This window comes from Pyricularia pennisetigena, chromosome 3 (genome assembly GCF_004337985.1).
Source record: "Pyricularia pennisetigena strain Br36 chromosome 3, whole genome shotgun sequence".
NCBI lineage: Eukaryota > Fungi > Ascomycota > Sordariomycetes > Magnaporthales > Pyriculariaceae > Pyricularia > Pyricularia pennisetigena.
This window is the reverse complement of record NC_043742.1, coordinates 557,118-701,296: the sequence shown is the minus strand read 5'-3', so window position 1 is coordinate 701,296 and position 144,179 is coordinate 557,118. Positions and strand designations below refer to the sequence as shown.

The 144,179-nt window shown below is 39.4% G+C and overlaps 18 protein-coding genes across 18 annotated transcripts; 10 read left to right on the top strand and 8 right to left on the bottom strand.

Moving 5' to 3' along the window:
* Window positions 1-73,871: 73,871 nt before the first annotated feature.
* On the bottom strand, window positions 73,872-74,336 carry PpBr36_02230 (uncharacterized protein; the record flags this gene model as incomplete). Its single annotated transcript, XM_029889412.1, has 1 exon — window positions 73,872-74,336. One exon carries the CDS (start codon window positions 74,334-74,336, stop codon window positions 73,872-73,874), a length of 465 nt encoding a protein of 154 aa, XP_029752779.1.
* A 14,916-nt stretch (window positions 74,337-89,252) lies between these two features.
* PpBr36_02228 (uncharacterized protein) lies at window positions 89,253-93,276 on the bottom strand (the record flags this gene model as incomplete). Its single annotated transcript, XM_029889410.1, has 5 exons — window positions 92,942-93,276; window positions 92,352-92,575; window positions 91,834-92,263; window positions 90,749-91,142; window positions 89,253-89,283 (listed from the first exon to the last, which is right to left on the bottom strand). The coding sequence occupies exons 1-5, from the start codon at window positions 93,090-93,092 to the stop codon at window positions 89,253-89,255; spliced, it is 1,230 nt and encodes a 409-aa protein (XP_029754465.1). The 5' UTR covers window positions 93,093-93,276.
* PpBr36_02229 (uncharacterized protein) lies at window positions 90,281-91,552 on the top strand (the record flags this gene model as incomplete). Its single annotated transcript, XM_029889411.1, has 2 exons — window positions 90,281-90,429; window positions 90,556-91,552. 2 exons carry the CDS (start codon window positions 90,281-90,283, stop codon window positions 91,550-91,552), a joined length of 1,146 nt encoding a protein of 381 aa, XP_029754466.1.
* A 627-nt stretch (window positions 93,277-93,903) lies between the features above and the next one.
* Window positions 93,904-95,622, top strand: PpBr36_02227 (uncharacterized protein; the record flags this gene model as incomplete). Its single annotated transcript, XM_029889409.1, has 3 exons — window positions 93,904-94,264; window positions 94,526-95,131; window positions 95,213-95,622. 3 exons carry the CDS (start codon window positions 93,904-93,906, stop codon window positions 95,620-95,622), a joined length of 1,377 nt encoding a protein of 458 aa, XP_029754353.1.
* A 454-nt stretch (window positions 95,623-96,076) lies between these two features.
* On the top strand, window positions 96,077-97,831 carry PpBr36_02226 (uncharacterized protein; the record flags this gene model as incomplete). Its single annotated transcript, XM_029889408.1, has 1 exon — window positions 96,077-97,831. One exon carries the CDS (start codon window positions 96,077-96,079, stop codon window positions 97,829-97,831), a length of 1,755 nt encoding a protein of 584 aa, XP_029754352.1.
* Window positions 97,832-98,848: 1,017 nt separating this feature from the next.
* PpBr36_02225 (uncharacterized protein) lies at window positions 98,849-99,374 on the top strand (the record flags this gene model as incomplete). The annotated part of the gene is given in 2 exon segments (XM_029889407.1): window positions 98,849-98,965; window positions 98,982-99,374. 2 exon segments carry the CDS (start codon window positions 98,849-98,851, stop codon window positions 99,372-99,374), a joined length of 510 nt encoding a protein of 169 aa, XP_029754351.1.
* Window positions 99,375-99,621: 247 nt separating this feature from the next.
* PpBr36_02224 (uncharacterized protein) lies at window positions 99,622-100,409 on the bottom strand (the record flags this gene model as incomplete). The annotated part of the gene is made up of 2 exons (XM_029889406.1): window positions 99,622-99,818; window positions 99,953-100,409. 2 exons carry the CDS (start codon window positions 100,407-100,409, stop codon window positions 99,622-99,624), a joined length of 654 nt encoding a protein of 217 aa, XP_029754350.1.
* A 1,581-nt stretch (window positions 100,410-101,990) lies between these two features.
* Window positions 101,991-104,548, bottom strand: PpBr36_02222 (uncharacterized protein; the record flags this gene model as incomplete). Its single annotated transcript, XM_029889404.1, has 3 exons — window positions 101,991-102,271; window positions 102,753-104,140; window positions 104,238-104,548. The coding sequence occupies 3 exons, from the start codon at window positions 104,546-104,548 to the stop codon at window positions 101,991-101,993; spliced, it is 1,980 nt and encodes a 659-aa protein (XP_029754475.1).
* PpBr36_02223 (uncharacterized protein) lies at window positions 103,601-103,929 on the top strand (the record flags this gene model as incomplete). Its single annotated transcript, XM_029889405.1, has 2 exons — window positions 103,601-103,638; window positions 103,725-103,929. The coding sequence occupies 2 exons, from the start codon at window positions 103,601-103,603 to the stop codon at window positions 103,927-103,929; spliced, it is 243 nt and encodes an 80-aa protein (XP_029754357.1).
* A 10,411-nt stretch (window positions 104,549-114,959) lies between the features above and the next one.
* On the bottom strand, window positions 114,960-116,866 carry PpBr36_02221 (uncharacterized protein; the record flags this gene model as incomplete). The annotated part of the gene is made up of 4 exons (XM_029889403.1): window positions 114,960-115,367; window positions 115,564-115,772; window positions 115,848-116,014; window positions 116,091-116,866. The coding sequence occupies 4 exons, from the start codon at window positions 116,864-116,866 to the stop codon at window positions 114,960-114,962; spliced, it is 1,560 nt and encodes a 519-aa protein (XP_029754355.1).
* A 3,524-nt stretch (window positions 116,867-120,390) lies between these two features.
* On the top strand, window positions 120,391-123,670 carry PpBr36_02220 (uncharacterized protein; the record flags this gene model as incomplete). Its single annotated transcript, XM_029889402.1, has 5 exons — window positions 120,391-120,420; window positions 120,658-120,770; window positions 120,969-121,407; window positions 121,484-121,593; window positions 123,205-123,670. The coding sequence occupies 5 exons, from the start codon at window positions 120,391-120,393 to the stop codon at window positions 123,668-123,670; spliced, it is 1,158 nt and encodes a 385-aa protein (XP_029754354.1).
* A 4,478-nt stretch (window positions 123,671-128,148) lies between these two features.
* PpBr36_02219 (uncharacterized protein) lies at window positions 128,149-129,447 on the top strand (the record flags this gene model as incomplete). The annotated part of the gene is made up of 1 exon (XM_029889401.1): window positions 128,149-129,447. One exon carries the CDS (start codon window positions 128,149-128,151, stop codon window positions 129,445-129,447), a length of 1,299 nt encoding a protein of 432 aa, XP_029753654.1.
* Window positions 129,448-130,416: 969 nt separating this feature from the next.
* Window positions 130,417-134,625, bottom strand: PpBr36_02217 (uncharacterized protein; the record flags this gene model as incomplete). The annotated part of the gene is made up of 5 exons (XM_029889399.1): window positions 130,417-130,859; window positions 130,953-131,353; window positions 131,801-131,979; window positions 133,490-133,553; window positions 133,688-134,625. 5 exons carry the CDS (start codon window positions 134,623-134,625, stop codon window positions 130,417-130,419), a joined length of 2,025 nt encoding a protein of 674 aa, XP_029753648.1.
* On the top strand, window positions 132,734-133,388 carry PpBr36_02218 (uncharacterized protein; the record flags this gene model as incomplete). The annotated part of the gene is made up of 2 exons (XM_029889400.1): window positions 132,734-132,829; window positions 132,909-133,388. 2 exons carry the CDS (start codon window positions 132,734-132,736, stop codon window positions 133,386-133,388), a joined length of 576 nt encoding a protein of 191 aa, XP_029753655.1.
* Window positions 134,626-135,630: 1,005 nt separating the features above from the next.
* On the top strand, window positions 135,631-136,905 carry PpBr36_02216 (uncharacterized protein; the record flags this gene model as incomplete). Its single annotated transcript, XM_029889398.1, has 1 exon — window positions 135,631-136,905. The coding sequence occupies one exon, from the start codon at window positions 135,631-135,633 to the stop codon at window positions 136,903-136,905; it is 1,275 nt and encodes a 424-aa protein (XP_029753649.1).
* An 860-nt stretch (window positions 136,906-137,765) lies between these two features.
* On the bottom strand, window positions 137,766-139,512 carry PpBr36_02215 (uncharacterized protein; the record flags this gene model as incomplete). Its single annotated transcript, XM_029889397.1, has 3 exons — window positions 137,766-138,196; window positions 138,276-138,965; window positions 139,041-139,512. The coding sequence occupies 3 exons, from the start codon at window positions 139,510-139,512 to the stop codon at window positions 137,766-137,768; spliced, it is 1,593 nt and encodes a 530-aa protein (XP_029753646.1).
* Window positions 139,513-140,304: 792 nt separating this feature from the next.
* Window positions 140,305-141,450, bottom strand: PpBr36_02214 (uncharacterized protein; the record flags this gene model as incomplete). Its single annotated transcript, XM_029889396.1, has 2 exons — window positions 140,305-140,830; window positions 140,915-141,450. 2 exons carry the CDS (start codon window positions 141,448-141,450, stop codon window positions 140,305-140,307), a joined length of 1,062 nt encoding a protein of 353 aa, XP_029753647.1.
* Window positions 141,451-141,994: 544 nt separating this feature from the next.
* PpBr36_02213 (uncharacterized protein) lies at window positions 141,995-143,158 on the top strand (the record flags this gene model as incomplete). Its single annotated transcript, XM_029889395.1, has 1 exon — window positions 141,995-143,158. The coding sequence occupies one exon, from the start codon at window positions 141,995-141,997 to the stop codon at window positions 143,156-143,158; it is 1,164 nt and encodes a 387-aa protein (XP_029753652.1).
* Window positions 143,159-144,179: the final 1,021 nt, after the last annotated feature.

The window sequence follows — 144,179 nt, the reverse complement described above, 5'->3', positions numbered from 1 at the left end:
CCCGTAAACGGAACGGGGGATAAAAAACCCGCGACATAACCGCGGCCGAAAATAAACGAACAAAACCCGACTACGGGTTTATACCGCCTAAAACAAAAAACGGGTAAATTATAATAAAGCACGCGCCCGCTGGACTGGCCCTATACCTCCAAATGGGGATTATACCCGATAAAGGACGGGCGAATGCGGGTTATATTATAGATTCGTGTTTAAAACACGTATTACGTAATAAGATATAAAAGCGGGTTAGGTATAAAATATAAAAGGAAGGACACTACCACGACCCGGATATATACCTTCTCCTACCTTCTTCCCCCAGCGTTAATAATAATACCAATAAGGATACTTAACGGTCCCAAGGCCGTTGGCTTACCCTATAACAGTTATTAAGGGTTCTTTTAAGGTTTTAAAAGCTACGTACGGGCGTTACCCCCTAAAGTTTCACTTTAGTAGGGGGTACGAAATTAATATAAACCTTTAAAATTGGTCTATAAACAAAGGTATTAATTCTAGCATTTTAATTCCCTATCACCACGGCTAAAACGGATTAATGGAACGGTTAGTTAGGGTTACATTACAAAGCTTTAGGTCTCCCATTATAACGGTTAAATTACTACTATATTTATATGTTAATTATATGCGTTATTTTACATGTAATGGGTCCACTTTTATTTGTATATAAGCCACAATAGATAGTGCCGAAATGGGGCTGCTGAGGTTGTTAGATTTTCTGTTATGTTTTATGTGTTGCAGGAGTTGCGATTCAAAGTCAGCGAGTGGGGTTTCACCCTATACCGGGTTTAATACCCACCCTGCATTTACGAGTCAGCTACCCTGTACCGGGTTGAAATTTTCACCAAATTAGCAAATCAGTGCGAACCCAGAAATGGTTTGTATGGAAATGCAGGTGTTTTTTCAACAACGTATACAAAATAATTTTTCGGAAAATCGTGTGCGGCACCGGAACCTTTTGCGGGGTGCGGGCCCCCACTTCGATGTCGGAAAGTATGTAAGGGAGACAAAACAAAATCTCCCCCACCAATGAATTAAATCTATTAATCCCAAAATTAATGAATTTAATGTATATAAACCCTGTAATTACAGGCTTTTACAACGCAACTAGCACCACGCCGCACCTAGGCTAATGCCTAACCCCCTGTCAGCAACCCATATTGTTAACATTATGAAATAATTTACTTCCTACCGTAGTTAATTTAGTTAACCGTATAGCGGTGTTTAATGGGGATTTAACACCCTACGAGGAATTTTATTCCGAGTTCCAATTTAAATTCCCTGATAAACCCAGTTGAAGGCATTTTCGGGTTATTGGTATTGTATACCAGGTTATTATTGCGCTGGAAAAACGCCACAAATCTAATAAATTGGTTCCCCGCACCGAAACGGTGAAGCTTTTAACCTATTTATTAAATTTTACAACGTTATTGTGCGTACCCGCCAAACGGGCCGTATATAAGACCTTTATCGTAAAGAAGTTAGAAGGTATTACCGCTGAAAATTTGGTTATCCCAGGGGAAACGCTACAGATTTTAAAGGGTGAAAACACAAAGTCAAAAGGGGATTCTAATTCCGAACCTGAAAACGAAATTAACAGCGTTCCAGTGGATAATTATCCTTTAAAAAGCCCTGAAAAAATAGGGTACTTACCATCTGTTACAGGGTAGTTACCACCCGTTACAGGGCATTTAAAACCTGAAATTACAGTGCCCGTTAAACTTATACTACCCACCGTTCGCCCCCCAAAGCTTATAACGGTAACGGTACCTAATTCAATACCTAAAACAATGGAAATTCCGGTGTTTTTAACACTTAAAATACAAAATATGGAATTCAATTCGCAGTTCGAAAACCTAGATCTAATGGATATAAATTACGTGCATTATTTTTGTTTTTACACCAAAAACAAATAAAGAAAAAGCCTATTAAGGACAACGAACCAAATAGCTACCACAGGCCTTGAACAACCCTGAAAATGTTAAATTGTTAGCTTTTTTAGCGTTTAAATTCGACCAAATCGTTATTGCAAAAACGTCTCGCTTTATGCTTAAAATTAAAATGCCTGCAGGCCGTAAACTTGTTTTTACCCGGCCGGTGATTGAATTAAATAAGGATAAAAATATCAATCCTATAAAATATAAGATTAGGCTTATTATTGCGGGCTTTTTACAGGTCGAAAGGCTTGATTATATCCAAACCTTTGCTCATATTAATATTTTATTCTCCTGGCGTATACTATTAGTTATAGCTAATACACAAAATTGGGAAATAGAACAAATTGATTTTATCGGTATGTTTCTAAATAGTGACTTTGCCAACGTAAATATTTATTCGCAAATTCCAGACGGTTTTAACAAAGTGGTTGACGAATGGGTTAAGCTTTGTAACTTCACCACCGCTAAGACTTTAGTGGAAATCGGTATAATCCGAAAGAATTGCATGTTATACATTCGGAAAAGGCGTTATACGGTTTGAAATAGGGCCCAAGAGAATGGTACAACAAGCTAACGACCCTCTTTTTCAAAAAAGGTTTTTAACCGCTGATTTTAATCCCGCTGTTTTTTATGACGTTAAATCCAAATACTTTATTATTCCCTGTGTAAACTGCTGCCTGCTAATAGGTCCTCAATTGCAATATATTTACGATTTAAAAACCCGTTTTATTAAGGTATACGCGTTGGAAGACAACGGCCCTGCAGCCTATTTTTTACGCGTTCAAATTATAAAGGAAAGGCCTAAGCGCCTATTCTGGCTCCATTAAAATCAGTATATAAAGGAAGTATTAGCAACGTTTGGATTTCCTAATTGCAAACCTATATTTGTTCCTTTACATCCGGGTGTGCTTAAATATAACGGGGGTAAGCCCGTAAATGCGTTGGAAGCTGAATTATTATAGCGTATTAACGGTACCTTTATGTACTTAATGTTATTAAGGTGCCCGGATATCAGTTTAACGGTTTAGTGGCTTTTACGTTTTTGCTAAAAGCCATTATAATCCATTTAACGGCAGTTCAAAACTATTACGTTATTTAACGGGTATTAAATCTTTATTTATTTTTTACGGAAATAAAGTATATAAAGCTAAGCAACTACCCTGTCTTTAAAAGGGGGTTTTAAAGGCTTTAAATTACTAGGTTTTAATAATAGCGATTTTGCCTGGGCTAAGGAAAATTCAAAATCCATTTACGGACATTGATACACCCTATTTGGGGATTTTATAACGTGAAAATGCAGAAAGGCTAATATTATAGCATTAAACACCTCAAAAACCGAAACCTATGCTTTGGCGGAAGCTTTGCGTCAAGCATAATAGTTTAAAGACCTATTTATAGAAATTCGCTTACCTATGAAAGGCCTTATTGCAATATTTGGAAATAATACAAGTTTTATAGCTAACGCCTATAACGCTACGCACTACCAACGTATTAAAAATACGTTATTAAAGTTTTACTATGTACGGGAATTAATTATAAAAGGATTAATAACCCTAAAATACCTGGAAATCAAACAAATACCCGCCAATGGCCTCATAAAACCTTAACGTTTCCACTTTACAAAGTCTTTTTAAAGCTTATAGGGTTTAAACCCTTATGAAAAACTTAGTTTTTACCTATTGAATTTTGGGGCATTTATTTACTTCGTTAGCTAATTACCCATTTATTTCTTTTGTTTGCAAATGTTGGACTTTTATTAGCCCAATACCGGCCGTATTACCCGAATCTACATTATTTAGGTTAATTAATAAGCAATTCATACCGACCTTGTACCCAAAATTGAATTAAAATTGAAAAACTTCGTGGTTTGGGCGATTTACGCATTCGAAATACCCTATATAATATGCCTAATTTGTACTGTTACCAACGAATAACCAAATTAGCTACCTGGTTTATTAGTTAATTCCGTGGGTTAATATTATGCAAACGGGGTTCAAATCCGGGGGTTGTCACAATTTTGGGGTTTTTTTCCAATTCGGGGGTTATAGGTCGGTATAAAAGGCTTAATTATCCAGGATGTTTGTACCGGGAGCTCGAATCGGGTTGGGACATAAGGGCAATCTTTTTTTTAGGGTTTTATTTTTTATGTACTTTTTTCTCCGACTTTATATCAGTAGTAAAAAAGAGGGGGTGTTATTTATATGCGTTATTTAGCATATAATAGGCCCACTTTTATTTATATAAGCGCTACTATTAATAATATGGGTTGCTAACAGGGGTTTAGGCATTAGCCTAGGTGCGGCGTGGTGCTAGTTGCGCTATAAATGCCTGTAATTACAGGGTTTAGATGCATTCAATGCACTAGAATTGTTCACTAAAGTGGTTCATGATTGGAACCGCGGAAAATTGCGTCGATTTGGTGGGAAAGCGAGGAATATATAGGCGTGTTTTCGGATATTATATATATATAATTTGGTACGAATATATAAATATTTGCGCGAAAAATAGTTTCTTCTAGTGGGTGGATATAAAGCGCATTATATAATACATACCCTATACGGATTGTAAAATTAGTGGTTTTGCGTTATTTGTATTGAAACTTATATATAAAGGTTCCTCTCGCTTATGCGATTTTCTACAAAATAATTTAAACGGATGGTAACCGTTATTAATAAAATGGGAAATGTGTATCGATAATATTTATATGTAGATATATAATATATTAAGTAAGATTTCCCCTAAACGGATTATAAAATTTATAATTCTGCGATAATTATATTAAAACTTATATAAAAAGTTTTTTTCGTTTATACGATCTTCCACATATAAATTTTAACGGATTATAATTGTTATTAGTAAAATAGTAAATGGGTATCGATGGTGTTTATTCATTAACAATGGGGATACCGCTTTAAACGGATAAAAGGCGGGTAATGTTAACTTTTGATTAATATACCGGGTGCAAAAACTTTTGGATCTATAAAAAAGGCCTACCAACTCCTATTTTTAACGATGTTTTCTTTTTTTAATATATCGCGTGGTTATGGAATAATAAAGGAATGTCGGTCACAAAAATGCCAAAAATACCGCCATAAACGGCGAAAATCGACACATTGTCCTCAAACCTAAACTAAAACGTTTTTTGGATGGACTTACAAATACATTGCAAAACCGCAATTAAGCTACGAAATGGAACGAAGCGAACGAAATGGAGCAATTGTAGAGCTTTGGGCTTCAGGGATAAGCCCTAAAACTAAGTGGGCCCTAAGTAACTTTAGAAATGCTAAATGGCTAACAGTTTTAACGTCTAAGTTCGACCAAATCGTTATTGCAAAAAACGTTCCACTTTATCCTTAAAATTAAAATGCCTGCAGGCCGTATATTTATTTTTACCCGGCCAGTATTCAAATTAAAAAAGATAAGGTACATTGCAAAGCCGCAATTGAGCCACGAAGTGGAGCGGAGCGAACGAAGTGGATTATTTGTGGAGCTGTGGGCTTTAGGGATGAGCCCTGAGACCAGGGGGTTTACCCCGAGGCCCGCGCCTAAGCATTTCGTCATATATTTTGTTCGCTTTCAATTGCCATTCTGGTGTTATGTCCACCTTCATAACGTTACTGCCATGGGTGACCGTTTCAGTTCCGCCAAGTTTATTTTCCCACATTGTCATAATAGGAGTTAAAGAATTTGAACTTCCTTCCGCAAACTTCGAAAACCTAACAAAATGGCCTTTAGGGATAGTTCCAGCAATCCTCTCGCCTTTGCAGTCCCGATCGATTAAGAGTTCGAAATCGTATTCTGGTCCCTTAAAATGGACTTTTTGGTTGCAAAATGGATATTTTGTATCCAGAGCGGTCTTGTCCAGCGGGTCTTGCATGAGTTGGACTACGCACGCGCTGGAGGTAGAGGCGAGCATGGTAAGAATGGTGGTAAAAAGGGCTGGGCTGCGCATGATGGTGCTTATTTATAACTTGGTTGGAATACCTGAGGTTATTTCAAGAAAAGATAGGCAAAACTTGAATTATATGCGTATGAGTGTACGCGTTCAATACGACGGATAAGAGGCGAAAGGTCTAAGTATAGCAATATTAGTAAAGCAGAATAATCAAGTCGAACGGTATCGCACAATTTGATCTTGGTAGAGTTTACCGAACCTCCAAAAGGCTAGGGTGAAAAATCAACCAATCCTTTATAAAACATTCTCATAACACCTAACGACGGAACTCTGCATAGGTTATTCAGATTGACTCAAGTTGCCTTTTTATGGTTTCCTATTATATTACTTTCATTTATACATTAATAGACTACTTATAATAGTCCCGGGACTATGTTGTCGAGTCATAGTCTTACTGACTCAAGGCTTGAAAGGGAAGTCCGAGAACTTGCTATAATTAACTTTCAACAGGCTTAAACCTGGACCAACTTTTGCTCAAGAAGTGTGAGTGCTTGATGAGCAAATTCCATTGTTAAACGGCGAGCTTAATTTATATGATTGTACAAGACTTTTTCCTTCGTAGAACTGGTTGTAAATAAGTCCTGTCTTGATACAACTACATTCTTTGCTCTTCAAATTTCCTACTTTGGATTGTGCTGCCACGGCCTACATGATCGTTCCAAACGGCCCACGGACGCTCTAATCGCAACCTGAAAACTCCTTAGTGCGGACAACAAATTTCTATCTTTAGGCGGGGACACAAGACCCTAGATTTTGCATTTTGTGGACTGAAAGGCAGCGAATACAAAGCGGGGGAACAGGCTGAAGGGCGTTAACGCATACCAATTTCTATTGACAAGGTGACCAGACTGTTCTATACGTGCAAATGTTGTTTCTCCCTGTTAGTCAACTCGATAATATTACTTAGTCCGCTGTGTAAAGCCTGCCAAATCCCAGAGCTCCACAATTGATCCACTTCGTTGGTTTCGCTCTGTTTCGTTTTTTGAGTTCGCATTCGTTTGCTAATTTGGTGAAATTTTTAACCTGATATAGGGTAGCTGATTCGTAGGTGCAGGGTGGGTGTGAACCCGGTACAGGGTGAACCCCATTCGCTGATATTTTGAATCGCAATTCCTGCAACATAAAATATAACGGAAAATCCGACAGCCTCAATAGCCCCATTTCGGCACTATTTATTGTGGTTTATATACAAATAAAGGTGGGCCCATTATATGCTAAATAACGCATATAATTAACACCTCCTTTCGTTTGCTATTATTTACATGAAATCGGAAGAGAAAAGTATATAAAAATAAAACCCTAAAAAAGATCCCCCGTATGTCCCAACCCGACTCGAACTCCCGATATAAACCCCCTGGATAACTAAGCCCTTTATACTAACCCGTGACCCCCGAATTGTATAACAATGACACACGGAATCAATTATTAAGCCAGGCAGCAAATCTGGCTGTTCGTTGGTAATAAACCAAGTTAGGCATATTATATACGGTATTTCGAATGCGTAAATCGCCCAAAACGCGGGTTATTGTTATTCCGATTCAATATTGGGTATAGGTTCGGTAATTTTGGGTATATGGTCGGTATAATTTGCTAATAAATTAACCTGTGCAGGGTAGATTTGAGTAGTACGGACGGTGTTACGCTAATGAAAATCCAATATTTGCAAAGAAAGGAAATATAATGGGTTAAAATTAGCTAACGAACTAATTAAAATGCCCTAAAATTCAGTGAGTAAAAATTAAGCTTTTTGTAGGGGCTTAAGCCATATAAACTTTAAAAAGACCTTGTGAATTGGAAGCGTTAGGGGTTTTATTAGGCCATTAGCGGGCATTTGCTTGGATTCCAGGTATTTAAAGGTCATTAATCTTTTTGTAATTAAATCCCGTACGTAGTAAAATGTTAATAACGTATATTTAGTACGTTAGTGGTGCGTAGGGCTATATGCGTTAGATATAAAGCCTGTATTATTTCCAAATATTATGTTAAGAACAGGCCTTATAAAGGCCCTGCGACCGCACGTTAAGTGCAGTCGGCTGCATTTTTCATGCGCGCAGCCAATTGAACAGCGGCATATTGTTAACATATTGCAATAAGGCCTTTTATAGGTAGTCCATTTTTTATAAATAAGCTTTTAAACCACTGTACTTTACGCAGGGCTTCCGCTAAGGTATCGGTTTCGGTTTTCAGAGTATTTAAAGCTATAGTATTAGCCTTTTTGCATTTCCACGTTGTAGGGCCCCAAAATAAGGTATACAAATATCCGTAAATGGATTTTGAGTTTTTCCTAGCCCCGGCGAAGTCGCTATTACTAAAACCCAGTAATTTAAACCTTTTAAAACCCCTTATTGAAACATTGGGTGGTAATTCAGCTTTAAATACTTTATTTTTGTAGTAAATAAATAAAGATTAAATACCCGCTAAATAATGTAATAGGTATTTAGCTGCCGTTAAGTGGATTATAATAGTTTTTATTAAAAAACGTGAAAACCATTAAACCGCAAAACCGATATCCGGGCGCGTTAATAGCATTAAATACATAAGGGTGCCGAAAATACGCTGTAATAATTTGATTTTTAACGCATTGACGGGTTTACCCCCCCTTTATTTTAGCACACCCGGTTATAAGGGAGCAAATATAAATTTGCAATTAATTAATCCAAACGTTGATAATGCTTCTTTTATATATTGATTTTAATGGAACCAAAATAGGCGTTTAGGCTTTTTCTTTATAATCTAAACGTTTAAAAAATAGGCTGCAGGGCCCCTGTTTTTTAACGCGTATATTTTATTAAAACGGTCTTTTAAATCCTGAATATATTGCAATTTAGGACCTATTAGCAGGCAATCGTCTATAAAGGTAACGATAAAATCTTTGGATTTAACGCTATAAAAAACAGCGGGATTAGAAATTAATAGTTTAAAACCTTTTTTAAAAAATAGGGTTTTAAGTCTGTTCTACCATTTTTTTGGACCCTGTTTCAAACCGTATAACGCCTTTTATTATGTAACCTGCAGTTTTTTCGGATTATAACCCATTTCCATTGAACTTTTATGGTGGTAGGGTTACAAATTTTGGCTTATTCGTTAAAACCGTTTGGAATTTGCAAATATATATTTACGTCGGTAAGGTTATTATTTAAAAACGCACCGATAAAATCGATTTATTCTATTGTCTAATTTTGTATATCAGTTATAGCCAAAAGTATACGCCAAGTAGGTGGTATATTAATGTTAGCAAAGATTTCGATATAATGTAGGCTTTTAACCTGTAAAAAACCTTTAACAACAAACCTAGCTTTATATTTTATAGGCTTATTATTTTTATCCTTTTTTGATTTAAATACCGGCCGGGTAAAAGCGAGTTTACGGCCTGTAGGCATTTTAGCTTTAGGGTTAAAACGGAAGGTTTTTGCAGTGACGATTTGGTCGAATTTAAACGTTAAAATAGCTAGCCATTTTATATTTTCAAGGCTATTTAAAGCCTGTTGGTAATTATTTGGTTTACCGTTTTTAGTGGGCTTTTTTATTATTTCTTTTCGGGTTTAAAAATAAAAATAATGCACGTAATGTATATCTATTAAATTTGGGTTTTCTCACTGCGAATTTAATTCCATATCTTGTATTTTACGTGCTGAAAACACCGGAATTTCCGTTGTTTTAGGTACTGGATTAGGTACCGCTACCGTTATAGGTTCTTGGGGGCGAACAGTAGGCTGTACAAGCCTGGCGGGCACTGTGTTTTCAGGGTTTAAATGCCATATAACGGGTGGTAACTACCCTGTAACAGGTGGTAGATACCCTGTAACAGGTGGTAAATGCCCTGTATTTTCAGGGTTTTTTAGGAAGTAATTATTCGCTGGAACGCTGTTAATCTCGTTTTCAAGTTCAAAATCAAAATCCCCCTTTAAATCTGTATATTCCCCCTTTAACATCTGTAGCGTTTCCCCTGGAATAGCCAAATTTTCAGCGGTTATACCCTTTATACTTTTTACGGTAAAGGTTTTATATACGGTCCGTTTAACGGGTGCGTAAACCAACGCTGTAAAATTTAATAAATAGGCTAAAAACTTTACCGTTTCGGTGCGGGGAACCAATTTATTAAATTTTTGGCGTTTTTTTAACGGTGTATGACCTGGTACACAGTACCAATAACCCGAAAATGCCCTAAATTGGGTTTATGCGGTAATCGAGGTTGGAATTCGGAACAAAATTCCGCGTAGGGTGTTAAATCCCTATTAGTTACCGCTGTACGGTTAATTAAATTAACCACGGCAAATAGTAAATAATATTATAAATATAATGGTAAACCCGCCGCTATAATGGTAGACCAAAACCTATCCAAAATATCCTTAATAGACCGTTTCGTTAATCCGTTTTGGCCATGGTTATAAGGATTCGAAATGCTAAAATTAACACCTTTGTTTGTAAACCAATTTTGAAAATCTGTATCAACTTCGTACCCCCCATCGAAATGAAAATTCAGGGGGTAACGCCCGTGCGTAGTTTGTAAAACCTTAAAAAAGCCTTTAATAGCCATAAAAGCCGTAGGTCCGGTTTTATTCTTTAATAGGATCGACCACCGAAAACGCAATTTGCGGTCCACTAATAATAAAAATACGGGCTTTTTATTATAAAAATTAAATTCAAAGGGCATTATATTACCTTTTCTAAAATCGAAAATATTAGGGGGTGTAAGGAGTGCGACTTTATTTGTACGCCTAATAAAAATGGTTTTAACGCAAACAATATAGGTAATTACTTTATTTCTGTCGAAATTAGGTATATTTTTTATAATTTTAGCAGTTTTTTCTAGCAATAATAACCTTATATACCCCAAACGCCTGTTCCATAGCAGGGTTTTTTAGGCCTGGATTTCGTTACAAATACCTGCAATTCCGTTTCCTTTAAAGGTTAACTAACCGTCCGTTATTAGTTTAAACCTTAAAAGGAAGTAACTTACAGAGGCCTGCTTTAAATCCGATAATAAAAAAAGTTTTAACAACGGACTTTCTATATAGGAAACCCCCTTTTTTCGGAAATAATCCCTTTTATATTAGGTTATATAAAAGGGTCACCTAACGGTGTACCCGGCCTACGGGGCCCAATTTTACGTGGATTTTCAGGGTTTTTACCGTTAAATTTCTACGTTATAGGTAAACTTACGGCTATTTCCGTATTTTGTTCGGGATTTAGTTTTTCCGTTACGGTATTTTCTTCCGGTTCCGAATCGGTATAAATTTTATAGTCCTCGTGATATCCGAGGTTTATATTACTTAGGTTTATTTCTAACGGGGCTGCGTAGCCTTTTATAACCCCCCTGTAAAACCATGCTAAAAACGGTGCTATATTCACCTATTACACAGGCGTAACTCGAAATAACGTTATTTCGAACAAGGATACCGCACCCTTTAACCTTCAAATAAAACGAATGTTTAACGGTATTTAAGCGTCCCTACGTTTTGCGATCCTTATCGTACAAAATATTTTTTAATAATACGCTCCCTATATTATAATGTATAAAACCATTAACGATATTTATTCCAAACGAAGGGATATATAAAACGTTATTTAACGTAACCTTTTTAAATTCGTCAGCTTTTTGGCCGTAACGGATTTATATTTTCACAATTCGGGTGCCTATAGGCTGAATCAGGCCACCTCCTGTACCGATTTCGACTGTAAAACCGGGGGTAAAATCGGTAAAAAATTGTTAATTTGCAAAAATATAGTGCCTATTACTTATATCGTACAGGATAGGGTGACCTAATTTCCCAAATTCAGGAATCCCTTTTTCGCCGCGTCCAGGTTTCGTTTTTACCTTAAAATTAACTGTTAAAACTTGTGGTTTTAGCGTTTTACCGGTATTGGTTTCCGAATCCGAATCCGAACGTAATCTTATAATTCCGCTAATAGCGGAATTAACCTCCTGTTCCAAAACGTTATACGCTGCGCTTTCGTTAACGTCACCTGGAATCGAGCCCGTAAGTAATTCGAAATACATAAAAATTATAAACGTTCCAGCGGTTAATTCGCTGGAGGAGGATTTAGTATTTTTTTGCAAAAACAAAATCCGAATTAGAGTTTTTACTTTTTTTTCGTGATTTAGAGGTGTTTTCCTGCCCATTATTCTCCTTTTTAACGCCTTTTTTTAGCGTTTTTTACCCGTTCTTTTGCCTTCCAACCTATAATTAACGGTTTTAACCGTTATAAAACCTAAAATCTAATTTTCGGATATAAGGTCCGCTATAAGGTATTGCAAATTTAACTTTTCCGAATTTTGGCCTATTGCCTGCAGGGCCCGTTGGGTAATGCGTTGGTATTCGGTCCAAATAGGGAATATCCCCTCCAGGGCCCGTAAATACTGATTTCGTACGTCTACGGGGTTAATTTGCACGTTAGCATTCGCTAATTTAATTGTTAGTAAATCAAAACGGTTGTCAAATTTAGGTATTAATCCTTTAAATTTCGAAAAATTTAAAGCGTGGAATTCCCGATATAGTAAATTTCGACTAATTTCGGGTGTAACGGAGTAATTATCTTCCAGGTTTTAAAGAAGTAAGGGGTTGGAATGCCATATAATGGATTTTAAAGGTGTTTTTGGTTAAACTGTTTTTTATAAACAGTAATAGGATTGATTGCTCGTGTTCCGGTAAGGTATACCCAATTTCAGGGTTGGAAATAAAGTCCGCTGCTTTTATAGCCCTAAATTATACTATTAACGCCTGTTTCCACAAATCGTAGTTCCTAGCCCCTATCAATTTACAATTTTCGGGTAAGGAAAATGCCCGTTTCGATAATTCTTTACCTATCCCGTCACCTAAAATTAGGTTACCAGGTGGATCAGGGGTGTGGCAGGGGTAGCTGGTTTAACATCCAAAATACCATTTAAATTAGTGGAATTACCGCTTTTTAGGGTTAACAGGGCGGTTAATTGTTGAATTGTCCTCTAAAATTAATTCATTTGCGTAATTAACGCTTTTAATTGCAGGTTTTGGGCCTGTAATTTAGCGGTTAGAATTTCGTTTGGGTTGGGTTCAGGCCCTTTATCTGTTGAAACTGGGCCTGGACGGCCTGATATAAAACTGTTCTCCATTGTAGGGTAGCTTGAATTATAGTTGCAATTCGCTAATTTATAGCAATAATCAACTAACCTAATCCCCTAAAGGTAAATAAATACCCTATTAAATCTAGGATTTGCTATACCGTTTGCCTTTTAACGGGTATAGGCCTGTAATTGCCAATTACAGGGTTATTGCTATTTTCAGTGGTTAAAATCCATTAAAATACAGGGTTACAATCCCTCAAATCCGCAATTAATGGGTGCCCTGGTATTTGTACCAATCCAGGTGCACGTAGCGAATTTAATTCGTTGAATGGGTGCAAGGTAAGCTGCAAGGTATCGTGCAGGGCAACGAACCACTAACGTAGTTCCGCTAATGGGTTTGTGGGCTATTGTAAACCCTATTAAACGCACTAAAAAAATTTAATGGGCTATTAGCGAACGAATATAGGGGTTTTTGGCCCTGATTCGCTAGCGTAAGCCCTACTGAAGTTTGAACCAATTACAGTAGCGTGCACGATCCACAAAAACCATACCAAAAATTTTGGATTTGCAATGCAAACGATCGCTGCAGTACTTAAAAGGGCCTGAATCGAACGCTAATTTTTAACGATCCCCATTATAAATACAGGGGGTTGGGTGCTGAATTAGCGCCTAAAACCAACAATTTCGCACAAAAACAGAAAAAATTTCGTCAATATACGTGCTATAAAAATGCGACAATAACCAAAATAAAACCTAAACTTCAGGTTTTCCAGCGATGTAAAATGCACTTTAATGCACAAACTAAAACCTTTCCGGGCTTATAAGCTGTCAACAATATGGGTTACTAATAAGGGTTAAGGCATTAACCTAAGTGCGGCGTGGTGCTAATTGCGGTATAAAAACCTGTGATTATAGGGTTTAAATATACTAAATTCACTAATTTTGGGATTAATAAATTTAATTTATTGGTGGGGGAAACTTTGCTTTATTTCCTTTATATATTTTCCGATATCGAAGTGGGGGTCCGCACCCCGTAAAGGGCTCCGGTGCCGCATACGAGTTTCCGAAAAATTATTTTGTATGCGTTGTTAAAAAAACACCCTCATTTTTATACAAACCATTTTTGGGTTCGCACTGATTTGCTAATTTGGTGAGAATTCAACCCGGTGCAGGGTAACTGACTCGTAAATGCAGGGTGGGTATTAAGCCCGGTACAGGGTGAAACCCCATTCGCTGACTTTGAATCGCAATTTCTGCAACACACAAAATATAATAGAAAATCCGACAGCCCCAACAGCCCCACTTCGGCACTTTCTATTGTGGCTTATATACAGATAAAAGTGGACCCATTACATGCTAAATAACACATATAATTAACACATTACCAACAGCCTATTAACACAAAAATAGTTAAATATTTGATAAGATCTAAGATTCTGTATTATAGTTAATTATTAGTTTAAATCATGGTATATACTTTTCATATGAAGCTTAACTATAATATTTATAGTTTAATGGAATTGAAATTCACAAAATACATGCAGTTATAGTTTAAAACAAGATTTTATTAATATTTTTATATTAAGTAATAATTTATTCAAAAATTGAATAATTTACGCAATTATTGGTAGAATTGGAATAACCGAAGTATGTGCAGTTCTGTATAAATTAATATATATGTCATTTCACTTCTTTTTCTAAATTGTATTCCCTTAAATGAAGCGAAAAATACAAATTTAACACAAATTTAGCATTTGTTCTTATATAAAAATAATCAAAGCGTGTAATATACATCGCGCTCCATATTAACGCCTAATTATACACGCAATTTTACGTTAGGTACCCCCCAACCGCACCCCCATAAAATATAACAATAAAGTTTCGCGTTTCGGAAATCGATCTAAAAATAAAACTATTAACGCACACAAATACAATCGTTTTCAGGTTATTCCGGTTTATTAAGCCCTTTTTCATCAATTAAAGGTTCCAGATTTTCAATATTATTTTCCTGCAGTCTAATGGTATCCTATTTATCAACCAGAAACTCGTTAGGATCCCGAACTCCCCTCCTTTTTTTAACCGGCCGTATTACCTCCAATTGTACTTTTAATAAACTGATTTAAAGCTGAATTTTAACCTATAAACTATCTTTGGCTTCGAAGCTTTTTTAGACTTTTGCAATCAAAAACCGTAAAGTGGCGGTACTTGGTTCGGACCAGGAAATTTCCCGTAGTTGAAGTCGAATATTTTGGGTCGTTTTAAAAAAATTGTTAAATAAGTGAAAACAGGTCGTTAATTTTTTCGGTTGGGTTTTCCGGTATTTTATCACTTGAGAAACCGTTAACTCTATTTTTTTGACGTTGGCGTTGCTATTTTCCAATCACAAAAGGCTTAAACGCAGCTTAACCAAATTTACCGGCTATAACCCCGTCGTACGGTAATTAGACTTGATAATTTTTTCAATAAATGCTTTTAATCTGGTTTTTAATAGCAAATTAAAAATTTTTGCTTTTCATTAACCGTTAAACAGTAAAATCGGTTTATACATCCAGATTAACGTCGATAAACCTCTTTTAACGGCTCAAAAACCTATAAATTGAATGTTTAGAGAACGTGCGACGAATAAAGCGGTAAATACAAGATTTAAATGTTATTTTGAAGGTATAAAAACATTAATTCGTCCGTAACGTGTAATCCATGGCAGTCGTAAACCAATAACCGCTTTTCGGGGGTATGGTGTTAGGTACAGGATTAAACACCTTTTTTAACCATTTTATTACCGTTTTGTCATTTATCCCCCGTTTTAAGTTGCATAGAATTGCCAATTATCAAAAGGGCCCAAATCCGCCGGAATTTATTATTATTATACGTTTTTTCCTTGAAATATAATGAAAAGGAGTATAGTAACCCCCGTAACCGATATATATTCGATTATATTCGTCCAGCCCCGCGTTCCGGGTTTTTTTCCCTGTAACGGCCGGATCCTGTTAAGTTCTAATACCGGGCGGCTAAACCTGTTACCTTCTATTGTACCGGTTTCGTCGATATTCCACCGATTTTCCGGTTCAATATTTTTCATAACGGGGTTAATAATGAAAAACCATTATAATTTAATTATCTCCGTAATAGCCCCATTAAGCCGGCCGTCTTTTATTCGGCGGGGCTTTTGGGTTTTAAGGATTGGGTAACGAACCAAAAACCGGGTTATCCAACGTTTTGTAAAACCTTTTGTTTTTCCGGCGGCCTAAAAAATTCGTTTCGCAAAAAAACGAAGTTTTTGGTGCGTGAGTAAAAGGCGTAAAACGTCCTGGGTAAGCACCCAAATAGTTTAATGCTTTTCCTATTCCGGTAAAGGCTTTTGGAATAGTTGTTTTGTTTGTTTTTTGGATTGGGCGCCGTTAAAAAGACCTCAAAGGGTGTTTATAGGTATACCCTATGCTTGGGATGATTTTGTAATTAATTCGCCATCTTGCCTGTTGTTTATAGCGGAAGTAAACTAGCTTTTGTTTTATTCTTTTATTTTGAAAATAAAGAGAAGAAACTAGGAAAAAGTAATGCAAAAAAGGAAAATCTATAAAGATATCCATAATAGAAATTCGAGATTGAAAATAGAAGTGTTGTTATTTCTGGGGTGCGGTTATGAGGGGGGTGCGGTTAGGTGGTACCCAACGCTAGACCCTGGGGTTTTGGCTTTGTTATCGTCAAAGTTGATAAAAATATAGAAGGGTTGCGATTGTAAATTATAAACAAAAGCGTATATACCTTGCCTATCCGCTAATTTAACTGCTTATATAATACGGTATATATACCAAACCTTAGTATAACGGTAAATTTACCTGTATTACCCTCCACATGCAGAAATCCAGAAATTTAATTGAAAAACAAAGTAATATAAAATTAACTAATTAAAAGGAAAACAAGTAAATAATATAAGTTTAGCATTCTTTTATATAGAAAGGTCTTCAAGACCAAAACCGAAAATTGGGTTGCGTGTGGGCGTTTGTTTATATTCGTTATCCAATCCCTGAAATCCTGGCTTTAATATCGATAAAATTGGTAACAGTATGAAAGAGTTTCGATTGTAAATTATATACAAAAAAGTATATACTTTACCTATCCGCTTATTTAACTGCTTATATAATTACGATATATATACCAAAACTTAATGTAGCGGTATATATACGTATACGGCCCTCGACGTGCAAAGATTATAAAATTTGGTTGGAAACTGAAAATAATTCAAAAAAAAAATCGAAAATCGGAAAAAATCGAAAAAACAGTACCGCCATGAACGGATTAAGGGCAGGTAATATCCAAATTTTGATTGGCGTACCGGGTGCAAAAGAATTTGTACTCATGAAAAAGGCCTACCAATTCCTATCTTCAACGAGGTTTTGTTTTTTCAATATTTTACGTGGTTATGGAATTATAAGGAAGTGTCGGTCGCAACAATACCAAAAATACCGCCATAAACAGCGAAAATCGATAAATTGTCCTCAGACCTAAACCAAAGCGTTCTTTGGATGGACCCACAGGTACATTGCAAAGCCGCAATTGAGCCGCGAAGTGGCTTAATTGTGGAGCTCTGGGCTTTAGGGATAAACCCTGAAACTACGCTGGCCTTCCTTTACTATGGTGGTAGGGGTAAAAATCACTACCCCTAAACAGTGGTGGCGACTTTATAGGTGTGTGGATCCTTTGGGAATTTAGCCGTTTTTGGTAGTAATTCCGGCCCAAATTAATTAAAATACAAAACCTTAAACACAGGTAACCAAAACGAAATACTATAAATAATTAAATAAATATACGTATTATATTAAAATTAAGTTTGAAGCTATTTACAAATTAGATTTACCAGCTTATATATATACCGTTGGCGTTAATCACGTTACGCATCCGTTAAAGCATAATTTTTAGCCGTTTACGTAGGTACGATTCGGGGATCGCCTCCTAAACTAGTCTCAGTGCTCAAACTAGACCCCCCTGCTCCGCAGTGGGGACCGAACGCTCCATATACCTTTCAGCCACATGGCTTTTCGACCAATTACATTGGCCGAAAAGATCGCGCTCGTTCTAGTCTGAGGACATCTTGTCGCATTTCGCCGTTCATATAGTCTCAATGCTTAGACTAAACCCCCCTGCTTCGCAGTGGGGACCGAACGCTCCATATACCTTTTAACCATATGGTTTTTCGACCAATTACATTGACCGAAAAAATCGCGCTCGTTCTAATTTGAGGATATTTTGTCGCATTTCGCCGTTTATAGCGGTATTATTAATAATATATTTAACAGTGCGATATCGTTAATAATTATTTTATTAATATAAGGAGAGTTTGTGGTATTTTGCCGTTTATAGCGGGTATATACAATATATTCGTATTATAATGGCAAAAGAAAATGGTGTAATTATAATATCTAATTAAATATTTAAATAAAAAAACAAATAAGAGTTATAAAAATATACAGTAATTTGCGTTAAATTTATTGGAGTTTGTTGATTATTTGAATACCGGCCGCGTTTTAATAGCTACTGTATATGGAAAGATATTAAAATATTCAGTAAAATTTGTAATTTTTCATTATATTTGATTCTTATTCTTAATGATGGTATATAACATTAACTTTAGCTTAAATTACAGTTTTTATAGCTTAATAAACCTAACACTGCAAAATGCGTGCAATTATCGACTAAGACAAAAGTTTTATTGATATTTTTATATAGATTAACAATTTGTTAGAGAGCTAAAATTTACGCAAATATTGAGAAATTTGAAAAGATTTTTAATTCATGCATTTCTTTATCAATTTATTAATAAATCTTATTTGAGTTTTTTTTATAAATTTTATTTACGTAAATAAAGCAAGAAATACAAAAGTACCACAAATTTAGGATTTTTTTATATAAAAAGACAAAAAGGGCCGGTATTGTAAATCGGGTCTTACGTTAACGTTTGTTTATATACATAATCCACTCCTTCAAAATTCAGTTTTATTAATGTTAAAATTGGTAAAAATGTAAAAGCATTTCGATTGTAAAACATATATAAAATTGGATACACTTTACCTATCCGCATATTTAACGGCTTATATAATCAGATATAAGTACCAAAATGTAATATTATATTAAATAGATACATACCACCCCCCACGTGCAAAACCCACAAGATCTGGCTGCAAACCAAAAATAATATAAAATTAATCAAATAAAGCAAAAAGATTTATAAAATACATATTTAGCATCTTTTTTTATTAAACAGTTTTTAAAGCCGATGATATAAGTAGGATTGGACTTGGACGTTTGTTTATATACGTAATCAAATCCCTGAAATTTTCGTTTTATTATCGTTAAAATTGGTAAAAATATAAACGAGTTTCGCTTGTAAATTATATATAAAAAAGTATATACTTTGCCTATCCGCTTATTTAAATGCTTATATAATGTCGTATACGCACCAACATTTATTTTAACGATATATACATATATACGACCCTCCACGTGCAAAAATTATAAAATTTGGTGAAAAATTAAAAATAATATTAAACAAAATCGAAAATCGAAAAAAAGATCGAAAAAACAGTACCGCCATGAACGGATTAAGGGCAGGTGGTATCTAATTCGGCCATTATAAAAGATACAAAAATAAATTAGATCGCTGCTAATAGCGATACTAAACGCTATTTTCAACGATATTTTCTTTTTTTAATATTTTCCGTAATTGTGGAATAATAAAGGAGTGTCGGTCGAAAAAAGGCCAAAAGTACCGCCATAAACGGCGAAAATCGACATATTGTCCTCAGACCTGAACCAGAATATGTTTTGGATGGACCCACAAGTATATTGCAAAACCGCAATTGAGCCACGAAGTGGATTAATTGTGGAGCTCTGGGCTTCAGGGATAAGCCCTGAGACTTGAGTAAATCCGCATATTTCTTTTAATAAGTCAACGTACGTTTTGCGGATTTCGCGCGTTTATTGGTCGAATTAATAATTTATCCAATTTTCAAATTCTTTTTTTCATATCGGTCGTGCAATTATTATCTATAATTATATATTACCGTACTTTGGGTTTTGCGTTTATTAACTAGGTTTTATCATAGTTTTATATACGATATATAGTGGTTATTTTGGGGTGCAATAATAGTTAGAATCGGCCGATAATTAATCCCATACGTGCGGGATAATAAATTTTAACCACTATATATCGTAGTCTCAGGGCTTATCCCTGAAGCCCAGAGCTCCACAATTGCGCGGGGCTCAATTACGGCTTTGCATTGTACCTGTGGGTCCATCCAAAGAACGTTCTGGTTCAGGTTTGCGGACAATTTGTCAATTTTCGCCGTTTATGGCGGTATTTTTGGTATTTTTGCGACCGACATTCCTTTATCATTTCATAATTACGCAAAATATTGAAAAAAGAAAATATCGTTGAAAATAGCGTTTAGTACCGCTATTAGCAGCGATTTGATTTATTTTGTTATCTGTTATAACGGCCGAATTGGATACCACCTGCCCTTAATCCGTTCATAGCGGTACTGGTTTTTCGATTGTTTTTCGATTTTCGATTTCTTTTAATATTATTTTCAATCTTTGCCCAAATTTTATAATTTTTGCACGTGGATGGTCGTATATATACATTTACCGGTATAAAAAGCTTTGGTGCATATACCGTATTATATAAACAGTTAAATAAGCGGATAGGTCAAGTATATATTTTTTATATCTAATTTACAATCGAAACTCGCTTACATTCTTACCAATTCTAACGACCATGAATCCAAACCTTCAGGGATTGGATTACGTCCGTAAACAAACGTCCACGTGCAACCAGAGGCATAACAGCGGCTCTTAAGCTTTTTATTTTAAAAAATACTAAATGTATATCTTATAAACTTTTATGCTTTATTCAATTAATTTTTTAATATTTTTGTTTTGCGGCCAAATTTCATGGTTTTTGCACTTGGGATGTGGGATACGTTTACAGAGTATAATAATGTAGTCTGGTACACATATTCAGTTATATGAACCAATAATTAACGCATAGGTATAGTGTGTATAATTTTATATATAATTTACAATCGAAACCCTTTCACACTTTTACCAATTTTTATAATAATAAAAACCAAATTTCAGGGATTGCATTAAATATATAAGTAAACGTCAGCGTTAAATCCGATTTATAATGCCCATTTACATTTCTTTTTCATATAAAAAATGGTTAAATTTGTGCCATGTTTCTATTTTATGTTTTATTTAATAAAATAAAATTTTTACAAATAAGTTCAAGTAACATTTTGATAGAAATTCAAAAGGAAATGGATAAATTAGATGCTTTTCTCGTCTTACTATCATTTGCGTAAATTATTTAGCTTTTTCATTTAATGATAATTAATATAAAAATATCAATAAAAGGTCTATTTTAAACGTTAATTGCATTCACTTTGTCAATTTGCGTCTGTTAAATAATTAATATTGTTATCTAAGTAAAAATCAATATTATATTCCATAATTGAAAATAATAATTAAATGTAATAAGAAATTACAATTCTTACCTAATATTTCAATATCCTTCCCGACAAATTGGATAAAAAAACGCGGTTTTTGGTAAAGGGATTGCCAAAACCCAATTAGTTTAACGCAGGTTATTTCAAATTTTTACGATTTTTATTTGATTTTATATTCGAATATTTAACTGTATACCGTAATCATACCATTTGTTTTGCTATTATAATGCGTATATAATATATATACCCGTTACAAACGGCGGAATACGACAAATTATTATGAACAGTACCGCTATAAATGGCAAAATGCGACAAAGTATCGTTAATAATACCGCTATAAACGGCGAAATGCGACAAAATGTCCTCAGACTAGAACGAGCGCGATCTTTTCGGCCAATGTAGTTGGTCGAAAAACCATGTGGCTGAAAGGTATATGGAGCGCTCGGTCCCCACTGCGAAGCAGGGGGGTCTAGCCTGAGCACTGAGATTATCTATGTGGTTAATTCCGCTCGTCTCCAATATTTAAGTCCAAATAAATATACGTAGTTGTCTCCCTATAAATAACTATTGCTCCACGAATTCGTAAATATTTTCGTCGCGCGTATGTGGTATATTATTTATTATAACTATTTTTGCAATAATTATTCGTCTTTACAAACATTGGATAATTATCGGATGATAACGTATAATTTTATTTTCAATTATAACTGTATTAAATTCGTCCAGTTTTCAAATTTCTTATTTATCCAATGAAAAAGGATTAAACCTAAATTTTAATTAATAATATTAACCGGATTCCAGCGTTCAAACATTTAATAAAACAAAATTTTCTGCGCGCGTTCTGGCTTTTCACGTTATCAATTTGTAAATTTCGTATGATTGGTCTAGTCTCAGGGCTTATCCCTGAAGCCCAGAGCTCCACAATTGATCCGCTTCGCTCGCTTCGCTCCACTTCGTGGCTCAATTGCGGCTTTGCAATGTACCTGTGGGTCCATCCAACGAACGCTCTGGTTCAGTCTGAGGACAATTTGTCGATTTTCGCCGCTTATGGCGGTATTTTCGTCAATTCGGCGACTAACACTCCGTTATAAAAAAATAAATAAAAATCGTAAAAATAAGCGGTTTATACGTTGAAGATACCATTTAGTACCGTTATTAATAGTAATTTAGTTTAAATTTTTATGTGTATAATTGGGCGAATTTGCTAGGCCCTGCCCTTAATCCGCTCATGGCGGTACTATTTTTTGGATTTTATTTCGACTTCCGTATTTGTTTTATATTATTTTTATTTGTCAATAAAATTTCAAATTTCTTATGGGTGGGGGATAGTATATATATAAATAATTGTATACCAGATTTTGGTATATATATTTGATTATATAAGCCGTTAAATAAGCGGATAAGTAAGGTATATATAATTTTGTATAAAATTTACAATCGAAACGCTTTTATATTTTTGCCAATTATGGCGATAATAAAACCAAAATTTCAGGGATTGGATTACGTATATATATAAGCGTCCATGTGAGATCCGCTTCGTAGTATTGGCTTTAATATTTCTTTTATTAAAAGAAATGGTAAAATTATATTGTTTTTATATTTTTTATATTATTTAATAAAATACAAATGGTAAAAAAACGTTAAAAAATATTTGTATAAAATTATATATCTCTGATGCTATATTCAAGTTTTTTCAAAACTTAAATTTAATTGGGCGAATTATCAAGTTTTTTAATAAAATATTTATTAAATGAAAAATGTTGATATGATATTTATTTTAAGCGGTAATCGCATGCACTTTCTACCAGCACGCTAATATAGAAATCGCTTTTATAATTGTCTATTTTATTTGTATAAAACATCTTTGTTCACAATAGTAAATTACATATAAAAATATAGATTAAAAATTAGAAAAAAGATTTTAATATTTAAATATATATATAATTGGGGGAGATATACCCACGGCTCCTGTGTTAAAAAAATATAAATAATTTATTTATTACAACGCAGGTTACCTTATATTTTTACGATTTTTATTCATTTATTTATTCGAATATTTAATTGTATACAGTGGTTATATTATTGGTATTACGTATACAGTGCATGCACAGTGCGAAAACAGTACAAATACCCGCCATGAACGGGGAAAATCGACAAGTTGTCCTCAGACTAGAACGAGCGCGATCTTTTCGGCCAACGCAATTGGTCGAAAAGCCATGTGGCTGAAAGGTACATGGAGCGCTCGGTCCCCACTGCGAAGCAGGGGGGTCTAGTCTAAGCACTGAGATTATGATTGGTCGTCTTATTTCTATTTATTTATTCATGCTTGTTTACCCGTTGTTTTACTGATATATTAAAATATAAGTCAATATAACGGGTTAACGATATATTCTTTTATCTTCGGATATATTCGGTGCAATTTCTTTTTCAAATTTGGCGATAATACGCTATTGTTGCACCGTTAGTTGAGAACTCTGCGTGCGGCCCGTGCCCCGCAATTAGTTATCCCGTTCCGTCGGGTTGGACTTTCCGCACCGGATCTCCCTACTCGTGCATGCGCGCTAGTGAGGCTATTCTAATAATATTAAAACTCTTTACTCATTTATATATAATTCGGCAAAATATTAATTTCTCTGATAAATTACAAGTTAAAAGTACAAATACTAGGAAAATACTTAACATCAGCAAGAATTCTATGCGCTTCGCACCATGATGTTAATAAGAATATAATTTTATAAAAGAAATACTATATTTACATCAAACATTATTCTTAAAAAAAACGAATTATATATAATAATTGTTAATAGGCTTTCCGTAATGTCGATCGATTAAGAGAAAGTTGTTATACGAGTATAAAGATATATATTAATTGTCTATTCTATGGAACTGTCTAAAGGTGAGTTTCTAAACGTTCTTCCGTCTCATACTTCGCAATTGGGCGGGTGAGTCACGTGCAGTTGGCCCGTGCGGCATTGCACGTGATTTATCGCTCTATCGTTGATTTTTGACCGCGATTACCTCTATTCCAACACCGGTAATTCTTTCTCTTCTGCACGCGGTTAATAATCTCCATTCCAGTGGCAATAATAATCTGTAAATCGAAAATAACAAAAACAGCCATATTGTTTGCGATACACGTTCTGAAAATGGTTTTGGTGCTTATTCGTTGCGCCTTTGCTTTCCTTAACCCGTTATGTATTCCTATTATGGTAATTATGAATTACGTGGCCTTTTTTAACGACAATAATTCAAAATAGCTTCGTCCAGCGTTTTTATTGTTTATTTATTTTATTCTTAAATTGCAGCGACGCCTGCATGAATCAGCTGTCAATTTTTGGTGATCCTTTATGTTTATAAAAGGGCCTTTTTCTGCCACGAATTTTGATACATGGTTGTGGTGATTTTTTAAGGCCTTTTTTCAGCATTTTTTTTCAATTATTTTTTGGTAATCATTTTTGTCGGCCGTTCTGCTGCTTATTTGTTATGTTGGCTGCCCTTTTTATTAACTGGGTTAACTTTAATTGAATCTTCGCTATTACATTTTTTTAACGATTTTTTCGACGAAGCTAAGTTCATATTTTTAATTTTGTCCTTATTATTAAAACCGTTAATTGTTGTTTTTCAGTTTTGCGCCCTATCCTTTATTTGCTTTACTCTAATTTTTGTTTCGTTAATAAGCAGATTCAATTAGGATTTTCTAATGTCTGCTACGACATTGTTCCGCCGTTTGGCCGCTGTACCAAATATTGGAAAGGTTATTCCTGCAAACCAATGTAAATTTGGCAATTTGGAGCCTTTCTTTTTATCGCGTGGTTATTTTATTAAATAACACGATTTTCGTTCAATCCCACTATCGTTGTTAAACCGGTAATCGTATTCCTGCGTACCTATCATTTGCAAAAAGCCGGCGCGCTGTTTAAAAACGATCCCAAAAAATTTGGTGCTGTGTTTGCGATCACCATTCCTAAAAAAACGCAAAACCGACGCGCCTCCTACTGAAACTTTTATCGCGATTATTACCGTGTATTTGTTTAAACACTATTTAAATGTTTCAATTCATTAATAAACGTTTTTAAAATTTCGACCGATGGCGCATAATTACCAAAGGTATGCTAATAATCGCCTTTTATAAAAACAGCTTTACCGTAAATAATAGTTTTATATATTTGTCGTCGGAGAAACAACGTTCCGCCGGCTATACGGTTATTATTCGCCAATCTGAAGTTTTATGGGTTGATGGAATTATATAAACCGAATATAATATTTTGTTTAATAAAAAGGATAAGGAGGAAAATAATAACGAGAACGTTTAATTTATTATATAACGTTAAGTTTTTATAACGCTGTTTTCGTTTGCTTTCACCTTTGGTAAAAATGTTGCGGTGTTTTTCGGTGTTCTTAACGATGCTTTTCATTTCGCGGCGCGATTTTCCAATCGCCAACCACGTATTATATTGTTCCGCCGCTTTTAATTAATTTAATCCATCCATTAACTTTTTTGCTTTTACCGGGCAATTTTATAATTTTTAACCATTTTTTTAATACGTGTTACCGTCGAATCAATATTAATAAGCTCGGTTAAAACCCCATTGGGTGCTATTTTCGTTATAGAGTCTACCGGATTGGTTTGTCCTGAAATCCACTTGATCTTTTCAATTTCCCGATTTTAATATAACTGTTTTAAATTTAGAAAATCAATTATAAGTCGTTTTTCCGCTATTATCTACAATTGCACTTATTATTGGTATAAGGATAGGTTATCCGTGTATATTACCATAGGTGATGGAGGTAAATCCAGCTTTTTTAGAATGGTTCCGATAATGGTTTTTAGTATGAACCCAATGATAAATCCATTAACCATACTATAAATTTCGTTTGCTAACACGCTTTTTGTAATTTTGTGGCATTTGGTCGATAATTAATACATAATATTACCGGTTGTTCAAAAACCGGTTTCCTAATCCATGGAACATTGGTTCCCGTAAAATATTAAATATCCGATTTGGGAATTAAAATCCTTATTATTCGCAAAGGACCCGTCGACAAACACGTATAATTTCACCGTTCTTAAATCGACTTGGACATAAATAAATTCTTTTTGTGCGTTCTGACGTTACCATTCGATTCGTTTATTTATCACACTATAATTCTCGTTATCGGGTTTCATTGTTTGCGCCGCCGCGGCATAGTCAAATACAACCTCCAGTTAATAAATCAATACAACGTTCGGCCTTTTAATTCGTTAAACAATATACCTAAGCTTTACCCCTGGTTAACTTATTATTACAAATTATAATTTGTCGAATTGTCCTTTTTGGCGTATAATTAAATTTCTCTTAAATATTTTAATTAAACAACCGTCAAAACCTTGCTCGTTTCCTGGCTATACAATCGTTTGTGGTTTAACCCGACAACCTGCTTTTTCGAGCTTTTTTGCTTCTGCCGAATAAACTTTTTATTTCCCAGATTTAGCGTATTATTTATTTGCATTCCCACAATACGAAAATTGTCGTTTTATTTGAAAAAAGTTAAATACGGGTTGTGATTTAATGGAATGCAGTTTGAACGCTCTTTATAATAACGCTGATATATAACGAACCAATATAGACCTGCCTTTACGAATCCGTAAAAAGGTTTTATAAATTTGAATACCGTGTTAGCGGGATATCGACATTCGATCTTTTTTGGGATTCGCACAAAAACGTCCCTTTATAGCTTCGTAAAGCTTCAAATATACGTTTGGCTAATATCGCTAAACATCAATTTGCATCCGAATTCCTTTATAACCGGTGTAAGAACTAATATAAATCTTTCATTGTGTCGCATTATTGTAAATAATTGCGTAAACAGTTTTCTTTTTTCGGAATCGCTGTTTCCCTATAAAATAAAACGTGACTTTTTATAAAGTCGTATTAGTTATCCTTTAATTTCGTTCACGAATCGCGATCCGAAAATCCTTTCATTATTAAATTGCTTTTTATTTACCAGTCGCAAAATTCCTGCAATTAGCAAAATATTTACCTCCTACCATATGGACTTTTTAAACGGCTTCCCGGGAATTTTAATCTGGTTTTTTCGTTTATATTTAATGGCAAGTTTGTGGGTTCGTTGCTCCTTTTCTTTTAAGAATTGGGTATTTACCGTTTTGTATATTTTTTTTTGTAATTGTTTAAATTTCGTTTTTATATCGTGTTTTAAATCCGAATAGCGTTTTTATATTTTATTGTCTTTTAATATTATATCCAGGGGTCGTGCTTGTATTATCATTTCGGGTTTTGCATTTCTCGTTTTCGTGGGTTTGTTTCAAATATTCGGTTTCCAATTCCCCGATCCTTTAAATTTTCCCCTACGTTTTAGCTGTTCGGGCTTTGGGTATCGGAACTCTGGTTCTCTCGATTTAATTTCGTAGTTATCTTTTTCTATTTATTTTGTAAAGCGGTGGTATGGCTTTACATATGTGTTTCAAAACGTGGAAAGGCCATTTACCACATTAACAGTTATTGTCGAATTTAATACGTTAAATATTTTAAAGGGTCCGGTCTATTTCTGTTTTTCTTTAAATATTAAAACTTTTGATTCCAATTCCAATAATATCGGTATTTTTAATTCGATATTCGGGCCAATCCTTATTTTTATCGCTTTTTTAACTTTACTTTGGGCCATTACTTTTTAAATTCTTGTATAAATTTATTAACAATTTCGGCGCATTATATTTGATTTTTTAAAAGCGTTAAATCGTTGGTAATACATAATATTGCCCTAAATACCAGTAAGGTAAATATAAAGCCGTTCGGGCCTATAATATCGTTTACGGCTTTTACCGCTGCTTGTAATGCGTTTTGCGGTATTATTTCCTTGCATTCGACTTTCATTATTTCGTACGCTTTTTGTAACGGTTTATAATAGCGTTCGACCTTTCCTAATAAACAATATACCTCGTTTGGTACTTGGTTGCATGCTATACCAAAAAATCGTGCTTCTGCTTCAAATCCGGCCGCGGTAAAATTCATGCCTAGATTTTATATAATAATATCGGGTAATTTTAAATACGTCTCGATCCAGCATTTGTTTAATATTTCCCATATTTCTTTCGCTGTTACACTGTTTTAAAAGCGTGTAACCTGGAATACCGTGCTCGCGTCGACTACGTGCAGGACGGGTTTACATTCCAAATATATTACGTCCACTATAATTTCGTAGTTAAAATGTATATCGTCCTTTAAGGTGAATTTAAAACGTTATGGTGCGTTTCCCTTAATTTGGCAGTAATAATAAAAGCGGTTTATCAGCTTTAATGCATTTCGGCTAACTTCGTGGCCTACCCTTTATAACGTTTTCCATAAACGTTTTACCAAAGGGTGGCCAAATTTTCGATAAACCATTCTCAATTCTTTTTCGGTTAAAAACGTTATGAGCGTGCTTTTTATTTTTGTGAAATATATTTCCGGTCCGCCTGGTTCTAATCCTGGTAAAAAAGACCATGGGTGCCCCCATTTGCGTAAAACTGGCACTTTGGTATTATCGACTTTTATAAATTCGTTATTGGTATTATTTACGTATACCTCGAATTTATCTATATCCCTAATATAAACAAGAAATGGTGTCCGAATTGGTATTACGTGGAACGTTATAATACCAATTCATATATTTAAGGTAATTTTTGCTATAACGGTAATTTTTTCGCCTGTTCCAAAACGCATTCTGGCTTTATTTGGATTCGATTTATCGATTTGAATTTCCGGTTTTCTGCGTTACAGTGCTTTCACGTAGCTAATACCGGCCGTTTATATCATTGCAGCGCCTATATCCGGTATAATTCCATATTAAACGTTATTTGAATCCTGTTATTTAGAATTTGGCGCGGGAACCCCTTTTCGGTTTTTCGTTTCCCTAAAACGCTCTTTAGCCTTAATTTAATTTGTGGCGGAATGTTTCGTTTGCTAAAAGTACCGCTATATTATAATTCATAAAATAAATTAATGTATATCCGTCCGAATCGTTTATATCTGGTTTTTCATTATTAAATTCGTCGTTCGAGCTTTTTTCCTTATATTCCTTATATTCGTCGTTTTTATCGTTGGTAAGGAATTGTTTGTTTCCGCGTTGGTCTCCTTTTCGGTATTTCCTATTTCGTTTTTTTGCTCTCGCCACCGTTATCTTTCTTCCTTTGTATATTTTGAAAATCTACACCCTGGATTACCGCACAAATAATATCTTTATTTTTGATAAATTGGCCAGGCTGTTTATCGTATCTTCGGCGCGGGTAATGGTTATTACCTCGTTTTTTACGGTCCTTATATCTTTCATGTTTCCGGTTAACGAAAAACGTATTATATACCGTATATCGCTTTTCCAATTTAAAAACAACTAACATCTGGTTCGATAATACCGAGAAAATAATCGCAGTGTTACCAATAACGGTTTAAAGCTTTTTTACGTTTTCGATAACCTTTAGGGTCGCTGCAACAAGGTGCTCCTTATTAATATATTTAAGCTTCAATAATTTATGGTAAATTTGCAATTTCTTTAGTATAATTTGCATAATTTTTAAATCTCGTTTTCCCTTATAATCGGGTTCCGTTTTAACGTTTCCGAAGCTGATAAAACTCCAATTTTTGTAATATATTTAACGTAAAAACGGTGTTTTAAACCGTTTATTAAACTTTATACATATTTCCTTAAACGTTATTCGCCTGCTTACATGTTTTAAAAAAAGCGTTTTTGCGCTTTTTGTTGGAATTAGTGGGGATAATGCATGGATTTGGGCTAGCTGGATTTGGAATATATTGCAAATACCTATAAAACCTTTAGCTTTGTCGTCCAAAATATTATATGGTTCTCCTAAATAGGTTTTGTTTTTATTTTACGCGCTGTTAAACGTTTTTATTTGGTGTGGTTCAATTAATTCGTTTGGGATTTGCAATGGTGGGATATGGTCGTAAACGTTTAGCACTTTTCCGTATTGTGTTAGTATATTCCCTATTATCTATTGTAACGCACTGTTACCGTAGTATTCCGCGTTAGAAACCGTTGTAATTTTGTTTTCTTTAAAATTTTGTTTTTTTTTGGGAATTTAATAAAACCTTTGATTTTTTAATTTGCGGAAAGGGTAATTTTAACTGCCCCCTTTTTTGCAAACCGGTTATTCTCCTCCTTTTATTTTTTTTTAGAACAACGTTTTCCGTATTTTCGGTCTTTAATTCCGTTGTTTGGAAGTTTTGGTGACCGGGTAATCGAATTGCTTATTTAATGATTTTGCAATTCCAATTTACCGTTTCGGCAAATCGTTAACCGTTTTGTCCATTTCTTTTACCTGGTAAAATAATTTTATAAAATTCGGAATGTATTTTTAAGCCTTTTAAATTTAAGGATTGCAGGTTATGAAATGGTTTCCAATCCACTTTTCGAAATCTTTTTGGTACGAAACTAATAGTATTTTTCTGCGTTCGTCCTCCCTAAATCGGTTAAATATTTTAAAACTCCATATTTTTCGTCGAGCTATTAATATTTTTTCCGGGTTTTCCGGGAATTCGTGGGAAGGTTCGTACAGGAATTCAGCGTCGATTCGCTTTTTGATTAATAAAGGTAGTTGCAATTTCGACAATATATTGTCAAGGAGGGTTCGTACCCTGTTATAGCGTTCGTCGTTAACCTGGGAACCGGTTTTTGCGCTTATTTTATCGTATTTTGTCCAATAATATACGGTTTTGTCATTGTTTATCAATTTATAAGGTAATTTGCTCAAATGGTAAATTCCAAAAGCCTTTAAGTATTCGTAAAATGACCGTTATTATTTCCTTTTTTTACGTAACGTTTTATATAGGCGTTACCCGTTTAATGTGAAAGTTTTAACTGGTAAGGCCGGTTTTATTTTATTAACCATAGGATGTCCTATTGGTTTTAAACATTGATGAAATAACGGTATCAACGTTTAATCCCTTTGTTTTGTTTTTCTGTATTGTTTAAGTAATATTAATCAGTGTTAATAGATTTTCCGTCAGGTCGATCGATTAATAGAACGTTGTTATATGAGTATAAAGATATATATATTGATTGTCTGTTTTATGAAATTGTCTAAAGCTGAGTTTTTGAACGTCCTTCCGTTTTATATTTCGCAATTGGGCGGGTGAGTCACGTGCAGTTGACCCGTGCGGTATTACACGTGACTCACCGCTCTATTGTTGATTTTTGACCGCGATTACCTCTATTCCAACAATAATATAAATTAAAATTCAAGAAACATATTCAATATTTACATATTAACATGGTTAAAGAGGCTACATTCCTGCGTTTGAAAAATGTAGAAGATTCAAATATTGCAACGTAGGTTACTTTATAGGTTTACGATTTCTATTAATTCTTGTATATAAATACTCAATTCCGTGTAGTAATTATACTGTTATCTTTGCATATGCAGCGCATGCATGGTGCGAATACAGTGCAAATACCCGCTATAAACGGCGAAAATGTACAAGTTATCCTGAGACTAAAACGAGCGTGACCTTTTCGGCCAATGTGATTCGTCGAAAAACCATATGGTTAAAAGGTATATGGAACGTTCGGTCCCCGCTGCAGAGCATGGGGGTCTAGTTTAAGCATTGAGACTATAATTAGTTGGTGTCGGATGGGTGTTATACCCCGTACAAGGTGAAACCCAATTAGCTGACTGTTTAATCACAACTCCTATAAATATAAAATCAACGGATAATCCGACAACCCCATTTCCGCACTATATACCATGGATTAAAACTAAACAAATGTGGACTCACTTTATGCAAAAAAATGGATATAATGAACAATAATTCATTTAGATATCTTTATATTAACAAATGGTGAATTCGTTTTAATTTTCTGTATATTATTTCGTTAATTAAACCTCCTTCAAAAAAATAAATAGCAAATGTATATTTATACATGTATTACTTTAGTCTAGTGAGTCTATAAAAGCTTTAGCTTGCTTTTAAAACAATGAGTTAAGTATTTAATTTCTTAGTAAATTATATATGAAAAAATAAACATTGATAGATTATTTATTTTAAACGATAATCGCAGGCACTAGCGTTTTCAGGTTGGCTACAATATATTGTTAGCAATATAGCCTACTAACAGGGGTTAGGTATTAAACCTAGGTGCGGCGTGGTATAACTAGCGCTACAAAGCCTGTAATTACAGGGATTAAATACACCAATTTTGCAATTAATAGGTTAATTAATTGGTGGGGAAAAACTGGCTTTATCTCCCTTATTTACTCTCCGAGCTCGAAATGGGCGTCCGCACGCCAAAAAGCCATCCGGTGCCGCAAACGATTTTCTGAAAAATTATTTTGTACGGGTTTTGCAAAAAAAGCCCTTGATGCCGTATAAACCATTTTTGGGCTCGCACACAGTGCTACAGGGTAATTAATTCGTAATTGCACAATGGGTATTATACCCGGTATAGGGTAAACCCTATTCGCTAACCTTTACATCCCAACTCCTATAAATATAAATTTAACGGATAATCCGACAACCCCACTTGGGCATTATATATTGTGGATTATCAATAAATGAGTGTAAGTCTATTAAATGTAACCTAATGCATTTAGTAAGCAAAATTCTTTTTTGAAATAGTGCTATATTTATATCATTTAATATTATCTGTTGTAATAAACCAATTACAGTAAAATGTGTTAAAGGGTAAAAAACATATCTAATATTCTAATATTAGTACAGCTAAAGCAGCTGTCACAGCGGTTTCTGCGTTTGAATAATAACAAAAATCCAAATATCGCAACGCTGCTTACCCTATATTCCTACGACTTTTATTTATTCTTTTATTTTGAATTTCATTGGATACAGTGATTATACTATTATTTCTGCGTATATAGTGTATATATAACGCGAATATAGTTTAAATATTACTTACGCACGGCGAAATACCACGAAATGTCTCTAGTCTAAAACGAACGCGATCTTTTCTGCTAACGTAATTGGTCGAAAAAACATGTGGCTGAGAGGTATATAAAGCGTTCGGACCCCGCAGGGGCTTAGTCTAAGCATTAAAACTAATACAAGACCACAATTGCCCACAATTGGGGAATTCTGGGCTTTAGGGGTAAGCCGTTAAATTCAAAAATATCGAAAAATGTACATTAATAGAAGGTGGTTAGTTTTACCTGTCCCCGTTATTTACCTGCGCAGAAATATTTCTAGTAAATGTGGAAAGATTTCCCGAAAATGCTTATTTCCTGATTATAAATAAATATATTATTATCGTTATTTTATTTTATTTAGTAGCATAAGCAAATATATTATAACTTTTTTGTTTAATTCATGGTTTTCAGGCGTCGCTACTCCAAAAGGGGGGCGGCTGGGGGTCGACTGAGTTTTTAAAATTAAATTCGCAAAGGTTATTAGAAGCCAGACAAAAATAACCTCCTTTTCATTTAATAATTTTATATGTTGGTTCTTGTTATTTCCATTACTCGGTCGGAGTTTTATGCACATATATAATTTTGCTTCGCTACAATTATTCCTCTGGATATAATTGGTAAATATTATAAAACCCGCATTAATGGATAATTATACGAAGGAACAAACTATTACCCTTGCTATTACTAAAAATTGCAAATTATTAGACATATAAAGCAAAGGATAAATAACTAAAGCCATCGGTTTTATTCCATTATTTCTTTGCTGTTAAACAAAGCATTTTAGTTTACATTACCAGGTATTACTTTTTCAAAACTACAATTATTTTAACATATAGTTAACGTTTTTTCCGCAATTAAACCATGCGTCATTTTATTGTTTTGACATTTGTTTGCGCGGCCTTTGCTGCTATTACTAACTTGGAGGTACAAAATAAAAAAAACTCCCCAAACGCTTTTAAAATTCGGAAATAATTAAAGCTAATAAAGGGAATTTTTCCGTGAAGACACCAGAAGCTAGTTTGTCAGCTTCTTTGCAAGCCGTAACCCGAGAAAACCGGAAAATACAGGGTTGCAATAGTGACCAAGTTCAATTTATTACAGAAGCCATGTCAAGGTATAATTAAAAATCCAAATTTTTCAGTTTTACAATTATTAACTAGAATTTTTAGATGTGAAACGTTTGCGTCTCTGGCTATTGACGCCGTTAAACTTAACCGAGAATTACGGCAAACATATTTTAAAACCGACGACACCGAACATATTCAGCGGCTCCAATCGTATTACAATAATATTAGAACAGCATGCGATCTCAAAAAATCTAAAGCGCATTTTGAATGCACAAATAATGAAGCTAAATGTGGCCCACATAACCCTACTTTCGTATCTCCTCACGCAACCAAAATTTATATATGCCCTCCCTTTTATACAGTTACTGTCGATACAAGAGCCTTATTCCTTGTAAAGACTTTGTCACATTTTAGAAAAAGTAGGTGAACCCCACGAACAGGAAACCAGCTCAAATTTATTAAATTTTTACAAATAACCGAAATAACTAACGTGAAATTAAATTACAATAGTGGGAAAAACTTTAATTCATGCTGATTTCGATCGTGACGCAAGGAAGTTAGTATTTCTACGTATATAACCTTATAATATTCGGAAACATCGACTTACTTTTATATTTATAGCCTTCCTAAAGAGCAATGCCTTAAGAATTCGGGCACTTTCGGATATTTCGCCCTTCATGCTGGTACTGGTCTTGACAGCAACACCATTATCGACAAAGACATTTAGTTTCATTCTTTAAACTAAACCCTTACGGGGTCCGAACGCTCCATATACCTTTTAGTCACATGGCTTTTCAACCAATTATACTGGCCGAAAAGATCGCGCTCGTTCTAGTTTAAAAACAGCTTGTCGCAATTCGCCGTTCGTGGCAGGTATTGATCTTTACTCGCATTATATCTTATAAAAAAGTTACGAAGTAAAATAGGTTTAATCTGAAACGCGGGGAAAAGGTGTATTACGTATAAGGTTAATGGAAAGTTAAAATGGCAAATAACTCTTTACTAGCGGGTGATAGAGATAATATACTGTTGTTGCACAATTAATTTGTTTAATCGTTAAATCTAGTTTCAGTGTTTAAACTAGGCCCCCTCGTTTCGCAATAGGAACCGAGCGTTCCATATACCTTTCAACCACATGGCTTTTCCACCAATTACAATGGCCGAAAAAATCGCGCTTGTTTCAATCTCACATTAATTGGTCGTATTTCGCCGTTTATAACAGTATTATTAATAATAAACCCAATATTGTAATATCGCCAACAACCATTTCCCCCGATACATGAAAAAATGAAAAAGATTTATTATTATATGATTAGTCTCAGTGCTCAGACTAGACCCCCCTGCTTCGCAGTGGGGACCGAGCGCTCCATGTACCTTTCAGCGACATGGCTTTTCGACCAATTACATTGGCCGAAAAGATCGCGCTCGTTCTAGTCTGAGGACATCTTGTCGCATTTCGCCGTTCACGGCGGTACCACCAACGATAATTTGTCGCATTTCGCCGTTTATAACGGTATTATTAATAATATACCTAATATTACGATATCGCTTATAATTATTTTATTTATATAAGGATAATTTGTGGGATTCTGCCGTTTGTAGCGGGTATATACAATATATTCGCATTATAATGGTAAAAGAAAATAGTGTACCCATAGTATGCAAATAAATATTCGTATAAAAAAATAAATACAAATTATAAAAATATATAGTAAGCTGCGTTAGATTTATTGGAGTTTGCTGATTACTTGACTGCCGACCGCGTTTTTGTAAGCACTGTATTTGAAAAGATATTAAAATATTAAGTAAAATGTGTAATTTTTCATTATATCTAGTTTCTATTTTGAATAATAGTATATAGTACAAATTCTAATTTTAGTTACAGTATTTATAGCCTAGTAGACGTAATACTACAAAGAGCATGCAATTATCAATTTAAACAAAAGTATTATTGATATTTGTATATTAACTAACATTTTGTTAAAAACTTGAATAATTTACGCAATTGTTGATAAGATTAAAAGAAAGCTTAATTCAGGCATGGTTTTATTAATTTATTGAAGAACTTTATTTTACTCTTTTTTTATAAATTTTATTAAATTAAATAAAGCAAGAAATATTAGAATATTACAAATTTAGCGTTTTTTTATATAAAAAAATAAAAAGGGCCGGTATTGTAGATCGGCTTTTACGTTGACGTTTATTTATAAACATTATCCACTTCTTCAAACTTTGGTTTTATTAATATTAAATTTGGTAAAAATGTACAAGCATTTCGATTGTAAAATATATATAAAATTGGATACTCTTTACCTATCCGCATATTTAACGGCTTATAGAATTACATATACGTACCAAAATGTAGCATTATATTAAATATATATATGTCACCCCGCACGTGCAAAAACCATAAGATTTGGCTGCAAAACAAAAATAATATAAAATTAATCAAATAAAGCAAAAAGATTTATAAAATACACATTTAACATTTTTTTTATTAAAAAGTTTTTAAAGCCGATATTATAGATAGGATAAGACCTGGACGTCTGTTTATATACGTAATCGAAGTTTTAAAATTTTGGTTTCATTATCGTTAAAACTGGTAAAAATATAAACGAGTTTCGATTGTAAGTTATATATAAAAAAGTATATATTTTGTCTATCCGCTTATTTAACTGCTTATATAATCTGGTATATACACCAAAATTCCCAATAACGATATATGCATATATACCACCCTCCACGTGCAAAAAGTATAAAATTTGGTTAAAAGTTAAAAATAATATTAAAAAAAGTCGAAAATCGAAAAAAAATCGAAAAAACAGTACCGCCATGAACGGATTAAGGGCAGGTGGTATCGAATTCGGCCATTATAAAAGATAAAACAATAAATCAAATCGCTGCTAATAGCAATACTAAACGCTATCTTCAACGATATTTTTCTTTTTTAATATTTTGCGTAATTGTGGAATAATAAAGGAGTGTCGGTCGAAAAAGGGCCAAAAATACCGCCATAAACGGCGAAAATCGACAAATTGTCCTCAGACCTGAACCAGAGTGTTCTTTGGATGGACCCACAGGTTAGTCTCAGGGCTCATCCCTGAAGCCCAAAGCTCCACAATTGATCCACTTCGTTCGCTTCGCTCCACTTCGTGGCTCAATTGCGGCTTTGCAATGTACCTGTGGGTCCATCCAAAGAACGCTTTGGTTCAGGTTTGAGGACAATTTGTCGATTTTCGCCGTTTATGGCGGTATTTTTGGCCTTTTTGCTACCGACACTCCCTTATTATTCCACAACCACGCAAAACATCGAAAAAAGAAAATATCGTTAAAAATAGGAATTGTTAGGCCTTTTTCATAAATCCAAAACTTTTTGCACCCGGTACGCCAATTAAAAGTTGGATATAGCCCGCCCTTAATCCGTTTATGGCGGTACTGTTTTTTCGATTTTTTTTCGATTTTCGATTTTTTTTAATATTATTTTTAATTTTTGACCAAATTTTATACTTTTTGCACGTGGAGGGTCGTATATATGTATATATCGTTCTAAGAAATTTTGGTGCTTATATCGGATTATATAAGCAATTAAATAAGCGGATAGGCAAAGTATATACTTTTTTATATATAATTTACAATCGAAACTCGCTTATATTTTTACCAGTTTTAACGATAATAAAACCAAAATTTCAAAGATTCGATTACGTATATAGACAAACGTCCAAATCCAATCGTACTTACAATATCGGCTTTAAAAACTGTTTAATAAAAACAAATGGTAAATATGTATTTTACAAATTTTTTTGCTTTATTTAATTAATTTTATATTATTTTTGTTTTGCAGAAGAATTTTGTGGTTTTTGCACGTGGGGGGTGATATATATATATTTAATATAATATCACATTTTTGCACGTATACCTAGTTATATAAGCCCTTAAATATGCGGATAGGTAAGGTATATCCAATTTTATATATATTTTACCATCGAAATGCTTTTACATTTTTACCAATTCTGACATTAAGAAAACCAAAATTTGAAAAAGTGGATTATATATATAAATAAACGTTAACGTAAAACCCGACTTGCAATACCGGCCCTTCTTATGTTTTTATATAAACAAATGCTAAATTTGTGTTTTTTTTGTATTTTTTGCTTTATTTAATTAAATAAAATTTATAAAAAAAAACTTATATAGAATCTACTAGCAAATTGATTAAGGAATATATCAAGTGAAAATATTTTCATTCTACCAATATTTGCGTAAATTATTTAATTTTTTAACAAATTGTTAATTTATATAAGAATATTAATAAAACTTTTGTTTTAATCGATAATTGCATGCACTTTGCAGTATTAGGTTTACTAAGGTATAAAAGCTGTAAAATAAATTAAAATAATTATTGCATACCATTATTTAAAACAAGAATTAAATATAATAAAAAATTACAAATTTTATTTAATATTTTAATATCTTTCCAAATACAGTAGCTATAAAGACGCGGCAGGCATTTAAGTATTCAGCAAACTCCAATAAACTTAACGCAAATTACCATATATTTTTATAATTTTTATTTATTTTTTTATACGAATATTTAATTGCATACTATGGGTACATTATTTTCTTTTACCATTATAATGCGAATATATTGCATTTACCCGCTACAAACGGCAGAATACCACAAATTATCCTTATATTAATAAAATAATCATAAGCGATATCGTAATATTAAATATATTATCAAAAATACCGTTATAAACGGCGAAATGCGACAGATTATCGTTGGTAGTACCGCCATGAACGGCGAAATGCGACAAGATGTCCTTAGACTAGAACGCGCGCGATTTTTTCGGCCAATGTAATTGGTCGAAAAGCCATGTGGCTGAAAGGTACATGGAGCGCTCGGTCCCCACTGCGGAGCAGGGGGGTCTAGTTTAAGCACTGAGACTACCCACAGGTACATTGCAAAGCCGCAATTGAGCCACGAAGTGGATTAATTGTGGAGCTCTGGGCTTCAGGGATGAGCCCTGAGACTATTATATGATATGTTTTCATAAATATAATATTTTATTCTATATACCATTATTTTCAAAATAGGCCCAAATCTAATAATGGAAATATATTTCCCATAACATTAAGAAATATATCCGAAAGATTAATCCTATTTACGTAATTTGCAACCTCATACCCCGCATAAGATTTAACCCCATTATTTTTATCGTCATCGCAATTATTATTGTTTTTATCGTTTTTGCAATTATTATCGTTTTTATCGTTTTTGCAATTATTATCGTTTTTATCGTTTTTGCAATTATTATTGATATTATAAGCGTTATTTAGCCTGTGATGGGTCCACTTTTATTTAAAGATAAGCCACAATACATAGTGCCGAAATGAGGCTGTTGGGGTTGTCAGATTTTCCGTTATATTTTGTGTTAACTATATGGGTTGCTAATGGGGGTTTAGGCATTAGCCTAGGTGCGGCGTGGTGCTAGCTGCGCTGTAAAGGCCTGTAGTTACAGGGCTTAAATGCACTAAATCAATCCACTAATTTTGGGATTAGTAACTTAGATTCATTGGTGGGGGAGACTTTGCTTTATCTCCCTTATATTTTCTCCGACATCGAAGTGGGGATGCGCACCCCTGGAAGCGTTCCAGTACCGCACACGATTTTCCGAAAAATTATTTTATATACGTTGTTGAAAAAACACCCTTATTTCCATATGAACCGTTTTTGGGTTTGCACTAATTTGCTAATTTGGTGAAAATTTTAACACGATAAAGGGTTGCTAACTCGAAGGTGCAGGGTGGGTGTTAAACCCAGTATAGGGTAAACCCCACTCGCTAACCCTTTAAATCGCAACTCCTGTAATATACAATACAACGGAAAATCCGACAACCCCGACAACCCCACTTCGGCACTATCTATTGTAGCTTATATACGAATGAACGTGGGCCTATTACAGGCTAAATAACGCATATAATCAAGAACCCATTTTTTTGTTATTATTCACATAAACTCGAAAAAGAAAAGCATATAAAAGAAAACTTTCCACAAAAAGAGATCCCTTTTATGCCCTAACCCAACTCGAACTCCCGATATAAGCCCCCTAGATAATTAAGCCCTTTATAGCGACCCATAACCCCCGAAATGGACGAACCCCCGAATTGGAAAAAACCCCAAAATTGTGATAACCCCCGGATTCAAACCCGCGATTTGCAAAATATTAACGTTGGGTACCCGCTGATGGCCACCACCCCTAATGGACACCCTTTTTACACAAAAACTCCCCCTTTGGAAAACGCTATAATAAATCGAATAAGAGTCGTATCAATACCATTTTAAAAGTCTATACAGGGATTTAATAATGAAACCTATACCGAAAAGGAATTTTGGATATGTATAATATATTTTTACAGTTTGGCGGTTAAATCCGGTTTCAGATTTTCCCGTACAAATTGTAGGGTAACGAAGAACGGTAATAATTACCGCATTTTCCCGTTTTAAAAGCCAAAATTGAAAATACTATTATATTATATATAAATAACTTTAATAAAGTGGTTGCCCTGTTTTTCTACGATTTATTCAACGTTTAGTTAGCGGAGATATATATATATATATATATATATACCATATAAGCTTATAGTGTTTATATGAATATTACGTATAATGTAGCAAAAGATAATAAATAAACATTATTAAAATAAGTAATCGGTTGGATAAATAACAATTTAATAATATTTGTAATTTTGGCTTTTAAAACGGGAACTTGCGGTAATTCTTACCGTTTTTCGCTACCATACAATTTGTATGGGAAAATCTAAAACCGGATTTAACCGCCAAACTGACAAAATATATTATACATATCCAAAAATCCTTTTCGGTATAGGTCTCAATATTAAATCCCTGTATAAATCTTTAAAACGGTATCGATACGATTTTTATTTTATTTATTATATTGTTTTCGAAAAGGGGAGTTTTGGTGTTAAAAGGGTGTCCATTAGGGCGGTTAGCCATCAGGGGGTACCCAACGTTAACCCACGGAATTAACTATTAAGCCAGGTAATTCATTTGGTTGTTCGTTGGTAATAATCCATACTAGGCATATCACATAGGGTATTTCGAATGCGGTAATCGCCCAAAACACGTGCTTTTTTCAATTTGAATTTAACTCTGTGTATAAAGTGGGTATGATTCGCTTATTAATTAACCTGTGCAGGGTAGATTCGGGTAGTACGGCCGGTATTGGGCTAACAAAAATCCGATATTGCAGATTAGGAAAATTTAGTGGTAATTAACTAACGAACTAATCAAATGCCCTAATTTGAATAGGTAACAACTAAGCTTTTAGGGGTTTAAACCTTATAAACTCTAAAAAAAAACCTTGTGAATTGGAAGCGTTAGGGGTTTTTTTAGGTTATTAGCGGGCATTTGTTTGGATTCCAGGTATTTTTGGGTTATTAATCAATTTGTAACTAACTCCCGTGCGTAGTGAAATTTTAATAACGTATGTTTAATACGTTGGTGGTGCGTAGGGTTGTATGCGCTAATTGTAAAGCCTGTATTATTTCAGAATATTGTACTAGGGCCTTTTATAGGAAATCTAATCTCTATAAATAGGCTTTCAAACCACTATGTTTCACGCAGGGCTTCCGCTAAAGCATCAGCATCGGCTTCTGGAGTGTTTAAAACTATAATATTAGCCTTTTTACACTTCCACGTTATAGGGCCTTCAAATAGGGTATATGTCCATAGGCTTTTCGTAATATCGATCGATTAACAGAACGTTATTATGCCAGTATAAAGATATGTATTGATTGTCTGTTCCATGAAACTGTCCAAAGGTGAGTGTATGTACGTCCTTCCGTCTTATACTCGCAATTGGGCGGGTAAGTCACGTGCAATTGGCCCGTGCGGCATTGCACGTGATTTATCGCTCTATTTTTAATTTAACCGCAATTCCCTCTATTCCGACACCGGCAATTCTTTCTTTTTTGCACGCGGTTAATAACCTGCAATCTAATCGCAAAAACAATCTATAAAACGAAAAATAACAAAATAGCCACGCAATTTGCGATACATTTTCTAAAAACGGTTTTAATGCTTATTCGTTGCGCGTTTACTCTCCGCAACCCGTTATAAATTCCTATCAAAGTCATTATTAATTACGTAACCTTCATTATAATAATAACTTTAAATAATTTCGTTTAATGCTCCCATTATTTATTCACTTTATTATTCGATTGCCGCGACGTCGTTTTTAATTAGCTGCTAGTTTTTCCCGATTCCTTTTATTTATAAAAAGGCCTTTTCCTGCCATGAATTTTAATACGTAATTATAATAGTTTTTCAAAACCTTTTTTCAACATTTTTTCAAATTATTGTTTAGCACTTATCCTCCTTAACCGTTTTGTTGTTTCATCTATTGTTTTGTTTACCCTTTTAATCAATCGGTTTAATCACAACTTAATTTTCGCCATTATATCTACTTCTCCCGATGCTTCCGACGAGGGTAAATTCTTATTTCTAACTTTGTCGTTATTACTCAAGCTATTAATCGTTATTTTTCAATATCACGCCCTATTCCCTGTTTAACCTGCTTCAAGTCTTATTTCCTTGGCAAGCGAATTCAGTAAGGACTTTTTAATGTTTGTTACATTATTACTCCGCTGTTTGGTCGTTGCCCTAAATGTAAATAAGGTTATTTTTGCAAATTAATATAAATTGGCAATTTGGAATTTTTTTCTTTCTTATTGGGCCATTTAACACAGTTAATTTAATCCTATTATCGCCTTTAAACCCGCGACGTTATTTTTGCGTACTTATCATTTGCAAAAGGCCGACGCTTTTTTCTAAAAACGAGCCCAAAAAATCGGGTTTTTCGTCTACTACTACCATTCCCAAGAAACGGAAAGCTAAAACGCCTCCCGCTGAAATATTTATCGCGATTATTGCCGTAAATTTGTTGAAACGCTGTTTATATATTTTAATCCACTAATACACGTTTTTAGGATCTCAATCGGTGGCGCACGACTATCAAAGGTATATTAATGATCGCCTTTTATACAAGTAATTCTACCGCGACCGATAATTTTAAATATTTGTCGTCGGAAGAACGCCGTTTTGCTGGCGACGCTGCCGCCATTTGTTAATTTAATATTTTATCGGTTCAAAATCCTGTATAAACCGGATATAATGCTCTGCTTAGTAAGGAGGATAAGGAGGAAAATAATAACGACGATATTTAACCTAATATATAACATTAAGCTTTTATAACGCTGTTTTTATTTTCTTTTTCTTTTGGTAAAAACGTTGCGGTGTTTTTCGGTATCTTTTATCGATACGCTCTACCACACGGCGCGTTTTTCCAATCGCTAACGGCGCATTATATCGTTTCGCCGTTCCCAATTAATTTAATTCGTCCATTAATTTTCTCGTTCTTACCGGTAAATTTTATAACCTTTTAACCATTCCTTTAATGCGTATTACCGTCGAATTAACATTTATGAACTTGGTTATAACCCCATTGGGCGCTTTTTTCGTCATACAATCTGCGGGATTCGTCTCTCCTAAAATCCACCTAATATCTTTAGCTTTACGATTTTTATATTGCTATTTTAATTTCAAAAAATTAATTATAAATTGTTTTCCCGCTATAATCTTCGATTGTATCAGGCATTGGTAAAATAATAGGTTGTCCGTATATACTACCACAGGCGAATGAGGTAAATTAAACTTTTTTAAAACAATTGCGATAATCGTTTTTAATATAAACATAATATTCAATCCACTAATTATACCATAAATTTCGCTTATTAAGACGTTTTTTGAAATTGTATGGCATTTGGTTGATAACCAATATATAATATTACCGGTTATATAATAACCGGTTTCCTAATCCACGGAGCATTCATTCCCGTAAAATCCTACGTATCCGATTTGGGAGCTAAAATCCTTATGATTAATAAAGGTCCCGTCAATAAATACGTATAATTTCGCTGTTTTGAAATCTATTGAAATATAAGAAGCCCTTCTTATGCGTTTTGGCGTTAGCATTCGTTTATTTATTAAATTATAACTCTCCTTATCGGGTTTTACTGTTTGCGCCGCCGCGGTATAATTGAATGCAGTTTCCGGCTAACAGATCGATATAATATACGCCCCTCTGGTTCGTTAAACTATATATTTATATTTTACCACTGGTTGGTTCGTCGTTACAGGCTGGAATTTGTTGAATTGTTTTTCTTTGGCACATGTTTAAACCTTTACTAAAAATAAATTGTTTATTTTTCCAAATTTAACATATTATTTGTTTGCACTCCCATAATACCAAAATTGTCGTTTTGTTTGGAGAAGAATAAATCTGGATCGTAATTTAATGGAATATAATTTAAACGATTTTGTCAATAACGCTCGTATATAACGAACCAATATAAACCTGCCTTTGCGAGTCCGTAAAAGGGTTTAATAAATCTAAATACCGTATTAGCGGGATATCGATATTTGATTTTTTTGGGATTCGCACGAAAAGGTCCCTTCATAATTTCGTAAAACTTTAAATATACGTTTGCTTAATATCTTTGAATATTAAATCACATCCGAACTGCTTTGCAACTGGTGTAAAAGCTAATATAAAGCTTTGGTTGCACCGCATTATTGTAGGTAATTGCGTAAACAGTTTCTTTTTTTCGAAATCGTTGTACCTCTGTACAATAAAACGTTATTTTTTATAAAATCGTTCCTGTAACCCTTTAACTTCGTTTACAAATCGTAGTCCGAAAATTTCTAATTACTAAACTATTTTTATTTACCCGCTGTAAAATTCTTGCAACTAGCAAAGTATTCATTTCCTATTATATGGATTTTGAAACGGTTTCCCGGGAATTTAAATTCGGCTTTTTCGTCTGTATTTAACGGCAAATTTGTAGGTTCATTGCTCCCTTTCTATTAAAAATTGGGTTTTTACCGTTTTATATATTTTAGTTAATTATATGCGTTATTTAGCAAGTAATGGGTCCGCTTTTGTCTCTATATTAGCCACAATAGATAGCGCCGAAGTGGGCCTGTTGGGGCTGTCGGATTTTGTATTATATTTTGTATTGCAGGAGTTGCGATTTAAAATGTCAGCGAGTGGGGTTTCACCCTGTGCCGGCTGTAATACCCTCCCTGCATTTACAAATCAGCTACCCTGTACCGGGTTAAGATTTTCACCAAATCAGCAAATTAATGTGAGCCCAGAGATGGTTTATATGGAAATGAGGGTGTTTTTTCAACAACGGATACAAAATAATTTTTCGGAAAATCGTGTGCGGTACCGGAGCGTTTTCTGGCATGCGGACCCCCACTTCGATGTCGGAAAGTATGAAAGGGAGATAAAGCGGAGTTTCCCCCACCAATGAATGAAATTTATCCATCCCAAATTCAGTGAACAATTTAGTGTATTTAAGCCCTGTAATTACAGGCCTTTACAACGCAGCTAGCACCACGCCGCACCTAGGTTAATGCCTAAACCCCTGTTAGCAACCCATATTGTTAACAGTTTTCCTTTGCAATCGTTCAAATTTCGTTTTTATGTGGTTGTTTAATTTAAAATACCGTTTTTCTTTTTCGTCGCCCTTTAATATTATACCCAGGGGTGGTGTTTATATTGTGATTCCGGGTTTTGCGTTCCTCATTTTTATAGGTTCGTTTCGAGCGTTTAATTTTCGATTTCCCGATCCTTCAAGTCTTCCCCTGTGCTTTGGCTGTTCGGGCTTTGGGTATCGGAACTTTAATTCCGTCGATCTGGTTTCGTTAGTATTCTTTTTATTTCCTTTCAAAACGGTGGTATCGTTTTAGATGCGTATTTCGGAACGCGGAAAGGCCATTTTTTATATTAATAAGTATTATCGAATTTAACACGTTAAATACCTCAAAAGGTCCGGTCCATTCATGTTTTTTTATATACCAAAACCTTTAGTCCTAATTTCAATAATATTAGTATTTTTAATGTAATATTCGGACCATTCCTCGTTTTTATTGTTTCTTTAATTTTATTTTGCGCTATTATTTTTCTAAATTCTTTTCTCATCTTATGAACGGTTTCGGTGCGTTATATTTGGTTCTTGAAAGGCGCTAAATCGTGGGTAATACGTGGTATTGCCCCGAATGCCCATAGGGTAAATACTAGGCCGTCCGGCCCTATAATATCGTTTACGGTTTTCACCGTGATTTTCAATGCGTTTTGCGGTGTTATTTCCTTGCATTCGACTTTGCTTATTTCGGACGCTTTTCCTAACGGTTTATAATAACGTTCGACCTTTTTTATTAACCAATATACCTCGACTGGTACCTGCTTGCATATTATACCAAAAATCGTGTTTTTGCTTTGAATCCGGCCGCGGTAAAATTTATGCTCAAATCTCATATAATAATATCGGGTGGTCCTAAATAAGTATCGATTTAAGATTTTTTCAATATTTCCCATATTCTTTTCGCTATTATATTGCTTAAAAAGCGTGCAACCTGGAATACCGTGCCCGCGTCGATTAGGTGTAAAATTAGTTTAAATTTCAAATTTATTACGTTAATCACGATATCGTAGTAAGAGTTTCAATCGTCTTTTACAATGAATTTAAAACGTTATAGTGCGTTTCCCTCAATTTGGTCATCGTGATAAAAACGGATTATTAATTTTAATATACTTCGGTTAACCTCGTGGCCTGCCCTTTGTAACGTTCTCCGTAAACGCTTTATTCAAGGGTGGCCGAATTTTCCGTTAACCGTTTTCAGCTTTCTTTCGGTTAAAAACGTTATTAGCGTGTTTTTTATTTTTGTAAAATACGTTTCCGGTCCGCCTGGTTCTAATTTGGGCAAGAAAAACCATGGGTACCCCCATTTGCGTAAAATTGGCACTTTCGTACCATCGATCTTTATAAATTCGTTGTTGGTGTTATTCAAATATATACCGAGCTTATTTACATCGCTTATATATAAAAGAAGTGGTGCCCGAATTAGTACTACGTGGAACGTTATAATATTAATTTCTATGTCCAAAATAATTTGTCGTATAGCGGTAATCACTTCGCCTGCTCCGAAACGCATTCTCATTTTATTGGGATTCGATTTATCGATTTAAATTTCCGGTTTTTTTCGTTGCAATATTTTCATTTAACTAATACCGGCCGTTAATATAGCTGCAGCGCTTATATCCGGTATAAGTCTAAACCAAGTTTTATTAAACTTTTGTGAATTTGAAATTTGGTGCGGTAAGCCTTTTTGCGGTTTTTCGTCTTTTGAAAACGCTATTTGGCTTTAGTTTAATTTGTATCGGAATGCATCGATTGTTAGGAATGCCGTTATCTTTTAATTTGGAAAATAAGCTGACGTATATCCGTCCGAATTGTTTGTATTTGTTTTTCGTTACCAAATTCGTCGTTTGAATCTTCTTCCTTATATTCCTTATTTCCGTTGTTTTCACCCTTGGTAAGGAATTGTTTGTTTCCGCATTAGTCTCCTTTTCACTATGTCCCATCTCGCTTTTTCTATTTTCGCCACCGTTGTTTTTTTTCCTGTATATGGTTTAAAGGTTTACCTTCCGGTTTTCCGCACAAATAACATTTTTAATTTTGAAAAGATTGGCCAAATCGTTTATTATATTATCAACGCGGGTAATAATTATTACCTCGCTTTTTGCGGCCTTTATATTTCTTATATCTTTGGTCAGCAAAAACCGTATTATGTACCGCAAATCGTTTTTCCAATTTAATAGCAATTAATATTTGGTTCCATAATATCGCGAAAATGGTCGCAGGGTTGGCAATAACGGTTCGAAATTCTTTTCCGTGTCGATTATCTTTAGGGTCGTTGCAATAAGGTGGTCGTTTTCCGCATATTTAGGCCCCAGTGCTTTTAGGCAAAGTTTGCAATTTTTTCAATATAATTTTTATAATTTCCGAATCGCGTTTCCTTCGTAATCGGGTTCCATTTCAACGTTTTCCAAGTTGATAAAACTCCAATCCTAATAATATATTTAGCGTAAAAACGGTGCTTTGAACCGTCTTTCAAGCTTTATATATATTTCCTTCAACGTTATTCGCCTGTTTATATACTTTAAAAAATGCGTTTTTACGCTTTTGGTAAAAATTCATACGAATAATGCATGGATTTGGGCTAACGGGATTTGTAATATATTGCAAATATTTATAAAACCTTTGACTTTATCGTCCAAAATATCGTATAATTCCCCTATATATGTTTTTATCCTGTTCCCCGCGCTACTAAACGCCTTTAGTTGGTATAATTCTATTAGTTTATTTAGGATTTGTCACGGCGGGATATATTCGTAAATATTTAGCATTTTTCCTTATTATTTCGTTATATCCCCTATTATTTATTATAAAGCATTGGTATTTTGATATCCTGTTCCATAAATCGTAGTAAGGCTTTTTTCGTTAAGATTTTATCCTTTTGGTAATTTGAAAAAAACCCTAATTTTTTTAATTCGCGGAAGGTGTAGTTTTAATTGCCCCTTTTTTGCAAACCGTTAATATTGCTCTTTTTATTTTCTTTTTTGGAATACAGTTTTCCATATTTTCGGTCTTTAGTTCGGTCGTTTGGAGATTTTGGCTATTAGGGAATGGAATTACCTATATAAACATTCTGTAATATTACGACCACACAGTTAGGCCGGTAACAATGAGGCCAGGCGGGGTTATACCCCTCCTAACGACACTCGACCAGAGAATACACCGACCGACAGGAAGCAGGATCATATAAGGAGTAAATCACGTGACCCCACGTGAGCGCCAAAAAGTGATATAATTAATATATTATATATCAATTATAGCAGAACAAATGATATACTGGCTATAGAACATATTATACATATTACGTTCATGATAACGGATTATATAAAACATGTATATTACCATATAAATAGATTCGATGTTAGGATTACTTAGCAGCAATCAAACTCTAATGAACCTTAGTACTTATTTGAAAACGATTATAATTCTACCCCAGTTATTAAGAAACCTGGTTACCCAGTTAAAACGTTCAATTGTCTTAACCCGCTGTTTTTTACCCAAAAAACAGGTTACCCGATACTTTAATAGTAATAATTCAATTGCTCCTATTTAGTATTTTATTTTTAAATATACCGAATACTACCGCCGAAACGATGTTTTCCAACAAAACCACCTTTTAAACCCCTTTTACCACCAACGCTCCGGCCAGCGCCGACGTTTTGCGTTAAATAGTCGCGACGTTTTGAACAGAAAATCGACAATTCCAGGAACGAATAACCCAACAAATTAATCGAACTAATAGGAATTATATTGAATATTTTTTACTATTACCCTACAATAGTATTATAGGTACCCTGTAAGGAATTTTATAAAGACCCGGGCCGATTTTCATTTTAATAAAAACAAGTTCGATAATAACGTAAATAAGGTTATTTACTAGTCTCAGTGCTCAGACTAGACCCCCCTGCTTCGCAGTGGGGACCGAGCGCTCCATATACCTTTCAGCCACATGGCTTTTCGACCAATTATATTGGCCGAAAAGATCGCGCTCGTTCTAGTCTGAGGACATCTTATCGCATTTCGCCGTTCATGGCGGTACCAACGATAATTTGTCGCATTTCGCCGTTTATAACGGTATTATTAATAATATACCTAATATTGCGATATCGCTAATAATTATTGTATTAATATAAGGCTAATCTGTGGTATTCTCCCGTTTATAGCGGGTATATACAAAATATTCGCATTATAATGGTAAAAAAAAATGGTATACCCATAGCATGCAATTAAATATTCGAATAAAAAAATAAATAAAAGTCATAAAAATATATAGTATTTTGCGTTAAACTTATTGAAGTTTCTTAGGTATTTGAATACCAGCCGCGTCTTTATAGCCACTGTATTTGGAAAGATAATAAAATATTGAGTAAAGTTTGTCATTTTTCCTTATATTTAACTGTTATTTTGAATAATGGTAGATAATACTAGTTCTAACTTAAATTACAGTATTTATAGCCTAGTAGACCTAATATTGCAAAGTGCAGGCAATTATCGATTAAACCAAAAGTTTTATTGATGTTTTTATATTAACTAACAATTTGTTAAAAAGCTGAATAATTTACGCAAATATTGGTAAGATTGAAAAAGAATTCAATTGATGCATTTTTCTATTGATTTATTGAAAAATCTAATTTAACTTTTTTTTATAAATTTTATTTAACCAAATAAAGCAAAAAATACAAAAACAACACAAATTTAGCATTTTCTTATATAAAAGAATAAAGAGGGCCGGTATTATAGATCGGATTTTACGTTGACGTTTGTTTATATACGTAATCCGCTTTTTCAAATTTCGGCTTTATTAATGTCAAAATTGGTCAAAATGTGAAAGCATTTCGATTGTGAAATATATATAAAATTAGATGTACTTTACCTATCCGCATATTTAACGGCTTATATAATCGGATATACGTACCAAAATGGATTATTGTATTAAATATATATATACCACCCCCCACGTGCAAGAACCACAAAATTTGGCTGCAAAACAAAAATAACATAAAATTAATTAAATAAAGCAAAAAGATCTATAAAATGCACATTTAGCATTCTTTTTTATTAAACAGCTTCTAGAGCCTATATTATGAGTTAGATTGAGGCTGGACGTTTGTTTATATACGTAATCGAGTCTCTGAAGTTTTGGTTTTATTATCGTTAAAATTGGTAGAAATATAAACGAGTTTCAATTGTAAATCATAGATAAAAAAATATATACTTTGCCTATCCGCTCATTTAACTGCTTATATAATATGACATATGCACCAAAATTCATTCTAACGATATATATATATATATATATATATATATATGACCCTCCACGTGCGAGAATTATAAAATTTGGTCAAAAATTAAGAATAATATTTTAAAAAATCGAAAATCGAAAAAAAAATCGAAAAAACAGTACCGCCATGAACGGATTAAGGGCAGGTGGTATCCAATTCGGCCATTATAATAGGTAAAGAAATAAATCAAATCGCTGCTAATAGCGGTATCAAACGCTATTTTCGACGATATTTTTTTTCAAATTTTTGCGTGGTTGTGGAATAATAAAGGAGTGTCGGTCGAAAAAAGGCCAAAAATACCGCCACAAACGGCGAAAATCGACAAATTGTCCTCAAACCTGAACGAGAGCGTTCTTTGGATGGACCCACAGGTACATTGCAAAACCGCAATTGAGCCACGAAGTGGAGCGACGTGGATCAATTGTGGAGCTCTGGGCTTCAGGGATGAGCCCTGAGACTAGTTATTTACGCAGTTTCGCTGTTAAAAAACGATACGTTGGCCTGGTTCTAATTAACCCTACGAAATTATTTGGACCACGATAAGGAAAAAACCGTAAAATTAAAATCAATCGCATTTTCGACGATTACGAAAATTTCGAAAAATATTTTAGGGGAGCATTCGGTAACCCAAACGAGGATCGTATGGTCAAATATAAACTGGTGCGCCTTACTTAAACTAAATGGGTATCCAAATAAACTAGTGAGTCTCGACAAATTACCGCCAAATTATTATAGGGCCCTGAAACCCTAATAGCGCGTTTTTATGCAAAGTTTAGAAAACAAATTAAAAACGAACTTGTTAAAAAAAAACGACCCGACATTTTAACCGAGTACGGAAAGCTAAAAATTAAAATTAATAACCGATTTTATAAACGAAAATTGGAACGACGAGAAAAACGGGGCGTTTAGGGCCCAACTTTGTGACAAATTAATATAGGACGCAAATATTAATACCTTGAACCGTTTCGCCAGTAGAATATTTCCTGAGGAATATATAACGGACTTATAAATTTTAACGCGATATGATATAAAAACTTTCGCATAAACTTTAAAAACGGTAAATATTTTAAATGTGATAAACCGGGATATATCGCCAACTTTTGTCCCAGGAATTTTCCAAACCTATATCCCGATTTCGTAGTTAGGTATTAAAACAATATCCCCGATTTCAGGGAATTACGGGGATTAAACGCCATTAAATACCAACCGATATAACCGGATTAATATAGCCTAATAAACTGGATTATATGTTACGACGACAGTTGTATAACCTATTATAGCGCGAAAACGGATGCAGGATTATACCCGCAAAAACCGAAAAATATCCGGATTTTAGCAATAGGAGACCGCGTATTAATTAAAACCAGACCATTAACCGAATCATATAATCAAAACGCCAAATTACCCGAACCTGCGGAATGAGAGATTTTAAAAAAATTAACACTAGAAATAATGGGATAAGTTTACCGCATCCGAATAATTGAACAAACCCCAGCAAACGAATCCAATAATAAATTAAAAACCGATTTTAACGAAAAAAAAGTTATACCGTTCAACCCATACAATGCAATAAAGCAAAGCAATTTTCATATATACCAAAAGAAATTGATCGATTTATACCAAAACTACCAATTAATGCAATTCCCCGGAATGTTATTTCGAATATAAATATAAAACCATATAGAACCAATTAATTTAATTTTCGGAGACCACCCGATTTTGGATACCAAGCATCCCAAGCACAAAAAAGTTTTTTGGGTAAAATGTTTTCGAAATAATTGTGAACTGTATTTTAACAGGAAAATAGTCCACGATTTCTTTTTGCGAAGACGTAAAATAACAAATATTTACGAAATACATTACCCCACCGATTTACCCAGTTGGGAAATTAAGATGAGATTTAATACCGAACCAGCGGTAATTTTCACCGCCTCTGACGATTACCCCATGGCATGCTGCAACCAAAGACAATTTCCACGGTACGGATGCACCCGAAATATTTGCAAAATATATATGTTAACCCAAATACAGGTATAATGCGAAATAAAATGACGATAACCAGGACCCCTACTGATAGCCAGAATCGTGTGGATCCCCAGCGTAAAGGACAATAAAATACCCATAAACGTACGAAAAATACCCACACCAATAAAACACCCATTCGATTAAATTCAAATTAGAAACAGTTATACGCCTCGAAACAAAAAAAGGACCCACGACGCGCGTCCAGTAAGTCAAGAAATTAAAATGGCCAGACGGTAAAGGGCACCCAACGGCAAAAATGAAAACGCAAAAAAAACCGCAAACGCTATGTAGGCCACGAAGGTAATACATAAATATATATTCCTTAGTATACGATTTAATTGAAAACCTATACAAACGGTCCTTAATAGCGGAACGTAAAACAATTATATTTCCCCAAAGATCGTGAAAAAACGACGGATATTTTGGTAATAAAAAAAAGACTATATCGAGAGCAAACCGTAAAAAGAATGGCGATTTTATACGGGAACGGTACCGTCGAAACAGACACCATACATCTTTAAGTCGAAAACCATGGACCAAAAAAATAAATTATTCTAGATATTACGGAAATATGGAATAAAAATATAATTTAAACAATTTTTTGGTTTGAAAAAAAAGCAACCCCAGGATGAATGAAATTACCAGTCAAATCCAATGGGAAAAACATTTAATTATTAAACAATTTCCAGTATAATAGGGTCTGTATAAGAAATATGGGGTATGGAAAGACCATATAAAATAAGTGCCGTATTTATAGGAAGGACGACTAACCCCGGATCTAATATCGGACAAAAAACGACTATTTACAGGCCACAACCGATCCAATTATATAATACCAACTACAAAGGAACAGACCAAAAACGGCAAAATTTTAAAAGAATACCAGGTTTGTATACGATTATTTAGCCAAAGATTCGAGATAGGATTACCCGAGCATTGCCCGTTTGACCATAAAATACTTTTAAAGGACGAATCCATCCGAAAATCCATAAAATGCACGGTTTAAATCCGATATAAATGGAAATCTTAAACAAATACTTTGTAAAAATTCTTAAAAACAGTTATATTGAATTATCGATATTAGCAATAAAATACACAGTCCTTTAAGTATTAAAAAGAACGGAAAACAAGGATTATGTGTGGATTACAAACAATTAAAAGACGTTAAAATAAAAAATTGTTACCCGCTCCCACTAATAGAAAAACTGTGAAATGAATTATATTAAATATACTAATTTAAGATATTAAACCTTGAAATAATATATAATCTAATCGCTTTAAGAAAAGTGGGTAGTCGAAAACAGCAATTCGCACTAAACGAGGATATTACGAATACCTGGTAATGCCTTTCGGTTTTACCGACGCCCCCGCAACTTTCCAAATTATAATTAACCACGTTTTTAGGGAATGTTTAAACATTTTTATCGTTATTTACCTGGATGATATCCTTAATTTTTCCAAAGCGTTGGAAAAACATAAAAAACACGTTTACATAATGTTATAAGAGCTACAGAACGCTAAATTTTGCTTTAAACCCGAAAAATGCATTTTCTATAACAAATAAATTAATTTCCCAGGATATATTATTGCCTCGGGAAAAATTAGGATGGAAAGATTGAAAATCCAAATAGTAAAGGAATGGCCCCAATTATAAAACATAAAAAATGCTCGGGTATTCCTCGGATTTGTGAAATTGTATAGACAATCTATTAAAGATTACGGCGCGATCGCCACCCCATTGACCAATATAACCAAAAAGGGTTCAAAATTCCAATGGACAGAATAAATATGATAGGCTTTCGAACAATTACGAAATGCAATAGTACGAAAACCAATTTTCAAACTAATAAATTTAATAAAACCTTTTAGAATACAAGCCGACGTAACCAATTAAGCAATCGGAGGATAATTTAACCAACGAAACGAAAAAAACGACTGCATTTTTGCGCTTTTCTTTACAAGAACTATATAAACCAGAATTCAACTACCAAATCCACGACAAAAAACTTATAATTATTATCCCAGTATTTGAAAAATGGAAACCACAATTATCCGGAATTAAATACAAAATAGTCATTTACGCGGATTACAAACGTTTAACCCATTTTACCACCAATAAAGTATTGAATAAGCGACAAATTAAATGTGCAACATTCCTATTAAAATTCCATTTTAGGATTATTCATCAAAAAAATAAAAAACGGTAGGGCCGACGCCTTTACCAAAAAACCAAATTACGAAAACATAATACCCGAGGAAATACGAAAGACTTCTACAGTAAACGACAACGGAAATCTTTTACCAATTTACCGAAGCCTTATAACGACCAATACGGTAATTATGTCAAAGGAAATACGGAAAACTCACGAAAGTAAAGCCCACGGACACCAAAGAACTTCCAAAATTTGGAAACGGTTAAAACAGTAACATCATTTTAAAGGAATACGATAAAAAGTACGACAAGCCATTACAAATTGCGAATTTTGCGCAAAAAGCAAATTCGCAAAACAACAACCTTATGGGCTTTTACAGCCTTTACCAACCCCTAATAAAGCCTGGCAAACCATTTTAATGGATTTTATCGTTAAATTACCACCTTATGAAAAGCGACTTATAAAAATTAAATACGATAATATATTAGTTGTAGTGGATGAATTTACGAAATACGCCTATTTCCTACTTAATAAAAAAAATAATGACGCCGAAAAAATCGCCTACACATTATTACAAATAATTGTTAGCTACCACGGGCTTCCAGAGAGTGTTTTTATGAATAAAAATAAGCTTTTTAAATCAAAATTCTGGAAATTGATAATGGAATAGCTAGCAACCGACCACAAGTTATTTATAATATTCCATCCACAAACGCACGGATAAATAAAACGAACCAAACAAATATTAAAACAATACCTAAAATATTATGTAAACTATAAACAGAATAGTTGGGTAACAGTTGTTACCCACGGTACAGTTCGTATATAATAATTTAAAAAATGAAAATATTGAAAAAACCCCGTTCTATACCGGTTACGGATTTAATTCTACCGTATATGGAGAATTTAGAACCACGATTACGGCCCCACGAACCGATAAACAAGTAAACGAATTACGAAAATTCCATTAAGAATTACAGTAAAAATTGAAATTTATACGAGCAAAAATGATTCAATACAATAATTAATATCGGATAAAAGGATTATTTTTCCAAAAGGGAGATAGCCCTTATTTTATTCGACGTAATATAAACATACAGCGACGAAATAGCAAATTTAATTTCAAAAGAGTTGGACTTTTTAAAATTAGTAAAAGAATTAGCGAAACTGATTACAAACTATTATTACCACAAACTATAAAAGTCTACCCAACGTTCCACGTCTTATTATTGGAACCAGTATCGCACGGTATTAATATATAAAAGACAATGGAAATCGACGTAAAAAAACGTACGACGTCGAACGAATACTGAACCACAAACGTAACTACGGCAAAATAAAATATTTCCTTAAATAGGGAAACTATGGATACGAAAATAATATTTGGGAGCCCTTTAACCACCTTAAAATTGCAAGGAATTATTCCGCCAATATCATTAAAAGTTGAATTTGCAAGCAAATTAGCCAAAAAAGGACGACCTAAAAAAGCACCATTTACCATTCCCAAAAGCTAAAAATCGACCAGAGTTCTAAATTATATTACAAAACGAACTTAGGAAAAAACGATGAATATATACAATAAATTAGAATACACGAATTAAATAGTTTAGCAATTAAATATTGTGTAAAAATATTTACTTTATTCAATAAAAAAGCATTTAAAGGATTTATTGGGAATATCGAATCCGAAGCAGAATTGAAATCCAAAAAAGCGATTCCAAAAATATTTTTGGTAAAATTTCGGCCGATCCCCGCCGTTCCTCCTATTTTACTTTTTTACGCTCCATTCGATCCAATTCCTTCAAATTGTCGATATTAAGACGAACTGTTTTTGGTATTTGTTTAAACCATATTTTTTTTGTTCACGCAAACGAAAACCTTTTTTTTCTGCCGTTTCCAGTTTAAATTTAAATTTTAAATGTTAAGCCGCGATTTTATGCAGCTATTTTCGGGAGATACCTATAATATTGCATTGCGAGCGACCCTGGCGAATATATTCGATACAGCGAAAAAATCCCCGGGCGATGTAGCGTATTTCGCAATCCCCTGCGATTTATAAGCAGAATAAAAAGGCATTTCGACCACCGAAAAAAAAACATGAAAAGCCAATCGTTACGACGAACGGTGGACGTACGGCCACGAGATTTGATTACGGGACCGAATATGGTGTAGAACAATTAGCAAGGAAGGAATTTAAAAATAAAAACAAGGATTTGGGGAGTATGCATTATTTAAAGTTAAAGGGATTGGGTTAAAGGAAAGGAAATTTAATGTTACAATTAAATAATTGGGCCGGTACTAATAAAGCCTGGCGGGGTTACACCCTTTTTAACGATATTCGACTAAAGAAAACACCGACCGATAGGAAATAAGATTATATAACAAGTGGATTACGTAACCCCGCGTGACCGCCAAAAAACGATATAATGGATATATTATATATTAATTATAGGAGAACAAATAATATGCTGGTTATGGAGTATATTACACATATTACGTTCAGGATAACGGATTATATAAAACATATATATTATTATGTGGATAGATTTGACTTGGGGATTGTTAAGCAGCAATTAAACCTTAATTAACCTCAATACTTATTTGAAAACGATTATAATTTCACCCCAGTCATTAAAAACCCCAGTTACCCAGTTAAGACGTTCAGTTGCTTTAACCCCTTGTACTTTACCCTAAGAACAGGTAATCCGATACCTCAATCGTAATATGTAATTCTAACTTACCTGTTCGTAAATCGTTAACCGTTTTTCCATTTCTTTTCCCCGGTAAAATAATTTTGAAAAATTCGAAATATTTTTTGAAAGCTTTTTAAAATAAAGGATTTCAGGTTATAAAATAGTGTCCAATTTATCCTTTGAAATCTTTTTGGTACGAGGTTAATAGTGTTTGTCCGCATTCGTCCTCCCTAAATCGGTTAAATACGTTAAAAATCCTTATTTTTGGCCGAATTACTAATATTTTATCTGGGCTTTCCGGGAGTTCGTGGGAGGGTTCGTGGGAGGCTTCGTATAGAAATTCCACGTTAATTCATTCCCATGTTGATAAAAGTAGTTGAAACTTCGACCATATACTGTCGAAAAGGGCTCGTACCCCATTATGGCGCTTGTCGTCAACCTGGGTACCGGTTTCTGCGTTTATTTTATGTAATTTTGTCCAATAATATAAGTTTTTATTGTTGTTTGTTAATTATAAAGGAATTCACCCCAATAATGTATTCCAAAAGCCCTTAAGCACTCGTAAAACTACGATTATCATTTCCTTTTTTGACGTAACGTTTTGTAAAAACGTTATCCGTTCAATGTAAAATTCTTGACTAGTTAGGACGACTTTCTTTCTTAACTGTGGGATATCCTATTGGTCCTGAACATTTATAAATTAAGGGTATTAACGGTTAGTCCCTTCATCTTGCTTTTCTATATTACGTGAATAATATTAAGCAGTGTGAATAGGTTTTTCGTAATGTCGATCGATTAATAAAACGTTTTTATGCGAGTATAAAAATATATATCAATTGTCTGTTCTATAAAACTGTCTAGAGGTGAGTTTTTGAACGTCCTTCCATCTTATACTCGCAATTGGGCGGGTTAGTCACGAGCAAGTGGCCTCTGCGGCATTGCACGTGATTTATCGCTCTATTGTTCATTTGACCGCGATTCCCTCTATTCCAACAGTATACATATATCCGTAGGTGGATTTTAAGTCTTCCCTAGCCCCGATAAAATCGCTATTATTAAAACCCAATAATTCAAAACCTTCAAAATCCCCTATTAAAGAATGAGGTGGTAATTCAGCTTTAAATACTTTCTTTTCGAAATAAATAAATAAGGATTCAATATCCGTTAAATAAGGTAATAGGTTTGTAGCTGCTGTTAAATGGATAAAAGTAATTTTTGTTAAAAAACGTAAAAGCCACTCAACCGCAGAACCAATGTCCGGGCGCGTTAATAGTATTAAATTTATTAAAACGCCGATAATACGCTGTAGTAACTTGGTTTCCAGCGCAATTACGGGCGTACTCGCATTTTATTTTAGCACACCCGGTTATAAGGGAGTAGATAAAGATTTGCAATTGAGTAATTCGAACGTTGTAAATGCTTTCGCTACATATTGATTATAATAGAGTTAAAATAGCCGCTTAGTCAATTCTTATTATTTGAACACCTAAAAAATAGGTTGCAGGGCCATCGTTTTCCAACGCGTATATTTTATTACAACGGGCTATTAAACCCAAAATATTTTTCAATTTAGGACCTATTAGCAGGTAATCGTTTACAAAAGTAACGATCAAATGTTTGGATTCAACGTTGTAAACGACAGCGGGATTAAAGATTTACGGTTTAAACCTTTTTTTAAAAAATAGGGTTTCTAGCTTGTTTGGCCATTTTCTTGGAGCCTGTTTGAAACCGGATAGCGCCTTTTCCAACTTGTAACCTGCAATTATTTCGGATTATAACCCGTTTTCACTAAAGCTTTAGCGGTGGTAGAGTTACAAAATTTAGCCCATTCGTTAAAACCGTTTGGGATTTGCAAATATATATCCACGTCGGTAAGGTCATTTTTTAAAAAGACACCGATGAAATCGATTGATTTAATTTCCCAATTTTATGGATTAGTTATAATTAGTAATATACGCCAGGTTTGTGGTATATTGGTGCTAGCGAAAGTTTCGTTATAATTTAACCCTTTGACCTGTTAAAACCCCCTCATAACAAGCCTAGTTTTGTATTTTATAGGCTTATTATTTTCATCCTTTTTAAATTAACTACCGGCTGGGTAAAAGTGAGCTCACGGCCTGTATGCTATTTAAGTTTGGGGATAAAACGGCACGTTTTTTCAGTAACGATTTGGTCGAATTTAAACGTTAAAACAGTTAACTATTTGGTATTTTTAAGGCTATTCAGGGCCTATTAATAACTCTTTCGCTCGTTTTTTTAGTGGGCTTTTTCTTTAGTGTATTTTTGGGTTAAAACCAAAAATAATGCACGTAATTTATATCCATTAAATTTGGGTTTCCGAACTGCGAATTTAACTCCATATTCGTTATTCTAAATGTTAGCAACACCGCAATTGCTGCTGTTTTACGTACTAGGTTAGGTACCGCTACCGTTATAGGTCCTGAAGGGGGGAACGGTAGGCTGTACAGGCCTGGCCAGTATTATATTTTCAAGGTTTAAGTGCCCTGTAACGAGTGGTAGCTGCGGTGCAAAAGGTCGTAAATGCCCTGTACCAGGTGATAAATGCCGTATAACAGGTGGTAAATACCCTATTCTTTCAGGGCTTTTTAGGGGATAATTATCCGCTGGAAAGCTGTTGATTTCGTCTTCAGATTCAGAATTAATATCCCCTTTTAAATCTGTTACGTTTCCCCTGGAATAGCCAAATTTTCAGCGGTTATACCCTTTGAAATTTTTACGGTAAAGGTTTTGTGTACGGCCGGTTTAGCGGTTGCGTAAACTAACGCTGTGGAATTTGATCAAAGGGCTAAAAACCTCACCGTTTCGGTGCAATGAACCGAATGATTAAATTTTTGGCGTTGTTCCAACGGCATAATAGCCTGGTATACAGTGCTTATAACCCGAAAATCACTTACTGGGGCTGATACGGTAATCCAGGCTCAAATTCGGGATACAATTCCTCGTAAAGTATTTAATCCCTATTGATTACCGCTATACGGTTAATTGAATTAACTACGGCAGGTAATAAATAACATTATGAATATTATGGTAACCCTGCCGCTATAGTAATAAATTCAAGGTTGTCTTAAATAACCTTAACGGACTGTTCCGTTGAGCCGTTTCGGCCGTGGTTATAGGGGTTTAAAATCCTAGAATTAATATTTTTATTCATCAACCGATTTTAAAATTTTGCATTAATTTCGTATCCCCTTTCGATTGAAGATTGAAGGGGTAACGCCCGTAGGTAGATTTTAAAACCTTAAAAAAGCCCTTAATAACCATACAAACCTTAGGTCCGGCTTTATTTCGTAATGGGATCGACCACCGAAAACGTGATTTTCGGTCCACTGGTAACAAAAATACGGGTTTTTTAATATAAGGATTAGGTTTAAGGGTTATTATATCACCCTTTATAAAATCGAATATATTTGGAGGTGTAGGGAGTGCGATTTTATTCGTACGCCTACCAAAAATAGCTTTAACGCAAGTAATATAGGTAATTGCCCTAATTTTGTCGAAATTTGGTAAACCTTCCATAATTTTAACGATTTTTTTAGCAATAATAACCCTATATGCCCCAAACGCCTGTGTAATAGCAGGGTTTTTTGGGCCTGGATTTCGTTACAATTACCTCTAATTCCGTCTCCTTTAGGGGTTAACCAGCCGTCCGTAATTCGTTTTAGCCCTAAAAAGAGGTAATTTACAGGGGCTGGCTTTAAATCCGATAATAAAGGAGGTTCTAAGAACGGATTTTTAATGTGAGAAACCCTTTTTTCGGAAATAATCCCTTTTATATTAAATTGCATAAAAGGGTTACTTAGCGGCCTGTCGGGTTTGCGGGGCCCCATTCCACGTGGACTTGCAGGGTTTTTACCGTTAAAGTTTTGCGCTACAGGTGAATTTACGGCTATTTCCGTATTTTGTTTAGGATTTAGCTTTTCCGTTACCGTATTTTTTTCCAATTCCGAATTAATGTAAGTTTTGTAATCCCCTTTAGGGTTTATGATATTCAACTTTATTGCCATAGGGGTTGCGTAACCTTTTATAACCCTGTGTAAAGCCATTTTAGAAGCGGTGCTTTACTTACCTATTATACAGGCGTAATTCGAAATAAATCTATTTCGAATATGGATATCGCAGCATTTAACCTTTAAACAAAACAAATGTTTAGCGGTATGTAGACGTCCCCACGCCTTGCAATCCTTATTCTACGAGGCCTTTTTAATAATACGCCCCCTATATTATAATTTATAAGGCAATCGACGATATTCATACGAAACGAGGGGATATATAGAACGTGATTTAACGCAGCCTTTCCAAGTTCGTTAGCTTTTTGGCCGTAACGGACCTGTATTTCAATAATTCCGGTGTTTATGAGCCTAACAGGGCCACCTCCGATACCGATTTCGACTGTTAAGCCGGGGGTATAATTGGTAAAAATTGCCTATTTGCAAAAATATGGTGCGTATTACCTATATTATATATGATAGGGTAACCTAGCTTCCAAAATTTAGGTGCCCATTTTACGCGGCGTCCAGGTTTCGTTTAGGTTTTAAAGTTAGCTGTTCAGGTTTATGGTTTAAGCGTTTTACCGGTATCGGGTTCCGAATCCGAATCCGAATTTAATTTAATAATTCCGCTAATAACGGAATTAACCTCCTTTTCCAGGGCGTTATACGGTGCGTGTTCGTTCACGCCACCTGGAATCGAACCCGTAAATAATTCGAAATCCATGGAAACTCTGGACGTTCCAACGGCTGACTCGCTGGAGGAGGATTTAGTATTTTTTGCAAAAGCAGAATCCGGATTAGGGTTTTTACCCTTTTTTCGTGATTTAGAAGTGGTTTCCTGCCCATTCTTTTCCTTTTCAACCCTTGTTTAGCGCTTTTTTCAAACTGATTTTCGACCTTTAAACCTATATTTAGCGCCCTTAGCCGTTGTAAAGCCTTAAAATCGAATTTCCGGATATAAAATTGGCTATAAGGTATCGCAAATTTAGCTTTTCCCAATTTTGGCCTATAGCCCGCAAAACACGTGGGGTATTGCGTTGGCGTTCGGTCCAGGTGGAGAATACCCATTCCAGGGCCCGTCAATACTAAGTTTATAGGCTTACGGGGTTAATTTACATGTTAACATTCGTTAAATAAGCTGCCAGGGAGTTATAACGACTATTAAATTTTGGTATTAATCTTTTAAATTTCGAAACAATTAAAGCGTGGATTCCCGAAATAATAAATCTCGATTAATTTCGGGCGCAACGAAATAGCTGTTTTCAGGGTTTTATAAACCGTTACGGGGCTGGAATACCTTGCAATGGATTTTAAAAGAATTTCGGTTAAACTGTTTTTTATAAGCAATAATAGGATTAATTGCTCGTATTCCGGCAAGGTATAGCTAATTTTAGGGTTGGCAATAGATTTCGCTGCTTTTATAGCCCTAAATTGTACTATTAACGCCTGTTTCCTTAAATTGTAATTGCTAACCGTTACCAATTTACAATTTTCGGGGAAGGAAAATACCCGTTTCGATAGTTTTTTACCTATCCCGTTACTTAAGATTAGGTTACGATGTGAATTAGGAGGTAGGGTAGCGGGTATAACATCCGAACTACGGTTAAAATTAGTTAAATTACCACTTTTAAGGATTAGCAGGGTAATTAATTGGGCAAATGTGCTTTGAAACTAATTTATTTGCGTAATTAACGCTTTTAATTGCAGGTTTTAGGTCTGTAATTTAGCCGTTAAACCGTTGTTTGGGCTGGGTTTAGGCCCCGTACCTGTTGCATCTGGGCCTGGAAGGCTCGACATAGGGCTGTTTTTCATTATAGTGTAGCTTGGATTATAGTTGCAATTCGCTATTTTCATTATAATAATTAACCAACCTATCAGCCTAAGGTTAAATACTCTATTAAAACTAGGATTTGCTATACCGTTTGCCTTTTAACGGTTATAGGACTGTCAATGCCCATAACAGGGCTTATTGCTATTTTCAGTGGTCGAAGTCCATTAAAATACAGGGTTAGAATCCCTAAAATCCGCAATTAGTGGGTGCCCTGGTATTTGTACCAATCCAGGTGCACGTAACGAATTCAATTCGCCAAGTGGGTGCAGGGTAATCTGCAGGGTATCGTGCAGGGTAACGAGCCAATTAACGTAATTCTGTTAATGAGTTTGTGGGCTGTTGTAAAACCTACTAAACTCGCTAAAATTTAAACGGGTTTGTGGGATATTGTAAACCCCATTAAACGTATTAGAAATTTAATGGGCTATTAACTAACAAATATAGGGGTTTTTGGGCCTGACTCGCTAACGTGAACCTAATTAAAATTTTAAGCCAATTGCAATGGCGTGCACGATCCACAAGAACCACACCAAAAAATGTTCGATTTGCAATGCAAGCGAGCGTTGCAATACCTGAAAATTAGGTTTAAATCGAACGTTAGTTTTTAACGATCCCTATTGTTAATATAGGGGGTTAGGTGCTAGATTAGCGCCTAAAACCAGCAATTTGGCACAAAAACAGCAACACTTTTGTTAACATACGTGCTGTAAAAATGCGATAATGACCAAAATAAAACCTAAAGTTCAGGCTTTCCAGCTATGAAAAATGCATTTTGGTGCACAAACTAAAACCTTTCCGGGCTTATAACCTGTTAATACTATGGGTTGTTACAACAGTTTAGGTATTAATCTGAGTGCGACGTGGTGCTAATTGCGCGATAAAAAACTGTAATTATAGAGTTTAATACACTAAATTATTCATTAAAATGGTTTATTAATTTTGGAATTAATAGTTTAAATTTATTGGTAGGGGAAACTTTGCTTTATTTCCCTTTTATATTTTCCGACATCGAAATGGGGGTCCGCATCCCTGAAAGTGTTCCGGTCCCGCACATGATTTTTCGAAAAATTATTTTGTATGCGTTGTTAAAAAAACACCCTCATTTCTATATAAACCATTTCTGGGTTCGCACTGACTTGCTAATTTGGTGAAAATTTCAACCCGAGACAGGGTAGCTAACTCGTAGGTGGTGGGTGGATGTTAAACCCGGTATAAGGTAAACCCCAATCGCTAACCCTTTGAATCGCAACTCCTGCAACACAAAATTTAACGGAAAATCCGACACCCCGACAGCTCCATTTCGGCACTATCTACTGTGGCTTCTATATAGATAAATGTGGACCCATTACATGCTAAATAACACATATGATTAGCATAATCATATACCTCCGGGTTGTGCGTTGGTTGGGCTAATGGCGTAAATTGTGCGCGCGGTTTTTATTTATTTTATGGCAGGTTTTAATCCGCATTGTGCGCTTCCTTCTCTTTCAAATCACGGTAAAGCGGTTTACAATGCGTCGTGCGGAATATTCCGGGTATATTGCTAGTGAAAACTGTAATATCAGTTTAATTTACAGCCTGGATTTGGTACGGTCCTTTCCATTTTTCGTTTTCTGTTTATATTCACATTGCGTTACCCAACGTAATTGTAAGCATATTTTGTACGCGCGGTCCGCTTTTTGTGTCAAACGCACGATGAATAACAAGCTCCGCTTTTTATTTTACCAACGCTTTTTTTGTTTTTCCTAACAATATTGTACGCTGTGCAATAATTGTTGATAATGTTAAATTTTCGTTATTATTGGGGTATGTATTAAAAACTATTAATATTGGGATTAGTCCGTCCGGCCCGGCTATATTGTTTAGGGTTTTAACTGTTATTTGCAAAGTAATTTGGTTGTCCGCATTATTTTTTAAATCCTGGGAAAAAATGTCTTAAGCACGTTTTGACGGAGCGTGCGGGCCTTTTATTTTCCCTAATGCCCAATATGCCTTTACAGGTATTTTTTTGCATGCAATTCCCAATATATTTGGGTTGCTAAAAAAATTTTCGACGCGAAATTCTTCCCTGGGTCGTACGTAATAATATTTGGTGGATTTAGCTAAATATAAATTAAAGTCCTACATAGTGCGTTCCAAATTGTTCGCGCAAAGATATCCTTTACAAACATGGCAATTTGGAATCCAATTGCATTATATATAACGTATAGCATTAATTTTTTATCCATTCATTATACGTCCATTATATTTTTATTATCAAATCCGCATTCGTTTTTCATAAAAAAACTAAATCGTTGGGGTATTGGGTCGTGCATTTGGTATGAGTGGCAAATTGTGGTAAGTTCTTCCAGGATTTCCTATCGCACGTTTTGGTGTACTGCTTTTTTTATCAATTTATTTAACTTTTCAGTGTAAAGGTGGCCAAACTTTATATATAACTTTCGGAATTCTTATTTTGTAAAAAACAACATCGCTTCCGTACAATTAATATTAAAAGATAAATGTCCCCAATTCCTTACCATTGGCATTTAAGTACCATTTTTGCGTATAATAACGTTGTCCACATTATTGAAATAAGTTTTAAGTTTATTTGTATCGTGCAAATAAAATAGGAATGGGGTTTATATATCCAAAATATGGTAAATAATTGTACCCAATACGTTTTCCATGGTTATAATTCCAACGGTTTGCGCAATTTCGCCTGCTTCAAATCGCATTTTTGTTAATCACGGTGTCCAGTTAACGTTGGGCTCCACATCTCCGACCCCCCTAAAGTCCGGCCCCCTTGAAAAATGTAACGACGAAATACCCCTTTTATAAACCGATTTAAATGTAAACCTATCAACGCACAATAATACAATCATTGTCAGGCTCTCCCGGTTCGCTAACCTCTTCTCCATCGTTCAAATCCTCTAAACAGTCCCTATTATTTTCCTGTGCTTCATAAACGTTTTTTTTGCTGACCAAAAGCTCGTTGGGATCCGGAATTACCCTTTTCCTTTTGACCGGCCGTACCGCCTCCAATTTTGCTTTTAACAAACTGATTTTTTGCTGAGCTTCAGCCAATAAGATATCCTTGGTTTCGAAGCTTTTTTGGACTTTTGCAAACAAAAGCCGTGAAGTGGCGTTACTTTTTTCGGACCGGGAAATTTCCTGTAGTTGAAGTCGAATATCTCGGGTCGTTTTAGGGGTTTTCCAAATAAGTAAAGATTGGTCGTTAATTTTTTGGTTTGGGCTTTCCGGTGTTTTATCCCTTTGGAAGCCGTTATTTCTACCTTTTTCGACGTTGGCGTTGCTATTTTCTAATAAAAACGGGTTTAAAAGTGGTTTTGCCAAGTTCACCGGCCATAACCCCGTCGTACGCCAACCAGATTGAATGGTTTTTGCTATAAATGCTTTTGATCTGGCTTTTCGATAGCAAAGTAGAAAGTTTCGTTTCCCAACAACCGTTGAACAGCAAAACTGGTTTACAAATCCCAGGTGACGTCGATAAGCTTCCTTTAACGGCCCAAAAACCGATAAATCCAACGGTTGAAGAACGTGCGACGAATGAGGAGGTAAATATAAAAGCTGAATATTATTTTGGAGGCAAACAAGCATAAACTCGTCGCTGACGTGTGATCCGTGGCCGTCGAGAACTAATAAACGCTTTTCAGGAGTTAAAGGTTGGGTATTTGGAATAAACACCTTTTTTAACCATTCGATACCTGTTTCATTATTTGTCCACCCGTTTTCTGTTGCATGAAATTGCCAGGTATCGAAAGGACTTAAATCAGCTGGAAACCATTGTTGCTGTACGTTTTTCCCCTTAAATATAACGAGGGGAGGTATAACAGCCCCCGTAGCTGATACACATTCGATTATGCTCGTCCAACCCCGCGTTCCAGGCTCTTTTCGCTGTAATGGCCGGATTTTATTACGCCCTAACACCAGGCCATTAGATCCTTTGCCTTCCATTATACCTGTTTCGTCCATATTCCAACGGTTGGCCGGTTTTATAGTATCGATAACGGGATTTTTCAAATAGGACCACCAAGATTTAATTACCTCGGTTGTAGCCCCATTAACCCGGGCATTTTCTATTCGCCGGGGCCTTTGGGTTTTCAAAATTGGATATCGGGCTATAAAACGGCTAACCCAATGTTTCCCAAGGCTTTTTCTTTCTCCGGCGGCCTGAAGAATTCGTTCCGCAAAATAGCGTAGTTCTTGATGCGTTGGCGGAAGGCCTAACGCGGCCTGCGCAAGTACCCAATCTGCCAAATAGGTCTCCTGCTCCTGTGAAAGCCTTTGACAAAATCTTTTCGCTTGTTGAATTGACTGGGCCCCCTTTAAACGATCGTGAAGGGTACTCCGAGGAATACCCCATTTTTGCGAGGTTTTGTGAACTGATTTGCCATTTCTTATGTCAGAAATGGCAGCAAGAAGCTGATTTTCAGTGTACTGTTTCATTGGAAAGTTTGGAGCAAGAATCTTCAAAATGCAAGTTCTAAAGTGAAAAATTCGTCTAGATATTTATAAAATAAAACAAAGGGTTGACGTGGCTGAGTAGATATTTTTAGGGGCCGGACTTTAGGGGGGTCGGAGATGTGGAGCCCAACGTTAATGCGTGCGCGCGGGTTTTTTTTTCAAATATACCAATACCTGGCACTTTCCGGCTATGGATATACGTACTGCTCCTATACCCCATAATTCACTTTAATATATCATATTATATTGGTTATGCAATATAAACTGGTTTGTTTATGATATTAACTTTGTTATATATATGTTTCCGCCCGTCTCGCAATGGATATACTCCTAATTTTGCAGGAATTGTGCGAAATGGTATTTATCATTCTTATTGTCGTCCTCGTGGTTAATATTATTTAGATCGTCACGCGGCTGCGGCCTACTTACCTCCCAATTTGTTAAAAATTAACTAAAGTCCTCGTATTCTTTGCCCAATATATCGCACGCTTGGTGGTATTTTCAGCGTGTGTTTCCCTTTTCCTTTTTGATATATTTCCAAAATCGACAATTCTGCTTTTTATATATAAAACAAACATCTGCGTTTTTGTCCTAATATCTGCTTATTTTTGGGCCTAGTAATTTGGCGTACTCCTTTTATATCCCTCCTTGTTTATAGTTTGGAATGTACGCGCGTCCTTTCAATCTTTGCTAATTGCGGTAATATCGCCTATTTGTAAAATTGGCGTCCTGCGACCCTTTATTTAACAGGTATTATTTGCCGGTGCGGTCTTATGCCACTTGGAGCAACGCAAGCAGGTTGGGAAATAGTGCTTCGCACGTCCCTTTTTATATTATTAACGTAGGTTCACCCGTAATGGGAACCACCGCTATTGGCCACACCTCAAAATCTAACAACGAAATACCTACTTTTCTAAACTAATTTAAATATAGAACTATTAACGCACAAAAATACCATCGTTTTCAAGCTGCTCTGGTTTATTACCCTTTTTTTCATCAGCTACAAATTCCACACTTTTTGTATCATTTTCCTGCAATCCAATAATATGTTGTTTACTAACCAAAAGCTCGTTTGGATCCCGAATTACCCTTTTTTCGCCCGCCGTATTGCCTCCAATTGTGCTTCCAATAAATTGATTTTTTACTGCGCGTGAACCGAAAATATATTTTTGGTTTCGATCCTTTTTTGGATTTTTGCAAATAAAAGACGTAAAATAGCGTTGGTTTTATTGGATTGAAAAATCTTTGCAATTAAAATCGAATATTTCGGGTCGTTTTAAGGGTTTTCCAAATAAGTAAAAACGGGTCGTTAATTTTTTGGGTTGGGCTTTCCGGTGTTTTATCCCTCCATAAACCGTTATCCTTATTTTTTATAACGTTGGCGTTGCTATTTTTGAACAAAAAAGGGCTTAAAATGGTTTAATTAAATTTACCGGCTATAAACCCTTTATATACCACCCACATTAAATGTTTTTTGCTGTAAATGCTTTCGATTTGGTTATATTATAGCAAAAAAAGAAATTTCTTTTTCCAACAACTGTTAAACAGCAAAATTGGTTAATAAATCCAAATTAACGTCGATAAACCTTTTTTAACGGCCCAAAAGCCAATAAATCCAATGGTTGGAGTACCTGTGACGAATAGAAGGGTAAATATACGGGTTGAATATTATTTTGCAAGCAAGAAAATATAAATTCGTCCGTTATATATGATTTATGGCCGTCGAGCACTAATAACCGTTTTTTAGGGGTATTAGGTTCGGTATACAGAATAAACACCCTTTTTAACCAGTCGATAGCCGTTTCGTTATTTGTCCACCCGTTTTCGGTTGCATAAAATTGTTAATTATTAAAAAGGTTTAAATCCGTTGGAAACTATTATTATTATACGTTTTTTCCCCAAAATATAACGAAGGGAGGGAGGGTAATACCCGTAACCGATATATATTCGATTATAGTCGTCCAACCCCGCGTTCCGGGTTTTTTCCGCTGTAACGGCCGGATTCCGTTACAACCTAATATTAGGCTTTTAGATCCTTTACCTTCCATTATGCCGGTTTTGTCCATATGCCACCAATTTTCCGGTTTAATATCGTTAATAACGGGGTAAATAATATAAAACCCCTAAAATTTAATTATTTCCGTAATAGTCCCACTAGCCCGGGCGTTTTTATTTGACGGGGCCTTTGGGTTTTCAGGATTGGTTAATGAACCAAAAAACTGGTCATCCAACGTTTTCCAAAATTTTATATTTTACCGGCGGCCTGAAAAATTCGTTTTGCAAAAAAACGGAGTTTTTGGTGCGTTGGTGGAAACTTCAAAGTTATGTGGGTAAATACCAAATTAGTTAAATGCTTTTCCTGTTTAGGAAAAAGCTTTTAAAAAGGGGTTTGTGTTTATTTATAAGGTTAAAAACCTTAAAAACGGTCACGAAATGTATTTTTAGGTATACCCTATTTTCGGGAGGTTTTTGCAATTGATTCGCCATTATTAACGTTTTTAATGGCGAAAATGGGCTGCTTTTTGGTATATTGCTTCATTGCAAATTAAAAAATTAAGATGAGAAAAAAGTAAATCCAAAAGTGAAAAACTCGTCGAGATATTTATAATAGAAGTTGGAGGATAAAAATAAAAGTGTTGTTATTTTTGGGTGGCCAACAGGGGGGGTGGCCATCAGGGGGTACCCGACGTTATAGCTAAAATACCTTTTCCTAGGTCGTGCGCGCCTATTATATTTGGGATCAAATTTGGCGTGCTTTTCGCACGCATCGGTTTGTGATATAACTTCCTTATTTATCGTATTTAACAAATTAATATACGGTTTATTGGGGAATAAATATCGTCTTCGCACGCTGGCCTTCCTTTTTTTTTATTCGCTGGCTTATTCTTTTCCTTGATCGTCTTTATCCTTGAAGAATCGCACAAATTTATCGTCATTCTTTGTTCCTGGGATAAATCCGCACATCTTTTTTAACAAATCGACGTACGTTTTACGGATTTCGCCCGTCATTTGGTCGAATTTGTATTTATCCAATGTTCAAACTTTTCTTCATATCGGTCGCGCAATTATTGTTTAAAAGTCTATTACCGCATTTTGAGCTTTGCGTTTGCTAACTAGGGTTTCGTAATAATTTTACATAAAATATATAATGGCTATTCTAGGGTCCAATGGTTGTTGAGAATCAGGCGGTAATTAATCCCATACGTACGGGTAGATATATTTTAACCATTATATATCGCTAATCCCGTTCGTTTCGATTATTTTGGCCCAGGCAAATGTGCGTAATAATTGCGTTATAGGTAGCTATTGCGCCTCGAATTCGTGCCTATTTTTATCGGGCGTATTTAATATATTGTTTGTTATTACCGTTTTTGCAATGGTTATTTACGTGGATAAAAACCATATAATCGTCGCACAATAACGTGCAATTCAAATTGTTAATCCAAACATATTAGATTTATCCAATTTTTAAATTTTTGGTTTTTCAAATAGGAAAATATCCAACTTAAATTTTAGGTAGTAGCATAAACCGGAGTCTAGCGCTCAAATATCCAGTAAAATGGGCTTTGGTACGCGCGATTTATTTTTTCGCGTTACCAATTTGTGAATTTCGTACAATTGGTTATCGGACTTTTATTTATTAATTTATATTCGTAAAACCATGGTTTTATTAATGTATCGTGGTAAAATTCAATATAAAGGGAGACAACGATATATTTCTCTATCTTCGGATATACTCGGTATGAACGTTTATTTAAATCTGGCGATAACACGTTATTATTGCACCGCTTTTTAAAAACTCTGTATGCGGTCCGTGCGTCGTTTCTAGTTATCCAATTGCGCTCCGTGCACCGCAATTAGTCATCCCGTTCCGCCGGGTCGGATCCTCCGCCCCGGATCTCCCTATTCGTGCATACGCGCTGGTGAGGTTATTCCAACATAAACGGATGAGTGAACTGTATATATTTTTGTACAAAATCTATAATCGAAACCCTTTTATACTTTCACCAATTTTAACGATTACAAAACAAAAATTTGAGGGATCAGATGACGTATAAAAACAAACGTCCACGTGAGATCCGATTTGTAGTGTCAACTTTTATTATTTTATTATATAAATTGACGGTAAATTTGTATCATTTTTTCATTATTGTATTTTATATAATCAAATAAAGTTTGTAAAAAAACGTCAAATAAGTTTTTGGATATAATACTTTAAAAAAATGGCTGTATTAAAATCTCTATTACTTTTCCCAGTAATTGGGCAAGTTTTTGAGTTTTTCGGCAAACTAATATTAAAAATAAAAATATAAATAAAATATTAATTTTAACCGATGATTGCCCACACTGTACCCACTTTGGCTGGCAAATATTTATATTTTATAATAAATTAATAATCAAACATAATTAAACACTGCAAATTATATTAAATATTCAAATATCATTAAAATTAAAATACTTATAACAACGGTTATTTCATCAAAAGAACTACCAAATTGCAAATAATCGAACGCAGGTTACCTTATATTTTTACGACTTTATATATTTCTTTATTCGAATATTTAATTGCATAAAGTGGTTATACTGTTATTTTTGCGGGTACAGTGCAAATACCTGCCACCAGCGGCGAAATACGACGAATTATCTTCAGACTAGAACGAACATAATCTTTCCGGACAATGTAATTGGCCGAAAAACCATATGGCTAAAATGTATATGGAAGGTTCAGTCCGCACTGTGAAGCAGGGGGGTTTACTTTAAGCACGGAGATTACCTTAAACTAAAACGATCGCGATTTTTGCGGCCAATACTATGGTGGTAGGGGTAAAAATCCCCATCCCTGAACAGTGGTGGCGACTTTGCAGGTGGGTGGAACCCCGATCCAACATTGTATAAAAGTACGGACGCGTGCTCGTTGGGGTTCGGTAAAATGTTTCGTTATAATGGCGATTAACGTTAATTTTAATAGCGATTTTTTTTTGCAGGGCTAAACAACGCGTTACGGGTTTAAATATTTGATAACAAAATATATTATAAAATCGATCGTGGCTGTAATATTAGGTTTTCAAATCGTTAAATCAATAACAACTACGATACCTGCAAAAAAAGTACGAAGTACCTGTGGGTCGAAAGTCTTAAATTATATTAACGTCGTGAAAGTTACATCGACAAATATACGGTGACAGGGGGTGGTTTTTTTTGCCTGCCACCATAATATATACCATGTGGCTAAAAGGTACACGGGGCATTCGGTCCTCGCAGGGGCTTAGTTTGAGCACTGAGTTTGGCGCTTGGCTATTTATGTACTTGTACGCATATAAATTTTTCCTAGGTAACAATTCCAGCTCCAACTTTATTTTGTCATTATAACACGTAACGGTGAACCGCGCCCCGTCTTCTGCTAAACATAAACCCTAATCCCTCTTTTTCCCATCCTTCTGCTGCAGCAAAAAATTCGGTGCCGAAGCCCCAGGGCAGCCTTTGCCCTTTGTGCCGTCGAAGCTCTGCAGGACCAGCAGCATAGCGGTGGCGCGCTTTTTGTTGGTGGCCTCGGATTGGTCGGCCGCGTCGTTGCTAAAAGTGATTTTGTCGCCAAATACGTTGCCCTGCGCCACGGCGGTTGAGAGTTTGGCGAGGAAGGCGTCCCTGTCGGGTGGGCAGGAGCAGGGTATTAGGACCGTGTTTTGGCCGTTGGAGCCGTCGCAACTGCCGCGCTGTTTGGCGTTGGCGTTGGCATTGCGCGTGACGCCAAAGGATGGGACCAGCGCCGCGCTGACGGCGCGTCGCGTGAGTGGTGAGGGTGTTTGTGTCGTGTCGGTTGTTGGTGCGGCGTGGATCAGCGCCGTAATGAGGAGAATGATGGAAATGATGAGCTGCATTGCGGCCGTGGCGCGTGAGGAGGAAAATAATGATAACTGTATGGGTATCTTTTTTGGGTGGCAGCAGCAGTAGCCAGCCGGTTGGATCCAGTCCGAAAAAAATACTTTGAAAAATCGCAGATCTTATTAATTAGGTGGATGTATGTCTCCTTCTTTAAGTCTGAAGATAGCATCTCGCTCTCCGTTGTTCCGGTCAGAGGATAAGGCCTCATATATAGTAAACTGAGCTTTGGGAGAAGAGATGAAACCAATCCGACGCTATTATATGCTGTTTCGATTAAATGACAAGGTGCGTTTCAGCCAACATTGAAAAAAAAAAAAAAAAACAGCAAGAAGAAGGGGTAGGTGACATTCCGGATGGGATTCCAAACATGCTAGTCTCGATCGCACGCATGCAATTGCCTTTTTCCAGGAATGTGCCATCTATAAGGGGCTGTTTTGTAACCACTTAAAAATAAGCATTTTTACTGCTTTTAGAAAACTTGTTTGATGCGGTGGGGCCAGTCGCAAGATTATTCCCAGCAGGTTCGAGCTGCCAAACAACGACGGCCAATGAAAGCCAATACCAGAGAAATTTGTTTCGAAATAGCCGCCAAAGATCTGTTTCGAGTTAAACGTCGAAGTGGGGTTCTACATGTCGTCCTCAGATCTTTAAAAATACCAGTAGCATATGTCTGCTGAGCAGGATTTGATACTTAAAGCTCAAGGCCCGCCCCTGGACTGGCAGCGCGGCGATCATAAATGGAGCATCCAGATTATACCAAGCGCGAAAGGTTGAGCAGGCCAAAACATGTGTACAGCCAGGCCTATATATAGGTTTTTTTTTCTTTATTTATTTATTTATTTCTTTTTTTTTCTTCTTAAAATGACAAAAGAAAGAGACAAAGCTAACACCAAGAAAAGGGAAAATGTGGCTACGTCGATTCATCGGCGTTATCATCGCCAGGCTCGCACATCAGACCGCTTGGCATTGGATAGTAGACTGCAAATTGCAATACACCTCAACCATTTACCCGCGTCTATTTTTCCTTGTCTGAAGATTCAAAGGCTTAAAAGTAGACACTGGATATGGGCGGCCATATTTCCAAGCCGGGCAGTTTAGCTGTGCCCCATGATGGAGAGTCTCTGGCATTTTTGTCCATCTGCGCCGCGCCATCAGCTGGCGAGCTCGGCACAACGCCGCACACGTAGTCCAACGCGGTCGGCCGTTGCTGAAGAGTTGCCTTTTGCGTGGCGTGCTTACTACGTGTCTTGAGTCGCACCGCATTGTTGCTCTTGTTCTTGACGTACCAAAAGCAGGCAGCAACATGCAAATGTACAAGGCTTGGCTTGACCTGGCTGCTTCCGAGATGGGTCAAATTTTATCATTTAAAATGTACCGTGGACTCTGCGAAAGAAAGAATGCCGAAATGTTGAAGTCGCTACGCTACGGGAATCAGGAATTCTCGACCGATTCCAAATACTGCTGTCACTCAGATTTGACAAATACGCAAATGCAAGCATTTCTAGCAAACATCTGTAGTACGGCTTCGTGCGTCGACGTTCTTACCAATAAACTTGGCTTTTTGCACGTCGCAGATGAGTCGCAATATGGCTTACCCCTCAAACCAAAAAAAAGTCTTCACTCGCCAGGGGCTGAGGGATGTTCCCCTCTACCTCTTTCGGACTCACAAGTTAAAATCGGTCGGCACTCTCGATGAGGAATAGGCTCGCTCCATGGACTCACATCCAGCTTTGACCGACCTGCTCCAGCGTGTGGATAACGATGGTGTCGCAAAGGAAATCAAAGCCCATCTGCGACTCCCCAGTGTCACGGCAATATGACTTCATGGACAAGCCCGCTAATTGTGGCCCCGCCATACGGCTACTGCAGGCACCTCAAAGACTATATACCCCTCGAAAACATTAGATTCTCCATAGTTAGCACTGACGACTTGCCACCTGGGGCTTTTCTCTTTTCTCCGAGATGCCTAACTATTTGATTACTATTTGGAGTATGGTAAATCGCTCACCAGATTGAGATATTTGCGTCGCATAAGGGAGCGAGGGCTTCAGTATTTGTAATTTGCCAGTCATTATGGAGTAAAATCCGTGGACGACATCATAGCCCTTCACGGAGAGCCAAGGCGCATGGCGGTTCAGGTAAACAAATCCCAAGTTACCACTATGTAATGGGGCATGAATATAGCCTGGCGACGGGAGTGAAATGACTGCCTTGCATGGAGAGAAAGACTAACGATAATTATTTGCAATCCAAAAAGCACAATGTTCGTAACATTTATAAACTGAAACATTTACATCTGCACATTATTGATTCCATATAAGCTCCTGCTAGGCGCTCACGAGAGCACAAGTCTCTATGTTCCATGTCCAGAAAATCGGGGTGGAAGAATTGGCAACGGGTCACTGACGCCTGGCTATCACTCGCTATCTGCCCAAGTTTTCGTTGATGTTATCCCGAGCTGGGATCAATTCGACGAATCTGGATGGTTGTATTTGTTAACAATGCAAATTGGTGTAAGCTTTGTGGATGACGCAGAAGGCTTCCAGTCATAAGCCGCACCTAGAAGCCGTAAATGACGCTAGCAACGCAAAATAATCGCCAAACTTCCTACGATCCACTCCGCTGCCATTCCTAACCGCTGAGTCTTCATGTATCGGGCTCGGAAGGTGATTTAATGCTTACGAGGAACGCTTCCGCGACTTGAAAAGTAGAAAATCGTCCCAAACAGGTGCACGGGGCGATGTTTAAAAACCTCTGCCGGATAGTTTGCAGAAAGAAAGCTTTCGACATGACTTGCCATTCTTCAGGCTCGTTGCTCCTCCGCCACGTCAGATAGTCTCTTGTGCCCTGGGGGCAGCACAAAGATTAAAACTGATAAAAAAGCTCGCAATGGACGTGCAAGGCTGTCCATTTTGGACCATTTGGTATTCAAATAACCGTGAGATTTGATGCTAGCGGTATAACTAGCCTTTGAGCAAAGAATATGTTGACAGGTGCTACGGAACAAAGTGAAACATTCCTAGGGAAATGCCAATGAATTACCAACCAAATTGCTCAATTGAGAACAATTATAAATGCCTTTGATTATAGGTGAACTACCATCCTATTTCGGTCCGTTAGCCCATTTGAAAAAACAAGTGAATAACATCATTAGAAGCTTGACTTTCGGCAGTACAAAACTTCCTTGGTTACAGTCACGTTTATCGCCTTGTCTCGCAAGTCATCCTTGCATCGGACCCACCCAATGGGAGCCAGCCTGTTAATCGGTTCGACTCCAACCGGTTGTGGCATTGTTAACAATATGGATTATTAACAGGGGTTTAGGCACTAAACATAGGTGTGGCGTGATACTAATTGCGCTATAAAGTCGGTAATTACAGGGACTAAATGCACTAGTTTTAGGATAAATAGCTTAAATTAATGGGTGGGGAAAACTTTGTTTCATTTCCCGTTTATACCCTCCTATATCGAAATGGGGGTCCGCACGCCAAAAAAACGTTCCGGTGCCGCAAGGAGTTTTCGAGAAACTAATTTATATGGGTTTTTTCAAAAACACCCTTATTACTATATAAACCATTTCTGGATTCGTACGCAATAATGTAGGATAGCTGATTCGTAAGTGCAGGGTGGGTATTATACCTGTTACAGGGGAAGCCCTATTCGTTGACATTGAGATCGCAATTCCTGTAATATAAAATAAACAGATAATTTAACATCCCCGACAGCCCCATTGCAGTATTATATTTTATGGATTATATAGAAATTTAAGTGGACCTATTATATGCAAAATAATGCATACAATTTCTGAACATGGCTAGCGCAGGGCTAATTCTATTAGCTACCCAGCATCTTCTTACAACGGTAAGCACAGGCTAATTGTATTAGTCGCCGTGCATCGAATAAATAAATAATAAATACAACGTATACGCGTTTATACACACAAAGCCTTATATATCACGTCTTTGTTCATAATTTCAACAACAAACAAAGGTGTTATATGTAATCTAGCTTAGTGATATTGTTCGTAGAACCGCGGTTCTATTAATGCATCGTGGTAGAACTCAATATAGAGGTGACCACGATATATCTCTCTATATTCGGATATATTCGGTATAATGTTCTATTTAAATCTGGCAATAACACGTAATAATTGCACCGCTAGATAAAAACTTTACGTGTGGTCCGTGCGTCGCCCTTAATTATCCAGTTGCGGTCCGTGTACCGCAATAAATTATCCCGTTCCGCCGGGTCGGATCTTCCGCCCCGGATCTCCCTATTCGTGCCTGCGCGCTATTGAGGCTATTCCAATAGGTATAATCAAACTACTATAATCGATACAATATATACATTGCTGAAATGCGTGAGTTCGATTCCCGTTGTGGTCGCAGATTCTCTGTGTATGCATAAGCACAATAGGCCGTTAGGCTCAATGGTAGTCTCATAGCTAATCCCTGAAGCCCAGAGCTCCACAATTGAGCGTGGCTTAATGGCGGTTTTGCAATATACCTGTGGGTCCATCCAAAGAACGCTTTGGTTCAGGTTTGAGGACAACTTATCGATTTTCGCCACTTATGACGGTACTTTAGTTAAGTCGGCAATTAACACTTTTTCATAAAAAGATATAAGGATATTGTAAGAATATACGGTTTGTACGTTGAAAGAAGCATTTCCTACAGCTTTTAATAAGCATTTAATTTATATTCTTAACTGCTATGATGGCCGAAATCAATACCACCTGCCCTTGATTCGCTTATGGCGGTACTATGTTTTCGAGGTAATTTCGATTTTTGATTTTCGTTTATATTACTTTCATTTTTTAACCAAACTTCACAACTTTTGCAGGTCGGGGTGGTATACGTATGAATAACGATATACGTAATCTTGGTCAGGTTGGGTACCCCCTGATGGCCACCCCCCCTAATGGGCACCCTTTTTACACCAAAACTCCCCTTTTGGAAAACGTTATAATAAATCGAATAAAAATCGTATCGATACCATTTTAAAAACGTAGGTAGGGATTTGATAGTAGAGCCCATAACGAAAAAGATTTATGGATATATATAATATATATCAAAGGTTTGGCGGTTAAATCCGGCTTTAGATTTTCCTATACACATTATATGGTAACGAAAAACCGCAATAATTACCGCAATTTCCCGTTTTAAAAGCCAAAATTAAAAATAGTATTATATTAGATATATATTTATATATATAGCTTTTTTAGGTAATTGCCCTGTTTTTTACAATATATTTAACGTTTCATTAGCGGATATATATATATATATATATATACCTTATGAGCTTATAGTGGCTATATAAACACCACGTATAACGTAGCGAAAGATAGCAAATAAACAGGATTAAAATAAGAAATCGGCTGGATAAGTAACAATCGAATAATATTTGTAATTTTGGCTTCTTAAATGGAAAATTGCGGTAATCATTACCGTTTTTCGCTACTATATAATTTGTATAGGGAAATCTAAAACCGGATTTAACCGCCAAACCTTTCGTATATATTATAAATATCCCAACCCTTTTTTCGGTATGGGTTCTACTATCAAATCCCTACATATATTTCTGAAATGGTATTAATACGAATTTTATTCGATTTATAATATCGTTATCCAAAAGGGGAGTTTTGGTGTAAAAAGGGTGCCCATTAGGGGGGTGGCCGTCAGGGGGTACCCAACGTTAAATATACTAAAACGCCCATAATACGGTGTAATAATTTAATTTCCAACGCATTTACGGTCCTACCCCCACTATGATTTAGCACACCCGGTTATAAAGGAATAAATATAATTTCAAAATTAGCTAATCCGAAGGCTACAAATGCTACCTTTGAATATTAATTATGATGGAAATAAAATAGGTGTTTAGGCCTAACTTTTATGATTTGAACGCCTTAAAAATAAATTGTAGGGCCTCTGTTTTCAAACGCGTATGTTTTATTAAAACGGGCTTTTAAACACTAAGTATATTGCAATTTAGGACTTATTAGCAGGTAATCGTTTACAAAAGGAACGAAAAAATGTTTGGATTTGACGTTATAAAAAACAGCGGGATGAGAAATTAGCGGTTTAAAAGCTTTTTTACAAAATAGGGTTTTTAGCTTGTTTTGCCATTTTTTTAAATCCAGTTTGAAACCGTATAAGGCCTTTTCCAAATGTGTAACTGTTAATTGTATGGGTTAGTTAGCATGTAATGGATCCACCTTTATTTGTATATAAGCCACAATAGATAGTGCCGAAGTGGGGCTGTCGGGCTTGTGGGATTTTCCGTTATATTTTGTGTTGCAGGAATTGCGAATCAAAAAGTTAGCGAATGGGGTTTAACACCCACCCTACACCTACGAATCAGCTACCCTGTACCGGATTGAAATTTTCACCAAGTTAGCAAATTAGTGCGAACCTAGAGATGGTTTGTATGGAAATAAAGGGGTTTTTTTAACAACGCATACAAAATAATTTTTCGGAAAATCGTGTGCGGCACCGGAACTGTTACGACCAGACAAGTTGGGCCGGTACCAACAAGGCCAGGCGGGGTTACACCCTAGTCTCAGTGCTCAGACTAGACCCCCCTGTTTCGCAGTGGGGACCGAGCGCTCCATATACCTTTTAGCTACATAGCTTTTCGACCAATTACATTGGCCGAAAAGATCGCGCTCGTTCTAGTTTGAGGACATTTTGTCGTATTTCGCCGTTTATAGCGGTACCACCAACGATAATTTGTCGCATTTCGCCGTTTATAACGGTATTTTTAATAATATACCTAATGTTACGATATCGCTAATTATTATTTTACTAATTTGACGATAATTTGTGGTATTTTGCCGTTTGTAGCGGGGATATACAAAATATTCGCATTATAATGGCAAAAGAAAATAGTTTACCCATAGCATGCAATTAAATATTCGAATAAAAAATAAATAAGAATTATAAAAATATATAATACTTTGCGTTAAATTCATTAGAGTTTATTGATTATTTGAATGCCAGCCGCGTCTTTGTAGCCACTGTATTTGGAAAGATATTAAAATATTAACTAAAATGTGTAACTTTTCATTATATTTAATTTTTATTTTAAATAATGGTATGTAATATTGATTTTAAATCAAATTACATCATTTAAAGCCTAGTAAACCTGATATTGCAAAGTGCATGCAATTATCAATTAAAAACAAAAGTTAATATTAATATTTTTATTATAATTAACAATTTGTTAAAAAATTTAATAATTTACGCAAATATTGGTAAGATAAAAACATTTTAACTTAATACATCCTTTGACCGATCTGTTATTAAATTTTATATAAATTCCTTTTTTATAAATTTTATTTAATTAAATAAAGCAAAAAATATAAGAAAAACACAAATTTAGCATATTTTTATATAAAAAAATAAAAAGGGCCGGTATTGTAAATCGGGTTCTACGTTAACGTCTATTTTCTGTATATAATCTACTCTTTCAAATTTTGGTTTTATTAATGTTAAAATTGGTAAAAATGTAGAAACATTTCGATTGTAAAATATATATAAAATTGGATATATTTAACCTATTCGCATATTTAACGGCTTATATAATTAGATATACGTACCAAAATAAGGTATTATATTAAATATATATATGCCACCCCCCACGTGCAAAAACCACAGAATCTGGCTGCGAAACAAAAATAATATAAAATTAATGAAATAAAGCAAAAAGATTTATAAAATATATATTTAGCATTCTTTTTCATTAAACAGTTTTTAAAACCGACCTTATAAATAAAACTGGACTCGGACGTTTGCTTCCATACGTAATCGAGTCTTTAAAACTTTGGTTTCATTATCGTTAAAGCTGGTAAAAATATAAACGAGTTTCGATTGTAAATTATATATAAAAAAGTATACACTTTGCCTATCCGCTTATTTAACTGCTTATATAATCTGATATATGCACCAAAAGTTCTCATAACGATATATACATATATACGACCCTCCACGTACAAAAGATATAAAATTTGGTCAAAAATTAAAAATAATATTAAAAAAAAATCGAAAAAACAGTACCGCTATAAACGGATTAAGGGCAGGTGGTATCGAATTCGGCCATTATAACAGATAAAAAAATAAATCGAATCGCTGCTAATAGCGGTATTCAACGCTATTTTCAACGATATTTTATTTTTTCAATATTATACATGGTTGTGGAATAATGAAGGAGTTTCGCTTAAAAAAGGCCAAAAATACCGCCATAAACGGCGAAAATCGACAAATTGTCCTCAGGCCTGAACCAAAGCGTTCTTTGGATGGGCCCATAAGTACATTGCAAAGCCGCAATTGAGCCACGAAATGGAGCGAAGCGAACGAAGTGGATCAATTGTGGAGCTTTGGGCTTCAGGGATAAGCCCTGAGACTACCTTTCCCCGCGTTCAAAATTAAGCTTATTCTATCTCGTAACCTCCTCACAATTCAATTACGCAATTAAATATAGCGTAAAAAAATAGTAAAAAAGGAACATAAAAATCAGAATAAATATTAAAGGAGTATAAATTATTTAAAAAAACCAAAGGGATTTGGTTAAAGGAAAAGAAATTTAATATTACGACTAAATAATTAGGCCGGTACCAATAAGGCCAGGCGGGGTTACACCCTAGTCTCAAGGCTTATCCCTAAAGCCCAAAGCTCCACAATTGATCCACTCCGTTCGCTTCGCTCCATTTCGTGGCTCAATTGCGGTTTTGCAATGTATTTGTGGGTTTATCCAAAAAACGCTTTGGTTTAGGTTTGAGGACAATTTGTCGATTTTCGCCGTTCATGGCGGTATTTTTGGCCTTTTTTTAACCGAAACTCCTTGATTATTCCACAACCACGCATAATATTGAAAAAATAAAATTATCGTTGAAAATAGCGTTTAATACCGCTATTAGCAGTAATTCGATTTATTTTATTATTTATTATAATGGCCGAATTCGATACCATTTGCCCTTAATCCGTTCATGGCGGTACTGTTTTTTCGATTTTTTTTCGATTTTCGATTTTTTTTAATATCATTTTTATTTTTTGACCAAATTTTATAGTTTTTGCACGTGGAGGGTCGTATATATTTATATATCGTTATACTAAACTTTGGTGCATATATTAGATTATATAAGCAGTTAAATAGGCGGACAGGCAAAGTATATACTTTTTTGTATATAATTTACAATCGAAACTCGTTTATATTTTTACCAATTTTAACGATAATAAAACCAAAATTTCAGAAGTCCGATAACGTATATAAACAAACGTCCAAATCCAATCCTGCCTATAATATGGGTTTTAAAAATTGTTTACGAAAAGAAAACGCTAAATATGTATTTTATAAATCTTTTTGCTTTAATTAATTAATTTTATATTATTTTTGTTTTGCAGCCAAACCTTGTGGTCTTTGCACGTGGGGGGTGGCATATATATACTTAATATAACATTACACTTTTGTACGTTTATCTAATTATTTTAACCGTTAAATATGCGGATAGGTATAATGTATCCAATTTTATATATATTTTGCAATCGAAATGTTTTTATATTTTTACCAATTTTAATATTAATAAAACTAAAGTTTGTAAAAATGGATTGTATATATAAATAAACGTTAACGTGAAACCCAATTGACAATACCGGCCCTTTTTATTTTTTTATAATAAAAAATGCTAGATTTGTGTTATTTTTATATTTTATGCTTTATTTAATTGAATAAAATTTATAGAAAAAAAACTTATCTAAAATTTATTAACAAACTTATAAAGGAATGTATCAGTTAAGAATATTTTCAATCTACCAATATTTGCGTAAATTATTCAATTTTTTAACAAATTGTTGATTTACATAAAAATATTAATAAAACTTTTATTTTAATCGATAACTGCCTGCATTTTGCAGTCTTAGGTTTATTAAGCTTTAAAAACTGTAATTTCAATCAAAGTTACTATTGTGTACCATTATTTAAAATAAAAATTAAATATAATGAAAAATTACAAAGTTTATTTAATATTTTAATATCTTTCCATATACAGTAGCTATTAAAACGCGGCCGGGATTTAAATGATCAATAAACTCCCAATAATTCAACGCAAATTACCATATATTTTTATAATTTTTATTTGTTTTTTTATACGAATATTCAATTATATATTATAGTTACACCATTTTCTTTTGCTATTATAATACGAATATATTAAATATACCCGCTATAAACGGTAAAATACTACAAATTATCCTTATATTAATAAAATAATTATTAGCGATATCGCAACATTAGGTATATTATTAATAATACCGTTATAAACGGCCAAATGCGACAAATTATCGTTGGTAGTACCGCCATAAACGGCGAAATGCGACAAAATATCCTCAGACTAGAACGAGCGCGATCTTTTCGGCCAATGTAATTGGTCGAAAAGCCATGTGGCTAAAAGGTACATGGAGCGTTCGGTCCCCATTGCGGAGCAGGGGGGTCTAGTTTAAGCATTGAGACTAGTTACACCCTTCCTAACGACATTCGGCCAGAAAAAACACCGACCGATAGAAAATAGGATTATATAAGGAAGGGATTAGGTAACCCCACGTAACCGCCAAAAAAACGATATGATTAATATATTATATATTAATCATAGCAGAACAGATAATATGTTGGCTATGGGATATATTATATATATTACACTTAGAACGACGGATTATATAAGGGTACGTTTATTACCATATAAATACAATTTAGTTTAGGATGGTTTAGCAGCAATTAACTTATTACCTACTCAGGAATCGATTATAACTCCACCCCAGTTACCCACTTAAAACGCTCAGTTGCTTTAACCCACTGTACTTTACCTTAAAAACAGGTTACCCGGTACCTTGATCGTAACATATATATATATAGTATACGTAAAAAACAATAGTATAACCACTTTGCACAATTGAATATTCGATGAGAAAATAAATAAACTCGTAAAAGTATAAGGTAACTTGGATTACAGAGTTTGAACTTTTGTGGTTTTTCGAACGCAGAGAGCGCTGTTATACGTGATTTTATTAATTTAATATTTTAATTATATTTGATTGTCATTTCAAAGAAATGTCAATACTTGTACACCGTTAATACAGTATAAAGTAGTAATGGTTGACAGTTTAACCGGCCAAAGCGCACGCAATTACCGTTTAAAATAAATATTTTACTAATATTTCTGTATTAAATAATACACGAGTAGAAAATCGAGTAATTCGCCCAATTATTGGTCAAAAAAACTAAAAGTCTAGCGTAACTTTCTTTTCATGGTATCTTATAAAACTACCATTCAGTTTCTTTTTCACAAAATCTATAATTGAATAAAGCAGAAACTAGATTTGTCAAAGAAACTTGATATTTTTATATAGAAAAATAATAAAAGCGGGTATTATAAATCGGCTTTACGGAGAGGTTTGCTATTATACGTAGTCTAATCACTATGATTTTGGTTTTATTATCGTTAAAATTGGTAAAAATATAAAACCGTTTCGATTGTAAATTATATACAAATTTGTACATACTTTACCTATCCGCTGAGTTGACGGCTTATATGGTGTAGAATAAGTACCAAAGTGTAGCGTTATATTAGACACACGTATACCACCCCCCACGTGCAAAGGTTTTCCAATTTGGTTGAAAAACAACAACAATACAAATTTAATCAAATGATGCAAAAAAATAGATAAATAACACAAACTTAGCATTTCTTGGGATAAGAAAATAATAAAAACGAGTATTGTGGATCGGACCTGACATGGACGTTCCTTTATATACGTTATCTAATCCCTGCAATTTTGGTTTTATTATCTTCAAAATTGGTAACCATATAAAGCCGTTTCCATTTTAAATAATATTTGAAAATATGTATACTTTACCTATCCGCTCACATAATTGCTAATGTAATACGGCATATATACCAAAACCTAATATACCGCTATATATATGTATACGACCCTCCAAATGCAAAAATTATAAGATTTCGTCGAAAAACAAAAATAATATAAAAGAAAATCGAAAATCGACAAAACATCGAAAAAAAGAGTACCGCGATAAACGGATTAAGGGCAGGTGGTATCCAATTCGCCGTTATAATAAATAAAAATATAAATTTAATTGTGGTTAATAGCGGTATTAAACATTATTATTAACGTATAAAACGCTTATTTTTACGACTTTTATTTATTTCTTTATAAAGCAGTATTAATCGCCAAAATGCCGAAAATACCGCCATAAACGGCGAAAATCGACAAATGGTCCTCAGACCTAAACCAAAACGATCTTTGGATAACCCACAAATACATTGCAAAACCGCAATTAAACCACGAAATGGAGCCAAACGAACGAAATGGATCAATTGTGGAGTTCTGGGTTTCAGGGATGAGCCCTGAGACTATTATTTTTATAGGTTTTTCAAAAAACACCCTTATTGCCATACAAACCCTTTTTGGGTTCGCGCGCATTGCTGCACGGTAGCTGACTCGTTAATGCATGGTGAGTATTATATTTGGTACAGGGTAAAACCCATTCGCTGACCTTTGAATCGCAACTCCTGCAATATGAAATATAACGCATAATCCGAAAACCCCGACAACCCCACTTCGGCGCTATATATTCTAGATTATATATAAATAAAAACGGACCCATTATATGCAAAATAACGCATATAATTAGCAGTTATTAGTAGCGGTAGTAAACGCTATTTTCAACGTGCAAATCGCTTACTTTTACTATTTTTATTTATCTTTTTATAACGGAGTATTCGTCGCTAAAATGCCGAAAATACCGCCCTAAAAAACGAAAATTGACAAGTTGTCCTCAGACTAGAGCGACCGCCATCATTGGGTGGACTTGACCCACAGGTACAACTAACGCCGTAATTGAGCCACGAAGTGGTTCAATTGCGGAGCGTTCGTTCTAGGATAAGCCCTAAGACTAAACAAAATCGTTGAATTAATAAATACGTATTGACAAAACAACGATACCTGTAGAAAGAAGCACGAAGTACCTGTGGGTCAGAAGCTTTTAGAGTACACCAAAATTAGTTAGCGTTGTGAAAGTTGCATCGACAAATGCACGGTGACAGGGGGTGGTTTTTTTGCCTGCCACCATAGTATACTAGTCACACCAAGGAAGTTCGCAATCTGATTCAGTTTGCACAGTTGGGGAAACACTGTGTAAACTCTAATATGAAAGCAAAGCCTTTAAAATAGCACGGGTTACGGATAGCAATTGTACCAAATTAAAGTAGCTCTAATATATAATATGTTTTTCTTTCTCAGCTGCAAGTGTTTCGTTTTTCAAGTTTAATCATTTGCCCTTTCACACCTTCATTATTATCCTCTTTTTAAATTCCCAGAAAATACCATTTTCTTATATACAGCTTTCATATAAAATGCACGGCTCTATTATCAAATTCGCTTTACTTTCGTCGCTATTGAGCATTGTTTCAGCTTCAGCCATTCCACAGACCCTTTACTTTTACACGGAAGACCGAAATCCCTCAGCAGTTCAAGCCCAATTAGGCCTGCGTGCAGGCGATGTAATGTCGGAAAACTGGTTGTTCCTTGTCCAGTCGTGGTTTATGCTCTCAAGGGGTTATATTTACCATGTTAACACCGATGGAATAGCCGATAAATTTGTTCAACAGAAGAAGAACTGGAAGGCAATCAGTCAGATTCCCTACGATAATCTTAACGGCCATGACATGTTTTTCCGTCAGAACGGTCAACCGAAACACGCTTATGTCCCATACACCAAAACGCAAAAACATAGCCGTTGATGGCCGGGTCTGGGTAATGTCAGGATTTACGCCTCCTCTAGTGGTGGGCGTAAAAATCACCACCCATGAACAGTGGTGGCGATTTTGCAGGCGTGTAGAACCCCGACCCGGCATTATATAAAAGTACGAACGCGTGCTCGTTGGGGTTCGGTAAAATGTTTGGTCATAATGGCGATTAACTAATCTCAATGCTTAGACTAAACCCCCCTGCTTCGCAATAGGGACCGGACGCTTTATATACCTGTTAGCCAAATGGTTTTTCGACCAATTACATTGGCCGAAAAAAACGCGCTCGTTCTAATCTGAGGACCTCTTGTCGCATTTCGCCGCTCGTGGCGGGTATCTGCATTGTGATTATACTGTAGATACACTGTCTAGGTATTATGCACGTAGTAAACACAGCATAAACATTGTATGTAACTGAATAGTCGGATAAAAAAACAAACAAAAATTAAAATCGTAAAAGTATCAGGTAACCTGTGTTGTATTATTTCGAGTTTTTTTTTATTTTCTTGTTACAAAAGACGTATTGTTACTTGGTTTAGTTTTGATAATACTTAAATATTAAATTCATTTCTTCAATGTTTATATTGACGTTTATATTTAACTTTTCAATACAACTAGCCATATATTATATGGGTATTGAAAGCCATGCTGGTGTGTCTCAGGCCCGGAAGCCGCCGATAGTGGTTTTATGGGGCGGTCCTGCCGGGCCCTACATCGGCACCTATCTACCAATCTCACACGTTTCCAATTTCCTACACCCAGCCAGCGATTGATGCTTTAAAACTGCGAACAAACAAGCGTCCTTTTCCTGGAGTAAACCTTTGCTAAGCCTACATAATTGCTGACTTTAATAGACGGAGAATATCAAATTAAAGACATATCCGTAGCTGTACTTTCATGCTCAACAATCATGTTACCGAACGTGAAATAACACAACCTTGAGTGCCGAGCAAAAAACAAGTTCCAACGATGCCTATCTTGGTGCACAAGTGGCAACAAAGCTTTTGATGGAAATATTCTCGCAGTTCGCCGTCATACTACGATGATTTGTCGGACGACGTGCGGTTGATTTTATACCGAGAATGCCGCACACGATTCAGATCATGACGAATGATGCGACGACGGGCCTAGAGACGAATATCGTGCACGCCCAGTTAGTCTGGAGTGCTGAACGGTCAGAAACAGTGAAGGCCTTGGACCTGATCTCTTTTACATTCGAAACCTTTTGAAAATAGCTAGATGTAATACAACTACCGCCTTGAACTTGCTGCCTTTGAGTGTTGGACAGTGGTAAGAAGTTGTAACTTATTTAAGCAAGTTAAATCTTTCTAAGGGACTTGGGTTGCAAGCCCGTAGAGCACACAGAGTTAAAATCTAGTTAATTACATGTGGGCAAAGAAAAAACCGAGAAAAGTAGAATAAGCTTGGGCGACTTCTACAAGGTAGCTAACCAAGGTTTTTTTTGGAATTTTTACCAAGAGAAAAGTTATTCGGGGAAAGCTTCTGAGAATTAAGTAAGCGAAACCAATACTCTCTTCAACGATTGAACAGCCGTTTCGTCATTTGTCCACCAGTTCCTGTTGGATAAAATCACTAGTTATTAGAAAGCGCAAAAAACTGTTGAGGACCACTGCCTCTTGCACGGGTTTCATTCAAACATAGCCATGGGAGGAAGGGAAACCCCTGACGCTGATACCCCCTCGATTATACTCGTCCAAACACGCGTTCCGGTTTTTTCTTTCTGTTTGTCATGGCCGTATCCCGCCAGGCTTAATAGCAGGCCATGCTAGATGACTAGCATTTGATCCTTGGTAGCCGGTCTTTCCCAATGAAGGAAGTTGGTCTGCCAAAAGAAAGTATCTGACACTCATTATTCACAGAATGCAATCTATGTTTATATAATATTTATAGAAAGACTCATATCAGCCTCTTAATACTCCTTTATAACATTATTAACCTTCTTTCAACTCCTGGGGAACAAAGTTGCTTCTCGCGGCACACTTCTCCGCCAGCGCCGTGGTAGGCATAGCGGCCATGATATCAAAAACGTTGATTTTGGCTCCCAACCTCTCTTAATGCCCAGTTCGCAATGTCAATCGCAGCTAGAGAGTCCACACCGTAACTATGCAGGTGCCGGCTCGCGTCGATTTCCCCTACAGCCACTCGCTGCATCCCGGCGACGCGGATAGGAAGAGGATCTTGCGTGCGGCAAGCTTCTCGACCATGAATGTGGAGAGGGATCGGCCGAGACCGCCAAGACCGCCAGAGAGGACGTAGATGGAATTGGGGATCGAGCGTCATGCCTCGCGATAGAGCTGCAGAGTGATCCAGCAGCTTGGGGAGCAGCCTAGCAGGCACCACGTCCTTGGCTGAATAAGTGAGAGCAGTACTTTCCACAGCCCCCCCCGCCTCAACTCGACGGAAGGCTGCTGCAAGGCTGCTGACCGGAAAAGATTCGACACCTTCCGGGACATGACATCCATTTTCGTAAAAGAACCGGAAGGCCTGTTGAATCATGGGGGCCAAGGCGTCTGGCTGGCTGCGCAACAGGAAGGCAAGCTCGTCAACCTGCCTAGGTTCACGAGAGCGTACCAGGCCGTGACCAAGGCTAGTGCGATACACGCGGCGTCTTCAAAAGACAGGCCGGGTGGAATCTTCCCCACCTGGCCCGTCTTTGTTCTCAAGAGCGTCCGGTGCGCACCCGGTGTCAGGACCATAACCCTGTCACCGACCTTGAACTTGCCTTGGTTGTTCTTGGTGTTTATTCGAGTCACGATTCCAGAAGCCTCCATGCCCAGGAGGTTGGGATCAAGCCGATTCTGGCCTTTGACAGTTGCCAGATCAGCTTCGGAGAGACACGATGCCTTGACAGAGATGTCAAGTTCGTCTTCGGTCAGCTCCTCCGGCCTAGTCGGGACATCATCTCTGGCCGCTGAGGACTGTTCCTCTACAGACTGGAGCGAGTCGAGACCACCGGCAGGTTCCACTGCAAGTCGGAGGCACGAGTTCTCTGCGAGGGAGCCAAGTTGGACTTTCTTCTACGGGCCCAGTTGCTCGGCCCTTGCCTGCGCCCGCGAGGTCGTTCATGATTTTGTCTGCGTCGACATCAACACTGACGCGGTTAACCTGTACGACGCCTTGATCAAGTCTGAACTCTGCGTCGTCAGGCTGAGTGGAGTCACTCAGGCTGAAGGAAGGCGTTTGACAAAAGCTCGGCGGCCCGCGCATCAAGGGGATCGTGAATGTGGATGGTGCGGAAGCTCAGGCCGGACGTCTCATTGCGTACCCACCACACGTGCAATCCCGGCGACCATCTCGGCGGCCGGGTCCGCAAAACCCGTTACCCATGTGACACTTTCCGCCAAGGTGATGAGATCTCGCGCAGCTACAAATTGATCTTGGCTTGTACCCTCTGGAGCAGCGACGAGGTCTCGCCAAAACGGTCTCTCTATTTCGAGCAGGGAGAGAACGACCTTGTCCTTAACCGGCCATCAAGGGTCGGCCCAGGCCCTGTACGGCCGATGAGAACTGCACGGGACTGGTCAGGTTTTCTGACCCAGTGGGAGGGACCTAGCTCGTCGGGGTCCTGGACCGCGGCGCCCGTGAGCGGAGGTGTGCATGCGGATCCCTGACTTGGCTGCAGTTGGATCGACCGTGAGATCGCATATAGTCTCCACATAATCCTGCGAGAAGAACGAGCTGCATGTGGAACGAATGGTAGGCCGTATCTTCTCGCAACTTGCGAGCAGAGACTCCTTCCTTTTCGGCCGCGACCAGCATCCTCTGTATCCCGGCGGCGTCTCCGGAGATGGTGACCGAGGTCGGGGAGTTGACGCAGGCGACACAGACCTGGGCTTCCGCCTGGGCCGACGCAATCATGGCCGCGGCTGGGTCTGGTCCCAACCCGAGCGCAAGCATGGCGCCCTGGATATCAGGTGCCGAGTCCTTGAGGGCCGTCGCAAGCGTGCCTCGATAATATGCCACTCTCCATGCGGCCTCGCACGACAGCGCCCCCATGCAGTATGCCGCGGCGATTTCGCCAGACGAGCGTCCCGTCACCGACCGTGGGACAACCTTCCAGTCCCTCAAAAGATCGACCAGAGCAACCTGCAGAACGGTGCAAAGCGGCTGTGAGTATTCTGCCGTGCCAGTGTTGGACTTGCCCTTGGCTGCCTCGCCCCAGCTCCTCAATCACGGACCATCCGCAGCCGAGCTCGTTCCTCAGGTAGGCGTCGGCCGCTTCCACGCTTTTGCGGAATACGGCATACACCCCGAAGAGCTCCATGCCCATAGCCGGCCACTGTGCACCCTGGCTGGTGAATACGAAGCCGAGCCTCGGCGTGCGTGAACTGAGCGTCTCTGGAACGGTGGCGTCCTTGCTATCCAGGACCTGGGCGACGCAACGGCATAGGTCTTCCACTGGAGCAGCGAGCGTTTTTCGCTCAGGGTCAAGGACGAGTCTCGAAGAAAGCTCGCTTGCTCATCCTCCGCCATGGACGACGCAATGGATTTGGAGCCGAGATATGACTCAAGGGCTTTCTTGGTACGCTCGAGTCCGTCGCGGGATTGCGAGGTAATGGGGTAAAAGGCGATAGGACTTGCCCGATTGCATAGCCAAGCTGCTTCTGCTGCTTCTGCTGCTGCCGCTGCTGCTTCTGCTGCTGCCGTTTTCAATGGTGGGTTGCCTGCCTCGCACCGTCTTTGTGAAGTGCAAAGCACCATCGACGCCTCGTGATTTGAGCTAAGATGCAGCATCGTCAATGATTGCGTGGGCATGTGTCCCACCGTAGCCGAACGAGTTGACATTGACGGGCCGGACTCCATTCGCAGCTTTGTTGGATGGGAAGGGTATGAGAGACGCGGGTACTTTGATGTTCCAATCGTCGAAAGGGATCTTTGAATTAGGGGTTTTGAAGTGGATGTTTGGCGGGATCATGCCATGCTCCAAGATCAAAATCGATTTGATCACGGCAGCCAACCCGGCGGCAGCTTCCAGGTGTCCGATGTTTGTTTTGACCGAGCCGATCAAGAGTTTGTTGGCCGCAGAGCGACACGACGACAGTGTCTGAGAAATAGCAGTTGCTTCCTGAAGGTCACCTGTTTGCGTCCCGGTTGCCTAGAGTTTGGGTTAGTTCCGGAACCGTATCAAGGACCCAAGGTGCCAAAAGTAGACGGAGGAAAGCATGTCAGTGCAGACAGAGAAAAAAAAAAGAAAACCAAAAAACAAAAAAAAAACCGAATACGATTCAGACTTTCGGTGCCAGGGTGCATTCGAACCGCTCTTAGAAGCACGTAGTGGAGCCCAGGACCCTAGTTAAAGAGGAATTGTTCTATAAATCGCCATCAAACTGACATTCTGCTATAGATTTCGGAGTGTAACGTCGCCGATAACTTTAAACTTCGGGCAGACTGAATCCGAACGTGGCCGACCCGTTTACTTGGTAAATTGACTGACTCACCAAATATGAAGTTGCCCACGTTGTAGTCACCAACTCCTCTGATCGTTATCAATATGCTCCACAGGTAAGTTCGTTAGTTAGTGAGGTATTTAGCTGGCGTTCTCTATCGACCAAATCAATATGTGATGATCGAGGCCACAGCAACCTCTTTTGCAACCCCTGTCGACATGCCCGATCCTATTCTATACTTTTGTGCTATTTTTGCAATAGGCGTTTGCTGGCTGGTACAGTATTTTCAAAGTCGACGCAGGAACGACTTGGAAAAGTTGCCCTTTGTTAAATTCGAAGATGACGACAGTCCAGAAAGATATGTGCGGGATTCTCAAACTCTTTTGCACAAAGGGTACATCAAAGTATGACAGCAGTTCCAGTACATGTTCACCCCCTCACATCCAAGAACAAAACTCTAATGTTGTTCAACAGTACATCAAAAACGGCATTCCGTTCCGCATGCGGAACCCTGCGGATCCAAGCCGGCCACAAGTTATTCTTCCATTCAAGTACCTGAGCGAGATAAAGAATGCGGCCGAAAGCAGTTGGAGCTTTATGCATTTCTCAAATCAGTCGTTCCTGCTGGAATACATCAACGCACCGCTGGGCTCGTCATTAGCGCATCAGATAGTCCGTGGAGAACTGAACAAGAATTTAGGTATGTGCCAGTAGCCCGTCTTTACTGTGAAGCAATCACTTGAAGTCACTCGCGAGAGAGGGAGAGAAAGGAGAAGACAGAAAATGAAAAAGACGGACTTGCTAAAAAAAAAAGGATTGTTTAGGGACCGTGACCGCACCCATGGCAGCGCTTGTAAGGCAGACCTTTGCAGATAGCATTCCTAAATGCGATGGTACGTGAACCTCCGTCCTGTCGATCTCTATCCCTTTTGATGCCGCCTAGCTTACACCTGTTGCCAAGATTGGACTGTAATTCAACCATATATGCTTTTCGCCGACACAATCGCCCGTACCACATCGTTGGTGCTCGCGGGCCCCGAGCTGAGCGCAAATCCAGAGTGGACAACCATCATGGTCACATTTACCATGACTCTGATGCAGACTTCTCAAGAAGTACGAGCGAAATATCCAACTTGGCTACGGTGGCTGGTTCCGTGGATCCATCCAGGAGCCAGAAACCTTTACAAGATTCGCAAGCGCTGTGCTCAACTCCTTGCCCCCAGCTACGAAACTCGAAGAGCCGGCATGGTTGCTGCTGAAAAGCCATTCATGGATGCTATCCAATGGTTCATGAACAAAAAGCCGTACAAAAATAAAGAACTGATGAAGTTGTCGGATGATCAGCTTTTTTTATCAGTGGCCTCCATTCATTCGACGTCAGCATCCACGCTGTCCACACTATATGATCTTTTGGATAGACCCGAGTGTATGGATGGCATTTTGCACGAGATTCGCAGCGTGCGTGCGGAGAGCAAGTCCCCGGATTGGACGAAGCATGATCTGGACCGCCTCGTCAAGTTGGACAGTTTCATGAAGGAGAGTCAGCGTTATCATCCTGTGGGGCAGGGTAAGTTCTGATGAAGATGCCACAAAAGCCTTTTGCATAACCTTTCCAAGACTAATTTTTTTCGGAACCTCGGAGGAAAAGTGACGGTGCAACGCTCAAATCCACGGGCTTACAGATTCACCGACGGCCTCGAGATCCCGGCAAACACACAAACATGCTTCCTCAGCTACGAGCTCAACCACGATCCCGATGTGTACCCCGATCCAGAAAAGTTTGACGCGGAACGCTTCCTACGCATGCGCGAAAAGGTGGATCCTCAAAAGTATCACTTTGCTTACGTATCCGAGGACTCAATCAACTTTGGTGCGGGTGCCCACTCTTGTCCCGGAAGACACTTTGCCGCAAATGAAATTAAGCTCATGCTCTGCCACCTGCTTCTGGGTTACGAGATGAAGTGGCCCGACGGAAAGAGCCGACCGCCGACAATGTTTCATGACTTTTCGTCTAATCCGAACCCAGGTTTTGACATATGCATCCGAGAAAGGAGGTAATATTTTGTGCAAGGAGCACCGAAACTGGGGGGTCCTGGACAAATTACCCTTGAGTGTTATCGCGAAATGGGGGGTGAAAAAAAAAAAAAAAAAAAAAAAAAAAAAAAAAAAAAAAAAAAAATTGGCCCCCACATTTGAGTAGCTAGGGAGACCTTCAATCTTGGAAAGAATGGCATCTTTTGTTTGTAAAACACACAGATCGGTAGACTGATGGAGACAGATTTATTCGGTGAGGCCGATGTTGCATGGTCGCCGACCTTCGGAAACTGAATGAATCTTTCTCTCCGAATGAGTCCATAGGTTATTCATCTCGTATGACTTTTTGGCCTGTTTAATAGTACAGTAGATGCTACAGCTGAACAAGTTTTGACCTGCGTAGTCAAGGTAGACAGCAACCTCGGACGACCATCATCTTGGTTCCAGAAGAAAAGCTTCATCCATCAAAGTTTCCGCCATGCGCTCAATTATTTCGGCAGTTATTTTCAGCCTGAACCTTTTTACCCAGCCTCTTGTTCAGGGTCTACCTTCTGCGGCTGACTGGCAAGAATTACAAAAGGCCGTAGAAGGCAGGCTTTTTACTGCAGAGCCGCTCGCTCGGCCATGTTTCTCTATTTTCCAAGGGGAATCCGTGGAGCCAAATGCTGGAGAGTGTAGCACAATAAAACAACATTACCTGAACAGCACTTTCAGAACTGCCGCGTACGCTGGGTTCGTCCACTCGCACAACGAGGCTTGTGCATACAACGTCACGGACCAGTGTCTACTTTCAGCAGACGCATTCTCAACAAATGGCACCAACACTACTAGTGCGGCTCCCCTCACGGGTCCCTGCAACCGCGGGATACTGTCCGAGAAGTACATTGCCGTATCAGGAGCCGAGGATGTGCAGGCTGCGTTCAGATTTGCGCATCGCACCGGCATGAAGCTTTCGGTAAAGGCCACGGGCCATGACTACGCCGCACGCAGCAGCCTCAAAGGCTCCATGGCGCTGTGGACCCGCCGGCTGAACGGCATGGCCTTTAACCCATCTTTTGCCCCTGTCGGCGGCTCTACACCGCCGGTCGCCGCCATCACGGTCGGCGGCGGCGCAACCCTTGGAGAAGTGTACAGGTTTGCCGACGAACACAATGTCACTTTCATCGGCGGCTCTTCCGGCACCGTTGCGGCGGCCGGTGGGTTTAGTCTTCTCGGTGGACACGGAACTTTGACCCCAACGTACGGCATGGGCGCAGACCGCATGTTGGAAGTGACCGTCGTTACGCCAGACGGCCAGCTTCGCATAGCCAACGCCCATATGAACCCAGACCTCTTTTGGGCGCTGCGAGGAGCAGGTAGTGCCACCTTTGGGGTAGTGCTCAACGCCACCTTCAAGGTAGAGCCCGTCATGCCTATCACGTTGGCTTTGATGAGCTTTAACGCTACCGGTACCAACACTGGTCCCTTCCTCTCCCTACTTATGAATCACACCACCATCTGGGCAGACGAAGGCTGGGGAGGTCCGATGAGCATGTCTACCCTTGCCCTTGTCAACCCGGCCATGTCGCTGGACGCAGCAAAACGCTCCATGCAGGATGTGGCCGACTATGTATCCGCTCAGGGTGGCACCGTTGTCCTGGAGAGGCTACCTTCTTTTTACTCCTTTTACACCAAGTACGTCGAGGCCGCCAGCTCAACCGGCACCGGCGCCGCGACTTTTGTCACCTTCCGGACCCTCCCGAAACGCCTGCATCAGAGCGAAGAGGGACGGGCCGCCATGGCCAAGACCTTGCAAGGCATCAAAGCCACCGGCCATGACACGGTCATCTTCCAGACGACACCCAACAAGTTCCCCTACGAACCGGGCTCCAACTCTGTACACCCGTCGTGGCGCGACAGTTATTGGTTGGTGGGCACATCCATCTCTTGGTCGTCTAACGACGCCAGCCTCGAGGAGCGCATGCGGGTCGCGGCCATGGTGCAGGAGGTTTCGAAAAACCTAACCGATCTCGCTCCAGAGGGTAGCATGTACCCCAACGAGGCCGATCCCTGGACCAGGGACTGGGCAAACGAGTTTTGGGGCGAGGAGAACTACGCCAGGCTGGTACAGATCAAGAGGAAATATGACCCCCACGCCCTAATCGGTTGCTGGAAGTGCGTAGGCTTTGAGGATAGCCTCATGGAGACGGAGTCGGCATACCGATGCCTTGGCGCGTTCCAAAATGGCAAGTGATTGACAGACTGATCATGATTCAAACCTTGTGGAAATCGCCGTCGAGCTGTCTGGCATACCACGTACATCTGTATTTGTTCCGGGTGCCAGGTACAATCAAAAGGGGGTTGGGTATATGACCACCCAACCTACCCCCCTACCGGCAATGCAAATCGCTACCAGTACTTGATACAGCCGCAAAATCAAGATGTCGCGGATTTTGAATCAGCTAGGCTACCATTCTGGTCTCCTATATAGAATTTGGTAAAGTTTAACTAGCAAAAATTTCAAAAAAAGACTATCTAGCTATAAGTGATTTTAGCTAAGGGTTTGAAAACAAATCCCAATTTCGTTTTTATTTTTTTTCACTATATGCACAGTATTTTCATGTTTACGTTTACATTTAATAATTCAAACTTATTTTCATATTTGGTGTATTAAAAGTTTGTATGCGTCTCTGATTGTTCAACTTCAAAACATTATAAAAAACCAATCATAGACGTTACAAGCGCAAAATAGATACTACAGTAGCAAATACTTTGTAATTCGGTTTATAAATTATAGCTCTATTTCCAATTCTATGAATTTCGTTCTCACTCAATTGAAAATCAATACATCCATGTTTCAAATACACAGTATTTCTACTAATATTAATCCTATAAGCGTATGATTAGTGCCATTAATCAATGCTTTTTAGGACTATAAAAGGATTTAATACGGTGTATATTGAATGCCAAATTAACTAGCTATAAAAGATTAAAGCTAAAAGTGATATGACCATCTCAGGGGCTTGATCATTTCAGGGACGCCAAATCTAGAGAAAAACTTCGGCTTCACCTACGCTAATGTTGTTTCGCACCCGACGAATTTCTGGGTAAGTGCTCACAGGAACATAAAGACTGCAGTACAAGTGGCGCATTGGGCGTAATTCAATCGTTTTTAATTCCAACACCAAGGTTAAAACCCCCCCCCCCCCCCCCCCCCCCCAACGAGATCGCAGCAAAGCTAAACAACGAGGGGCTATTCTGCATCAGCTACATGGAACAGGCCGATTTGTCCTATGAGGAAGTCGAGAAGCGGCGTCCCAGCCGCCTGGGAGAGATCCTTCCCGGCCATCCCAAGCCGGAGGAGTACAGCATGCTTGGCTGGGCAACCGTACAAGATCCACCAGCGCTGCGTCCCGTCGATGCGTGTTGGCAGAGTCATGCTGGCCTCGGACGTCACTCACCTGTGCAATCCCCTGGATGGGCTGGGGGTGGCGGGTGGGTTCGTCGACGCAGGCAGCCTTGCCGACTGTCTGGTGGGTATCTACAGGGGTGTGGCGGACGAATCCATCCTCGACTTGTACAGTGAGCAAAGAAAGGAGAAGTGGTACAAGATAGCGGACGTGGTCACCACGGAAAATTTCATCAAGACCACCTGCAGGTGTTCTCCTGAGAAGTTGATGCAAAGACCAGAGTGGCCGAAGAGTGACGAGGCGCGGAAGGAGTTTCTCCTGCAGCGGTTAAACCTTTGTTATGATTTCACTCAGCATTACAACAGGACATTGGAAGCTGTCGCATAACTCACAGCCTGCGTGTCATTACCCTGTTAACATTCCATGGCCACGGTTGTCATACGCTGTATACAAAGAGGTTACGAATGCTGTTTATGTTGTTTTCTAGAGCTAGACTTGAATGAACTTGCAATGGCAGCCTCTATATTTTTGGAGCCCACGAGGTTTCAAACCAAACCAACCTCAACTATATACGGATTGGTACTTTGTTCATCATGGGGTAACTCAACCTGAGCTCCGAGCCCCTGATGTTGTATTAGTAAGTGGAGAGTAAAATTCTCACGAGGCGTCCATCAACCACCAGCGATAAACCGTTCACGTATGCCCCTGCTCGCGAAGCCAGATACAAGACTGCTCTGGCGAGGTCAGCCTCATCGCCGTAACGTTTCGCCGGTAAACGGCCGGTGCCGAGTCCACTTTTGTCATCGGCAAATAAAGGTGCAGTCATTTCAGCTATTTGACAAAAGCTAGTTAGCTGGTTGCATCTATTGCATATCCTTTTTTTTTTTGTTTTATTTTCTTTTCTCTTTTGACAATTGTGGATCAAGGCTCCTACAAGGAAATACCCCCGGGTTGAGCAGGTTTACCCGGATTTGATAACGCACAAAACACGTGCTTAAAAGGTTGAACATTTGGTTCACCGCTGCCTTGCTGGTTGCGTAAACAATATCTCCGGTTCCCGGCATATTTTTTCTGATATGCCGATATGCTCGAGTTGACAATAACCTGGCTTGTAACACCTGGTAAGCGGTTCTCGTTGCTGTTTCCTTTATCCAAAAGGCCGAGGAAAGCGGCGCAGGTAAAATAAGACCCTGTGACGTTTGTGGCAAAAGGCCGTAAGAAATCTTGATTCGACCACGCGCGTAGCACATAGTCCTGCAGCTGTCCCGGCGATGAGTTTGCAGCATCCAAGCCGAGCAGATCAGGCCTTGGAATTCCGGCGTTGACGACAAGGAGGTGGACAAAACCCGCATCGGCTACGATTTGGGCGGTCGCAGCGGCGAGCTCATCCTTGTCCGTCACGTCGACCTGCAATGGGATCATGGCACCTCCAGCTGCCGGGCTGCCCCCTGGGCCCCAGGGATATTGTTTCCTGGGGCGGGTCGAGGCGGCGGCCCAGCAGGTATACGCGGGCAGCAGCCATTGGAAGCCAGAGCCAATGCGATGGTGCGACCCAGACCGCTGCCGGCGCCTGTTACGACTAAGGCCTGCCAAAACCCGAAAACAGGTTTAGCCCAGCCCGGCCCGCCAACCCATGGGCTCTTGCCGGGGGCCCGTAGTGGCCCGCGGGTTTTCTTGGCGGGTAAATGGGGGCCCGCGGGCTGGCGGGCTCAGCCCGAATTGGGTAACCCGCGAGTTTTATTTCAAAACGGATATTAAAAAATGATAAAAATGATTTTTGTATCAACTATAACATAAAATTTGATAAATATATATTTTATTCTCTATTCCGCTTGTGATTTTGGCTTATTTTTTAGTTTAATTGATGAAATTATTAATCAAAATGTATAAAACTTTTGTTTTTACGGGTTTTTTACGGGGGCCCGCGGGTTGCCAAGAAAACCCGCGTTCAGTTTTGGGCCGGGCCAGGCCCCCCCTACAAAAAATACAACCCAACCACGGGTCGCCCGCCCTACCGATTTGGGCTGACATGGGCCCCCGTGGGGGGGTGGTTTGCCTTTCTTATAAGATTGAACTGGGGCGAGTCTAATATGGTCTAAGACTCTAAGTAGTACTATTCAACGCAGGGGATGGATTGATGGTGTACCTTGTGTCGATGGATAAAAGGTAAAAAAGGTAAAAAACATACACATGGGTGAATTTGGCTTTCGATCCATTCTTCAGTCTAAGTAGTAAGCTTTTGCTACGATACCTACTAACGCTAAACTAGCATGTTGGAGACGACGACGACCTTCGAGAATATTCTTTATTCAAAGTTGAAAAGTTGCTGTCCCTTGCTAGCGTTACCAACGGCAAAAGTTTAAGAAGGGGCAAATTTAAATTTTGCGTTTACCCTATATGAACATCAGACTAGGCAGTGCTCGAAAGCTGCGCCACGGATTTATATTGAAAAACTGAATAATGAATCGCGGCCGTAATGGTAAGTCGCTGACTCCCGCCGACTTTACCAAAGGTCAAGATTTGCAAAGAATGATTTTAGCCCTCGGGTATATTGCTGGAAGCGTCTCGGGAACAAAATGTGGGTTTGCGATGGCGTCCATGGATCTTTGTCTGGTAAGCCCGGACTGGTACCCGTACAACAGATTAAGCTTTGAACTGGTGTCTTGGGTTTCTAGCGTCCAACGTCCCCGGGAATTGGCTTTTGGCAGTTGAATGACCCTTATTACCGTTTCCTTTTCAACATACGGCTTTATTGGATGGTCAGGGAAAAGATTGCGAAACGATAAGCCTAGCCAGTACAGAATCGGTCGACATATTCACAACGAAAGTTCGAGTGTACAAACAGAGGTGTCGTTTATTTTATTTTTTTTAGATCCCATAAAAGGATGGTTTTGGAAAAAGAGGTACTTTTCACGTATTGAGAAATGCCAAAGTGCATGGGTATTCCAATCAGGAAGGGCCCCTAAATACAAGTGAAGGATAGTCCCCCCTTTGGAAGACCCTTTATGCCGCCGCCACAAACTTGACCTTGACGCCGTCTTTGGGAGCAGCACTTAAGGTCCACTGTTCCCTCCACTCTCTTGGGTCGATGTTCTCGATCTTTTCGAATTTGTGAGCCAATTTCGCCAGCACATGGCTTATTTGGGTCAGTGCGAACTTCTGGCCAGGACAGATTCTCGGACCTCTGAGAAACGGAAGATACTCCCAACCGTGACGTCCCTTATTTTCTGATTGCGGGTACCACCGCTGCGGCCTGAACTCTTCAGCATCCTCGCCCCAGAGGTCTGTTCTTCGTTGCATCGCAAAGACGCTGAAAAGGACGGTAAAGCCCTTGGTCACCAGGAGTTATCGAATAGGTATATTATGCATTTGTTCATACTGCAAAATAGTTACTGTATCTTAAATCACTAGGAATCTTTACAACAGGCCGAGGAATATTTTTAGAGCTTATACATGCCTGTCCATAAAGCCTACACGTAGGGTTTCCGGTTGACTAAAATAAATACTATGCGCCTCTCTGCTATTTCCGTCCATTGTATTCACCAGTCACAAAGGGGAGACATCTGCAATATTTTCCAAACCCAAAATAAAGGGGTGAAGTCGTGGATACATGAGCGCTCTACAAACAAGACAACCGGATCGCCCATGCATCTATCTGAGTAGGGGCTCCAACCCAAGTGCGATAGCCACCGTTGTTCCGACATCTGCGTTCCACCCCATGGCAGAGGTCCTACACCTCGTTCTTGTTGAGTGCCTTTTCGTCACGGTCCTTTAAACCAAATTCTTCGGTCGTTTGCTCTGTACGGCATTCCAGATCCTTTTCAACAAGAGATGCGATAACGCCAACAGCTGCAATACCGATTAAAACCTGCCAAACGAGCTTCAAGCTTAGCTCGTACAGGCTGACAATCTGGTCCTGGACTGGAGCGGGGAAAGAATGAAGAAAGTCCGGCGATGCTTGCTGATATGCCTTGCCCAAGTCCAGGCTGCTCTTGACGCTATTATCCAAAGCCGAGGTAGAAAGCAGCTCGTCGAATCGGCTGTTAAAAATTGCCGCCGGGATTGTGACGGCAAAAACAGTCGCAAGACTTCGAATAAAGGCGAAAAGTGCGGTACTCGCAGCGTTCATTGAATCCGGTAAAGAGGCTTGAACCGCTGTCAAGATCGAAGCGTTGGGAAGACCAACGCCTATACCGGCAATCAGGCCAAGAATAACATTGACGGCCAAGGAGGTATTGCGGTTCAGTACCGTAAAGACACCCATCATGATGGTCATGAGGGCAAAACTGATGATGTGTACTAGGCGGTATTTTCCAAGTTTGGTAACCAAACCGCCCCCAATTGCAGCCGATAAACAATATGAAATGGAAAAAGACAATATCAGAACCCCAGACCTTGAGGGGGAAACAGCCAATACCGATTGGAAGTAAAGCGGTAGGAAATAAAGCGCTCCCCAGGATACTAGAATTTGAACAGCTTCAAGTATATAAGCCGCGACGGATGTTCTGTTTTGGAATAGTGCTATAGGCGTTGTGGGATTGGAGCACCAGGATGATGTTTCGAAGGCTATAAATAAGCCATGACCGAAAATTCCTAATACCAGCGTCGTAACAATGACTGGATGTGACCACGCGTATTTTGCCCCGCCGCCGTAAGTCAGTGCGTATATAAGCGATGTGACGGCAGCGCACAAAACAAGCACGCCAATGTAGTCGATCTTTTTGAGCTTTTGTAGAGGTGTCGAATTGTCGTCGGGTCGGTGTTTGAGGTTGAGGGCAAAGAAGAGGAGGCCAAAGCAAAGCGCGCAAATTGGGAGGTTTATGTAAAAGATCCATCTCCAAGATGTTTTGTCGACGATGATTCCGCCCAAAAGTGGCCCGAGTACGGAGCCGACGACGATGAACAGAAACAAGAGACCCATGAACTGTCCACGCTCGCGTAAAGGTAGGAGGTCGCACAATATAAGCTCGACCAAGGTGTTGATTCCCGCAGCACCGAGGCCTTGGATCGCTCGTCCCGCAATAAGAGTTCCTGCACTGTTTGCGGAACCGCAAATGGCGGACCCTGCGGCAAAAATAGTAACCGCAGATAGCATTGGCCATCTTCTGCCCCAGATGTCAGCCAGCTGACCGTATAAAGGCTGAACAGCCGCACTAGAGGTTCGTATCAGGTTAGCATTATTAAGGTCATTGTGCACTAAGTTGAGCACCCCATATTGCTTTTAACCTCCAAAACCATGCTAAGATTTACCTGGTGAGAAAATAAACGTTGACTATCCAAACGTAATCATTTTCGGCATTGACAGCTCGTGAAACTGCTGGCAGGGCCGTGGACATAATCCCGCCTTCCATTGAGCTTAGAAAACCCGTTATGGACAAGCTGAAGAAAATGGCCCAAAAAGCAATTCCTCGACCAGACTTTGGTTGGCTGCCATCGAATGTCGAATCAACCAGCTCGTCTAGCTTTGGTTTGTCACCAAGTGACGAAGGGCTGTCTGGATGGGCTTCCCCCTGGTTCGAACTAGGGTTGTTCGATGCGGGGTTGGTTTCCTTGTTTGACATTTTAAAGGCTTGTGACTTATAGCGCGGAAGTTTGAAAGCAAAGTTTTTAAAGAAACGTTCAAAGTGCAACATGCATTCGAAGACAATGACGAGGAACTACTGTGCGCGATACTAGCACTTATAAAGTATGCATGTGGTTTTGGGGATATGTTCTGAATAAGGCGGTCCTTTGAGTGTATGGCCTTGACATGCATAGGTTGGATGAGTCAGGGTTAAAGTTAATCATTCCATTTTTACCGCATCCTAACAAAGCTGTTTCACGGTTTGGTATGGGAAGGGTTTGGTATCACGGAGACGCATTGTCATATTGCGGTTTCATGCCGAACTTCTAGTTTGTCAGCAAACATTCATTTGTAATCTGTTCCGGGGACAACGAACTCTCTGGCGTAGCCTTCGGTTACCAATATAGGACACAGAAAACAGAACCTCGCTCAATTATTAATGCACCCACTAAAACACGTTGGTCTTGTTTCGTGTCAACGGTCTTCGGCAATTTGACGAATAATGCTTCGGTGATAGCCATCTTGTATATAGATCAAATCGGGGGTACTTCATGACAGTGCAGCTTAATTGAAACCGATATTCATACGACACTGTTCAGAACGTTCTTAATTGCCATATGGCTTTCACATTTGTATTCCTGTACCACTTACTCGCTCTGATCTAGAAGGGTTCTGGTCCTTTGCCTGACATGCTTACTTCGGAGGCCTTAAATTAAAGCCCCTGGTCTAGTCTTAGTGCTCAGACTAGATCCCCCTGCTTCGCAGTGGGGACCGGGCGCTTCGTGTACCTTTCAGCCACATGGCTTTTCGACCAATTACATTGTTTGAAATGATTTCGCTCTTGGCTACTAACAATTTGTACGCGTTTTTAGTTTTTTTACTTCAAAAAATGATAAGAAATTTGTTACGACCTCTATAAACGCCGAATAAATATTCTTTGATAATTTACAATGCCTTGTATAGATTACAATCAAATCTGTATTTTTAGAACTTTTATTTATTTAATTAGAAACTAAAGACAACAAGTTTTTGGATGCGATATATTTCCTTTGATATTGATGGTTTAGACGTGAAAAGAGTTTTGCTAAGAAGCGATTTTTGAGTTTAAGTCACCTTCCGAATTTGGTGTATATTGAATACCTAGGTGAATAATTATAAAAGATTAAAGTTAAACCCAACATGAACATTTCAGGAACGCCAAGTCTAGGTTACGAAAAGATTATTATTTAGGTGCTATTTTAATTTTTACACTTGGAATTTGTTTGTTCCTTACTTACATGTAAGATTCAGTTTTTTGTTTATATGGAAGACTTCCTTTTTGTTTGAATATTTTATTGGTTGATAGTGTCTAAATTTTCAAATTTGTACTCTTGAAATTGTTTTCACGTCGGGTACCCCCTGATGGCCACCCTCCTGTTAGCCACCCAAAAACAACAACACTTTTATTTTTAACCTCCAACTTCTATTATAAATATCTCGACGAACTTTTCACTTTTGGACTTACTTTTTTCTAATCTTATTCTCCAATTTCCAATAAAACAATATATTAAAAATTAACTTATTTCCGCCGTTAAAAACGTTAATATTGGCAAATCAATTGCAAAAACCTCCCGAAAATGGGGTATACTTAAAAATGCATTTTGTTACCGTTTTCAAAATTCTAAATTTTATAAACAAACATAAAACCCTTTTCAAAAGTTTTCTACTAAATAGGAAAAACATTTAACTAATTGGGTATTTACCCAAACAGTTTTAAAATCTCCACCAACGCACCAAAAACTACGTTTTTTTACAAAAGGAATTTTTTAAGCCGCCGGTAAAATACAAAATTTTGGAAAACGTTGGATAACCCGTTTTTTGTTCCGTTATCCAATTTTTAAAACCCAAAGGCCCCGTCGAATAAAAAACGCCCAGGTTAATGGGGCTATTACGGAAATAATTAAATTTTGGTGGTTTTATATTATTAACCCCGTTATTTACGATATTAAACCGGAAAATTGGTGGAATATGGACGAAACCGGTATAATGGAAGGTAAAGGATTTAACGGCCTAATATTAGGTTTTAACGGAATCCGGCCGTTATAACGTAAAAAACACGGAACGCGGGGTAAAACGATTATAATCGAATATATGTTGGCTACGGGCGTTATTATACCTCCCCTCGTTATATTTTAACGAAAAAACGTATAATAAGAATTATTTCCAACGGATTTAAACTTTTTTAACAATTGGCAATTTTATATAACCCAAACGAGTGGATAAATAACGAAACGGTTATCAAATGGTCAAAAAAATATTTATTCCGTATTCCCAACCTTTAACCTTTAAAAAGCGGTTATTAGTTTTCGACGGTTATAAATCATAAATAATGGACGAATCTATATTTTTTCATTTGCAAGATAATATTTAATTCGTACATTTACCCTTTTATTCGTTACACGTTTTCGAATTATTGGTTATATTGGTTTTTGGGCCGTTAAAACAGGCTTATCGACGTTAACGTGGATTTATTAACCAGTTTTACTATTTAATAGTTGTTGGAAAGTCAAATTTCCTTTTTTGCTTTAATATAGCTAAATCAAAAACATTTATAGCAAAAAGTATTTAATTTGGGTGGTGTATAAGAGGCCTATGGCCGGCAAATTTGGTTAAACCATTTTTAAACCCTTTTTTATTCAAAAATAGCAATGCCAACGTTATAAAAAATAAAAATAACGGTTTATAAAGGATAAAACACCGGAAAGCCTAACCTAAGTAATTAACGACCCGTTTATATTTATTTGGAAAACCCCTAAAACGACCCGGAATATTCGATTTTAATTATAAAACTTTTCCCAATCCAATAGAACTAACGTTATTTTACGTTTTTATTTGCAAAAATCAAAAAAAAAACTTCGAAATTAAAAATATATTTTTGGTTAACGCGCAGCCAAAAATAAGTTTATTGGGCGTACAATTGGAGGTAATACGGCCGGCGAAAATAAAGGGTAATTCCGGATCCAAACGAGGTTTTGGTTAATAATTAAAATATTATTGGATTGTAGGAAAATAATATAGAAAATCTGGAACTTTTAACTAATAAAAAAGAGGTTAATAAACCGGAACAGCTCAAAAACGATTGTATTTTTGTGCGCTAACAGTTTTATATCTAAATTAGTTTATAAAAGTAGGTATTTCGTTGTTAGATTTTTAGGTGTGGCCAACAGGGGGGTGGCCATGAGGGGGTACCCGATGTTATTATCAACTATAGTCAATAACCGGGCAAACTAAATCGCAATATACATATTTTCAACCATTTCCCTACAGATAATTCACAATAAATTTGTATCGTTTGTATCTGAATTTATAAAATCAAAATAGGGATTTATTTAAAAGGGTTGTATTTTGTGTACAACGTGTACTATAAACATACGATTTATACGTTCAAAAATCAATTCTTTTTATTTAATATAAGTGAAACTTTTGGCCTTGATTAAATCATTGGTTAAATTGTTATTAAAGATTAAATCTACCATCTTATGGTGCCCACTTCTGGGTTATATCCATTTCTTGAACGCCATTGCTAGAACGAGCGCGATCTTTTTGGCCAATTTGATTCACCGAAAAACTATGTGGCTGAAATATGTATGGAACGTTCGGTTAGTCTCAGGGCTCATCCCTGAAGCCCAGAGCTCCACAATTGATCCACTTCGTGGCTCAATTGCGGCTTTGCAATATACCTGTGGGTCCATCCAAAGAACGCTTTGGTTCTGGTTGGAGGGCAATTTGTCGATTTTCGCCGTTTATGGCGGTATTTTTGGCATTTTTGCGACCGACATTCCTTTATTATTCCATAACCACGCATAATATTAAAAAAAGAAAATATCGTTAAAAATAGCGTTTAATACCGCTATTAGCAGCGATTTGATTTATTTTTTTATTTGCTATAACGACCGAATTAAATACCACCTGCCCTTAATCCGTTTATAGCGGTACTGTTTTTTCGATTTCTTTTTCGATTTTCGATTTTTTTTTCATATTAATTTTAGTTTTTAACCCAATTTTATAATTTTCGCACGTGAAGGATCGTATATATAAATTTACCGTTTTGTTCAATTTTGGTATATATACCGGATTATATAAACAGTTAAATAAGCGGATAGGCAAAGTGTATACATTTTTACGTATAATTTACAATCGAAACTCGTTTGTATTTTTACCAATTTTGAAGATAGTAAAACCAAATTACAGGGATTGAAATACGTATATAAGGAAACGTTCACGTTAATTCCAATTCATAATATTGGTTTTAAAAAATCTTTTATATGAAAAAATGCTAAATGTATATTATCTACCTGTTTTTTGCTTTATTTAATGATTTTATATTATCTTTGTTTTGCAGCCAAGTTTTATGCCTTTTGCACGTGGGGGTGGCATATATATATCTAATATATTAGTATAACCCGGTATATATACCGAACTATATAAATCGTTAATTAAGCGGATAGGTAAACTGTATATAATTTTATATATATTTTACAACGGAAACGCTTTCATATTTTTACCAGTTTTCACAATAACAAAGCCACAACTTCAGGGATTAAATTGAATATATGAACAAACGTCAACGTAGAATCAAATTCATAATACCTGCTTATATTATTTTTTTACAGGAAAAAATGTTAAACTTGTGCTATTTTTCTATTTTTTGCTTTCTTTAATTGAAAAAAGTTCACAAAAATAAAGTTAAATAACGTTTATATTTTACCATTTTACAAAGTGGATATAATAAAATTCCTCTCAATTTTACCAATAGTTGCGTAAATTATTCAATTTTCCAATCAATTAATAAATAATGCAAGAATATTAATAAAAGCTTTGTTTCGAGCGATAATTGCATGCAGTTCAAAGTTTGACGTCCGTTAAATTATAAATATTATAACTTAAATTTTAAACCAATATTTTGTGTTATTAATCAAAATCATAATCAGATATAATATTAAAGTACAGATTTTACGGAATATTTAAATATCTTTTCAAATAAATTAGTCACAAAGACGCGGCTTTTAATGGCACCATCATTAAGCTCCAATTAATCCAACGCAAATTATTTTATATTTTTATAGTTTTTATTTAATATTATATTCGAATATTCAATTGCATACTATAATTATACTCTTTTTTTTGCTATTATAATTTAAATACAACGGGTTAATTATACCGCTATTCAATTGGCTGCGCGCATGAAAAATGCAATTAATTGCTTTTAACGTGCGGTCGCAGGGCGTTTATAAAGCCTGTTTTTAACACAATATATATACCCGCTATAAACGGCGAAATGCGACAAATTGTCCTCAGACTAGAACGAGCGCGATCTTTTCGGCCAATGCAATTGGTCGAAAAATCATGTGGCTAAAAGGTATATGGAGCGCTCGGTCCCCATTGCGAAGCAGGGGGGGTCTAGTCTGAGCACTGAGACTAACGTTCGGTCCACGCCGCAAGGGTGGTCTAGTCTGAGCATTGAACTACATTTTTGTGGGGTGTTCGGTGACCAGGGGTGTTCGGTGACTAGGGGTGTTCGGTGACTAAGGCGCGTTCGGTGACCGGGGGTGTTCGATGACCTGAGTGTTCGGGCACTAGGGGTTTTGACTTATGTGAGATATAATTGAAATTGGTTCCGTTCGCTGTATATATATTCGATTTATTATCGCCAATGCACATATCGTTACTCACCTCTTTTCTTTCCTTTTTTTCCCTTGTGTTTCCTATTCACTCTGAGCATACGAAGTAAAAATCGATTTTAACCCGAGTTTTAGTAAGACTGATGCAGTCAAAAATGAGGCCAGACTATAGAGCAATCAAGTAACTATTCAGCAAAACCCACGCAGCTGTATCGTACATTGCGAACTACCATCACCACAACTACCATTAAAACCACGTCGGCTGAGACTTTTGTTTGAAAATTACGGATTAAGTGGTAGGGGCTAGCGACTCGGGCTGTTAACTAGGACGGGTAGCAGCATTAATTTCCGGAACTCAGTTACAATGCAAAACAATTATACATCTGCCACTATTTTACTGATTCGGGAGTAAAAGGAAGCACATCGTTCGGAATTTGTCAGCTACTGTGTCAATCACTGTCAAAGGCTCCGGACTTTTTATTCAGCGGAGCGGGCCTAAGCACTACGAGCATAGCGTTCTTTTTAGATTTGTGTCCAACTGTCGAGAATTTAGGATTCTAATCTATCCAAAGTCAAACCCAAATTAAACTAGTACCAGATACGAACATTAGCGTTGACTTAAGCTCGCAGAAGTACGTAGAGTTAACTGAGGCATTCTAAAATCGGCGATTTGGGGCCCACGGGCTGAAACCCATCGGCCCGGAGCTTATTTACACTGTGGGGCTGATAATTACAGCTCTCAAATACTTGGAAGCTGCATTCGTCACAGTGCGCAAATAAGCCACCGGCTCGCGGGCTCGGCCCGTGGCCGCCCGTGGGCCCCCATCCGCCGGTTTTGGGACGCCTTAGAGTTAACGTTGTTTGGAGTGAACGAGCTTTTAGATTTACTATCTGCGAATACGTCGAGGAAAAAAGCAAGGTACCTCAGATATCTGCTTTGGGAAGCAATGAGCAGGTTGTCATTTACACGAATTCAAATACTAACCAATGCTTGCCAGTCCCTACGCATTTATTAGTTGGGAAGAGTTACTTTTCCTCGGGCACATATATCTAACCTCACGGGGAGAAAATATGCTGGAATTTAACGAGACTAGATTAAGAAAAAACGTTTTTACCAGTCCATTAAGACACTGTTCCGCTAAACACCGGCGTCCTTTTAGCCATGTGTTCCTGGTCCTGTCCTGCAGCAGTTCGGTTATACATGCATGATTTGGATTAAACGCACAGAGAAGATTATTGATCCTAAAAATCACAAACGCATGGCTGACTCGCGCTTGGAATCTGCCTGGCCCAAAATGGATAGCTACCAGTGTGAGGCGTGAATATGCCCGATGAATAGCTTTCCTAATTTGTCGAGCTTAAGCTCGGCTTGCAACGCAGGCAGATGACTCGAGCTAGTTTTCCTTGTGGCCAAACGCCTGGGGTGTATCTATCTAGTTATGGGACCCATTGTCTCCTTTGCGTCCTGAATCGAGATCTGGGTTCGGTGAGCTATCCTTGGATGGGATTTAAACTCAATCAAGCTTTAGTGCGGGTAAGCCATTTATTCTTCCTTCAGGGGTCGTTCGAAAACAAGACAGGGTTTGTAGCACCATCCTAACTCGTGAAAGGCGCTTTGCAGCGGACGAACAGATCCATAGTTTTGCGCAAATTGGCGAGGCCAGTCACCAGTCCATGGAAGCTTCCTCCACCGAGTCATCCCATATGAGATCACGGTATCAGTCAGGGTATACCTCTTGCCTGGATACTCTTGAAATACGTGTAAGTTTTATTAATAACACTTCCAACGTGTTGTTACTGAATTGCAGTTAACAGCACGCGTCGCACTACTAGACCCATATCGTCTTTGAAACTTGAAAGTATGATATTAGCTACCTTTTTTTTTGGGTCACGGCCACCCCGTCCGCATCAAAATGGGACCGATTAATTTAGAGTTTGGTATGTGATCCTGATTTAAAGATCACCATAGGCTATGTCGGCTTGTTATTCTGTATCGTTTACATTAATCTTGAGTCACGTAGCCGAGTGGTCAGTTTCCCGTGACTTACTTTTTGTGAGTGACCATCCGTGGGGTCGAACTCCCTAGCGTTTGCTAATAATTTGAAGTTAGACAGCGCAGTTACCGAGAGCCCACCCGCATCAATTCCAATTTCTATCAGCCTGGATCTAACAGTCCTCGTATTTTGTTGCCTCCAGAAGAATAGAAGAGCAGGATGTTGAAAAGATGGTTTGTCTCATTTTTTTTTTTTTTTTTGAGTCGGGACGCGATAGAAACACTCTGAAAAAAAGCTAACAGTAGAAACTTTGCTGCCGAAACAGCTCGAGGGACAAGTATATTCACGAATGGTAGGGTCATCAATGCAAAGTGCATTCCAGGAGTAGTAGCGACGACAAAATTGGTGCCTTTTGGGAACAATTGATTCCAGCCATTTGGCCCAAAATCAGATCTATCCTCCAGCATGAAATTTGTCACCTTTGACGCTGGTGTCTAGTGCCATGGCAGAGGCTTCTCCAGGTGAGTAGATACTGTCTGTGGCCCATATTATGAAGATCCAAGGCAAAACCTGGGATCGGGATTCAAGAACGACTGGCGAGGAGACGTATTCCTCAATACGCGCGATGGTCGTATTGAAGTGGTCTAGCATCATCCACTTGGGGGCGTCTCGATCTTTCATATTTCCCATCAAGCCCTGGTCGACAAGAGTCGTGACGACAACCATGGGGAGAGCTTCAAAAAGGACACGACACGGACTGTCTATCAGTATCATTTTTTCAATCATAACCGGTCGGCCGTTGGCTTCTTTGTCGTTCCGCATCATATACTTGGCAACCTCGAAGCAATAGTATCCCCCGGCCGACTATCCGCCGAGGATGTACGGCCCTTTGGGTTAGAGGCGACGGATCTCCGACGCCCAGATGGGAGATGGGTGAGATTTCTTCTATCGGAGGAAACTTGTTAGGCTCGAATAGGAAATGGCTGTTGAGCCCGTATAGGCACACTCCGGGTCCCAGTGGAGGGATGCGGGCGTATGACATGGCGGACCCAGAGCCGTCGGCCAGCAGAAAACATGCTTTTTGTCGAAGCTCCAGGACGGCCGTGGATCCGGATCGAGAGAGGCTGATTGGGAAGGGCATTATTTGGCTTGGCACCATTTGGCTTGGCCTCATTTTCAGGACGTCCCTTGGGCGAAGTCAGGTGAGCTTCTCGTTCTTTTTAAAAAAGCTGATCAACGCGCCTGCTGTTGAGCATGTTTCAAACAAGTCGGCTGGCAGCTCCAGGCCCGTAGTCTTATGTATTTGAGTGATGGTCGATCTTCAAAGCAGCTTGTCGATACCCAGGTCGGCAAATTCGAGTTCCGGGTTGTTTTGTAGTTCTTCTGGCGGCTCATCGACCTCTCCAGCGATGATGCTCAGGGCCTGGCCTGTATAGCCTTGCATGTTGTTGGCGAAGGATGAAGTTGATTTGGATAGCGATATTGCGGCATGTATCGGCGGCTAGGTTCATATCACCTTCTTGAGCTGTTGAACAAAAGCTGGCGCTGCGAACCAAGCAAAACAAAGTAGAATTATGTTTCTGTGGATTCTCGACCAGGATTGACGTGTGGTGAAGGGTAAATTCTACAGAGGAAAATCAAAACCTACGTCTGTTGGGGCATGAACTATCAGCACATTTTGACTGACACACCTAGACGACGAGTACCTGAGTCAAAGTCTCGCCAGGCACAATGGTTTCCAGGGCAAAGCTCCAACAACTTTGGACCGGTTTTCATCACGAAATGGTTTGGAACCTGGAAATGGTACATAACAATGAAGTGCGCCCATGAGAGCGCCTTTCCGCCAAGCGTTCACCGTAGAGCTTTGCAGCTAATTTTGTAGGAAGCGTACTGGTATGCATAGTGGTTGCAGCTAATGAAGGTTTCAAGCTAAAATTGCCAGACCAACAAACTTTATTTGCCTGGAGCAGGCAAAGCGCAGTATAACCGAACGGTGCACGGACCGAAATTTAAAAATGAACATCATTCGCTACTACCAAAATGGGAAAGCCGAACAAAGAAAAGATCCAGGCATTGGAATACTCCGCACATCTGTCATTCGTAACCTCCCTTTTGCGAACGGAAATCCCAGTTTAAATCCGAGGTACTAACTCTAATCACGTTGAAGGTTTACAGGGTTTACAATTTAACACTCTTTTGCCACCAAGACCAAATCTGGTCGATCACGTAGATGCAGATTCAGGTGACGAATTATGACATATGCATTTCGTCAACGACACAGAAGAAAAAAAAAAAAAAATGAGAAAAAGAAAAGAAGAGAAAAATAAGTCATGCTCGTCAAGGGTGTTCGCTGGGTTGAAAGTCTGGATCTCAGTAGCAGTAATCAATCCACCAAATTTCACGAAAGCAACAAAGCAACCTGAGGTTTTCTTTCCTGGACGCTACTAAAATCGCGTAAGCAAGCCCCTTTTCGCATGTTTATCAATTATACATACTCTTTTGATCTGTATAGGTAGCCCAAAGGACGAACTGACCGTAATTCTTTCCACTGGGAGAAACCTGATTGTTTATGAAATTCCATAACATGGCTTTCTTTCCGACGAATAGAATCTAATTGCAGCTTTAAGCCTTACGACTCCTGTTGGGCACCCAGCGCAAAGGTGCTGGGTGTAAGGAGATATAAACTCTATTTGGACGGAAAAAACTAGAGACTTGGAATGAGTCACATCATGTTGTCCCCAGTGATACAGGTATCTCATCCGTCTGCAGTTTTTTTGTCCACAACCGCAGTTGAGGTCTGACGCGAAACCGTGACAGGGGTTTCACATTCAGTGTCAACTCTTTCTAATTCGCCAAGCGGCTTCCATCGAAATCCGAGTGCGGCCAGGACAGTCGCAATAGCAGCGGATGTCCCAATAATAAAAACATATCTCAAGCCAGATTTGTAGGCATTCAGTATATTCTCCATGACTTCTGCTGGTTGCCCTAGACCGTCGAGTGTTTTGTGGAGTTGCGAGGCGTCGGTGTTGAGGACTAACGCTGCGGGCACCTGGGAGACGGTATTGGCCATTTGAGTAACGATGCCATTCTTGAACGCTGCTTTGGCCGATGCCACGGATACGGCTCCGCCCAGGACAGAAAAGAACTGTCCACTCGAAGTTGCCTGGGGTATTAGATAGTATGGCACGCTATGCTGCAGAACCAGCTGCGTGATTTGGAAGCCGGCACCAACACCGAGACCCCAAATTATTTCAGAGGGTACCCAGAAACTTTTTTTTTTTTTTTTTTTTTTTTTTGCAAATAGTTAGCATTTAATCATCTACAGCGGCTGTCATACGAGGCATCTATATAATACATACCGGCTGTGTTCCGACTGACAGTGTCGACATCAAACCAGCGGCGACAGCAACGAATACAAGTTCTATGAGCAGCAGGGCGTTGAATCTGTTGAGGCGGCTGATGACAATTCCGCTAAGAACGGAACTCAGCACCGCCGCAAGAGATATTGGTAAAAGCCTCAGTCCGACTTCGTCAGTGGTAACGCCTTGAATTGCCAGATGATAAATGGCTGCGCCCCAGTATTGTCAGTATTGCACAGCCAGGAAGCCTTGCTCTTTTTGCAAATCAAAAGGTAACAACTCACATATATACGGGAGCATCGCGTAATATGAAGCTCCGAAGAGAAAATTGAAAATCATGCTACAAAGTGGATCACGTTCCTTGAAAAGAATCGGCGGAACCAGAGCTTTGTCTTGAAGACGGACTTGAGACGCATAGAACACCGTGGCCAAAACTACGGAGCCGACCAACCTGCAAAAATAAAAATTAGCAGCAATTAACTCGGTTGAAAGTTCCTCTCTACTTTGCCAAACTGGGCATAACTTACAATCCTATAATCGTTGGGGAGTTCCATGAAAATTCGGCACCGCCCCACTGTAAAGCCAGCATAAGCATGGTAACGCTGGGCAACAAAATACCAGCTCCCACGAGGTCCAACTGTAAAACTTTTGAAACGAAGCTTGGGCTTTCACCAGTTGCGCTGTCATCAGAGTTACGGGAGGGGATAAGGACCATTGTAGCAAGCGTGACGGCTCCCAGGGGTAGATTTATCCAAAAGCACCAACGCCAGGTCATTTTCCCAGCAAAGTAACCACCGAGTATGGGGCCGCAGATGCTCGCGATCCCCCAGGCGGCGCCAAATAGTCCTAGAAATGTTGCCTTTAATCTTGGTGGTACCACCTTAGCTATGACCACGTAAGATCCGGTGGCGAGTCCAGCATTGCCGAGGCCGCTGACAGCGCGACCAATGATTAACACATAACTGGCAGTCGACAAGGCAGAAATTAGGCTTCCAGTTTCGAAAATGATAACTGACATGATGAATGTCCATCTGATGTCGAAGTTTCGGTATATCGCGCCGTAAAGACATTGCACCGCGGCTGTTGTCAAGAGCTCCGCCGATGTGTACCAGCCCAAATCTTTGATGGTTCCGAACTCGGTAGTTATCATTGCAAGTGCCGGCGCGAGTATCGTCTGGTCCAAGGCTACGCAAAGCAGAGCGAGGTAGACTCCACACAGCAAAATATAAAGCTTAGCACCCCCTAGATTAGAGGGTGGAGGGCCTGATGTGGCGGTCGATTTTGGAATATCAGACATGACCATGATAGCAAAAATGACGTATGATGTTTATCCGGGGGGGGGGGGGTTTTTTCTTTTTTTTTAAAAAAAAAATCAGACTGGCTCATATGGAAAAGGTAAAAGAATTAAGTTGGGAGATAAAACATATTTCCATTCGCACCCTTTTGCATTTTTCCAGCCGGATGGTGGTTTAATATTATCAATGTGCATCAAAAACGTATACTAGTCGGCGATTATGGCGTCAAACCTCAGTGCAAAGTTTTAAAGTTTACGAGTTACAAGACTTTGCATTAGTGAAACGTTTCGAGATGGCAATATTACAAAGACATAGGAGCACGTCAGTAAGTAAGGGTAGCCACCTATTGAATGGGCGCACTGCAAAAGATTGCGATTTTTGTGTTAAGCGGCCAGATGTGTGGTGCGAAGAAATTATAGGAACCAAATTAGCTCCAAAATAAACTACAAATCGTTCAAATGAACCGAGATTGTACTTGGGAGGATATACTTGCCAACGACAATCTGGTCATTTTTTGAAACAAACACCTATGTAAACTATTTCACATTCAAAAAAAAGAAATAAGAAAGAAAAAACCATATAATTGACCGAATATTTGTATCATTATTAATCCTTGTCTTTACGGTTTTACATATCCCACTATTAGTCAAGGCTTACACATTAATGTTCATGTTGGATTGTTAATGGGTATTTTTGGTCGACTAACGTGAACCTTTAATTTGTTGTTATTGGCCTAAGAATCTCGGAATACGAGATTCAGGCTTGTGCCTCCATTATAGTCTAAATAATGAATGATTCACGTTCCAGGGGAGGGCCATCGGTGCAGAAGTTGCCACGGATCCAGTTTTTCCCTTGGAGGTCGGGAATAACCAGTTATCTCGTTCCAAGATTCTACTTTGGTCATCGCTATGCGTGGAGCCCCATTTGGGTTGGACTGTTGAAGATGAGCATCGAATAATATGCTTCATGGGCGGTGGAGTGACTGGATGCGACGTACTGTGTGTGGACCTGGTGGCTGCGCTTGCTATGCGGCGTCGCACAATGATCCGAACTCAGCTGTTGCTAACCCAGTTAACCTACTGTGATATCTTTGAAAGGACCTATGGCCAAAGACAAGGGGAATACGTTGATAATGCTTTCATGAGCGCCGGCTTACACCTTTTCGTTAAGGGATGCCCCCACCAAAGTATTATAACATACTGCCTCAGTCATTCAGCTCTCGTTTAGCAGGTCACTCCAGAGAAGGTCCTGGCACAAGCTATCGCTATCCGTCCGGCGAATGCGAAAATGGCCATCGGCCGCTTTTCGGCAACGGAAGAATGCACATGACCCGGTGCAACAGTTGTACAAAGGCAAAATTGTTTCATACCCAACTCGTTAACTGCTGTGATGCAAAAAGGAATTGATAATGCCGAAAGGAGCACCAAAACCAGGACAAGCCTCGTTAAACAAGGCAGTAACTACTGACACTATCCGATTCACCTTTTTTGCCCGTTGGATTATAGACCAGGTTGTCGTGTTGTGGTTTTTTTTTCTCTAATAGTCCTGGTCAGGAGCGACGTTTGTTTCGGTGGATCTGCTTCTTGGGTAGAATGTTATGAGAGAGTTTGGCGGACTGGCCCAGTCAGTACAGTGAACATGTTGAAAGTTGCGACTGACGGGATCATTAATTAGTATTCACGCCCCCACCCCCCTCAGCAGGGATGAAATGGCTATTGACAGGGTCCAAGGTCCTAACATGACCTGGGTATGACATAACCAGCATCTTGACAAATGGGATACAGGCCGCGAACGAAACGAATGCTCAAATGGGTAATCTTCACGATCGAATTTTCACAACCCCGCGCGACCAAGTCAGATCGGATAAAGCCGCCTGCCTACCCAAAGTACTGTACCTAGCCAAGGTAACTAGGGTGCCCATACAGCAAGGGGTCTGACTCGAACCAGGGCAACTGAAATCCAATGCCATTCTAGTGAGAAACCATATGTCAAAACTGCCCAATCAGTGCGAACACGTACGAAAAAGTGACGACACCTTGAAAGAGTATAAAAGAAACCAAGTCGTTTTCCGACACTGTATCACGTGGAAACCTTAATAAATTTTATGGCGCATGACATACATGTATACATGTCATATTTGTCACTGCAGCCGTCCAAAGCGTCGGACGAAATCTACTCACGTGAATCGATCCGACGTATGTTCATACTATGGTAGGTATATGCCGTATCGAAACTTAATCTATCGGCTTTGATGCCCTGTTCTTGTCGCATCTGGCAAACCTCGGGCCGGATACGGGACAGCCTACAACGGATTCCATTGAAGACAATGTTCAGAACAAATTGACATGATGATATCTTTTGCTGCTCTCATTTGTTATCGTTTCTCAAAACCCCGATCTCGCGTACGTGCGTATACTTGCTATACTTGTTAATAATCTTTCAAGTCAAGCCCTAAACGTAGCCCCTTTTGTACCCTATTTCGACGCTTCTTCAATCAATGCTCCTCAAATTGGAAAAGGGGGGCGGGTAAGAATGGCGCCATCTTTGCAGCCATTCCCCTTTTCGCAAACTACTCGTGTGGAGCGTCTATACCAGACCATAAAACCTACTCTGTTGCCATATTTGAGGCCTTCTCAGTAGGGAAAGGTGCGTTGCTATTGCAGTCCCCCAAACTCTCTGCCTCCTCTTTCTGACTCTGACCTCGGATATGCCAGTTTCTCACGGCGGATACGGTGCGAGTTGCATCCTCGAGACCGCTCGTCTACACATGACAGTGAGGGATTAGTCAGATGCACTCTGTACCCAATATTCGTTTCTTGACAAGACCACGCCGGGTTCGGTCATAGTCCTTGCCGACAATGTGAAGCTTGGCCAGCGGCTCAGCAATCTCCATCTAGCCTTGTACCAGGATGATCTTCTGATCCAGCCGCCATGGGTCGCGGAAAGGCCATCTCGTCCAAAGCTTGTCGGTTATATCCCTTGCACCAACATACAGAGCCAAGTCGGCCGGTTTCTACCGACGAGCTTCAGCCTGCATCTGCAACCTCCGCCCCCTCCCATCAATTTTGACCGACTGCTGGGGACCGGGACGGATAGTAATTGGCGCCTGAAACCACCGGCCACGCCGGACAAGCCTGGCTATCGCCTGGGGCATTTGCACAACGTGGAATGCTAGGTGCCTGTCCGCGGCCAGCCTTCAAAGAGCATACTTGATGCGCGCTTCCGTCTGAAGAGTGGAGGACGCTTCACGAACTCATCATTTGCGTTCGTGGCCGACATATTTGGTCATGTCCCGGAGCAGTACAGAGCAAAGCCGGGCCACGCACCAGATAACGCTTTTTTCCCATCTGCATCATTCAATTAGAAATTCAACATTGACGCTGAATGTCGACCGACGAAAAGCCGGACAGAGACGAGTGCTGAATTCTTGCAACTTCTGGTTTCGGCAGAGGAGATTAAGAACAGGAGGCTAGATATGCAAATCTTGATATTGGATGGTGACGGCCACCTTGTCGCTATCGCAAATAACGTTATGCTTATCGTTAGGGCCGATCGGAAGTTGGTACGTAGGAGCGCTAGAATTGATTAGCTTTATAAAAGCCATAAGGCGATGTCTTTCTAAGGATCAAGGTTTTTTTTATTGATTATTCTTTTTTTCCTTTTTTGTTTCTTTTATTCCTTTCTTTTGGACTCCCGTGCTGTATAAACCCGAGTTCATAGTAGCGCGGCCATTATCTCGCGGGCTGAACGCTATGTTCCGTAGGCCCTAGACCTTAACACGAGTAACAGTAATTTATAGCTTCAAATTATTTCCGAGCTTTTGTCCATCTGTGTCTGCTTCCCGACTTTTATCCACCACAAGCGTCTATCACTAGTGACGGGCGGCTACGACCAACTTAATCTGCCCCGAAGGTTTGACCTGCTGAATATAGGAGAGAGGCTTCAAAAAAAGAAAAAAAAAAACACATTTTAAGGGTCGGTGTGACGAAAATTCTGGTCATTACATTTTCTCGCGCCTCTCAAAGCTGGTTTTCAACGCAGAAATATATATAACCAGATCCGCCGATGTATAATGCGTTCTTGGATGATATTATTTTCGACGTCCTCTAGTGCCATCGGTATCCCAGATGGCAAAAACGGTTTTTACCACCCGAGAATCTCGAGTCCCAAGAAGTGCCTCGTCTCGGCAACATACAATGACACGCCAAACTACTACGATATTGTTCGCACAATCAACCCGTACTTGTCCAACTTCCACGCCATGAGTGGTGACGTCGCCGGCATCGTGACAAAGCTCGGCCCGGACGAGAGTCTGTTCAAGGTCGGCGACGAGATCTATGGGGTGGGCAGCTCGGTTCGATGGGGTACTTATGCCGAGGAAGCCATCATCGACGAGACCAAGGCCGCCGTCAAGCCCAAGAGCCTCGACTGGACGCAGTCGGCGGCAATGCCCCTGACGTACAGCACAGCCTACGAGTCCATCATTGAGCGCCTCGAGGCGAAGAAGGGCGACACGGCACGGATCTTTATCATCAATGGTGGCAGTAGGGTTGGGGCCGTCGCCACCTAAATTGCAAGGCACGTCCTCAAACTACCCGTCATCATCGCCACGTGCTTCCGGCCAGAGACGTTTTGAACTGGCCAAGACCATGGGCGCCACGCACCTCATCAATCATCGTGAGGACATCATGCCGCAGATTGCCGCTCTGAACCTGCCCGACGATGTGCCGCTCAGGTATGCCTATATCACAAGCCGCACGGAATAGTATATCCATCCGGGGTCCGAGGTTCTAGCGCCGTTTGGAAAGGTCTGCAGTGTCGCCCAGGCTCATTTCGACATGTACGGGTCAAAGGCCATGAGCACGTCTTTGACCTTCAGCTGGTGCTGGCTCGGAACTGAGCCGTTCTACTGTCACTACACACCCATTCTCTCCAAGTGAGGCTGGTCGTACCCGGAGATGCACCACGAATGGCTAACCAAGCTAGCCAAGCTTGTCGATGATGGAGTCGTGAAGCCTCACCTGACGAAAAGGTCCAAACTTTGAAAAAAAAAAAAAAAAAAAAAAAAAAAAAAAAAAAAAAAAAAAAAACATCATCGAGGCGCAATGCCTCATCGAGTCAGGCACCTCGTTCGGCAAGGTAGCGTTGGCCGTCGAGGACGAAGGGGAAGGCGGAGCATTCACATAGTGGTTCTGGGAACCTATGGGGCGACTGAATAATGCATTATGAAAGACTTGAATGGCCAGGACTACCCCATAGTAGTATCCGGAATAGTTAGTGCACCTTGAACAGGCATGAATAAGACATGGCAAAGATTTTAAAAGGGTTAGCGATGATGTAACACTGCCACAAAACACTGCCACGAGATCAACTATGCCTGGAGCTCGGATACAATCTGGAAGTCATGTTAAAACTTATATGAGACTTTGCCATGAATCTCGCCTTGCGCAGCAGTAACCGACGAAACGGATGACCGTCTTTCTCAGCATAACGTTGCTTAAGCTTTATGAGCCAAACAACATGAGATATGGGCGGCAAATACGCCCAGGGGATTTATGTCATCTGACCCCCGTTTAGTCTGATTGTCTAGGATAAAAGAGTTTTGCACTGGATCTGAAAATGCCTAATGGGCCCCACAAAGCAATTCCGTACTCGTGTACAGGCTTCCGGCTAGGCTATGATTTCCACCTTTATAGCCGGTAAGGCTAAACATGTTGGATACACGCCCCCACCCTTGCCTTTTCTTTTGGGTGACATCTTGTCAGAAAGCAAGATCGGTAAGCGGGAGTAAAACCTAACTAGCACACATGACTCAACTAAGAAAGCGCCACTAACCCTGGCCTCGATCTAAGTTGATCGGCACAGCCATCCAGTATCGGCGGTACCATTATGCTTTCCCAACACATGGGACGGACTAGCTGGGCGTACTGCTAAAGATCGAAGAAGAATTATGGAACTTCCATTTTCATCTCTATGCAGTTCATATGTGATTGGTCCCTCTACCAGCGGCAGCAATCCTATGTATCCTCGCTTAAACATATCAAACAGTGGGCATGAACCGAGTCATTATTTCTTTGTTGAATTACATAGTAAGTACTCGTTACCGAAACGAGTAAATGTTCCTTTGAAGTGGTCTTGAAGTCGCCTCCCTTGAACTTCTCGAACTAAGCCAAATGCTAACAAGACACGGCCTTTTCGATTGGTAAGCTTGCCAGCCGATTCCATCTCGCCTTTGCAGTAGATTCAATCCCTCACCAGTCGGGAGTAGTCCGTATTAACCCACCTGGAATAACCTAACCACTTCCTGAACAAGCTCTTCGCAATCCCCCGCTTGAATCTGAAATAGCGACAATGGCTTAGCCACGCCCTTTCAAAAAGGTGATGTTCTTCCGCGGGCTTCTGACCAAAATCAGACAGTGCTAACTCCTTATGGCCATGTCGTCATGGTCGGTGCAGGCCCTGCAGGGACGCTGCTTGCGACTCTGCTCTCGCGGCAAGGCATCGAGGTACAAGTCCAGGAAGGCGCCGCAGACGTCGACAGGCGACCCAAAGCTGCCTACTATGGAACGGCCTCCATACCGGACCTTAGGCACGCCGGTGTTTCGGACGAAATACGTCGCAGGGGTTTCCCGCCAACGTCCTTCACCTCGAGGACGTTTGGCGGAGAATATCGTTCGCTGGGGCTTCTGCATACCAATGTCCTCGCCGACATTAACGGCGAGGACTTGAGGTCAGCATGCCTGCCGCAGAAGGAACTTCTTGAAATACTCGTCAAGCAGGTCCAGGACAATCCTGGGGTCACCCTTTCGTGAAACCACAAAGTCATGGATGTAGGAAATGACGAGCAGAAGGCATGGGTTGACATCAAAACACCCCAGATACAAAAGAAATCCAGGCGGATTACGATGTAGGCTGCGACGGTGCCCACAGCGCCGTTCGAAAAAGCCTGTTTGGTAACGACTTTCCGGGCAAGACTTAAGATGCACAATCGATATCCACAGATGTGAGCTTCCATCCTGCGGGCGTCATTTGCCACGTCCAAAAGCGATAAAAAAATACTTGAAGAGAACTAATCTTTAGTGTAGACGCAGACGGATAACGATCTAGACTGGGCGACCCTGAAATGGTTATACCGCGTATAAATTCAGCCTTTAATAACTGATTTAATGGTCGTTCGATATACGCCATGATTGATCTGCTTATAGGTGTCAAAACCCACTTTTTCAAAATGCCACTTATACGCTCATAACAATACTATTGATTGAGCTTTTTAAATTGGAGGAATTCAAAGTTTTATTTTTGAATTAACTGGAGACAAATTATAAAACTTTAAACCAAACTGTAATTTTTAGACGGTAATTCAAGGTATAAAGTAGTAGCCATTTGCGCTAATAGCATTTATAGTTGTTTCTTTTATAATTTTTAAATGTTGATGAATTCAAAAACGCATACAAATCATTGGCGACTAATATCTTTAAATGTAATTAGATTTCTACTAAACTCGGGGCTTATCCTCAAAGCTTAAAGCTCCACACTTGAACCACGTGGAACGTGGCTCAATCGCGGCTGCGCAATATCCTGTAAATCCAGCCAAAAAAAAAGCTTTGGTTTAAGGTTAGGGAAAATTTCTCGAATTTCGTTGATCTCAATATTCAGCCTAAACCTAATCTCAATGCTTAGACTAAACCCCTGCAATCGCGGGGGACCGAACGCTCCATATACCTTTCAACCATATGGTTTTTCGGCAAATCAAATTCGCCGAAAAAATCGCGGTTGTTCTAATCTAAGGGTATCTTGTCCAGTTCCGTCGTCCGTAGCAGGTATATGCACAGTCTAAGATCAGATCTACGAGTTAAAAAATGAGTAAAATCGTAAAAATATACGGTTACCAGTATTATATTATTTTGAATGTTTGTATTTTTGATCGCAGAAACCGTATTATGCCCCTTTTTCATTTTAATAATCGTTAAATATTAATTTTAGTTTTTATTTTTCTTCATTTCCAAAGTTTATATCTAATTATGGAGCATTTTTTAGGAAATTATTCGCAAGTAATAGTTTTATGATATAATATAGATTTTTAACAACTTTACAGTGCAGAATGCACATAATAGGCAGCGAAAACAAATATTTCATGACTCTTTGTATTTTAGTTTCGTAATTTATGAAACAAATTAATAATCACCCAGTTGCATATAAAACTATAAATTTTGTTTTCATAAATAACAAATGATTTTAGTTTTGTAAACCCTATCTAACTTTTTTACATTCCGTATTTGATGAAGAAAAAAGAATTAAAAGATAATATAAACTTACCGTATTGCTTTCGAAAATATTGTTTAAACCAGTTATTATAAATCGGGCTCAACGTGGAAATGTTTTAATAAACAAGATTTAATCCCTGAAATCTTTGCTTAATCAACCTTTGAATTGGTAAATTCGGAATAAGCTTTAAAACTATATTTTCCTCGGGTATAACTAGCTTTCAGGGTTACCACTAAAGCCCAAAGCTTTATAGTTGTAGCACTGCTTTAATTCTGCAATATATTTGTGCATCCATTTATAAACCGTTTTGGTTTAGTCTTGAGCATAATTTGTCGATTTTGGCCGTTTGTTACTGTGATTTTAGCAATTCAGCGGCTAATATTCCGGTCTAGTAAACTACAGAAAATGCGCAAAATCAAACGGTTTGCGTATTATATATAAATATAAACAAAGTTATTAAGAATAATGAAACTTAAATTCTATGTATATGTATATAACTTCGCAAATGCAATACCAATCGCCTTTAATTTGTTTATAGCGGAACTTTTATTACGTTTCGCTTTAATTTTTAACCATTTTGGGTTTTCGTTTTTTTTTATATTAAGTTCCAAAGTTTTTGCACGTGGTGGGTTACATACGTTTATCCTATGAAATCGCAAGCTTGGGGAGTATATTATAGTATGTAAGTGGGTAAATAAATAAAATATATATTCTGATATAATAAATTTACTAATTAAGCACCTCTATATCTTTCCGATTTTAATAATAATAAGCGAAAGCTTCTGGGATTTAACTCCATACGTACACTTACGGCCACGTAAGATTACATTTATGGTAAGTAATATTATAAATCTTTTATATAAAATAACGTTAATTATAACTTTCTTAAACTCCAAATATTACTTTTTTAAACTAAAGTATATATAAAAATAATTTTATTGAAAAAGCTCCAGGTCATCTACTAATACTTGGTCAATCTCTTATTAAGACCCACAAACTACTTAATTATTTAGAGTAGTTATGATTTGTAACTTAGTAGAAAAGTAAAAATACTAATGTTGATTAATTATTTATATGGAGCTATAATCAAAAAGATTTTGCAGAACACTTTGAGCAAAATTAAAAACTATATTATCTAGCTTTTTACTTGCAAATCAAATTTCCCAATAATACGAAATAACTTCATATAAACGTTAAAAAAACAAGATACTAATAATTATCTATTCCTGAAGCCAAAACAGGCATTAGCGCGTTTTATCCATTCGAAAAATGACCAAATTTGGAATAATTCAACGCAGCTTACCCCATAATCTTGCGATTTCTATTTGTTCTATTATTTTAATTTGTACCTTGTTTTGCCTTTAATTTCTGCTTAAGCAGAGCAATAATAAAGAAATCCCAATATCTTTTTACTGCACATACCATACTTCCATTCTCATATTTATGTATAAAAGTCTAATTATATCTCAATCTTTTAGCTGTTAATAATTTGTATATTTTCTAAAAGGTCTCAATTTCACAAATTTTAAAACAGGAATAAGAAGGGCTGTGAACGCGAAATAAAGTCCATCGAATACCTTGTAGTATGTCTTATAGAACACAATTTGATTTCAAGTTTTATACTTTGTATTTACTCGATTAACAAAATAAATACATCAATTCATTTAAATTTGAGATATTTCTATTAATATCAAGGCGAAAACAAATGCGTGGTACTGTTATAAAATGCTTTTTTGCGCTATAATTGTATCCAATACGCTGTTTATGGAACGGCCAATCATTTACTTACAAATGATTCAAGCTAAAAGCAATCCGGCCATTTCAGGGGCCTAGCCATTTCAGGAATGCCGAGTCTAGAATGTCCCTTCTTTCAATTAGAGGCTTGGTGTACCCCCTTCTAAGTTTAAACCTCCGCCGGTTCTGCATGCAAGAGAACGTCTGATAACTTTGTGAATCTTGCGGCAGGCCCCACTTAAATTCATTAGCCGACATTCCTGAACCTACTCATTAGTAGAGCTAGCAAACGATTCATAGGTGTGGTTAAGGTTTTTCCCTTCTTGGGGCACTTAGTCATAAACTTCCGTTGGGAATTGGGAAATCGAGTAATTCTTGGAGTCTCCGGCAGGAGTTCGCATCAAATTTATCCTTCGGGTTTCCCACCGAGTAACTCATAAGAGCAGATCCTATGATGAAGGATGTGATGAGGTAAGCTTCGTCGGTATTGTGTTGTTAAATCACCATGGGCAAGCACTTACAGGAATCCCTGCCCATGCCGAAGCCCCAGTAAGCAGTATAGTATTCCCAAACATCCATTTCGTCCAAAGTTTGAATTTGACTTGACCATTAGCGTACTTTGTTACTGTTCATAGACATCGGTTACGCGTAGGAATTAAGGTATGAGGCAACCAAGTAGCGCGAATAGCTATATCTAATTGGTTTTGTTCTGTCTTTCTACATACAAAAGAAAGTAAAGGCAATCTGTTCTGCTGCAAAGGCAAAGGGGCCACGTGGGTTTATGGATGCCTGGAAAGTTAGGCATTACGATCGCAACGTGCACCCCCTGAATCGCAACCGCATCTATTGCCCAAGTGCGATAGTTATTGATATTCCCACTGTTACTTTGTCTTTACCTTGTCCATCTTATATTTATCATTTTCATAGTCCCAACATCTCATTTCACACCATGTTCCTTCAAGATTATACCATACCCTACTTTACAATGGTGATGGATTCAAATTATCAACTCCACTCTGCCCAGGCGCGTCGATCCGCGTGTGATCGATGTCACAAACACAAGCTCAAGTGCGAACGAGAGCCCAGCATTACTGACGGACAATTGGCGACATCATTAAGCACATGCAGCCGTTGTGTCAGAGCAAAAGCAGTTTGTCAGATCACCAGACCCAACGTGTCCCATGGCGACGAGCCATATGGCCTGAAAAGAAAAAACCCTGCATCGGACGATGAAGTCGACGACCTTACTCCACGCTCCTGGCCCTCGCCGTCCAGGGCTCATGGTCTGACAATGGATGATCTTGGCAAGGCGGGTTTCTTTTCCGATAAATCCATTGGAACTGGTGAAAACACACCGCTTATCGACTCTTACACCTTTGATTTCGACTCGGCACATTATGGGGGTGCACAATACACCGTCAATGGCCTACATGATATGTCTACAGGACTAGGCACGTTCGCCGGGACTGGGATTAGTGCGACCGAGATGGGCTCTTGCTATGCACTGGGTGTAAACCCTAGCAACGGAGTGGAAGGCTCCGTTCATCTACCAAAGTCTCAAGACGAGAAACCGACAATCCAGGTTTCTGCTGAGAGCGGAGATCCAGGCTTACCAAGCGCGACCTTTGCACCAAACTCACCTACATCCCTGGAATCGGTCAGAAAAAGAGTAGCAGACCTCCATTGCTTTTTGTTTACGCAGCTTCACTGCGTAACCGATGAGGATCTAGCAGAGGCGATATTGTCACCCTTCATATTACGCGACTCCATCGATAAACCAACAGGCCCGCGAGCCAATATAATACAACGTTTGATTTATGCCTCCGAATGCCTGTTGAGTCTCATCTCGACTTTTTCCTTTTTGTGGAGGGGCTTTGAAGACCCAGAAAACAGCCCGCCGGCGTCTATATCGAACCAACAAGGCCCACACTTTGAGTTTTCAAGCAGGAGCCAGCACAAATCGAGTTCCGTCCTGGCTCAGCATCTCCTGGGCCAAGCCGGGAAAAGCCTACACTTGGAAAAGTCTGCCAATTCGACCGGGCGCCAACGCACAGCCTCGGCATCGGAAACCTCGGCCGTCGGCCTACCGATCATAACAACCATTCTGACATGTCACGTGGGGATCCTGTCAATTTACCGATCCATTTTCTCCCGCATCAACGACGCACTGCACACCTGCGGATCACCCTCGGGCACCTTCAAGTCGAAACGGGCAAGCCCGCAAAATAGGGCCATGACTCCTTCACCTTCGCCCAACAAGAATTTCTTGCCGCTCAATCCGCCGTTTGTGCTGGGGCTGCGGGTACAACTCGAGATCATGACGCACATGCTGGACCGGATGAGAGCCGCATGGGCCGCGGCTATGGAAGGCCCGCCGAGCCATGAGGATCAGCATCAACAAGAGGAAAGAAAACAAAACGACAGCCTCTCGCACCATAGAAAAGCTACGCTGGCGGCGCTGAAGAACATGCTGACGCTCAACGGTCATGAGCTTTTGAACCAGGATGGTGGAACGGGTATCGGTGCTGTAGGAGACTTGGGTGACAATGTGAGGAGGTTTTTGCGTAATTGCGACAATGGCATGTACTAGCAGCCGGCGCATGTCGATGGAACCGCCCACCTGGTGACGCCTCTGCATTCCCCTATCATATCGCGGGGCCTGGTAGACACGCTTGGTGACTTTGTGCGTCGTTTGTGTAGAGGTATAGAGGGTGCGTTTATTTCAGCATATTTAGAATCGGTAGCCGCCATACGCGCCTTCAAAATGCGAATCAACACCGATACCAACTATAAGCAAACGTAGGAGGCGCCTCACCGTAAAGCCCCTTCATGATCGAATAGAAGAAAAAGACAGGTGTAAATTAACTATGTTTTGCGTACCTTGTAGATTTTGAGGCCTGCCATAACCGGAAAATGAACGTACAGTAGCCTGGGCCCACCCACGGGCCCGTGGGCCCCTTCATGGGTGGCCACGGGTTGGCGGGCTCAACAAAAACGGGTAACCCGCGGATTTACAAATTTGTCAATAAAATTTTTGGCTTTTTGAAATCCTCAATAAACCCGCAAATATTTAACACATGCTATCACTGAGACATATGAAACAAATGATTCAAAAGAAAAAGAATGACTACAGTGTATGGTTATAATTTTTGCCGGTTACACATGGGCTCGCACAGGTGGCCAAACAACCCTGTGTAAGTGTTCAACTTTGGGCCGGCCCGCCCACCCCCTCAACAATTAATTCAGTCTACCCACGGGTTACCCACGGGTTACCCACTTACTCTCCCCGTCGCGGGCCCCCAGGGGGAGGTTTTTGCAATGCCCTGCAAAGTTGAAGTAACATTCAGTGCTTCAGCATGTCCCTATCGCTCCAATACCATTGTCCAACCTCGGCATCAAAGGCTCACACAGGTGCTACAGTAATATGAAAGTCCATAGTCGGACCAATGCGAATGAGCTCCAGCAGAGAACCCACCACATGCAAAAACAAGCAACACTTGGAAGCAATTTTGTGGGAGTTGTTATAATATCTACTACCAGAACCGAACCCCTCTGCAGGCTATTTTTCCCCCTCGTTCACGGCAGAGCCTACTCTCGACCGGAAAAGAACCTTTGCCCACACGTCGGGCACGATGGACCCATTGGGCATGGCCCCCTTTTCGGGCTTGGACTCCCCGGGCCTCAGCTTCACGTCATAGTTGAGCAGGAGATGTGCCAAGATGATCTTGATGGTGTTGTCGGCAAACATGCGCCCGGGGCAAGCCTGGAGTCCGTCGCCCCAGCCGGGAGCGTCGGATCCCAGATTGGCAAACTTGTAGCGGTTCTCGTTTTGCGGCTGCTGGCGCGCCCTGTAGTGTCTCAACCCGTCAAACTCTCGTGGTTGGTCCCACAAGTCTGGCGAAGTGTTGATGTGGTGAGCGTCCACGCAAATGTTTGTGCCAGCGGGCAGCTCCGGGCCCATGGAGAGCGTGGTAGGTGTTGAGAGCTTGCGGTAAAGCACCACTTTAAGGGGGGGGGGGGGGGAGGGATGGATCCTTCCAGTTAGTTGCTGGGCACCATAGAAAGAGGGTCTTTGGTTGACAGGTATGTACTTACAGTAGCTGAACGGATTGGCACGAGCTGACTCCCGCATGACACTGTCCATCTTGCGCAGTTCGTTGAGGTGAGTCTGGGGCAAGTTGCCATGATCCGTATGCTCTTCCAGCTCCTGTCTCAACATATCCTGAAGCGCTGGATTTGCAGCCAGTTCGCATACGATATGAAACAGGGTCGAGGCCGTCGAAGGGGTAGACTCGAACAAGACGGTGATAAAATCCTGAAGAAGAACTTCAAAGTTCAGCTTGCCCTTGTAGCGTGAGAGCAGCCAGCCAGTAAGCTGCACCTTGCCTTGCTCTTTGGGACTGAGCAGGTTCTTCTTGTCGGTGCTGGTCTCATACTCTCTAATATCATTTTCGAGGACTGGCCTCAGCATGCCCTTGATCTTTCTTTGCGTCATCCTGAGTGGAGCGAAAAGTAAGGGCTTGAGAAAGGGTTGCAGGAGGAATGGGGTCCAGCCCAGGATCATGGTGGGAAGACCGAGCTGCAACGGCATATTGTAAATGAGCCGAAGCCATTTTTGATTTGTGCCAAGTTCCCTTCCGACAAAAGAACTCGAGTTGACGGATATTACAATTCTTTGGATTGTCTCAAAGAGTGGAATTTGGCGCCAGTCTGAAGGTTCTCCTATGCACGTTTTGAAGGCTTCTGCGCAGTCTTTTTGTCTCCAATGTACGAGGGATGGAATACCGCGGGTCAAGTCCACGGCAATCGTTCTTTTTTTTTTTTTTTTTAATTGGTAATCTTGTTAGTCATCTTTTGTTTTTTTGCTGTTCATATAAATTGTTGCCCAATCAAGGAATGCCCAACCATCAGATGGGGTTTGGACTAGAAATCATTCAACATACCTGCCCAATTCTGGCGTTTGCACCCCAGTGCCAGTCCACGCGCCATGGAAAGCTTCCTTGAAAAAAGCAAAGGCAGAAGCCTGATGCTCTGGAAGGCGTTTGACCTCGTCAAAGCACTTTGATGGCAGGACTACGTATTCGGTGCCGAATGCGTTGAGACAAAACGGACTGTTTGGATACTGCCAGATACACAATGTTAGGCCAAAAGCGTAAAAACCGGGAAAAGAGATATCAATGAAAATCATGTCGCACAACACACCTTCTTAGCAGTGTCTTCCAACACTTTTTTGAAATCCAGGCTCCAGGTGGTGAACCTAGGTTGAACTGCGCCGGGAATTCCAAGCCGCCGCAGAGAGCGCGGTCGGGTCAGCCGGGAGAATATGGCCAACAGGCAAAGTCCAATAAATGCAATTAGGATTCTAGTAAAAGCGGAAGAGTCTGTCCATATTTGGACTGCAATCACTCGGTTTTTCTCCCACCACGACAGCCGTAGCGGTGCAAAAGAGTGTTGCACTAGACGGTAATGCGTAATAAGTTCGGTTGGAGTCATCATGACGATGTGATATCAGCCAGAAGGTAGGATGGACAATTCTCCAAAAACAAAAAAAAAAAAAAAACAAATTGATGACTGCGAGAAGCGCAACTGGGGTCACCTTTGAATTGTGGGCTGGGCTGATGATTACAGGTCAACTGATAATAAAATCGATACCTTCGGCCATGGTTCGGCAGCGCCGAGTTGCAGTCGTTTCAGGCGGTCGGTATGCCGAGTCCGACTTGAACCGAAAGAGTCAGCCAACCAAAATTCAATTTGAAATTTCGACAATAAAGGCTGGGTCAGCAAGAGCAATAGAAGACAAGTTCCTAAAGCGGTGCAACAACGCCAGCCACCGCTACCCAACCCAAGAAATTACTCAACACTGAGAAAAGAAAAAGATGGCTGCACCCGACGGCACAAGTATTTTGAATATGACGGGCACTTGGTCCCTAAACTCTTCACTATCGGATGATCTAAGTCCAACATTCATGGCGGTAAGCAGTACTTGGCTCACTTGGCAGATTCTGTTTGCTGAAGCAATCAGGTTAACGACTAGCCTGTTCTTCTCCGCAGCAAAACATCCCATGGATCATTCGACAAGTGATTTCATATGCGTCTCTGGAACTCAAAATGGTCCAGAAAGAACCAGAACCACCAGAGCGTCTTACGACCATGATTGACGTCAAACAGACAGTCAGACCTGGTGGTTTTGACACTGAAAACAGCTACATTCTTGACGGCGAAGAAAGGACAGCCAAGGTCCCGATTTTTGGTGCCATCTCCATGAGAGCTGTGTACGTCCCAATGTCCGAAGTGAGCAAAGAGGATATTATGGGAAACATTGTTGAGGAGCCAAGCACCACAGACAAGCGGGTTGCAATCAAGGAAATGACCGAGGGTGTCAACACGGGTTGGAAGACAACAGCGCTGTGGGCGTTTCAGGAGATAGACGGAGAAAGACGCTTCTGTAAATACTGTACTACCACTAATGGTAAAGGGGAAGAAAAGGTCCAAGCACGACTAGTGTACGACTATAAAGCTTCTTCAGAATAGACATAATAGTCTCTTCTTCAAGTCTGTCCATAACTCGATCATGCCACCGACTGTCAACTAGTGGGACACAACTGTAACGTTTCAGGCTGGTCTCGACCAACCGCCTCTACAATCTCGTTCCACGTCTTTTTCATGAGAGCCTGGTCTTGGGCGAGCTCACCGACTCTATTTGAGGAAATACAAGTTAGCTGATTGCCGAAACCAGGTATCAATACCGTTTATGATTTTTTTTTTTTTTTTTTTTTTTTTTTTTTTTGTGAATCAGCTGTAAAAAGATTCGTAAAAAGGTGCTGCCTTACGGATATAGGAATTCGTGATGCCAAAACCGGCCGTGACTCTCAATCCCCAAAGCCGTTGCACTGACCAGGCATCGTGCACCCTCCTCGGCAGTGAGGGCAAAGAGATAATGGAAGATGGCTTTCCCGATGCTTGAGATGAAGCCGGTGAACTTGCGACCTAGATCCGTCTGGCACAGGTCGGGACAGACGGAATTCACAATGACTCGCTGTTGTTCCTCGGCAGCCTCCATCCGTGCAACCCCTTGCACGGCGGCCATTGCGAGTAGCTTCACAAGGTTATAACTGCTGGAGGCGTTCCAGCTGCTCTCGTCGGTGGCCGTCTTGAGGATGCTCCCTTCGATAAACGGAAAGTCCCGGGGGACCAAGCTGTGCGCGAAGCTGTTCACAAAAGTCAAGTGCGACTTTGCTCCTGAGGCTGCAGCAGAGGATCGAAGTAGAGGCAGCAGCAGGATGGCCAAGAGGGCCGTGGAAAGGACGTTGACCTGTACGGCCATCTCCCACCCCGCCGACGACTTTTCGTATGTTGGGTTTCCGAGGCCGGCGTTGAGTAATGCGACGTCTAGCTTGGGCGTGACCTCGTGCAAGGCGCTGACGAAATCCTTGACCGATGAGTATTCCCCCAGGTCGAGCTTCAGAACGGAGATGTCAGTGGCATCCCGACCAGTCCGCTCGACGATGCGCCTCTTGGCCTCCTCGCCCTTTTCAATGGAACGGACGGCGAGGATGATCTTAGCCGCGCCAAATGCAGCGTACTTGACTGCCGCTTCGAATCCTAATCCCGTGTTGGCGCCAGTCACAAGCACCGTTCTGCCCTTGAAGGTCACGATTGGGTCCTTTGGAGGATGTGTTTTTGACCATCGAAGTCGGAAGGGGATGCTCAATCCTTGAGGAGGTCCACCTTGAAATTCAGTGGCGGTGATAGAATTTGGCACAGACATGGTGCGCGTACGTTCGTCGAAACCAAGGTTAGAGCGGCTACCTTTGCGACCAATGCAAATCTAAAGTGATTGTGGTGCTAGAAACAGATTTAGAAGTGGTGAGGATTGAAACCCGACACCTTGAGCAGAAGTGAGGACCCCGCAGGAACAGCGTGGGCAAAATCCGAACTGCACTCTTACACGCCAGCATTTGGATGAATTTCGGCCTAGAGGCGTACTGGGATCTGTTGAGCGAATATATAGTTCGGACCCATGCAATTAATGGGGACAAGCGACAGGGGGGAAGTACTTTAGAACATCGGTGGTTGGCATCTACCAAGTTTACCTACTTCTACACAGCTTGATGGCTCCCCTCACATTCCCTGGGAACTTTGGTTAGCAGAATGCCAAGCCAACTAACTAGACCAACCCGGGAGCAGACAAGGATGCAGGGTCTCCTTTTTGGATTCGAACTGTATTCTCAATCTTCAAAAGTTTGAGTCTAAAAAATTATCATCAGTCGAAGGGGAGTTAGTTTGATTAAGCCAAAAGCTGACGTGGGACTGACGAAGGAAGGTTGATCCTAGTTGCCCTGAGGATCGGAGATAGGTTTCGTGGTATCGGCGATCCGAGTCGTATCGGCACGGGCTGCAATGCAGCATGCTGTAGACCAGGACCGGTGGCGTTAATTATTCATATTCTATAACATTGTACCAAGTATGCAAGTCCAAAATCATCAAGCCCACGGAGATGTATCCTGAACCGTGTCGTCTAGGCGCTATACTTAATTTGGGTAAAAACATTTGCCCAGATCTTAGTCCCTTCCAGCCGGCAATGCGCCAAAAGCCGCACGCCAAAGTTTCCAATATAACCTATGTACTTGGATGTAAAAATTTGATAGTTTGCCCAGCTGTTGCATACCTACTACACACTAGCTATCTAGGCGATTTTTGTATCCCCGTCATCCTTGATTGCACGTATAGAAGTTCTAGCCCAACTCCTTTCCCGCCCGCCTCCATCTCCATCATGCACCACTTTTTCAAAGGCCAGTTTTTCGACTTTGAAGTGTGCCGAATTCTCGGCACCGCAGTCTACGGCGGAGCTGACGTGGCCGAAGTCCTAGAAGCCGTCGGCCAGATCAGAGATGGCGACGCGGCCAGCTGGGGCCAGGCGTGGGCGATACAAGCCGAGCGCGCCCTGGTGCTCGCCGAGGAGGCGCGCAAGAGCGGCGACCGCACGGCGGCTCGCGACGCATACTTGCGCGGCTCCAATTACACCCGCGCTAGCGGCTACATGCTCACGGGGGAGGGCCCGAACAGCCCCGATCCAAGATCGAGGGAGATTGTCGAGCGTGTGCAGGCAATCTTCCGCAAGGCGGCCGCTCTGTTCGATCATCCTGTCAAGTTTCTCGAGATTCCCTTTGAGGGCGGCCTGAAGCTACCGGGCACTTTATACCTGCCACCTCCAGACAGACGCCTCCCGGGAAAGATCCCCATCCTGATCAGCGGCGGAGGCGCCGACGCGTTGCAGGAGGAACTGTACTACATGCATCCATCCGCCGGCCCCGATCTGGGGTATGCCGTTTTGACCTTTGAGGGACCCGGACAGGGCGTCATGCTCCGGAAACACGACGCCAAGATGCGCCCCGACTGGGAGGTCGTCGCAGGTGCTGTGATTGACTTCCTCGAGGAGCTTGCCAGATCCCAGCCAGATTTGGACCTCGACACCTCGCGCATCGCCTACTCTGGCTGTTCTCTGGGCGGTTACTTTTCCCTCCGCGCCGCGGCAGATCCACGCGTCAAGGCCTGCGTATCGTTGGACCCATTGTACTCCTTTTGGGATTTCGCCACGGAGCACGTATCCCCTACTTTTATCAACGCGTGGGAGGCCGGCTGGCTCAAGGATGGCGCGGTGGACGCCGTGGTGCGCATCATGATGGCCGTGTCGTTCCAGATGCGGTGGGAGCTGAGCATAGCCGGCACCTTTTTTGGTCAAACGTCACCGGCACGTATCATGAAGGAGATGAAGAAGTTCTCGCTGGCCGGCGGCTACCTGAGGCGCGTCCAGTGTCCCGTATTGGTGTCGGGAGCCTCTCACTCGCTCTACCTGGAGGGGAATCACCACACGATGCGCGTCTACAACGAGCTGGTAAACCACACCAAAGGGGACAAGCAATTGTGGTTGACGGCAACCCCGGGACAGGGGTCGCTGCAGGCCAAAATGGGGGCCTTGCGCCTGGCAAACCAGAAAACATTCAAATTTCTCGATGAACAGTTTGGAATTGAGAGGCCCCAGCTTTAGGGCTCTTCTTGGGTTGGGTATTTTAAAATAACGACACAGCTCTCTTGCCACCGACACATCTTTGAACAGTGCAGTTGCTCTCGTGTACTAGTCTAGATCGACAGCACAATTTCTTTGAGGAATGAAATAGTAGGTCGAGATTTTATCTTAAGATTCGATTGCAAGACCTCCGATAAGATAAATATATTGCTTGTGTTGCCTTTCCATACAAAAGTTACATAGATTTTTAATGTTCCAATACTCCTCCGGAAGCTTCTTGCACCATTCATTTCAAGGATTTCCATCCTTCTCATTTCTTAGGACGGAGGGCTCGCCTGCCGACAAAGGTTTCTCAGGCCAAATCGGGTTGGGAGCTCATTACAACGGGATAGGCCCCCCCCCGCCCGGGAACCAGTGACCACTAGTCAAAGGCATTCCAAAAACCCCCATGGGGGCCCATGTCAGCCTAAATTGGTGGGGCGTAGGACCGAACGCTTCATATTCCTTTCAGCTACATGGAGCGCTCGGACCCCTGCGACAGCAGGGGTCTAGTGTGAGCACTGAGACTAGAGATTTGGGGGGATTTGGAATGCCTTGAGCCAGAGTACGAAATCAACTTATGAGCTGTGAATGATTGTAGGCACACAACTATCACAACAATTTCTCTGCATTTCGACTTGGAAGTACACACTTTGTTGTTGAAACGTTCATCTACTAAGCGGACAGAATAGATATATCATGAATTTACCATTGACTCAACAAGAGCAGGACCAGGACCTAGTTGTGTTCAAAAGCCTTTGCATATTCTTGAATCCTTACCACCGTCACAAGCTTATACCTTGATACCAAATAAAGTACAGAGCCACGTCTCTAGCCACAACCTAAACATTGTTCGAGGTTTCATCACGACGTCTCACCAGAAGATTGACAGTACGGTTAGGGGCGGTGGTGTTGCTATTGTCGTGATTCGGTAGCCTCTCTATGCCGCCATGCTCGTATTTCATCTCATATGCAGTCATGAACTGTATAAGGAAGAACTTCATAATGATGGCGCTGAGGAACCGGCCAGGACATGCGTGATTCCCAGCTCCGAAGCTAAGGGCGCTGTCAGAGACCGAAGCGAAGTGGAAACGGTTGGGGTCGACGGTCTCGCGCAGGTGAAGGTGTCTATAGGCATCGAACTTCTCCGGGTCGGGATAGTTATCCCGATCGTGATGAACACCGTCAGAATGGAACACGAAACTCACGCCAGCGGGAAGTTGAAAGCCGTCCTTGAATGTATAGGGCTTCAAAGTGTAGCGCTGGATTGAGACTAGGAAATCGTCAGGTCAGTCAGTATCTGCTCAGCTCGGCGCCCCCCACGCTTTTCATATGGCACGATAAATACTCACCAAATCCGATGGGGTTTATTCGAGCACTCTCTTTCATGAAGCTGTCCAGCTTCCGCAGCATGGCCACATCCTGTAAGGTCCATTTGCCGCCATTAGCCTGCACCTTTGCCAATGTGTCCTTAACCTCGGCCAAGATTTCTTCGTGATACTCGGGATGAGCGATCCAATCGTAGACAAAAGAGTTCAGGGTCGACGAGGTGGTGTGTATGGCAGCCAAGGACAGAAACAGCTGCGATTCAGTGATTCCGGACAATGATCGATCCTTCTGATTGCTTGTCATGAGCCAGTAAAGAGTGTCCCTAAACGTTTCAGATGGACCCTGAACATCATCCGAGCGTGAAACTGCTGCTCTGCGGTCTTCGTATAATGGTCTAAGAAGCTCAACCGACTCCTTTCGTATTCGCCTCAGGTCCTTTTGGATCGATTCTGACCAAGGAGCTAGCCATCTCCAGCGTGCACTGTACTTGTCTTTGATGGCTTGTGCCGCCCCGACCGACGCGATCGTTGTTTCGACGACGATTCGATTCCAGACAGGGTTACGACATAGCGGCGCTCCTACCATGGCCACAGAAGTTACCCGTGCTACAAAACCGCATACGACTTCATAGGCCTGCTTTGTCTGCCATTCGGCTGTGTAGGTCTCGTCTAGATAAAGCGCAGACTCGTTCCAGAGGTCCGTTACAAGAGCCCCTGAGTCCCCGGTTAGCACTTATCGTACACAGACCTCAAAGATGGCAGAATAGACATAGAATGCAATAAGCTTACCCAGGTTTCTGGTGAGATCTACTCTGACAATGTGCGCTGCAGCCTCTGTCTGCCTCGGCGCGCGGCTGTAGTTCAGCAAAAACGCCTTTTCCGAGTAGGCCTCGAAGCTAAAGAGATCCTTGGGCGCCCTTTTGACTTCGTCCAAATACTTGGGCGGTAGAACCACCTGAGCACCAAGTTCCTCGACCGGGTTGCGCATCTGAAAAGGGACACCTTGGCGCAGGTATTTCTCGTAGCCTTTTCGGAGGAGGCTCCGGGTCTCGCTTACATATCGTTCAACACCGTTTGGTCCGTCAAACTGTAGCAGCGGAATGTGTCGCAGCTGATGCGCGGTCGCAGGTGGAACATCGTTACCGAATGGTAGAAGATTGAAATGAAGCAAAAGGTGGCAGACAGCCAAAGTAATCCCAGCAGCAGCTAATACGAAGAGTGCTTTTGTTGTAAGCAACCCGGGTTGGGATATGTCTAACATGATGCTAGTCCTGGAACTAACTTGCTTGCGATTTGCTCGGTAAAATGGGGAAGTAAAGTTGATAAATGTGTCCAAGTTCCACTGGGTGAGAAGCGCATAGGCGCAGGATAAATGTCGTTTTATTTAGCTCCATGCAAATACATATCCCTCCCCGCTCAGACTGTACCGTCGGTGACAGCTCGAAGGTGCTGTGGCTGAGTGAGCTTGTCGACATGGCACGATTCGGTACCAACAGTTTGTTTCTATTCCCAATCAGCAACTTTTGTTAACTAGGCACTGATTGATCGGTAAAATACGGTCGATACTATCGGTGACAGCTCGGAGGTGCCTGTGACTGAGTAACCTTGCCGAAATGGCACGATTCGGGTCCAACATTTTGTTTCTATTCCCAGTCAGCACTCTGTGCATCACGAGTTGTTAGATTGTTGAGGAGAATAAGGACCCGACTCGTGAGTCAATCAATGTCGCTATAACTGCTAGCGTACAAACACTAGACCCATTTTGTTACCACCCAAGCTGGGTAGCTCAAGATTTGCGGTCAAGTATTGCTTACAGATGCTCAAGATCGCTTGGGCGAGTTCTATTAGCGACCGGTTGATTGGGCCTTTGACAGGCAAAATGCACTTACCTTGGTCAACAAACTCAAAAAAAAATACCTACCAAAAAGTAGAGGCAAAAAACTGTCTTGATCAGCGAAGCTCATGCCAAGGAACCGTAAGCATCCAGTCTGGTAATGATATGGCACGAACGAAGAACAGCCGAATACGAACCATGGATTAATATCAGCTGGGACTATTCAAGTGATACAACCAGCTTCTCCCCGGAAACCTCCTTATTCTTGACCATTTCGACACCTTTCAGTACCCCCTCAAATCCGCCCTCCAATTCCCTAAGCGGATGAGGCCTCAACTTTCCTTGATACAGCAGCTTTTGCAGGACTTTGTACCAGCCAATGCCGAATGCCCTCATCTCAGGATCTTCATCTCTCTCGTATCCATAGGCCAAATCCAGACTGTGGCCCAGGAGCGCCATGCCCAGCGCGAAGAACAACTTGATGGATCGACGTTCGAGAGCAAATTCTGGATACATTTCGAGACAGGCGTAGCGGCCGCCGGCTCTGCCCATGGCTTCGTAGCACAGCCCAACGCTTTTGACGTCAGCGAAGGGGTCGATAATGTAGGCGAGCGTATTGCCAGTGTATTTTTTGATTTGCTGGCCGCATTCCGGGTTTTTGTAGTCAAAAACCTCCTCTGCCCCGTATTTTTTAACCAGCTCAAAATTCCTTGGCGAACACGTGGCAATGGGAATGTGGCCCATCCTGTTTTATAGCACATAAAGAGTTGTTAACGTTGTACCAATTTTTGATCGCCCGCACCGCTCAAACGAGCCACGGATAACTCACAAACGAATGAGCTGCAAGGCCATTGTTCCCACCGACGAACTGGCGCCATGAACCAGTACCGTGCGAGGCTTTTCGGCTGGCTCCAGTGGGGAGCCTGGCAACATCAAACCCTTGTAGATTGCCATTCCAATGGAGCTAAGTCCCGTCGTACCTAAACCCATGGCCTCCCGAAATGAAAGGGTGGGTGGCAGCTTGAGCGTAAATTCCCCGTCGGATACGGTATATTCGGCAAACGTCCCGGACTCAGGCCGACTGGGGTTGGATCCGTGGACAGCTCCGCACACTCTGTCGCCAATTTGGAATGTTTTCACGTCGGAGCCGAGTCGAACGACGATTCCAGCAAAATCGCATCCGTCCACTGCGCCGGGTGTTGGGAAGCGTTCGTACATTTTGTGGTCGCAAGGGTTGATGGCCACGGCTTTCACCTGGACCAGCAACTCATTTGGTCTAAGCTGTGGCATTGGCACGTTGTGATCAATCTTGAGACCTCCCTGGTCGTCTTGGACGATGGCAATCCTCGCGGAAGGAATGTACATTGTGGAAAAACGGTGGTAACGAAGCGGCGAAAAAAAAAAAAAAAAAAATTGGCAATTGATTCGGTTGCTTGGTCGTGGGTTTGTCTCACCATGGGAAGATTCCTTTACCTCAAGTCACGCGGCATGGTTATAGTTATGCTACTTGTTTAGTTCTCTATCCAGGTCAGCCACAATATTCGGTGTTCGGCGAACGTGCTCCGATTCCAGTTTTGGCTTTCGGACTCAGCAAACTTATTTTCAACTCATCATGCTAGTCATGGACCAAAAGACTGAAGATAAAGTTGCCAGCCTTCCCTGCAGCGTTATGAATATCATTATCGCCAGCACTATCTTGTTCCTATTACCCACAGGTGGAAGTAGTCATCGGCATTGTCGCGGACAGAGCTACTTGATCAAATCTCACTAGTGTCTTGACATCTCCCTCTCGATAACAAAAATGATTGTCTCCCAAATTCTACTTACTGCACTCTCTTTATCCTCCGCCCTTGGAAGCAAAGTTTGGCATGAACCATGGCCTTTGCATTGGAAAAGCCCCAGCTTGGATATGCTAGCCCAGGATGAGCAGCAAGTACTCGCTGCCGGCACCACCGATGCCTCAGCTTGCCAAATCAGCAACATGACAGCGTACGAGATGGAAAAAGGCAGAAAGATTGTTGGACTCACCAAAGGCGCCATCGAAAGCTTTGTGGTCCCTAGGTTGAACCCGATTAACTCAACCGGCGGCGAGCAGTGGGCCTTTGACGGCGTCTCTGAAGACGGAGTGCAGTCCTTCATGTTTGGTTTCTACCGCGACCCAAACTACTCCATTTTGGGGGCAGGCAATTTCCGTCTGTCGCTCGAGTTCGGTTTTGCCAACAGAGAACGGGTCGCAGAGCTATACTATGCCGAAAGGACCGTCATTGAAACATGCCCCCAAGGCGTCAGGGGTGTGTGGTACAGTGAAAGCGAAGGGTGGCACCACTCCTTTCTCATTAAAGCGGACATGAGCGAGGCCGTCATTATCCTCAATTCCGATTCACTGAAAGGAACCATTACCTACAAGTCCAAAGCACTCCCCATCGCTGCGGACGGCCATGTCTGGCCCAACGGAAACGCAACAACGGAACCCATACGATACTTACACTGGTCAGAACCCATTCCTGCCGGTACAGTGGATTTTGACGTCGAGATCAAGGGGAAAAAAGTTGCTTGGAAAGGAATCGGAGGCCACGAGAGGTTCTGGACCGCTTTCAGCTGGTTTACATGCATGACAAACCTCCAGGGTTTGCGAGCTATGCCGGGGCCCTACGTGCTCAGCTACTTCCGCTTTGAATCAGGTATAGACAAAGGCCACGTACATCAATCCGCAGTCCTTTTTAAAGACGGCGTGCAAATATTCCGCTCGACTTTGGGAGCTGAATCAGACACGGAAGACTACGTACTCGCCCAGAAGACGTACGGCGGCGCTGTTACGGGCGACCTGAAAGACAAAGTGACCGGTTTCCAAGTCGAACTCGTCTCTCCCAGCAAGAAGCGACATTATACATTCTTTATAGAGCATAAGAACCTGGCCTTTGAATACCTTCTCGGTGAGGGTGTTGGAGGTAGTGGTTTCTCAGCCATCGCCAAGGGTGGGCATGTTGGGCAGCCCCAGTATGAAGGGCCATCGCTGACCGAGGCACTGACCTTCCCGAAGAACTCACCACTATTCAAGAACAATTATGTCTAGTATTCATCTGTTCTTCCTGGATGAGCTTGCGAGTGGGTTTCTTACTGTAAAGATAAAAATTACAGAATTGGGACGATTCGGTTATGTTTGGGGTTGCAGCAGCACGAGAATGATGTAATCTCGAGTATGGCTGTGGTTATCTATTCGGTACAGGTAGCTTAATCACCCAGAAGTGTAGTGCGGCACACCGGATGCATACATAGGTGTTAAAAAAACCATACTCTATCTAAGTCGGGACGACTGGTATGTGAACCTGATTCTACGGCAGAAAATTGCTTGACTATACCAAATAATACAAGTTCTGTAAGCGTGGTACAATTATCGAGAAACGATTCGCATTTATAGCCAGTTAATTCTTCCAAATCTTAGAGCACTGGTACTGTATAGGTTGTTCAGAACCTTGGTGAACTTCCTGGGCTTCAAACAGTATCCTACAATGGCATTTACAGAAGTCCAGACCAAGTAAATCCTTTCAATTCCGGAATTGGTAGATCGTCATGCAAATTTATCATTCTCCCACAATGTGCATGAATGGAAATTCAATGCCTATAACCGTCATATGAATGGCGGACTCCTCCGGCCTCATGTACCTGTTTACGCTTTATAATGTAACCTGAGGTTAAGCTAGTCTCAGTGCTCAGACTAAACCCCCCTGCTTCGCAGGGGGACCGAGCGCTCCATGTACCTTTTAGCCACATGGTTTTTCGACCAATGTAATTGGCCGAAAAAATCGCGCTCGTTTTAATCTAAAAACATTTTTATCGCATTTCGCCGTTTATGGCGGTATTACCAACAAAACACCCAATACTGCAATATCGCCAACCACTATTCCCCCCGATATATAAAAAAATAAAAACTTTCTATTATTATATTATATATATACGCATATTGATTTTTATTTAATATATTATTAACCCAAATAAAACCCGAATCCAATAATGGAAAACATATTTTTAATAATATTAATAAATATACCCGAAAAGGTATTCCTATCCGGGTAACCTGTAACCCAATATTTTAC